Below are 140,296 nucleotides of genomic sequence, written 5' to 3'. Positions count from 1 at the left end.
TATTTAATTTATTTTTGTGAGTTGGAGTCTTGCTCTGTCACCCGGGCTGAAGTGCAGTGGTGCGATCTCGGTTCACTGCAACCTCTGCCGCCCGGGTTCAAGCGATTCTCCTGCCTCAGCCTCCCATGTAGCTGGAATTACAGGTGCCCACCCCACCACACCTGGCTATTTTTTGTATATTTTGTAGAGACAGGGTTTCACCATGTCAGCCAGGCTGATCTCGAACTCCTGACCTCAGGTGATCCACCTGCCTCAGCGTCCTAAAGTGCTGGAATTACAGACGTGAGCCACCATGCCCAGCCCAAAAGCTTTGTGTTTTTAAAGATATTAGACATGTTTCTTGTGTAAAAAAAAATCTTAACAATAATGTAGGAGAATAAGAGAAACTTTTTCCAAAAAAGAGAAATCACTGTGATTATTTTGTCTCATTGGAATGTTGGATAATGTAGTCTGCTTCATTAATCATCAAGCGTGCTATGGATTTTTCCATTTTTACAGGATTTGTACCTCAATTGATGGAATACTGGTAATTCTTCTACTCCATTTGAAGATGAAAAATAAAGGCCAAAATCATAGGCCTGGCACAGAAGCTGGATAATGAAGACAGCTCCGGAGGAACACATAGATACACACACATATAGACACACACATATATAAAGTACACAGACATATTATTTTTAAAGTTTATTTTTTAAAGTTTTAAAGTTTCTAAAATGAAAGCTGGCCCTGCCTCTCTCCCAGAGTGAGCGGAGACAGCGGTTGCATGAGCAGCTTTCCTTGTGAGGCCACAGGTCCCTCTGGACACGCTGCTGCCTGGCCATGCCTCCTTTCCCTTTCATCTTTCTCATAGACCAATGGGCTTGGAGCATTAAGGCCATACCCCTATTATGCATTCTAGTGCGACCTTGTTTACACCTCCCCTGGCTCAGTCACACAGCTGTGTGGTAGGCTACTAGAAGTGTTTAGTAGTTGTCACTGGGATCATGCTGATGTGGCCCCATCCCCGCCTCTCCCTGCCCTGTGATATCGGAGGAAACCTGACAGAGCAAATTGGCCATGGCCAAGAAAAAGGTAAATGCACCAGGTTGTGGCCCACCGTCCCAGGCTCCCTCCAATGGCAGGACTGCTGCTAGAGTCTGTGGCACTCCTGAGGCACACTGGGCTGGGCCCCACCCAGTGCCTCTGGGCTCCCCCAACCAAAATCTTGTCAGCCAGCCCCTCCCCCTCAGCAGCCCAGCCTTTGCCCTCACCAGTCGCCCCAGGGTGACTTTGGGTGGGTGACTTCTGGGGCTCCCTGCTCCATACTCAGTCTTCACCTTCTGCTGCCCCAAGCCTGACCTCCCTGGGGTCTTTGGGCTGACATCTCCAAGGTCCTGGGTCCTGGCCCTGCACCCACCTCCCACATCTCAAAGTGGTGACTCGGGCCTCATGCTGATAGCCAGCCCCCACCCCAGGGAGGAGTAAAATATAGTGACATCACAGTCCCCCTAGGAACTGTCATTACTGCCACGAGACTGGCCTTTGATCTTAGGACCCAGTCCACTAAGCGTTCTCACCCTGCTTCTGGTTCCTCTGGTCACAGCATAGATTTCCAGCTGGAAGGGGAATGGGGACTATGGGATCTAGGAACGAAAGGTTTCAGGCTGCCTTACTCCCTTAGCATAGACATTGACAATGTGAAAAGCCCACACTTTCCCCATGAGCTCAAAACGTTGACAGTGTCTCTGGGTAGCAATAGGAGAATGGGTTTGGTTTGTTTTTCTCCCAGACTTCTACTCTTCAGAGAGTTTAGCATTTTTTTTTTTTTTTGAGTTTTCCACCTCATATTCGAATTCTCCATGGTTCTGGGACCAGAATGCCCTTCAATCAGTGGTCTCTGGAGTAAGATCTGCTTATCTCCTGTGGAACAGATCTTGGGAAATTGAATTTGACAGTTTGAATCTTCCTAATATCATCTCAACCTAGGGTACTTTGAGTGCCTGGGGTTGTTGCTTCTTGGGGAAGTGCTAGCCTGACTAGTTGTCAGGAGCCCTGTATTTTTACCTTGATTGAGTCCCTAATTTGTTCTTTGATTCTGAACAAGCCACCTCTTCTCCTTGGGCTTGCATTTCCTGAGGAGGTAAAGTTAGAGAATATCAAAGGTCTCTGTTAGCTCTCAGAGTCCAAGGTTTAAAGGCCCACTAGAGCTGGGCATGGTTGCTCATGCCTGTAATCCCAGCACTTTGGGAGGCTGAGGCAGGAGGATCAGGAGGTCAGGAGTTCAAGACCAGCCTGGCCAACACAGTGAAACCCCGTCTCTACTAAAAATACAAAAATTAGCCAGGCATGGTGGCACGCACCTGTAGTCCCAGCTACTTGAGAGGCTGAGGCAGGAGACTCACTTGAACTTGGGAGGTGGAGGTTGCAGTGAGTCGAGATGGTGCCACTACACTCCAGCCTGGGCAACAGAGCAAGACTCTGTCTCAAAAAAAAAAACCAAAAAACAAAAAAGCCCACTAGAATGAAAACCTCAGGGCCAAGGGCTCCTGTCTGTCTTTTTCTGTCTTGTATCCCTGCTATTAAGAACCATACCTGGCACATATGTGCTCAGTAAATATTTGTTGAATGAATGCACCTTTCTAAATTACAAGCTGGCAGAAGGGTGGGCTTTTCTCACACTTCATCTCTAGAGGTTTATGTTACTGTCCCTTTGAGAGAATCCAGATTCAGACTTTCAGTTCTATGGCTGTGGGCCAAAACCAACAAAGACCCAAATCCTCTTTCCTTGGGAGCTTGAGGAGAGTTTACCAGTTCATGTTTCCACTGAGTCTGAGAACTTTGCCTTTAAAATCCATTCCTGGCTGCTGCCTACCCCTTCCTGATCTGGGGAATAGAGTCAAGGGTGCCATCCTCAGTCACCTTCTTTTAACTCTCTCTACAGAAACAACAGAACCAAGAAATGGTGGATCAGTTGGAAGAAGTAACTCTTTGCTTACAACATGACTGCTGGGTTTGGGAGGCACTCAGATGTAGAGACCTCAGTCTTGTCTCACCTAGTCCCAGCCTGGGGAAGAAGGCTCACCCCTCAGATTCCACCCCATCCCCATAAGGTCCCTGATAACTTGGTCCCATGGGTGAAACTGTCCTGGGGCATGTCCCTTGCTGTACCATCTCTGCCTCCCCCTAGTAAGAGCTCTGTCTTCCTCTTCCTATAGGAAAAGAAAGAGTGCCACCAAAAGCAGGGAGCCCTAAGGGAGCAGTTACAGGTGAGTAGAGAGTGTGAAGTTCCCTCCTGTCCTCTGGAGAATGTTTCTTCCCTTCTCTATCAGCTTTTGGCTTTTCTACCAAAGGTTCACATTCAGAATGTAGAAATCTTTGTATCAGAGAAAGCTGAGTTACAGCCTGGCTTACACTCAGCATGCTGCCAGGCAGAAAGAAGGTCGGAATCTGGGCACCCCATCATCCTTCAACTTGGCACTTTGACAGGCCATTAGGGGGAGTCCTTTGGGCCCCATCTGAACCTCTCTCATTCCAGGAGTCTGAGGATCTGGCCAGCCGCCTTTAGTATTCCAGGCAGTGTGTGGGAGAGTTGGAGCAGGCTCTCTGCTGTCTCCACACAGCAGAAGAAAGCAGACAGGGTGAGTCCAACCGCCTGCCCCATCCCCTGGCAGCCTGGCTTCCCAGGTGGCGGAGTGAGCCTAAAGGTTCCTTCTGCAGGATGGAATGTCCTGCCCAGAAGGCAGCATGGGCCATTTCTTGCTGCTTTTGTGTGTGGTTGTTAGACATAGCCTGGGGCTGAGTCCGCTTCTGTGGGTGAGTTAGGGGCCCTGTGGGGAGCGAGCACTGGACATTGAGCTTGGAGGCCAAGTGCTCACCCTGCCCTTAACTAGCTTTGGCCTTTGCCAAGTGCTAAGTGGGGAATATGGTACTTGTACTGTGAAGGTACAGAAGAGTATCTTTAGTATGTTACCATTTGTGTAGAGAGAGGGAACGTGTGTGTGTGTGTGTGTGTGTCTACGTCTACATACATACTATGATCATATACATAAAACATATCTGCAAGGATTCATAAACTCAGGAGGGTGTTAGTGGGAAAGAGGCGGGAGAGCATTAGGACAAATACCTAATGCATGCGGGGCATAAAACCTAGATGACGGGTTGATAGGTGCAGCAAACCACCATGGCACATGTATACCTATGTAACAAACCTGCACATTCAGCACATGTATCCCAGAACTTAAAGTAAAATAATAAATAAATAAAACACAAAAAACTCAGGAGAGAGGAACAGGGTGGCTGGGCGATATTTCCCTTCTGTACCTTCTGAGCTTTGGACTATGTGAATGCATCATCCTTTCAAAAAGTGAACAAGAAATTGATTTCCCCGTTCCTGTCTGTGCCCCCACCCCCAGTGAACAAATGGGCTTAGAGAATCAGATATACCTGGGGTTTCAAATCCCAGCTCTGTCTGAGTGATCTTAGGCAAGGACTTAACCTCTAATACCCCATGTTTTTTGTTGACACAATAGAGGTAATAATAGTAGTTGTCTCACATGGTGGTTGTGAGGATTAAATGGGATTGTTAGCATGGTGGCTGGTGAAGCGCTCAATAAAGGTTCAAACAGTGGTAGTAATAACGGTGAAACAATAGCAATATTATGTAATCCCTCTGGGCCTCTGTTAGCCAGCTGTAAATTCAATCTCTTTCCCTGTCCCTTCACGCTTACTAAGTTCTTTTAAAAACAAATGAGACTGACTGGGCGCGGTGGCTCATACTTGGAATCCCGCACTTTGGGAGGCCTAGGCGGGCAAATCATGAGGTCAGGAGTTTGAGACTAGCCTGGCCAACACAGTGAAACCCTATCTCTACTAAAAATACAAAAATTAGCTGGGTGTGGTGGTGGGCACCTGTAAATTCCAGCTACTCAGGAGGCTGAGGCAGGAGAATCGCTTGAACCTGGGAGGCCGAGGTTGCAGTAAGCTGAGATCATGACACTGCATTTCCACCTAGGTGACGGAGCTGGACTCCATCTCAAAACAAACAAACAAACAACAACAAAAAAAAAAAACCAAATGAGACCATGGGCTTGGAAATGCCTTGAAAAAATGTCAAGTGTGATTCAGAGTGAGGAAGTATTACTGTGGAATAGTTACTGTAGCTATTGTTACCGGTCGGCCAACTGCTCCTCTGCCTGCTATATCCTGACTTAACCTTGGTCTGTATTTGCAGTACAACAAGGAGTTAACCAAAGAGAGAGACGCCCTCAGGCTGGAGTTATACAAGAACAGGTAGCATGGGGGAAGGTGGGATGGGAGGTCTGGGGGCCCTTAGCATGGGTGATGTGCTGGGAGGTTGGGGGGTACAGGTAAGCATGGTGAGGTGGTCATACAGGTTTGCATGTGTGCACAGTTAAGCTGTAGTGCTGGTGACTCATGGTGTAGCCTTGGGCAACTCATGCCTTCTCTTGGGCCTGCCATCTGTGACTTTGGATTCCTAGGGTTCCTTCCAATGCCGCGGTTCTGTGTTGGTTAGGCAAGGGTGCAGGGTTGGTCACTAAAGCAGTCCTTTCTGTTCTTAGTTCATTCCTTTCTCTACTGCCTCTGGCCATAACCGAAGCAATGAGGACCTAAAGCAGGAGAAATCAGAATTGGAAGAGAAGCTTCAAGTCCTGGTGACTGAGAAGGCTGGCATGCAGCTTATTTTAGAAGAGCCGCAAAAGAAATTACAAATGATGGCACTCCTGCTTCAACAGGCTAGGGGGTGCGGCTCCGGGGGTGGTTGGAGCCCCATCCAGCTGGGACCATGGTCTAGGGATCATGTGGGGTATGGGGAGGCTCTAGCCAAGCGTTGGAAAATTTGGGTCCTTGTTATGATCCTACCATAGAATCCTCTAGAGAGTGCTAAAAATCTACAAATTGGGGCCCTACCATAGACCTGGGTAATCAGAATCTCAGGGTTAGGGCTTAAAAAAAAATTTTTTTTAAAGCATCATAGATGAAAACCATTATTTTATAAATTACATTTGTATGGCTAGCTAATGAGTCTGTATATTTCCATCTGAGGTTCAAGCCAACACTTTCACTATTCCATGGGTAATAATAGAGAGTAGAGATTTTTTTTATTTGAAATGGGGTCTCTCTCTCTCTGTCACCCAGGCTGCAGTGCAGTGGTGTGATCTCGGCTCACTGTAGTCTCTACCTCTCAGGCTCAAGCGCTCCTCCTGCCTCAGCTTCTCAAGTAGCTGGGACCATAGGTGCACACCACCATGCCGGGTTAATTTTTGTATTTGTAGAGATGGGGCTTCACCATGTTGCCCAGGCTGGTTTTGAACTCCTGAGCTCAAGTGATCCACCTCCCTCAGCCTCCCAAAGTGTTGGGATTCAGGCGTGAGCCACCATGCCCAGCCTGAGATCTTTTTAAAATTATTTAATTTTTTATTTCTAAAGCAAAGAAACTTGACAGCAGAGTCGTATTGACTGAGTTGTACATTAAGCCTAGCCCTAGCCCTTTTAAGGTGCACTGTGTGGAACGGCCCAGGCTCCCCAAATCTAAACTTCTCACTCTTCACCATCCAGTTTTCAAGGCACTGTGAAGCCCCTGATGTGAAACAGCAGTTACCGCAGGCCATGGAGGAGCAGGCACAGCTGAAAGCACATCTAGGGCAGGTGAAGCTTTGCAGGGGAGGGATGTGGAAGGAAGATGACCCCAGGTGGCCAGGAGCAGGTGAGGACCAGTGACAGCCCTTTGTAACTTTTGTACCCATTCTTTAAGGTAATGGAGTCAGTTAGATAACTACAAACGGAGAGAGATACGTATGCTGAAAATCTGAAAGGAGGGAGGGCCATGTGGTGTCAGAGGAAGCAACAGATGTCGGAGCAGGTGAGACCTGACCCTTCAGCCCCCCACCTTAGATAGATCACTTGATCTTTCTAGGCATCTGTAAAATGGGAAGACTATAGCCAGAGTTGGTCATGGGTCTGGGCTGTGTGGAGGCAAGGTCAGAGAGGGAGATGGTAGCCTATCCAGCCACCAGCCCTTCTCTTCAGGGCCCTTTCCCTCTGTATTTTGGGCAGGTGTTCACATTGAGAGAGGAGAAGGAGGATAGCATGAGTTGGGTATAAGAACAGTAGATGAGCTTGGCTGAAGTGAGTAACCAGATGGGTAAGCTGGGGCTGTGGTGACCTGGGAGCAGGACTGGTGTCAGAGGGCTGTAGGGGTGGCTTAGAATGCCCCAGGGAGGTGGGTGGATGGAGGGCTTTGGGGCAGAGGGAGAGAGGTCTGGGGCAGAGGGAGAGAGGTCTGTGCCAGGAGTTGGCAAGTCTAGTAATCTCCATGAGAATCAGTGTTCCCATCAGCAAAGAGGGAAGCGTGTCCATTGTCAGCCATCCACAGTTGTCTCTATCACAAAGTGGCTTGGAAGATTGGCTAATATCCGGGTGCAAGGAATCATTAGCAGGGAGGCCAAGTTTGGGGAGCCTGAGAGGAGCTGTGGACCAAGAGGAGGGTTTTTTTGAGAATCGAGAGGCCCTTACTGTCTGCTTCCCTTCTTACCTGAACCCCTGCCCCTGGAACTCCCAGCAGGGCCCTCCAAGGTGGAGCAGCAGCTACAAGCAGAGGCTGACCACCTGCAGAAGGAGCTGGAGAGTCTGGCAGCTCCGAGCCCAGGAGCAAGACACTGAGGGCTTCAGTCACCCGAACCAGGAGTAGGAGGAGAGGCTGCTGGAGCTGGAGCAGGTGGCCGAGCTCTTGCGGGAGCAAGCAGAGTCACGCAGGCAAATCCTGGAGACCATGCAGAACAAATGCACCACCATCAGCCACGTGCTCACCCAGAACCACGAGCTCAAAGAGCAGCTGTCTCCGCTGCAGAACGGATTCATAAAGCTGGTGCGTGACCCCATCTGGAAAGCCTGCTCTCCTCCCTAGCACTCCCGGCCTTTGTTTTCCCACCCATAAAATGAGGCAGTGTACCCCTAATGTGAGATGGTAGTTCTGAAGGTACCTGTGAACCAGAGCCCTGCTCTGATGGCTGTGGGGAAGAGGGAATGATTTTTCTAACTGCCTCCACCCTTCCAGGTGCCATGGGAGGCAGACACCAAGTTCTGGGGTCTCCAGCTGCAGTGGGTGGCCGCCAATTGCTTCTCTCTGTCCAGACTAATGAGAACATGGAGATCACCAGTGCACTGCAGTTGGAATAGCATGTAAAGAGGGAGCTGGGAAAGAAGCTGGGCAAGCTAAAGGACACGGTAACCCTGCCCCATCCAAGAAGAGCTGGAAGGCGGGCACCAGCCTCTGGGGAGGGGAGGTGTGAAGCCAGAGGCAGCTCCAGCCTGGGGGACAGGTGACCCCAGCACCCTCCAGGGCAGTCCTGTGACTGTTTCTTGCTTCCCGCCCTCTGACAATTAGTGGTGGGTTCCTCCTAGGTCTGGACATCATCATCCCAGCTGGAGTCATGGAGCCTCCCAAACATAGGGAAAGAGATGGTGGTATAAGAGGTTCCTTAGAGTCAAACTAGATTCCGGCCTTGGCTCCACTGGTCACCTACTTTTCCTCTCTAAGTCTCGGTTTCTTTAACTTAAAAGGGAAGTTAGCACCTTCCTCTTGGAGGTGCTGAGGATTAAATGAGATAATACGTGGAAAGCATTAGGCATGTAGCACAGTTAGCAGATGGTGGTTGGCTCCCTCTGCTTTTCCATCAGTCTGTGGCCTAGTTTAAATGGTGGGAGGAAGGGTGTGAGATTTAAGGCTGGTTGTAAGGGATCAGTCAGTGTGGTTGGAAAAATTGTAAGATGAAGTTATAGGATATAGACACAAACCTTCCTGGAAGGCCAGAAAGTCTGCATAGCTTCAATAAAGGATTTGGCTGAAAGCAGCGTAATCCCCTTTACCTTGAGTTGATAGCAATAGAGCAAATAACATGGGAACGTGGGGGAGTTTATTGAATAGCTTGTTTACTGATGTGGTCCTAAGACCAACCTTTGATTATCCACGGGTGCATGATTGCTCTCTACTCGGTGGTCGGCAAATTTAATTACCCACAGGTGTGTTGACTCAAAGCCTCTGTCATTAAATCTATGCTGAATAAATGCCGTCAGGGCCAGCTAGTCAAGGTGCACAACTCTTTTGGTGCGTGGTGTGGCCCCTTAGCTGCTCTGTCACTGAATATTGGTGTCTGAGTATGTTATTCATCTGCCGTGCAACTGGGGTTTGCAGGACAGACCCCTGCAAGTGGTGTCCCGCGTGAGGCACGCTGTGAAGGATCACAACGGACCCCTTGAAAACAAAGGTGAAAAGAACTGCACAGTCAGTAAGTCAGTAAGTCATTGATGCCCGCTTGGAATTTCCAAGTTTGGCGGGGATTGTTCAGGCTAGGGTTTCATCATGGGACAACAGTTATCAGCTCAACAGGAACAGTATATAAAAGTATTGAAGCAGCTGCTTAAAACTAGTGGAGCCTCATTTTCACAGGCTCAATTAAGGGACCTAATGCAAACTGTTGTCTCACATAACCCATAGTTCCCAGAAAAAGGAATGCTAGACGTAGAGCTCTGGGAACAAGTGGGGAGAAATCTTAATCAGCATCATGTGCAAGGGCAATGGGTCCCAGTATCATCTTTAATGCTATGGGCCTTAGTCAGGGCAGCCCTGGCTCCATTATACACAGAAGAGCCTAAAAAGGGGAAGGAGGAGGAACCGTCACCTGCTTTACCACCTCCTTTTCCCTCAGCCCCAATATCGCCAGGCCAAAATAACAAAGAGGAAATGGAGGTTTTGCCTGAGCCCCCTCCTGCAATAAATAGGAAAAAAGACAAGAGCTATGCTACAGCTATGGGACCCTTTCTTAGGCAAGAGGCATTAAGCGGGGAGCTCTTAGCCTGCCTGGTAATACAAGATTGACAGGGCAATTGGGTGTATAAACCCATTTCTTTTAACATTTATAAAAAGTTAAGAAAAAGCATTAGAGGCTGAAACCACGTGGCCAAGTGGGTGGTAGGCAGAAGGAAATACTTGGCAGCAAAGGAAGCTCGCAGACCTGGAGCCAGCAAGTGCCTCCAGGAACTCGGCCTGCACAGAGGCAGCAGTGACAAGGAGCCAGGCGCAGCACACCAGAGCTGGCCTGCTAGGGAGGGGCAGGAGGCGTGCACGAAGGTCCACCCAGCTGGCAGCAGCTGCCCAGCGGCAGCAGGGTGAGGGAGCAGCACAGACAAAAGGTGGCACAGACAAAAAGCAGCGCCTGAGCAAGCGCAACATGGCCGCCGCCCCGGGACCCGCTGGCTAGACTCTCTGGCTCCGCGGGTGGCCCATGGCAAAATTTCATGTGTTCCTTGTATACAAGCGACATCCCAGATTATAATTCTCTGCTAAGATTTAAGTACAATTTAAGAATTTAAAACACCTCTTTCTAATAATGGCCACTGTTGCTTTTACACTATTCCCCTGGCAAAGCAAGACAGAGAAAAATTTGCGTTTACAATACCAGCTGTCAATATTGAAAGGTCAGCTTGCCGATTTCATTGGAAAGTGCTTCCTCAAGGAATGCTAAACAGTGCTGCCATGTGTCAGTATCATGTAAATCAAGCTTTGTTCCCCAGTAGAAAAGAATTTCCTCATTGCAAGGTTATTCATTTCATGGATGATATTCTACTAGCAGCCCCAATGGAGCCAATGCTTTTAAGTTTATATACCTCTGTCATAAAGAATGCACAGCTAAGTGGTTTAATCATTGCACCTGAAAAAGCACAAATGTCCTCTCCTTGGAAGTATCTTGGGTACATACTTCCTGGTCAGTAAGACCTCAAAAGGTTAAATACTAGCAACTTACACACCTTAAATGATTATCAGAAATTACTAGGTAATTTTAACTGGCTTCACCCCACCTTGGGCATTCCTACTTATAAGCTGCAAAACCTGTTTTCTATCTTAAACGGTAACACAGCCCTGGATTCTCCCAGATATTTAACCCCTGCAGCAAAAAAAAAAAAAAAAAAAAAAAAAAAAAAGATAGAGAGATGGAAGAAATAGAACAGGCTATTTCTCAAAGACAACTAAATCTCATAGATCCAGAATATTCTGTTCAATTGTTTATTTTTATTTTTCCCACTAAACACTCCCCTACAGGGTTAATAGGACAAATGGTCCCAGAGCTATGCTTTCTAGAATGGATTTTTTGCTCACATACCGAGACTAAAACACTATCTCCCTATATCCAGTTAATCAGTAAAGTCATATATTCAGGCCACAGATAGTTCACTCCCCCATACCTAATGCTTTAACACTGTTTACTGATGGTTCTAGTAAACATGGAAAAGTGGCAGTCTGGTGGAGACCACATAATTCCATCAATCGATCTGGATTTACTAACACTCAGAGAGCTGAGGGTGGGGCCTTGATATTGGCTTTGGAAACTTTTTCCACTCAGCCCCTCAATATTGTTAGTTACTTGGCTTACTCTGTTTATTTACTGCAGAACCTTGAGACAGCCCTAATTAAGTCCACTCTGGAGCCCACCCTGTGTGCTCTTTGACTTCAGCAATTGCTAGATCAGTGTACACATCCTATTTTTATTACATTCAGGGCCACAGCTGACTGCCTGGCCCACTGGCTTATGGCAATGATGAAGCAGACCTTCAGGTTATGACATCAGTGCTTGACCAAGCCACCCAATCGCATCAATTTTTCCACCAAAACTAGAGAAACTTGTCTAAACAATTTCAACTTACCCAGAGGCTGGCTAAACAAATTATCCTGCAATGCCGAGATTGCCAGCTCACAGGCACATACCCTCCTTCAACCCTAGAGGATTGGAACCTAATAAGTTATGGCAAACAGACGTTACACACATCCCTGAATTTGGAAAACTTAGATACGTACATGTATCCATTGATACCAATTCTCATTTAATTAGTGCAAATGCCCTTCCTGGAGAGTCTACTGGATATGTCATTAAACATCTTCTTTTAACTTTTGCATTTATGGGGCAACCCACAAAAATTAAAACTAATAATGATCTAGCTTATGCCAGCTCACAATTTCAACAATTTTGTCACATGTGGGGAACATCCAACATTCCACAGGCATCCCGTATAACCCCCAAGGACAAGCCATAGTAGAATGTGCCCACTCCACCCTTAAAAATATGCTCAAAAAACAAAAAAGGGGAGTATGGGTAAGGACCCTGCAGCATTATTGGCACAAGCCTTATTTACCCTTAATTTTTAAAATTTAGATGACAAATTTCAGTCCGTTGTAGAAAAGCACTTTGCTAAAACCTCTCAAGACATAAAACTGCAGTTTTATGGAAAGATGTGAACAGTAATGTATGATGTGGTCCAAATGAATTGTTAACTTGGGGAAGAGGATATGCTTGTGTTCACACCCCCTCAGGTCCTCTTTGGATTCCAGCACGACGCATCAAACCATACCATGACGTGACTAGGACCCAACCTGGTACCAGAAATGAAGGAACTGACCCTACAGGACTCACAACCCTGGATAATGCAGTGTCCTCGGACGGCAACAAGCTCTGGACATTACCTGGGGGATGCTGAAGGCGGCAACTGAGGAGGCTGAATGAATCCTGCTCCAGACACAGACACCATTCACTCCAGATAATTTGTTGCTTGCTATGCTCTCTGTTGTACATCGCAACTCGCATAGGGTATTGATACTTCATATGCTCTTGCTTTGTCTGCAACCTGTACCTGGTGCACTCTATTGGGCTCATATTTTAGATCCACCTTTCTTTCACCCTGTCACCTGGGCAGACACCTCCTTCTCAGCCTTTAATAACATAACTGCTTGGCTAGGAGGGATAGATTTACCCCCAGTGGGGTCCCTCATTAATGGCACACATTAAACTAAGGTGCCAGGTAACACTACATATCATTCCACTATCCTCCCACTGTGTGTAAGTTATAAAGGTTCTAACCCTGACTGTGTACCTGCCCAAACACAATTATGGGTACATCATGGCAAAGGAGATGCTTTAACATTCCTAGCTGCAGGTAGCCTCAAACCGGGTGATGCAATCAATGCCACTTTCCCAAACATTCCTTCCTGTGCTAAAGAACAAAGCCGGGAAAGTAATGGATTCCACTTTAGCTGGGAGGTCTGTCATGGGGAATAAGCCCATATGCTCCAGTTAGGCAATTATAACATCTTAGACTGGAGCCCCTACAGCCACTTGCAGGGCAGCCTTACTAATGTCCTCATCCATCATGGCACCAATCACAGTTTCATAGCCACGTCCCATTCCCCTATGATTTGGGTCTATGGGGGGATGGGATATTCCAGACCCCAAGTAAAGTCCATGCCACCCCAAGACACTTTGTGGTGCCTGGGACATCTTAGCACCTCGTTTGACACCTGGCATTGGACATATCATAATTCCAGTCACAACTATACTATAACCTTTATTCATAATCACACTGATCAGTGCCTGATTTGCACTACCCATCCATATGTTTTCCTTGTGGGAACTAATATTTCTGTTATACCCCAAAACTCCATGTTTGTGACCCAGATGCAGGGATAGCCTTGGTTCACCTCATGTATTACTAATTACAATATATCTAATTATAAATATTACTAGAGTCGTGGTATTAAGGAGACAATCTGAGGCATTCCCACCAGTCAATTTGACATGCGGTTGGCAAGGTTCCTCTTCCCTTCCCACTTTAGATCGTGCCCTGTCCCAGGTCAGACCCGAAAGATTCATAGGCACACTTACAGCCTTCATAGTCTCAGCCATAGTCATCCTAGCAACTGCTAGTGTGGCTGTAGCATCTATTACTGAATCAGTACAAACAGCTGCTTTTGTAGATAATTTGGCCAGAAATGTTTCTAATGAACTTCTCTTACAGCAAGGTATAGATAAAAAGATTCTTGCACATCTGCAAGCCCTCGAGGCTGCCTTTGGAATATGTGGGGGAGTGACAAGATGCACTGGCATTCCAACAGCAATTAAACTGTGACTGGGAGCATAAACATATCTGTGTCACTTCTCTACCATGGAATCAGTCAATGCATAGTTGGGATGAGGTGAAACAACACCTCTGGGGAACCTTTCATGACAATTTAACAGCAGACATAAGGCAACTTAAAAATACAATTTTAGAATCCCTTCAAACTGTAGATCTACACACCCAACAAACAGCCATATGGAAGGGTGTGTGAGATTATCTCTCCTGGATAGACCACCGCTCCTGGGGGCGGGGGGTGGTGGGTCACTCCTTGATTAGAAAAGAATGTTGCTAATTATACTCATGTTTGTCTTATGTTATTTACTAATTTTAGGATGCAAAGCCGGAATAAGAGCAATGACCACCATGCCTGACAGACCTGTTGCTGCGCACACCTGTACTCTCCAATGAACAAGACTGAATGCAAAAAAACAGAAAATGGGGAGATTTAGGGGATCAGTCAGAGTGGTTGGAAAATTGTAAGATGAAGTTACAGGATATAGACACAAACCTTCTTGGAAGGCCAGAAGGTTTGCATAGCTTCAGTAAAGGATTTGGCTGAAATCCTTTTTACCTCTAATCCCCTTTACCTTGAGTTGATAGCAATAGAGCAAATAACATGGGAATGTGGGGGAGTTTATCTGAATAGCTTGTTTACTCATGTGGTCCTAAGACCAACCTTTGATTATCCGCAGGTGCATGATTGCTCTCTACCTGGGGGCAGGGGGAGTTAATTACCCACAGGTGTGTTGACTCAAAGCCTTTGTCATTAAGTCTGTGCTGAATAAATGCCGTGAGGGCCAGCCAGTTAAGGCCTGTGGCCGCCACAACTCTTTCTGTGTATGGCCCGGCCCCTTAGCTGCTCTGTCACTGAATATCGGTGTGAGTATGTTATTCATCCTCTGTGCGGCTGGGGTCTGCAGGACAGACTCCTGCAGCTGGGGAAGGAGGCATGGGACTCTGGGAAAGGGAGGCAGTCATTTAGGCCTGGAGCCAAGGGGCCAGGGGCCTGGGTAGGCAACAGAGCCACACAGTGACCTTGCTACCCTATTTATGGGCCAGCCACCACCTGCCCTCATGCCCAGGGTCTTTCTGCAGGTGGAGCTGAAGAGCCAGGAGGCTCAGAGTCTGCAGCAGCAGCAGGACCAGTACCTGGGTCATCTGCAGCAGTATGTGGCCACCTATCAGCAGCAGGTGGTCACCTATCAGCAGCTGACCTCTGAGGAGGAGGAGCTGCACAACCAGTTACTGCTGCAGACCCAGCTCGTGGATCGGCTGCAGCAGCAGAAAGCTCAAAGCAAAGCTGTGGCCAAGATGGGCTGCCAAGAGTTGCGGGAGACCCAGGTGAGGGAGTTGCTCAGGGCAGGGCCCTGAGGGTAACGACCTGGCAACCTCTGTGCCTTCTCACTCCCTTTCTTGGCCCCTTAGGAGCGCCTGGAAGCTATCAGCCAGCAGAACCAGCAGCCTCAGGCCCAGTTGAGCCTCATGGCTCTCCCTGGGGAAGGTACCGGAGACTGCTCACAGGAAGAGGAGAGAGCCCCAGGAGGAAGCGGGAACTGTTAGCAGCATAGGATTGAGGAGCTGAAACAGACTTTTAGAACAGCTGGTCATTATGCCAACCAGGTGTCCACACTAAGTTTGGCACCAATATGGTGACCTTCTGGGAGCAGGGGACCACCAGGTTAGGTTGCCTAAGGGTGGGTGAACTGGCCCAGGTCAGAAATGGAGCAGGTCGGAACTCCCATGCCTATTGATAGCGGGACTGCACCTGGGCAACATAGCAAGATCTTGGCTCTTTAAAAAATAAAGAGGCCGGGCACGGTGGCTCATGCCTGTAATCTCAGCACTTTGGGAGCCTGAGGTGGGTGGATCACGAGGTCAGGAGTTCAATCAAGACCGACCTGGCCAAGATGGTGAAACCCCGTCTCTACTGAAAACACAAAAATTAGCCGGGTGTGGTGGCAGGCGCCTATAATCCCAGCCACTCGGGAGGCTGAGGCAGAGAATTGCTTGAACCCAGGAGGCAGAGGTTGCAGTGAGCCCACATCATGCCACTGCACTCCAGCCTGGATGATAGAACGAGACTGTTTCAAAATAAAGAACAGCTGCTCATTCCCCACTAGGGAGGGGCTGGCCTAGGGTTACACAGTGAGGGTGGGGGCAGAGGTGGGCCCACTCTGCCCTTGTTGGGTTGTCTGAAGACCTCTCTGGCCACCCCCAACAGGAGATGGACAGTGAGGAGGAGGAGGAGGTGCCTCAGCCCATGCCAAGCATCCCGGAGGATCTAGAGAGCCAGAAGGCCATGGTGAGCCTGACTCCCCCTGCCCCACCTTTGCTGCCTCCCTCTGTGGTCCCTCCCAGACCCCCTTCTGCTCTTGGGTTCCTGGCCTTCTGATTTCTCTGGTCCCTCACCCCTTCCCTGGGAGCCAGTGGTCAGACACCATTTCACCTGTGACTAACAGGTGCATCCTCTGAGGCCCCCCAAGGCAAGGCCTGCTCTCCACCTCCCTGCCCCATTCATCCTGTGTATCCCCCTATAAGAATGCGTACCTCTTGCCTGCAGGTGGCATTTTTCAACTCAGCTGTAGCTAGTGCCGAGGAGGAGCAGGCACGGCTATGTGGGCAGCTGAAGGAGTGCACTGCCAGCGCCTGGCTTATCTGCTGGCCTCGGCCCAGAAGGAACCTGAGGCAGCAGCCCCAGCCCCAAGAACTGGGGGTGATCCCATGTGTGGGGAGACCCACCAGGCCCTGCAGGGGGCCATGGAGAAGCTGTGGGTGAGTCTTTCCTGGCATGGGCCAAGAAGGGTTGGGGCAGGAAGGTCGCTGCCTTAATGTGACCCCATTATTTTGGCTCCAGAGCCGCTTTATGGAGCTCATGCAGGAGAAGGTGGACTTGAAGGAGAGGGTGGAGGAACTGGAACATTGCTGCATCTAGCTGTCTGGAGAGAGACAGACACCATCGGGGAGTGGGAAGCCAGGGCACGGCAAAGAGAGCTGCACATTGGTCAGAGGGGCCCCAGCGTCTGAGTCCTGTCCTCCTGCAGGAGAGTACATCGCACTGTACCAGAGCCAGAGGGCAGTGTGGAAGGAGGAGGAGTGCATCAGCAGGCTGGTCCAGGACAAGGGAGAGGTGAAGGTAGGGCGTGGAACATCTCTGTAGGGGTGGAGGGTGGGGGGGTGGAGGGTGGAGGGTAGAGGGGGTGGGGTTGGGGATGGTCTCAGGCACAGGCAGAGCAGCTGAGCACCCCTCCCTCCAGGTGAAGCTGCTGGAGCTGGCGTGGCTTGTGGATGACTGCAACAAGTTGGCATAGCAGATTCCTGGCAGCTGCCCAGAACCCTGCTGATGAGCCCACTCCAGGGGCCCCCGCCCCCCAGTAGCTTGGGGCTACTGACAAGCCAGGGTAGTAAGTAGAGTCCTCAGGCACAGTGGGCACGCAGGAGCAGGGGAGGGCTCACACAGCACCCTGCCTCCCTCTCTCCAAAGATCTTTGTGAGGTGAGCCTTGCCAGCAGTGGGGAGTCTGCACAAGGAGAGGCGGGGAAGCATTCTCCCTGTGACAACCCCACTGAGCAGCAGATCATGCAACTGCTTCATGAGATGCAGAACTTCCAGGAGCACCCAGGCTTGGGCAGCAGCCCTTGCATTCCTTTTTTGTACCAGACTGATGAGAACAATGAGGTGAAGATCACCATCATCTAAAAGCCGGCCACTGTCAGCAAAACCTGGGGAAGTGGGGCTGGAGGCTCTGCCCCTACCATGTCCCTACCACCCCTTTCCAGTCAACCCTTTACCCTCACAGTAGCAAGCATAAGACCCCTGTCTAATGTGGGGAGACAGGTGGAGATGAGGTGAAGATCACCATAATCTAAAAGGCCACTAAATAAAAAAAAAAATTTTAAAAAGGTATGGGATTTTTAAAAAAATGTATGGGATTATAAAAAGTTATGGGATTAAAAATGTTATGGGATAAAAGAGTTATGGTATAAAAGTTATGAAAAGTTATGAAGCCAGACATGGTGGCTCACGCCTATAATCCCAGCACTTTGGGAGGCTGAGGTGGGTGGATCACCTGAGGTCTGGAGTTTGAGACCAGTCTGACCAACACGGAGAAACCCCGTCTCTACTAAAAATACAAAATTAGCCAGGCGTGGTGGTGCATGCCTCTAATCCCAGCTACTGGGGAGGCTGAAGCAGGAGAATTGCTTGAACTAGGGAGGCAGAGGTTGCAGTGGGCCGAGATTGTGCCATTGCACTCCAGCCTGGGCAACAAGAGTGAAACTGTCTCAAAAAGTTATGAAAAGTATAAAAAAGGATAAAAATGTGAATAAAATAAAAGCGGGCAGCTGTCAGCAAAGCCTGGAGAAGTGTGGGGCCAGAGGCTCCATCCCCATCATGTCCCAGCCACCCCTTCCCAGTCACCCCTTCCCAGTCACCCCTTTACCCTCACAATAGCAAAATAAGACCCGTGTCTAATCAGGAGGAGGCAAACATGCAGACCCTTTGCCACCTTGGCCAGAGCTGACTCCTTAAATTTCTGGACGATGATTATTAAGAGTCAGAGGCTTATAGAATTGGCTTGTTTGGAGGAGGCCTAATGGCCTCCTTAACTCTCACCAAAGCAATTTTTTCCTCAGGGGGGCTCCCATCTTCTTACTCAGAGAGGCGGCTGAGGCAGGACAATGGGGCTAATGTAGACCAGGTGAGGGCACAGGCTCTGGAGTGGCCCCCCCTTAGTGTACATACTATATCCGTGTAACATTTTGTATATTCCAGTGGTAGGGCCACCTCCTGTGTCATACATAGCAGAGGTTGGAGCTGGCATATGGGTAGAAAGTTCTGATAGTTATTTGGGGCTGGAAAACTTATTTATTGATAGCATAGGCCAGGGGAAGGAGGCAGAGATGGGGTCGTGGCACCGTGGTGATGCGACTCCTGTTTATTTTGCTTTTTATTTTGGAATGTATTTAGCCATATACTGCTTGGCCTGGTGTATTCCTGTTTCCCTCACTGGGTCATGGAGTTTGTGCCACTGAACAGGGAGCCCCAAAGTGAGCATGTCCAGCTGGGGTATTGGGGACCTTCCAGGCCTGTTACCTGTATGCTGCCTGGTAACACCTGGGGAATTCCACAGGAACTGCCATGGCACCTATGGGGGACCATGGGGCCTGGACGGCCAACAGGCTCGGAAGCCTGATCTAGCAGTGGCAAGTAAGGCAGGTGCCAGCATCCAAGGTCACTGACTTCCATCCAGCCCAGTTGTCTTCCATTTTGTTCTCCTGCCTCCCTCGCCTGTCTGCACCTGGTGGCCTGTTCTGTCTGTCCCTCCAGATTGCCAGCTGCCCCACAGGCTTCCTCCAATCTGAGTTCATGGCCCTGCCCCCTAGTGGCCAGAGCCGGCTTCACAGGATGAGAGCCTGCTAAGCTCCAGAGGCTTTCCAGGAAGCGTCCCTTGGAAAGGATGTGGCCTTTTTACCACTCCCAATAGCACCCTGGTAATGGGTTGACCCTTCCCCTCCCCTGAGCTCCACAGAGAACGCAACCAGCAGAGGACACATTCCCCGTCACTTAGAAATGGGTTTTATTCCCAGCCAAGGGACAGCAGGACTGGTAGAGACTGTCGGGCCACACAGCTGTCTGCACAGCACCCCCAAGCTTGTCGGGGGGCAGGAGGGATGGTGGGGACTGGCTGTCCACAGGCCAGGCATGACAGGGAGGCTCACTGGAGGCGATGGACTTTGGATGGGGATTTTTGGGGGACAGTGTTCTCTTGTAGTTGGGTCACAAGACTCCACAAGGACAGCACGGTGACTGATTCCCAGCGCTAGAGGCGAGGCAGTCGGCCATGTGTAGGAGTGTATACATATATGTACACACACACACACGTATATATACACATATGTGTGTATGTATATATATGCATATATATACATATATGTGTGTGTGTATATGTGTATATATATGAGTATTTATAGAACAGGGCAGGGGTGTACCACAGAGGGGGCACAAGTTTTCACCAAAGGTTATGCCTGGATGTGTCAGCTCACCACTACAACAGACCATCACAGATGAAGGGGGCTGGTTTTGGGGCTAGGGGAGCCAGTGTCAAGTCACAGAACAGTCGTCCAGGCAGGCTTGGAAAGGAAGGTCTCTGAGAAGAGGAGGGATCTGTTTAGAGGTAGAAGAGGGCCCTGGGGCTCTCAGGATGGGATGGATTTGCCTGACCCCATTGGCTGGCAGTTGGAGAGAAAGCAGAGAGAAAACGGGAGAGAGAAAAGTGAGGAGAGAGCTGGTAAGGCAAGCGCAACGCGCTGCAGCAGTGGTGGGAGGGCCAGGGAGGGGAGGACACAAGTGTGGATGTGGCAAGATTCCTGGAAAAGAGGGGCTAAAAGGGAAAGGGGAGGAAGATGGAGGAGCCGGAGCTTCACAGGTAATGCCTGGGGGCTGCGGCGGCCCTCCCCACCCCACACATGCTGGCCTGTCACACGGCATCTAGGCAGTGCACCCACAGTTCAGACCGAAACTCAGCCCCCTCGGGCTTCCCACTTGTCACCCTGTCTTCCAACCCACTGGCCCAGGGCCACCCCTCGCTTTGGGGAGCCCTACACAACAGCCACCAGGCCTGACAGACAAAGAACATTGCTTGAACCAAGAGGATGAAGCTAAAAGGGATGCATGGCTGGAGGGAGTGCCCAGGTCCCCCCTGGGCGGTCAGAAAGCCCAGGACCCTGGGGGAAGCAGGGAGTGCAGGCAGCCAGATGCCAGTGGCCATAGATTTACAAGTCTAAGAGGGGAGCCTCAGCTGGTTGGGGGGCTACAGGTCGCATAGATGAGGCTGGGCCCTTCCTGCCAGGAAAAGAAGAGCGAGAGTCAGTGGTGGCGGAAGCCTGGCTGGAGCTCAGCCAAGCCAGCAGGCACTGTTATCCCCTTGGCTGAATAGCATAGGCGACCCCTAGGAGCAACAGGCCAAGGTGCCTGAGCCCACTGGCTGGCTATGGTCCTTCAGCTGGGGCCAGGGACACTGCCTTCAGTCACACGCTAGCAGGTATGACGGTACCCGGGAGGGAGGCAAGACCCCACACTAGCAGGTATGATGGTACCCGGGAGGGAGGCAAGACCCCATCTCTACTAAGAAAAAAAAAAAGACCGGGCTCTGTGGCTCACGCCTGTAATCCCAACACTTCGGGAGGCTGAGGCCGGTGGATCACCTGAGATCAGGAGTTCAAGACCAGCCTGGGCAACATGGTGAAACCCCATCTCTACTAAAAATACAAAAATTAGCTGGGCACGGTGGCACGTGCCTGTAATCCCAGCTACTTGGGAGGCCGAGGCAGGATAATCACTTGAACCTGGGAGGCGGAGGTTACAGTGAGCCGAGATTGCACCACTGCACTCCAGCCTGGGCGACAAGGGTGAAACTCTGTCTCAAAATTTAAAAAAATTAATAAGTCTTTAAAAATCAGCCAGGTGTGGTGGTGCACACCTGTGGTTCCAGCTACTTAGGAGGCTGAGGTGGGAGGATTGCTTGAGCCCAGGAGGTTGAGGCTGCAGTGAGCCATGATTGTGCCACTGCACTCCAGCCTGGGCAACAGAGCAAGACCATGCCTAAAAATACATTAAAAAAATTTAAAAAATTGAGAAAGATGGGAGGAGGGTGATTGCATCTTGATTTTCTCTAAACTTTAATTGAAATTGAGCTTTTCCTTCCATGGTGAATGTTGCTAGGAACAAACCTCATTAGTGTTAGCAGCACCTGTTACTTTGTTACCAACAGAAATCACAGATATTTTCATATTACACTGCAGCTGTTGCAGACATCTCGAGATAGCATTTTTGCTCGTCATTACCTCAAAATTATAGTAATTAGACCCAACTTTGGATCTTGTTATTTAATGTGCCAATAAAGCATATCATGTAATATCACAAATATTTTCATAAACTTTATTTTGATATAATTTATTTCCATTGCTCTCTGTATTTTATTTTGTGCACTTAAAAAAAAAAAAATCTATTCTGAGCAGTCCATGGGCTTCCTCAGATACCAAAGAAGGCCACGGCACAAAAAGGCTAAGGATGCTGGGGTCTAACCCAGAGTAGGTTTGCTGACAAAGTGAGGTACTGGAAGCATTCAAATGCAAAGAAATGTGTTTCTGTGATTTTCCATGAGGCACTCTCTCTCCACCTCCCTTTCAGGTAGGATACTTTTATGGGCAGAACCTGGTCATTTTCCTAAGAAGACAAAGGCTTTGTGTACAAAAGGGGGCAGAGCCCAGGATGGCTGTGGGCCAGAGAGAGGTAAAGATTCCAAAGTCAGACAAATATGGGGGGTATCTCTTTATAATCAGTAGAAGTGTGGGGCTGAGGCGGGGCAAGGCCCAGGTGAGCTCCATGAAGAAGGGTTGGGGTAGGAAGGTAGAGGGACAATCCTGGGAATTGGAGGTTGTAATGAGAAGAGATTGTGCCACTGCACTCCAGCCTGAGTGACAGAGCGAGACCCTGTCTCAAAGAAACAAACAAATAAAGAGGCTTCCCTGGAGCTCTTTAGTTATTTACAACATTTTACAAAACAATGTAGGTAAAGAATAAGGCTAATCTATAATCAGAGAAACAAAGGCTACAGCTGCCTAGGTTATAATTGCCCTTTTTTTTTTTTTTTTTTTTGACTCAGGTGCTGTAATCCCATTCCTTTAAGGCTAAGAATATTTTAAAGTTCCAACAATTCATATTTGGAGTTATTTTATTTTTTAAAAAACTGAGACAGGGTCTTTCTCTGATGCCCAGGCTGAATTGCAGTGGCATGATCTCAACTCACTGCAGCCTGTGAGATCAAGTGATCTTCCTGCCTCAGCCTCCCCAGTAGTTGGGACCTCAGGTGTGAGTCGCCACACCTAATTTTTTTTTTTATTGTTTGTAGAGACTAGTTTTCACCGAGTTGCCCAGGCTGGTCTTCAACTCCTGAGTTCAAGCAATCCTCCCGCCTCATTCTCTCAGAGTGGTGGGATTATAGGCATGGGCCACCACGTACAGCCAGAGTTACTTATTTTCACAGTGGAAAGTTTATTTGAGCCAAGTTTGAGAACTGCAACCCTGAAGACATAGATTTAAGTTTCCTTGAATGTATGTTCCAACTAGTAGCAGTTACAATTGGTTTGTTTTGTTGGTTTTTTGGGTTTTTATTGAGACAGTGTCTCACTGTCGCTCAAGCTGGAGTGCAGTGGCTTGATCATTGTTCACTGCAGCCTTGACCTGCCGGACTCAAGCAATCCTCCCTCCTCAGCCTCCTAAGTAGCTGGGTCTACAGGATCAAACCACCACTCCTGGCTAATTTTTGTATTTTTTTATAGAGTCAGGCAGGGTTTCACCATATTGCCCAAGCTGGTCTTGAACCCCTGGGCTCAAGAAATCCACCCACCTCAGCCTCCCAAAGTGCTGGGATTACAGGGAGGAACCAACAAACCTGGCCTGGCCACAAGTGGATTTTTAAAGGATAAGAGGGCCGGGCACGGTGGCATGAGCCACCCTGTAATCCCAGCACTTTGGGAGGCTGAGGCGGGTGGATCACTTGAGGTCAAGAGTTCGAGACCAGCCTGGTCAACACAGTGAAACTCCTTCTCTACTAAAAATACAAAAAAAATTTTAGCTAGACATGCTGGTGGGTGCCTGTAATCCCTGCTACTCAGGAGGCTGAGGCAGGAGAATTGCTTGAACCTGGGAGGCGGAGGTTGTGGTGAGCCAAGATCCCACCATTGCACTCCAGCCTGGGCAACAAGAGTGAAACTCCATCTCAAAAAAGTTCTTAAATTGCTTACCAAGAATTTACATTGGTTCATTAAAATAACATAAGCAATTTATTGGCTATATGTTGCTCTTTGTATCAGAAATTCCAGGAACATGAAGATAGTGAATGAGGGTACGCTGTGCAACTTGTGGTAACACTTTAAGTAATTTGGGCCAGGCTGGGTGGCTCACACCTGTAATCCCAGCACTTGGGGAGGCTGAGGCGGGCGGATTACTTGACGTCAGGAGTTCGAGACCAGCCTGGCCAACATGAGGAAACCCTGTCTCTACCTAAAAATACAAAAATTAGCCAGGCGTGGTGGCATGTGCCTGTAGTCCCATCTACTTGGGAGGCTGAGGCAGGAGAATCACTTGAACCTGGGAAACGGAGGTTGCAGTGAGCCGAAATCACAACATTGCATTCCAGCCTAGGCATCGCAGCGAGACTCTGTCTCAAAACAAAAAAACAAACAAACAAAAAAATTTTAAGTAATTTGTTAGTCTGGAAACTACAGGGTAAGACATAAAAAACCAAAATGCCTTTAAACAACCCTAGACATGGGTGGGGGAATGTTGACTACGTCTCATTCTCATGTCTCTTGGGGTCTAATACATTTTACATACCTCACATTTTCCAGACTGCTCGGAGCTACTTTTCTTTCTCATAGTCATTCTATTTTCTCCAATTTAATATTAAAGTTATAAAATCTAAAAACCCTTAAAAACAAAAGTTGTAAGATCTCTTATTCCAGTCAAGTAAAGAATACTTTGTAAATCTTACATCATAGAGCAGCCATCATTTCTATTTATCTCTCATCCTTTAAAATATGCTATTTTCAGGCCAGGCATGCTCGTTCACACCTGTAATCCCAACACTTTGGGAGGCCAAGGCAGGCAGATCACCTGAGGTCAGGAGTTTGAGACCAGCCTGGCCAACATGGTGAAACCCCGTCTCTACTAAAAATACAAAAAATTAGCTGGGCGTGGTGGTGCTCTCCTGTTGTCCCAGCTACTCAGGAGGCTGAGGCAGGAGAATCGCCCAGGAGGCAGAGGTTGCTGTGAGCCTAGATTGCGCCACTGCACTCCAGCCTGGGCGACAGAGCTAGACTCCACCTCAAAAAAAAAAAAAAAAAAAAAAAATGCTCTTTCCATCTTGTCTCTCCTGTTTATCCACCCTTTCTCATTTAAGCTTCTTTTTCCTTTCCTCATGACTTACATACACTTTGATCAAGATTATTCTTGTTCTTGGCTTCAGCTACCACGATTCGTAAACCAGAATTTCCACCCAAAACTATAACCTTACAAAATTTCCACTGAGAAATCCTCAGAAAGCCTTAACAGCAAGAAATTCAACAGGATCTTATCTCCAAAACTGCCTGTCCAACTATATTACTTAACTAGTGGCATGCCCCGAGCAAAAACCTCAATTACCTTCAATATTTATCCTTGATTTAATCTTTGGCATGTGTCCTTTACCTTCTTTCACCTCTACTGATACTGTCTTACCTCTCACCTGAAATAATGCCACCACCTTCTCAATGCCCTTTCTGCCTCCATTCTGTTCTCCATCCTCTGAACTGACAGCAAAATTGTCTGTAAATATTTTTCTGACTCGGAAATATGAATATCTTCCCCAATTAACCCATCATAGAGGTCTTCAGGACTCACTATTTCCTATAAAATGATGTCTATATATTTACATTTACAATCTCATCTCCCTCCAATTTTTTTTTTTTTTTTTTTTGAGGTGGAGTTCCGCTCGTGTTGCCCAGGCTAGAGTGCAGTGGCGCAGTCTTGGCTCACTACAACCTCCATCTCTTGGGTTCAGGCAATTCTTCTGCCTCAGCCTCCCAAGTAGCTGGGATTACAGGCACCCGCCACCATGCCCAGCTAATTTTTTGTAATTTTAGTAGAGACAGAGTTTCACCATGTTGCCCAGGCTGGTCTCTAACTCCTGACCTCAAGTGATCCACCAGCCTCGGCCTCCCAAAGTGTTGGGATTATAGGCCTGAGCCACCGCGCCCAGCCTAAACTCATTTTATAATCTTGTGCTGGTGAATGCTTAACAACTAGATCTCTAGGGGAAAAAGCCCTGCTTTCTATGTTGTAAATACTGTCATCATGGCTGATTTCAAACTACCCTTGTGGACAAAAAGAATCAAAGTCTATAAACTATTTGAAGAGATTTATTCTGAGCGAAATATGAGTGACCATGGCCCATGACACAGCGCTCAGGAGGTCCTGAGAACATGTGCCCAAGGTGGTAGGAATGCAGCTTGGTTTTATACATTTTAGGGAGGCACAGACATCAATCAAATACATTTAAGAAATACATTGGTTTGGCCGGGCGCGGTGGCTCACGCCTGTAATCCCAGCACTTTGGGAGGCTGAGGCAGGCGGATCATGAGGTCAGGAGATCGAGACCATCCTGGCTAACACGGTGAAACCCCGTCCCTACTAAAAATACAAAAAAAATTAGCTGGGCATGGTGGCGGGCGCCTGTAGTCCCAGCTACGTGGGAAGCTGAGGCAGGAGAATGGCGTGAACCCGGGAGACGGAGGTTGCAGTGAGCTGAGATCGTGCCACTGCACTCCAGCCTGGGGACAGAGCGAGACTCCATCTCAAAAAAAAAAAAAAAAAAAAAAAAAAAAGAAATACATTGGTTTGGCCAGGCCTGGTGGCTCATGCCTGTAATCCTAGCATTTTGGGAGGCTGAGGCAGGTGGATCATGAGGTCAGGAGTTCGAGACCAGCCTGGCCAATATGGTGAAACCCAGTCTCTACTAAAAATACAAAAAATTAGCTGGGTGTGGTGGCGCGTACCTGTAGTCCCAGCTACTCGGGAGGCTGAGGCAGAAGAATTGCTTGAACCCAGGAGGCAGAGGTTGCAGTGAGCTAAGATTGCACTACTGTACTCCAGCCTGGGCAACAGAGTGAGACTCCATCTCAAAAAAATATATATATATTGGTTTGGCCAGGCGCGGTGGCTCACGCCTGTAATCCCAGCACTTTGGGAGGCCGAGGCAGGTAGATCACAAGGTCAGGAGATTGAGACCATCCTAGCCAACATGGTGAAACCCTGTCTCTACTAAAAATACAAAAATTAGCTGGGTGTAGTGGTATGCGCCTGTAGTCCCAACTACCTGGGAGGCTGAGGCAGAAGAATCGCTTGAACCCAGGAGGCAGAGGTTGCAGTAAGCTGAGATTGCGCCACTGCACTCCAGCCTGGCGACAGAGCAAGACTCCATCTCGAAAAAACGAAATACATTGGTTTGGTCCAGAAGGGCAAGACAAGTCAAAGGAGGGGAGCTTCCAGGCTATAGGTAAATTTAAACATTTTCTGGTTGACAATTGGTTGACTTTGTCTAAAGACCTGGATGATCTGGTTAAGATAAAATATTGTGGAGACCAAAGTTCTTTTGAAGTCTTAATGTGGCTGCCCTTAGAGACAACAGATGACAAATGTTTCGTATTCAGACCTTTAAAAGGTGATAGACTCTTAGTTAATCTCTTCAGGATTGAGAGGGCCTGTAAGAAAAAAACCTAGCTATGTTAATAGAGATTCTTTATAGATGCAAATTTTCCCCCACAAAGAATGGCTTTGCAGGACCATTTCAAAATATGGCAAAGAAACATGTTTTGGGGTAAAATATTTTGACTTTCTCCTTTGTCACTGATAAAACAGGATGAGGTAAAGAAGCTGGCCAAAACCCATCAAAACCAAGATGGTCATGAAAGCAACCTCTGGTCATCCTCACTGCTCATTAAACACTAATTATAATATATTTGCATACTAAAGGAAACTCCCATCAGGGCCATGACAGTTTACAAATGCCATGGTAACATGCAGAAATTACCCTATATGATCTGAAAGGGGGAGGAACTCTCAGTTCCAGGAACTCCCTGCACCCTTACTAGAAAACTCATGAATATGTACCCTTTGTTTAGCATATAATCAAGAAATAACCATAAGTATAGTTGGGCAGCCCATGCTGCTACTCTGCTGATGGCATAGCTATCCTTTTATTTCTTAACAAACTTGGTTTCACTTTACTCTTGTCACCTTGGTCTTGAATTCTTTCCTGCAGAAGGCAGGAACCCAAGTAGCCTCCCAGCCTGAACCCCAATTTGGGGGTCACCCTACCACAACCAGCATAGCTAAATATCTGCAGAGTTCAGTTTTGATATGGACAGGAGACAGGGAAATACTGGGTAGAACAGAGTGGTTCCCTGGCAAATGCCCTACTCTCAAGCCTGGAAACCCACCGTCCTAAATGGGAACAGGCATTTCTGTTTTTGTGCTCAAAAGTTGCCTTTTGGCCCGCCACAGCACCCTATCTTGTATCCATAGAAAGCCCAAACCCCAGGCTCCACAAGCAGATGAGCAGACAAGGAGATGAACAGATGAGCAGAAGAATGGCAGACCAGTGCAGCAGAGACAAGAGAAGTAGTGACTGAACGCTGAGAAGAGTTTGGCCACTGGATGGCCAAATTCCAGGGGAAGATCATCTTCCCACTCCATCCCCTTTCCAGCTTCCCATCCATCCTGTTGAGAGCCACCTCTACCACTCAATAAAACCCCACATTCACCGTCCTTCAAGTCCCTGTGTGACCTCTTTCTGGATGCCTGACAATGACCTGGATACTAAGAGGGCACTGAGCTAGTTAACACTTAAGCTATCTGTGGACAACAAAGCTAAAAGAGTGCAGTGTAACGCATGCCCACTTGGGCTTCAGGAGTTGCAGTTACCCACCCCTAGACGCTACCATGGGGCCAGAGTTCAAAAGTCCTTGCTCCGGCTTCTGCACTTGCCCATCTGTGTGCTCCCTGTCCTATTAGGGGTTTGCATGTGCTCGGTAGCCAAGCAGATGAGCCACCCCTCTGTGTACTTCATGCATTAGTGTTAGTCCTGCGAGTGAAGTCAGGGAACCCTCCTGCTTCAGTTTTAAATCCAAGTCTTTGATTTCAGGGTCCATTAAAAAAAAAAAATTAAATGGATTTATTCATATCTTTGAAATAATACCTCTACTATAAGTCTGTCCCCAAATGAATTACTCCTTCCTCTGTGTTCTTATAGCACTTTGCTTGTTTTTGGTAAAGTAATTAATAATATCTAGCCTTTATTGAGTTTGCTATAAGGCAGGTTAACAGTAGCTACTAATAATAATATCTCTTAACACATGAGATCACTGAAGCTGAGAAAGATTAATTTGCTGAAGTTTACATAGTTATAAAGTGGCCAGCATTTGAACCAGAGTCTACTAACAGAGCTGAAGGTGTAAGTAACATGAGTCTGCCTTCCAAGCCAGGCCGTTAACTCTGATGGCAGGAACAGAGATTTTTTTCATTTAGGCAACCCCAGGATACTTGAATAGTGCCTGGTTTATAATCTATGATAAATGTTGAGTGTAGTCGGCCGGGTGTGGTGGCTGATGCCTGTAATCCCAACACTTTGGAAGGCTGAGGCGGGCGGATCACGTGAGGTCAGGAGTTCGAGACCAGCCTGGCCAACATGGTGAAACTCCGTCTCTACTAAAAATACAAAAATTAGCCTGGTAATCCCAGCTACTCGGGAGGCTGAGGCAGGAGAACTGATTGAACCTGGGAGGCGGAGGTCGCAGCGAGCCAAGATCGTGCAGCTGCATTCCAGCCTGAGCGATGGAGTAAGACTCTGTCTCAAAAATAAAATAAAAATAAAATGAAATGTTGAGTGTAGTCAACTTACACGTCTATCCTTTCCATTCTTCAAAAAGGGCCAGCTTATTGGACTATGTGTAAACTACTTCCCACCCAACTCCCAAGATGTACAACCACACATCTTGCTAATACATCCCTCAGGGGTGGTACAATTTCTTTTCCTGTTTTAGATATCACTAGTGTTAAAAGAAAAACTTCAGCCAAATTAAATTTAAAGGAGTTTAACAATGAACGATTCCTGAGTCCGGCAGCCCCCATAATCACAGCAGATTCAGAGAGACTCCAGCACAGCCACATGCTGGGAGCAGATTTCTGGCCAGCAAAAGGAAAGTGAGGTCTAGAAAATGGAAGTGAGGTACAGAAACAACTGGATTGCTTACAGCTCAGTGTTTGCCTTATTTGAACACAGTCTGAACAGTTGGCTACATCTGGCCAAAACTCAGTGATTGGCACAGGTGTGGGCTATGGTCGGTTTATACCTCTGCTTATTTTCATAAGTTAATGATGTACAGAAAAACCTTTAGGCTGAACTCAATTACGTAAGGAGGCAGTGTTAGGCTAAACTTGACTTAACACTGAGTAATTTTTTTTTTTTTTTGAGACAGTCTTGCTCTGTCGCCCAGGCTGGAGTGCAGTGGCTTGATCTCAGCTCACTGCAACATTTGCCTCCCGGGTTCAAGCAATTCTCCTGCCTCAGCCTCCTGAGTAGCTGGGATTACAGGCGCCCGCCACTATGCCCAGCTAATTTTTGTATTTTTTTTTTTTTTGTAGACACAGAGTTTCACCATGTTGGTCAGGCTGGTCTTGAACTCCTGACCTCAAGTGATCTGCCTGCCTCGGCCTCCCAAAGTGCTGGGATGACAGAAGTCGTCATTTTAATCTCTGAAAATGTTAGCTCTGTTTGGGATTGGGTGGGGTGGAGGTGTAGAATTGTAATAGTTTTCCCTAGTTCAACAATTTCCTTCCTTCCTTAGAGAACTTTTCATATGATATTTACACCTTTAGGTTCAACCTAGTGAAGTGGGTAAGGCTGATGATTAATCTATTTCACAGATGATTAAAATGAAACTAATAGTAAAGAAATTATTTTCCCCAGGATAACACAGCTAGAAAATACCAGAGCCAGGACTTGAATTATAGACCTTCTAATTCCTAGGTCCTAGACTACTAGGAACCATTGTCAACCTTTACTTCCCTTAGAATAGCAATAACCAAGGGAGACATTAAATTGCCACATTTAGGTAAGGGAAAGGCAGGACACCTTAACAAAAGAAAAAAAAAAAAAAACCAAAAACAAAAACCTAAGGAAGAATATGAAGAAAGGTGAGTAGGTCAAGAGAGCAAAGCAAGCACAGGAGTTAATGGCCGATTCTTAAAACATTCTAAGGAGGCCGGGTGCAGTGGCTCACGCCTGTAATGTCAGCACTTTGGGAGGCTAGGAGGGTGGATCACGAGGTCAGAAGTTCGAGACCTACTGGCCAATATGGTGAAACCTCGTCTCTAATAATACAAAAATTAGCCGGCCGTGGTGGTGCGCACCTGTAATCCCAGCTACTCAGGAGGCTGAAGCAGGAGAATCGCTTGAACCCTGGAGGTGGAGGTTGCAATGAGCCGAGATCGTACCACTGGACTCCAGCCTGTGTGACAGAGCAAGACTCGTCTCAAAAAAAAAACAAACAAGCAAAAAAATAAAAAAATTCTGAGGAAATGAATAAGGGAAGTAGGACGTGGAAGGAAAAATCAGCGACGGGTCAGCGATGGAGGCGGGAACACCAGCAGAGGGAAGGAGGGAGGATTAAGGCCAAGAAGGATGGTGTATTGAGAGTCAAGGGCCCTGTGTCGCGAGGGCTAAGAAGAACCCTGGCGCCAGTGCCACAAACCTCCCGCTCCCGCCCAGAGCCCAGCCAGAGCCCAGCCAGAGCCCGCCCAGAGCCCGCCCAGAGCCGGCGTTGGCCCCGCCCGGCCTCGTGCCGGCCCCGCCTGGAGCCGCCCCGCCCCCGCCCTCCCCCGAGTCTCTTAGGTGATGCTGCAGCCAAGATGGCGCCCGCGGCGGCCGTGGCGGCCTGAGCGTGATGCTCCGGGTTCTCGGCGGCGGCTGTGGCCTTGGCCGGGGCCTCGGGTCTCTCCCGGTCGTGAGCGATCAGCGCCTCTCCGCCGGCCGGGCTAGCCGGGACAGAGAGGAGACGGCCACGAAGAGAGGAGGCAGTGAGCAACAGGACGAGAGCGCGGCGTCTCCAGCCTCGGCACCATGGCCGGGATCATCAAGAAACAAATCTTGAAGCACCTCTCCAGGTCAGTGAGCGCCTCGGTGTCGGCGCCAGTCGGCCTCCGCCCCAGCCCGCACTGGAGTCAGCCTGCGGCTTCGGGGGCGGCGGCGCCTGGCGGCTGTGCGGGAGGCGACCTTCGGACTTCCCCGCTCTGGCCGGGGCAGAGGTCGCGGCCCCGGATTTCTTGTCGCCGGCGGCGCCGGGGGCTGGCCTCACGAATCGGCCCCTGACGCGTCTTCTCCCAGGGTGGGCGCGCGGAGGAGCCCGGAGTGCGGAGCGCGGCGGGCTGGGATCGCTCCCGGCGCGGCGTCTGGGGGCGTCCCGGCTCGGCTCTGTGCGGTACTGAGCGGAGGCTGGAGGTGGCCTGGCGTCACCCAAGTGCCTGGTTAATGTGCTGGGCTCTAACTCGAGTTCGGTGCTCCTTCCCCTTGGAGCAGAGCGGTTCCGTTAACCGAGGGCTTCTGGCGCAGTGTGGACGCTCAGTGGAGGCTGTGTTCTCAGTGGAACGTTAACCTTGTGATTGTTCTGAATTCCTCCCACCTTGGCGTTCCCGCTCTGTGGCATCAGAGGGTGTGCCTGTTTGCACAGTTAGGATTTGTTTTAGGTAAATAAGCAGAGTTCGCAGCTTTGGCAGGTTCTTTCTGGAGTCCTATGAGACCCACATCATTATTACTGAACCTTTTTTTTTTTGGTTTTTGCTCTTTTTCCTCTGCAACTCTAAAATTCAGGGAGTTAACATCTGTGGTGATTAAACCCAAGACATGTCATTCTCTCCATTTCATAACGCGGTTTTAGTCAGAAACATGACTCAGTAAGGCTGGCAGTTTGTTACTGCTCTTGGCTTCTCCGTGTTTGTCTCAAGACACAGGCTAAGTGTAGGCTCTTGTTCCAAGTTGTTACCAGCGAACTCAAAGCCCTTGGTTAGGATCCCTTTCTGTTCGATTTGTAAGTTAATTTTAACTAATTTTGGGAAGACACGGGTATGATTATAGACTTGTATAGTAAACATAATTCTTGATTCCCAGATTGTCTTATACCACAGGTTATATATTGGGAACAGAATTCTACTTCTGTGATTCAGCAAATATTTTCCTCACTTATAATACTGAATAAGATATAGCACTTTTCTTAAAAGTAGCAAAGTATAGCAGCGTGTGTGTGTGTGTACATATATATACATATGTACATATATACATATATACACATATATACATATATACACATATATACACATACATATATATGTGTACTACATATATATGTGTATACACTATACATATATATGTGTACTACATATATATGTGTATACACTACACATATATATGTGTATATATGTAGTATTTTTTTAGTAGAGACTGGGTTTCACCAGGCCAGGCTGGTCTTGAACTCCCAACCTCAGGTGATCCGCGGTCCTCGGCCTCCCAGAGTGCTGGGATTACAGGTGTGAGCCCCCACGCCCCGCATGAATATGTATTTCTTAATGTTATCACTCATTGAAAAGTTTCTTTTAAAATTATGTATATGGCCCAATCTTGAACTATCTTATTTTGGAAGGTTTTATCTATTTTTAATTTATGTCCTCCAGCCTTTCTCATACCCAGCTCCACAAGAAAATACAGATCTGCAGAAAATGATTTGAATGCCTATTTTCTCACTCGTCCAAGGATGATGCTGCATAGCTAGTACCACTCTAGATGCTTGGAAGAAAAGTTAATTCAATCAACAGATAGTGCATTAGAGTTTAATTCTTTTATAGAACTCCATTTGAGAGGGGCTCTTAAAAATTAAGAGCATGCATACCAAAGTATAATAAAAAAAATTAAGAACAAAGATGTAATGGCTTACTGCATGAGATAGAAGACACCCATATATTGAAAATTGAGTCCTTAGGGCTAGTTTTTATTTTATTATTTTTATATATATATATATATATATATATATGTATTTTTTTTTTTTTTTTTGAGACAGAGTCTCACTCTGTTTCCCAGACTGGAGTGCAACGGCATGATCTCGGCTCACGGCAGCCTCTGCCTCCTGGCTTCAATCAATTCTCCTGCCTCAGCCTCCCGAGTAGCTGGGATTACAGGCGTGCGCCACCACGCCTGGCTAATTTTGTATTTTTAGTAGAGACAGGGTTTTTCCATGGTGGTTAGGCTGGTCTCAAACTCCCAACCTCAGGTGATCCGCCTGCCTTGGCCTCCCAAAGTGCTGGGATTACAGGTGTGAGCCACCGTGCCTGGCCCTTAGGGTTAGTTTCTAAATCTGTATGATTTGTAATAGCTGTGTGATAAATAGTGTGATGAGGATTTTTTTTTTTTTTCAGAGATGAGTTTTTGGGACACTTGAGTTTTCAGTTATTTCATATTTCAAAACATCCTTAACTCAGGTGACTAAAGAGTATCAAATTCTTATTTTTGGTTAATAAGTTAATCTTACTGCTAATTGCTGTCATCTCCTAAGAAAAATAGTTATTCAGAAATCTAAAGGCAGCTCGTAATTGACAAAAGAAGGCAGGTGTTGTGATAAATTATAGTTACTCAGGTAGGAATGAACTTTTGAAATTACCTGGTTCAAGTTTAATTTTATAGAATATCCAGTAATGAAGATGTCACTACATTGACCTAGTGGTCTGGGATACAGTAGAATATAGTTTACCAGGAAATAATTGAACATACTACTTTCTAATACTAGACATCACGTGAGGCCTGTGTATGCAACCCATTGCACCTTCTCAAAGGTGACCTTTCCTGACCACAGAGTTTAAAATTGTGAGCCCCCATACTGCCAGTCCTCTTGCTTGCATTATTTTTCTCCATAGCACTCATGCTTGTCTGTCATACATATTTATTTCTTTATGTATTTTTGTCTTTCTCCACTTAAATGTAGACTCTATGAGAGCAGGGATTTTTGTCTTGAGGCTGGCATAAAGTAGGTACTCAACAACTATTTGTTGCATGAATGTGGATACATAACATGAATGAGCTTACTTTCTCTTACATTGCTTTTTTTTACTGAGGCAAGACTACTGCCAATATTCTTATAGATTTGGGAATGACCAGTTTCCCTGTGGCTTTAGGAGGCAGTGAGTAATTGAATCATTAAATAAATGTGGTGCCTTTGGATCCTGGAAAATAACTAGGAAAATGACCTAGTTCTTACAGGGGTTTATATGAGGGGTCTTCCGGTAAGGAAATAACCCAGTTATTGTATGGGGGGAGGAGTTCTGCCAGTAAGGAGGAAGACTGTGAACCAACATGAGAAAGAGCTCTCATTTTTAGCCTTGAGGTTGAAATATAGTGCAGTTGCAAGATTAAAACCATCTTTGCCTGGATGAAGGGACTTGAGAAGCTGGTATGTTGGGAAAGTATGGAAGAGGAATTGTTCTTAAGAGATTAACAGATTCTTTATCTCAATGCTAAACTATTTGAGAACTGTAAATCTATATACTTGTTCCTTGCCTAATTGTTAGTTTGTATTCCAAACATCTCTCCAGTTGTTAATAAAAAGTTTATCTACTTGAAGAATCTGAAATGAGGACAAGGAGGTGTGTTGGTGGGATAGGGGGAGGTTAGAGTAGTGACATTTTTCCAGAGTGAAACAGGAAAAGCTTTTGAAGGAGAAACTGCCCCGATTTTTCAAACTGTAATAGGACTGAATGTATTTTGGGAGGGTTTATCTAGGAGAGTAGTTTTTCACACGGGAATGGAAACTTCTAAAGAGAAGTCGTAACAAATGTGAGAAAGGAAATAAAAGCAGAAGCTACCTTTCAGCTCAAGACCTTAGTGTGTGTGTGTGTGTGTGTATGTGTATACACACGTACACACATGTGAACAGGCACTTGCAAATCGGCAAAGTGGACGTATATTTAATTAAGCCAGGACCTGAAAAGGGGTAGGGAAGTTTTGGATACAGACACTCTCTTCTCCTTCGCTCCCTTAGGCTAAGGGCATACTGTGCTCTGCACAAGGTTTCCTGGGAGTGGGAGTTGACTGGGCAGACATTCACCTCACCTCGGTGGAGTCATTGTATAGTTTAAAGCAGCAGTTGTCAACCAGGGTCAGTTTGTCTTGAGGGGACATTTGGCAGTGTCTGGAGATATTTTTAATTGTCAAGACTTGGAGGGGAGGGTAATACTACTGCCATCTAGTGAATAGAGGCCAGGGATGCTGCTAGACGTTCTACATTGCACAGCATATTCCCTCACAACAAATAATTATTTGCCCAAATGTCAGTAGTTCCGAGATTGAGAAACCAGCTTAAAGTGTACAGGTGTGTGTCATATGATTGAGCTAGGGTTCTGTGCTAGTAAAGTTGTTTTGCCTGCAAACATCAGAAAGCTGATCTATTTAAGTAAAAAGGGAAATGTAACAGAAAGCAGAAGAATATCTGAACAACCAAATCAAGGAAAGAACAGGAACCAGCTAGCTCCTAGAATCTCATTGGAAGAGTTCTTGGACCTTCCTCTTAAAGTAGCAGCAGGGTTTTTTAACCTTGGCATCATTGGCATTTTGAAATAGATAGTTCTTTGTTGTGAAGGCTGTTCTGTGCATTGTAGGATGTTTAATGTCTCCAGACATTGCCAAATGTCTCATAGGAGGCAAAATTACTCCTGGTTGGGAGCTACAGCTTTAGAGTGCTGGCCTATCTTCCATAATTCCCAGTCTTTGATCTCTCCTGTCAGGTTTCAGAATCCCCTAGAGAGAAAGCCTTTGTGACCCAGTTTTGTCTACCCATGGTTCAATTAGCAATGGCAAAGGGTTGTACAGCAAAAATATGGTAATGGAGAGGGCTATTTTGAGTTAGGCTTGTTGCTCCATTAGTCACCTGTAATAGGCAGTGCACTAAATTAGATTTCCAAGGGCCTCATTTGCTACATTAAGGAAATTGAACTTTATCCTGGGGGTGAGGAGTGACTACTAATAAAGGTAAGAGGGATATGCTCATTAAAGCAGTCTTATTTTTGAAGTCTAGGGTTTAGGAGCAATATCTGGGCTGGAAATACGGAGTCTACAAATGGACTCTGAGTAACTTAAGTAGAAAATGGGGCCAGGTGTGGTGGCTCATGCCTGTAATCCAAGCACTTTGGGAGGCCAAGTCAGGCAGATCACTTGAGCCCAGCAGTTTGAGATCAGTCTGGGAAACATGACGAAAACTCTGTCTCTACCTCAAATACAAAAATTAGCCAGTCTCATAACCTGGTCTCAAAAAAGAAAAAAAGAATATTCATTATGGACATTCAGAAGGGTTAAACACATGCAGGATTTGGTGCCTGAATGGCAAAGTGATGAGAGGGATTAGAGTGCCTCACTTTGTGTTGATGGGATTGGCCACTAGATTGAGGATATATAAGGAAGGGGAGGAGAGGGCGGTAGCTGATAGCCTGGAGAGGAAAGGAAAGAACCGTCAAAGGATTGGGAATACTATCTAGGTGGAAAAGTAATGGAGTAAAGGAATGAGATAATTGGAAGGGTTGGAGATTTTGTCTGAAACTGTCACATTGAAGTTTAAGATTTTAGAAGTGAAGTAGATCTGGTTTAGGAAAAGCTATCTGAGGCTGGGCGCCGTGGCTTATGCCTATAATCCTACCACTTTGGGAGGCTGAGGCGGGTGGATCACCTGAGGTCGGGAGTTCGAGACCAGTCTGACCAACACGGTGAAACCCTGTCTCTACTAAAAATGCAAAATTAGCTGGGTGTGGTGGCCCATGCCTGTAATCCCAGCTACTCGGGAGGCTGAGACAGGAGAATTGCTTGAGCCTGGGAGGTGGAAGTTGCAGTGAGCTGAGATCGGGCCATTGCACTCCAGCCTGGGCAACAAGAGCGAAACTCCATCTCAAAAAAAATAAAAAAAAAGAAAAAAAAGAAAAGAAAAGCTATCTGATATGGCCATAGAAGTGAGTTGCTGAAGAAAAGTTAAGGTGCATATAATTGGAGATCAATACTGCTAGGTCTAAAATCTTTCCAGTACTGACCATTCCTAAAAGGAAATGCAGTGTAGCTTATTTAGTCTGCCAGACATTATTTTTTCAAATGCTAACTTCACATCATTACTGATAGGCTAATATTTGTATCATAAACTTTTATGGTAAAGCTCAGTAAATAATTTTTGAGAGTTTATGTATTTAACTTTTTTGAGCACATATATATATATATGCCACATAGTGGGCATTAGAGATACAAAGATGAGTAAGACATGGCTTCAGTTTGTGGGAAGCTTCAGCGATTCCTATTCTAATATAAGAAGCATGAGTAGGATCACTAACTGTAACCTATTTCTAAATTGGACTACTTGTCTGGCATTGCGGGTGATGTGAAAAAGGAAGAAAAAATAAAAAAAAATTTATTGCCATATGAAATTTGTTAGATTTTGCAACTGGGAAAAAAACTGATTTAAATATTGTTTTTTGGATTATAAATTTACTTGAGTAGGTTTGAGGTGTTTTTTTTTTTTGAGACAGAGTCTCGCTATGTTGCCCAGGCTGGAGTGCAATGGAGCAATCTCAGCTCACTGCAACCTCTGCCTCCTGGGTTCAAGCAATACTCCTGCCTTAGCCTCCTGAGTAGCTGGGATTACAGACATGCACCACCACACCCAGCTAATTTTTGTATTTTTAGTAGAGACGGGGTTTCACCATGTTGGCCAGGCTGTTCTCGAACTCCTGACCTTGTGATCCACCCACTTTGGCCTCCCAAAGTGCTGGGATTACAGGCATGAGCCACCGTGCCTGGCTGACAGTATTCACTTTTAAATAATCTCTAATAATGTGGATTTTGACACTGTATGTACTAGTTGCTTATTTAAAATAATTTAATGAGTGCCTGCCTTGTACCAAATATTGTACCATACTGCTGGGGATGTAGCAGTTAACACACTAGGCAAAGATCCCTGCCCTCGTGGAGTTTACGTTTTAATCAGAAACAGATAGTAAGTACATAAATAGGTGAAATACTGTGTAAGTACAGTATATCAGTGTGTTAAATGCTACTGAAAAAGTAACACAGGGAAAGGGGATGAGAAGTACAATAAATTGGGGATGGAGTTTGCAATTTTAAATCTGGTGATTGGGAAGGCTTAATTGACAAAGCAATATTTGAGGCTGGGTGTGGTGTCTCACCTGTAATCCCAGCACTTTGGGAGGCTGAGGCGGGCAGATCACTTCAGGCCAGGAGTTTGAGACCAGCCTGGCCAACATGGTGAAATCCTGTCTGTACTAAAAATACCAAAATTGGCCGAGCGTGGTGGTGCGCACCTGTAGTCTCAGCTACTAGAGAGGCTGAGATGGGAGAATTGCTTGAGCCCAGGAGGCAGAGGTTGCAGTGAACTGTGATAGCACCACTACCCTCCAGCCTGCAGAGTGAGACCCTGTCTCAAAAAAAAAAAAAAAAAAAAAAAAGGAAAGAAAAAAAAGAAAGCAATATTTGAGAAGAGACCTGAGAGAGATAGTGGGAACAAATGCAAAGGGTCCAGAACTGGGAACTTGTTTGATATTTTGAAAACATACGAAGACCACCAATATAGGTGGAGAGAGTAAAGTGAGAAGAGGAAGATGCGATCAAAGAGAAAACAAGGGCCAGATCATGTGGGACCTTGTAGTGACTTTGACTTTTACTCTGAGATTGGAAGCCACTGGAATGCCTTGAGCCAAGGATCACTCTGGCAGCCATGTGGGAATTAAGTAATAGAAGCACAAGGGCAGAAACAGAAACCCAATTAAGAGACGTTAACTATTTAGGTGAGAGAGAAATTGGATTGAACGAAGGCAGATGCAGTGGAGTTGTTGAGATAGTGATAGTCAGGTTCTAGGTGTATTTTGAAGGTAAAGGCAGGATTGACCGACAGGTAAGATGTGGATTGATAGAGAAGAGAGGAGAGCAGTAATGGGTGACCATCCAGAGTTTTTGACATAAGCAACATAAGCAATGGAAAAGGTGGAATTGCTATTAACTAAATCGGAAAATTGGAGAAGACTGCAGGAGGAGCAGGCTTATGGGAGAAGATCAGGAGTTTGTTTTGGATATGTTAAGTTGGATGAAAGTTAGATTTTTTTTTTTTTTTTTTGAGACAGAGTCTCGTTCTGTTGCCCAGGCTGGAGTGCAGTGGCACAATCTCAGCTCACTGCAACCCCTGCCTTCTGGGTTCAAGTGATTCTCCTGCCTCAGCCTCCCGAGTGGCTGGAATTACAGGCAGCCGCCACCATGTTTGGCTAATTTTTTTTTACATTTTTTATTTTTAGTAGAGATGAGGTTTTATCATGTTGGCCAGGCTGGTCTCAAACTCCTGACCTCAAGTGATCCACCTGCCTCAGCTTCCCAAAGTGCTTGGGATTACAGGCCTGAGCCACTGTGCCCAGCCCAAATGTTAGATATTTAATTGGAGATGTCTTCTCTTTTATTTGTGATCTAATTTAGACTATACATGTTTTAGTCTGACAACAATGGAAGTATGTTTGTGGTTATCCTTTGGCTTATGCAATAAATAATTACTGGGAAGCGAATTGTGACTTGAATTTTCAGGGGTGGATTTTTTGCTATTGTTGGTTTTTTTTATCCTTTTAAGTACATGCACTACAGTAGTCCTCCTCCATGGGCAGCACATTTCAAGACCCCCAGTGGATGCCTGAAACTGCAGATAGTACTGAACGATATGTATATTGTGTTTTTTTCTTTATGTACATCCCTCTGGTAAAGTTTAAATTATAAATTAGTCATGGTCAGAGATTAACAAAAACTAATATGTAATAGAAAAATTGTAACAATATCTGTATATTGTAATAAAAGTTATATGAATGTGATCTCTCTCTTTCTCAAACTATCGTACTGTACCACAGGTAACTGAGACCGTGGAAAGGGAAATCTTGGGTAAGGGAGGACTACTGTATATAGCAGGTGTCTTTCTCTTTCATATTAATTTCCAACTAAAACCGGATACTGATTCTTGTTGGGTGCTTGGTCTAGGAGATGTTGCAATATTAGCATACTAGAATCCTGGAATCAGAAGGGATTTGTTCCTATCTCAGAGAAGGAAATTATTAAAACATTGACATTTGTGACTTGTCCAAGGTCTCACAGATAGTGTTGAATGGTAAAGTCACTGATCCAGTACCCTTTTCATTGATTTTTCTGTGCTGCCTATTAAGGTGTTTCCTACTTGCCCCCACCCCACCTCAACAGTTTGCTTTTCTTTTTACCCAGTTTTCAACACTACTCTTGTTTTACCATCCTGCTGTAGTATCCCTTAGGAGATTCTTTTATGACTTGAGAATCATTTGATTCTGCAGTCCTTTGAAGTTAGAGGAACATAATGTTTTGACTCAGCATTTCTTGAAAGTTGGGGGATGTCTCAGGCCATTTTATGTTGCTATAAAAGATTATGGGGCTGGGTAATTTATTTTAAAAGAGAGGTTTTATTTGTTTATTTATTTATTTATTTTTTTGAGACACAGTCTCACTCTGTTACCCAGGCTGGAGTGCAGTGGTGTGATCTCGGCTCACTGCAAGCTCCGCCTCCTGGGTTCATGCCATTCTCCTGCCTCAGCCTCCCGAGTAGCTGGGACTACAGGCACCCACCACCCCCCCCAGCTAAATTTTTTTATTTTTGTAGAGACAGGGTTTCACCGTGTTAGCCAGGATGGTCTCGATCTCCTGACCTCGTGATCTGCCTGCCTTGGCCTCCGAAAGTGCTGGGATTACAGATGTGAGCCACCATGCCCGGCCTATTTATTTATTTTTGAGACAGAGTTTACTCTGTTGCTCAGGCTGGAGAATAGTGGCACAATCTCAGCTCACTGTAACCTCCACCTCTCAGGCTTAAGCAATTCTTATGCCTCAGCCTCCCGAGTAGCTGGGATTACAGTCATGTGCCACCACGCCTGGCTAATTTTTGTATTTTTAGTAGAGATGGGGTTTCACCGTGTTGGCTAGGCTGGTCTCAGACTCCTGGCCTCAAGTGATCTACCCGCCTTGGCCTCCCAAAGTGCTGGGATTACAGGCGTGAGTCACCACACCCGGCCAAAAAATAGGTTTATTTATAAAGAAAAGAGGTTTATTTAGCTCGTGGTTCTACTGGCTGAGAAGTTCAAGGGCATGGTGTTGGCTTCCAGATAGGGCTTTTATGCTGCATGACAACATAGTGGAGAAGGTAAGGGGAAGTGGACACTTAAAGAGGGCAGAGCCTGAGGGATGTCTTGGCTTTATAACAACCTACTCACGTGGGAACTACTTTATTTTCTGTGAGAGCTTACTACTGCAAGAACAATACCAAGCCATTTATGAAGAATCTGCCCCCATGACCCAAACACTTCCTACCTACTAGGTGCCACCTCCCAACACTGTCACATTCGGGATCAGATTTCAACATGAATTTTGGTGGGGACAAATAAACCATATTCAGACTCTAGCAGGAAAACATAATGTCTTTTTTTTCTTTTCTTTTTTTGAATAATTTTCCTTTTTGCAGTATTACACTTTGCTTTAGTACTGCAGTTTAAACACTTTTTAAATAAGTTGATCTCTTATCAAATACATGTGTTTTAAATTCTGCATATTGTATGCTTAGGACGAATAATTTTTTTAACAGTGGGTATGGCTGGGCGCGGTGGTTCACGCCTGTAATCCCAGCACTTTGGGAGGCCAAGGCGGGTAGATCACCTGAGGTCAGGAGTTCGAGACCAGCCTGGCCAATATGGTGAAACCCCATCTCTACTTAAAAATACAAAAAATTAGCCGGGCATGGTGGCGCATGCCTGTAGTCCCAGCTACTCAAGAGGCTGAGGCAGGAGAATTGCTTGAGCCCAGGAGGCGGAGGTTGCAGTGAGCTGAGATTGTGCCCCTGGACTCCAGCCTGGGCAACAGGGAGACTCCACCTCAAAAACAAAACAAAACAGTGGGTATTAGTGGCTGGAGTTTAGTTTGAATGTAAGTTACAAGTAAAAGACTTTTGGTTATTTTCATAAGTGAAAATCGAGTAGTTATATTAAAATCAAGTTATTCAAATAAAATTGAAGCCAGTGTGATTCAGGATATAATTTATTGTTTGGTTTTTCAGACATTATATTCACTAATAGTTTGATTGACAGTTTATTGACTTATTTTAAGATTATTCCCAGCCAAGATGAATGTTGTGTATAAACTTTGAATTTCCATATTAGTCATAAACTAGGTTGAATTTGAACTTTATGCATATTTACTATTTTTCTACCCAAAAATACTACTAAGAAAGAGATCTGGCTTCTTTTTACCACTACCAGTATAGCATCAAATGTTTTCCTTTACTGTTGTCTATTTGTAAATCTTTAAAAAATTTTTTAAATAAATTAAAAAAATATATATTTTAAAAGTTTAAATTAATTAATTAATTTTTTTTTTTTTGAGACAGGGTCTTGCTCTGTCACCCAGGCTGGAGTGCAGTGGCATGATTACAGCTCACTGCAGCCTCAACTTCCCAGGCTCTAGCAATCCTCCCACTTCAGCCTCCTGAGTAGTGGGGACCACAGGTGTGCACCACCTTGCCTGGTGAATTATTGTATTTTTGGTAGAGATGGGATTTTGCCATGTTGCCCAGGCTAGCCTCAAACTCTTGAGCTCAAGCAGTCCACCCACTTTGGCCTCCCAAAGTGCTGTGATTACAGGCATGAGCCACTATTTGTAAATCTTTTATGTGTACTTTTGTTGTTAGGGATGAGTATTTGGGAATAAACTTCATGATACCAGAAAATCAGTGATTTTAAGATATGGCAAAAAACTCTCTCTCTCTCTCTCTCTCTCTCCCTCCCTCCCCCCCTCCCTCTCTCCCTCTCTCCCTCTTCCTCTCTCCCTCTCTCCCTCTCTCCCTCTCTCTCCCTCTCTCCCTCTCTCCCTCTCTCCCTCTCTCCCTCTCTCCCTCTCCCCCTCTCCCCCTCTCTCCCTCTCCCTCTCTCCCTCTCCCTCTCCCTCCCTCTCTCTCCCTCTCTCTCTCTCTCTCTCTCTCTCTATATATATATGTATGTATGTATGTATGTATTTTTTTGAGATAGAGTTTTATTCTTGTCACCCAGGCATGGAGCGATCTCAGCTCACTGCAACCTCCGCCCCCTGGGTTAAAATGATTCTCCTGCCTCAGCTTCTCAAGTAGCTGGGATTACAGGTGCTTGCCACCACGCCCAGCCAGTATTTTTGTTTGTTTGGTTTTAGTAGAGACAGGGTTTCACCATTTTGACCAGGCTGGTCTCAAACTCCTGACCTCAGGTGATCCGCCTGCCTTGGCCTCCCAAAGTGCTGGGATTACAGGCATGAGCCACCGCGCCCAGCCCCAACTTGTTACTTTTGCTGTGCTGCAACTTTATATATAACTGAAATGCACTATAAAGAGGGGCATCCATAAAATGTAAGATTTATCTTATTTTTAAAGAATATAGGTATTACTGAGTATGATTTTGATTATCTCTTTTGGTAGATTGTTCATTCCTACCAGTACTTAAGGAAGGTTCTGTAAAATATACAAATAAAATTAAGATATAGGAATGTCTTCTGGAAACAGTCTGGTAGATGAGTGAATAAATAGAATTCAAGATAGATAATGAATCTTATGAGAGAGTCACAAGCAAAACGCTATGCAACCTTAACAGAGAGACAGTGAAACAGAGGTGGTCTGAATGTCAGAAAAGCTTGTAAAGAAATAATGAAATAAGGCCGGGTGTGGTGGGTCACACCTGTAATCCTAGCACTTTGGGAGGCCAAGGCGGGCGCATCACTTGAGATCAGGAGTTCAAGACCAGCCTGGCCAACATGGTGAAACCCCGTTTCTGCTAAAAATGCAAAACAATTAGCTGGGTGTAGTGGCGCATGCCTGTAATCCCAGATACTCAGGAGGCTGAGGCAGGAGAATCACTTGAACCAGGAAGTGGAGGCTTCAGTGAACCGAGATCGTGCCACACTGCACTCTAGCCTGGGCAACAGAGTTAGACTCCATCCCAAGGGGGGGAAAAAAAAGGACATAAATGACAGCTTGAGAGTAATAAAATAGTTATTAAATCTATTTTCCTGGACTAGAGCGTGTATACAAAGGAAATATTTAAGGCAAATATCCAGAGAAGTTAAGGGTAATTTTTTAGGTCCTCCAAATTTGGCTGCAATTTTAATTTCCAATATTACAGTTTTCTCCTTTTTTTCCACCCATCTTTTGTTGTCTTATTCCTGCAGCCAAATTGTCTGTATCTCTTCATAATAGGCCTTCTTCTCTCAGCTTTATTTTAGTAGTACATTTTCCATGGGCAGCTTTAATGAGGCTAATCATTGGCCTCCTCCATTTTAAAACTCCTTTAGGTCTTAAAGCATATCCTGTTTGTTTTATTAAAACAAATGCCTTGTTTTTTGTTAATTGTGTGGATAGTCATCTCTTTAAGGGCAGAATCGCCCTGGCAATGTTTTAGAAGCCAGGGACTTTGCTTGTCTTGTTCACCATTGTATCTTTAGCATCCGCCACAGGACTGCAGTACATAGTAGTTGTTCAAAAACATTTTTAACTGACTGGAGAAATAAATTTGTACTACTTTGGCCTCCATAGAATACATAGAACATAAATTTGTTGCTCTGAATACATTTTTGGCAGTTTTAACTAGTTGAATCATATCTGGAAAATTTAGATTAAAAGCTTTTCTCCCCCCACTATGAATACTATAGTTTTCCAATTTATTTTTGAGTATATAGATATGGCCTATTGCTGGGTATCTCTTTGGTTTGTGGATTGTTTTTTATGGCTAGCTTTATGCCTCAGTATTCTCGGTGAAATGAGAATTACAGTTAAAAGTGGGGGTTTTGTCACTTAAACCAGTTTGATAATCTGTATGTGTAGATTGCTTGCTTTGTAGATTGCTTGTCTTAATTGATTTCATTTAATGTAAATTATACAGTTCAGCTTTTGTATAACTTCTATGACATAGTATCTCATTTTTGTTAATTGACAGTTTAATATAAAATTAAAAAGATAGTGTGAATGTAATTGGGGAGTAGTAGTAACAGTGACAGAGAAAATGAAGAAAATCTTAAATGGTTAATTCATCTTAGAATTTAGGCAGTTTGCCTTTAGTGAATCCAGTGTGAAATGCAACTGTATTTTTTTTCCAAAGGGCACCACAGCTAAATTTTTTTAATCATCATTCCTTTCCTCTTCCTTCCCTTAAACTTGCTCCCTTCTGTGTCCCCTGTGTACCCATTCCCTGCAGCGTTCCCTGCTGGCTGTGGTGGAGATTGGTGTGCTGTGAATTGCATAATCACCCAAATGAGTACCAGAGGAGTCTAAGAAACCCTGGCAACTGACTGCTTGCTTTCACCAGGAATAGGGACCTTTTTCTGAATTTCCTGCCCTCAGGTAATACTTCTATTCCCCATGCTTTTTTTTTTTTTTTCATTCTGTAAATGCAAGCACTTAATATGCCCTGCATAAAGATACTTTGAGAATATTTTCTTACTGTTTTAGTCAGATACCTATTTCATTTTCTTTACTATGTAGCTAGAGGCTCATGTAATTCCTCTCTGAGTGTCTTCTCTTTCTTTTTCTTGAGACTGAGTCTCACCCTGTAGTCAGTGTCTTTTCTAACAGATAAGGTTTGGCAACATACTTAAAGTTATAACCATCTCTTCCTGATGTTGCAAGAGAGTTTTGTAACTTCCTGCCAGCTGTTTGGAAATAGTAGTTAGCATTTGATCTACTTTTAAATGAATGGGTAAGGCTTCTTAGTCTAATGTAATTAGTGAGGTACAAAGTCTCCTTTGATAAAGAGGCTGTTTTGAATAATTCATTCATCATTGAGGGATTTAATAATTTATTTTGTGTATTTAATGATAGTTATCTTTATCAAAGAGATTGAAATAAGTCTCACAAACAGCAGTGCAAATGGGATTCTTTTTTTGTTTTTTGAAGTGGTAGCGGTGGTGGGGGGAAAAGGTGTTGCTCTGTTGCCCAGGCTAGAGTGCAGTAGTGCAGTCACAGCTCATTATAACCTCAAACTCCTGGGCCCCAGTTATCCTCCTGCTTCAGCCACCAGAGTAGCTGGGACTACAGGCATGTACCCCATGCCTGGCTGAGTTTTTAAATTTTTATAGAGATGAAGTCTCACTATGTTGCCCAGGCTGGTCTCAGAGCTCCTGGGCTCAAGCAGTCCCCCCACCTAGGCCTCCCAAAGTGCTAGGATTACAGGTATGCACCAGCATGCTCTGCCAGGATTCATTTTTGAAGAATTTAAGGGTTTTACAGCATTCTCTTCTACCCTCTCCTGTCTTTTTAAAAATTTCATTATCAGGGAAAGCAATATGTTATAAAACCAGGTTATTGGAAATGGTGCTGAATTTCTTTCAATTTAGGACTCAATGAAAAACCTAGAAACTCATATCACTGAATACTTCTAATTCTTGGGAAATTTATCCACATAAATACTTTGAACTTCCAAAAGTCTTGTAATAAATTGTTAATTAAATGCCACAAGTAGAATTGTGCAACTTATTACATACTTACCTAAGAGTAATGGACAAATGAGAAACTTGTTGGCTATATGCTAAAGCAATTGTATAGGCCTAGTGGCCTAAATATTGTTTTACGTTCTTGCCTGCATTGATTCCATGCTTTCATTTGGGAACCCGGATCTCAAACAGAATTGCCAAGGGAAAGGTGCCAAGCTTTAACCTCAGGTGGAAACCTTTGAGATTCACTTTAGTATATTAATAGTTAAGGTCTTTTATTGTTTAAAATGGCTTTCAAGGATGGTTCTGATTTTGTGTATACCTCTAGCAAATCCTCTGAGACGCTTGCTCGTGAAGTATAATCACAAGTGTAGTCCTTTGTTTTTTCTAGATTATACCTCCTTAAAACATATCCTTTTTTTTTTTTTGGCCTGGTTTATGCTTAGCTTATTCAAGGTGAAGTGTTATGATTGTATTCCAAGTTTTAACCACAGCTATCCATGTGTTTATTCAAATCACCTACCAAGATTAATTCCTTTTTCTTCTTTACCTTCCTGTTTTAATCAGTCATGATTACTTTATATTGAAATAACTATTGAACTTATCTTCTTTATCCTAAACCTAGGACATAGCAGGCTGCTTGGAATAAAGTAGATATCAGTAAGATTTGAATATCTCTCATCACCAGATTTCATTAATTATTTATTGCATCAGTTGTTGCAACTAAACACTGAGTATTTTCATCTCCTTTGGGTCTCATACTTCTGTATTCCATCCTTGGCGCTGTTAAGAGAAAGATGTTTCCAAAATGCTAATCTTAACATTTAATTTCTTGCTAAAAATCTTTTAATGGCTCCTGTTTAAGTTTTTTTTTAAATAAAAAATTTTGTTTATAACAGTAGAATTTTTGTGCCCAAAGAGATTTTAAAAGAGAACTTTACTACGTAAAGTAGACAAAAGTAGAGCTCCTCTAGTTGAATCAGTAATTGGATGGTGGGTGGTGGTGGTTCCTTTGGCATATTCTTTCTTTCTTTTTTTCTCCTCTCACTTGAGTTGAACCATGAGCAGTCTTCTTAGGGGCACTGTGGGAACAACACTGACGTGTAGGTTAAAACCCATATTCGTTGGCATGGAAAACAAGAGTCCTTCATGATCTGGCTTCAGTTGGCTTCTCAAGGAATATTGTTTCTTTCCAAACTACCTGAGGCCTTATCTTACATCTGTGCCTACTGTGTGACCCTGTAATCTTGAACGTGCTGCTGCTGCCTCTGAAATGTCCTTCTCTCTGCCTTATTCACTTGACAAAAACTTACTGTTTAAAAACGTAGCTTGAGTGCTGCCTACTTTTATGAAGCCTTCCCAAAGTCTTCTTTACTATTTTCTTTATTTTAATAGATAGCCTTACTCTTTTGCCCAGGCTGTTCTCGAACTCCTGGGCTCAAGTCATCCTCCCACCTCAGCCTCCCAAAGTGTTGGGATTACAGGCGTGAGCCACTGCACCTGGATATCTACTTTACTATTAAGAGAATTGATCATCACCCTTTTCCTTGTGATTCCATTTTATCCTGTTGCCATTTTTATTGTATGACCTATCACATAGTACCCAGCACATAGTAAGATCATAACATATTGCAATGATTTATTTATATGCTTGCTTCTAATAATAAAATGTGAAGTTCTTGAAAAACAGTAACTATTTCTTATTTGTTTAAATTTCCCAAGAGCCTAATGAGTGACTGGCAAATAGTAGGCACTCAGTTTTTGCTATGAAGGATGTATGTCTAGTTGTGTCAGATCTTCTGATATTTCAATAAAATCTGGATGCCCATATTTTCTGCCCTGCCCTGCCCCCCTCACTCTGTTGCCCATGCTGGAGTGCTATGGCGTGATCACAGCTCACTGCAGCTTTGACCTCCCAGGCATAAGTGATCCTTCTGCCTTACCCTCCCAAGTAGTTGAGACCACAGGTACACCACCATGCTCGGCTAATGTTTTATTTTTTCTAGAGATGGGGTCTCCCTATGTTTCCCAGACTGGTCTCAAACTCTTGCCCTCAGGTAATCCTCCTGCCTTGGGCCTCCCAAAGTGTTGAGATTGTAGTCGTTAGCCACCATACCCAGCCTGATGCCCAGATTTTTTTTTTTTTTTTTTTTTGAGATGGAAACCGGTCGCTCTGTCACCCAGGCTGGAGTGCAGTGGCGCAATCTTGGCTCACTGTAGCCTCTGCCTCCCGGGTTCTAGTGATTCTCCTGCCTCAGCCTCCCTGAGTAGCTGGAATTACAGGCGTGTGCCTCCATGTCTGGCTAATTTTTGTATTTTTAGTAGAGACGGGGTTTCACCATGTTGGCCAGGCTTATCTGGAACTCCTGACCTCGGATGATCCGCCCATCTCGGCCTCCCAGAGTGCTGGGATTACAGGCGTGAGCCACTGTGCCCGGCCTCAATGCCCAGATTTTAATGTAAGGTCTACCCATATATATATATATATGGACCTTAATAAATATATATATATATATAAAATATATATATATATAAAAATATATATATATAAATTTTTTTTTTTTTTTAAGGCAGGGTCTCACTCTGTCACCCAGGTGGGAGTATAGTGGTGTGATCATAACTCAATGCAACTTTTAACTCCTGGGATCAAACGATCCTTCTGCCTCAGCCTTCCAAGTGGCTAGGACTACAGGTATGTGCCACCATGCCCAGCTAATTTTTATTTTTATTATTATTATTTTTTGAGATGGAGTCTCACTCTGTTTCCTGGGCTAGAGTGCAGTGGAGCAATCTTGGCTCACTGCAACCTCTGCCTCCTGGGTTAAAGTGATTCTCCTGTGTTAGCCTCCTTGAATAGCTGGGATTACAGGCGCGTGCCATCACGCCCAGCTAATTTTTTTGTGTTTTTAGTAGAGATGGGGTTTCACAATGTTGGTCAGGCTGGTCTCGAACTCCTGAGCTCATGATCTACCCTCCTCAGCCTCCCAGAGTGCTGGGATCACAGGCGTGAGCCACCATGCCTAGCTAATTTTTATTTTTTTTAATATTTTGTAGAGACAGGATCTCTGTGTTGCCCAGGCTGGTCTCAAACTCCTGGTGTCAAGCAGTCCTCCTTGCCTCAGCCTCCCTTAGTGCTGGGATTACAGGCGTGAGCCACTGTGCCCTGCCTAGGTCTACCCATTTTTAATGGTTTTTATTTATTTATTTGAGAGACAAGGTCTCACTCTCTGTTCCAGACTGGAGTGCATGGTGTTATCATAGTGCACACTTAAATGCAGCCTCAAACTTCTTGGCTCAAGTGATCCTCCTGTCTCAGCCTCCGAAGTAGCTAGGTCTACAGGCGTGCACCACCATGCTTGGCTAATTAAAAAAAAAAAAAAGAATTCTCGTAGAGATGGGGTCTTGCTATGTTTCCCAGGCTGATCTTGAACTCCTAGCTTCAAGCAGTCTTTCTGTTTTCGGCCTTCCAAAGTGTTGTGGGTACAGGCATGAGCCACAATGCCTATCCTATTTTAAAGGTTAACAACAAATTGAGATTTTTAAAAACACTGTGTGGGCCAAATAGTATCTGTGGGCAGACAGCTCACAGGCTGCCAGTTTGCATTCTTTCATTCTTTAAATGTTTATTTGGAAAAACTGGTTATATGAGATTGATTTTTTTTCATTACACGCATAATTACAAAAATAACCAAGCCAGACAAACTCTGTGTAAATTGAGAATGCATTAAAAAAAAAGGCAGTTTAAACCATTGGGAGCATACTTTGATTCTTGTTCCATTAATATTTTAGGTTTTAGTTTAAAAAATTTATGCCTTGACGTTAATCAAACTCAAAGAGCCTGTCCGTCAGAAGTTCTGGAGGCCCAGACTTGCAACGGGTTTGGTGGGCAAGGACTGGGGTGAGGGAGGGCAGTCTTGGGACTGAGCCCTCAGCATGTGGGATTTGGGATCCGATACCATCTCCAGATAGACAGTTCTGAACTGAATTAGAGGGCACACAGCTGGTGTCCACTGCTTGGTGTGTGGGGGAGAAAACTCCACGCACACGGTCACAGAATTTTTCTGTGTTGATGATTATTGTTGTGTGAGCAGAGGAAAAACATGGTTAGAGAGTTTCCCTATACACTACAACACTCAGTTCCTTCTAAAATGCCATTTTTTAAAATTGTTTTTGGCTCTGTCTGCCCTGACTATAGTAAGCCCTACAGGGCAAAGATCTTTGTCTGTCTGTCCTCTCATACATCCCAAGCACCCAGATTGGTATCTGCCACATAGTAGGTCCTCAGTTAATATTTGTTGAATGTACAATACCTTTAATCTCTCAGACACTCTGCTAGGGACTGAGGACAGGATCCCTGCTCTCCTGGAGCTGATCTTCTAGTTGGGGAGAGGCAAACATGTAAGAAGGCAAGTAATTGCAAATTCTAATAGACCAGGAAGATCAAAGTGGATGAAGCAAGCAGAGCATGGGATGGGAGGAGAGAGGAGAGAAGCTGCTCTGAAGGGGTGATGAATTAGAGTAAACCTAAGAGATGAGAAGGATGAGAGGGTGAAAAGCAGGCCAGGCACAGGGAGCTGCATGTCCAACTGTTCTCAGGGGAGAAAGTTTGGCCTTCTCTAGGAACAGACGGAGAGAAGGCAAGGGATCCTAAGGGAGATGGTGCAAGGGCTTTTGGGGAGTTTGGGGTTTATCCAAAATGTAGTAGAGAAGAGGGTTCTTGAAGAGTTTTCAGCAGGGATGGGGCATGTGGGATTTGTGTAAAGCAGGGAGCAAACTATGGCTCAAGGGCCTGCTTTGGCTCACTGCCTGTTTTTGGAAACAAAGTTTTATTGGATCACAGACACACCATTAGTTTTCTTGGGAGCTACAAAGGCAGAATTTACGAAAAAAGAAAATGTTTATGCCTGGAATATATGCTAAGTCTTACAAATTTACACTGAAAGCTCCTTGAGGGTAAGAGTTGCCATATACTGCTACAATGCCTAGTAAATGCTCAGTAAATATGGTTGAACTGAAAATTTATCAGTATGATAATGGAATGGTAACTGATCCTAAAATACCTCTTAAACTAAAATTGTACAGGTTTGATTATAGTCTGGGCTCTACTTTAGTGTGACCTTCAGCATTTGACTTAACCTCTCTAGGCTTCACATTCTCTACTATAAAATGAGGAGGTTGGATTAAATTATTTGATATTCTTTGTAGTATGAGGACCGCCTATGGCTCCACTTTTTTAAGCTTAAAATTGCTTCTAATATCTTCATTGGATGGCAGATGCAATGGGGTGGTTTTCAAAAGGCCATGGTTCTAATACCTTATATATTTTTATTCCATTGTATTTTATTAATAGTTAACAAGTTCATTTATTTTATTTTATTATTCGAGATGGAGTCTCACTGTGTTGCTCAGGCTGGTCTGGAACTCCTGGGCTTAAGTAATCCCACCTTAGCCTCCTGAGTATCTGGGATTACAAGCAGGCACCACCATGCCTGGCTAAATTCATTATTTTTTAAGATATTTATATATACACATATATGTGTGTGTATATATATAGTATGTATATATCTTATTTGAACAGCTTTATTAAAATATAACTGATTTATAGGCAATACACTGCACATATTTAAGGTGTACAATTTGATGACTTTTTTTTCTTGAGACGGACTTTCGCTCTTGTTGCCCAGGCTGGAGTGCAGTGGCACGATCTCAGCTCACCGCAGCCTCCGCCTTCTGGGTTCAAGCAGTTCTCCTGCCTCAGCTTCCCGAGTAGCTGGGCTTACAGGCGGGCGCCACCATGCCCGCTAATTTTGTACTTTTAGTAGAGACAGGGTTTCACCATGTTGGTCAGACTGGTCTCGAACTCCCGACCTCAGGTGATCTGCCCTCCTCGGCCTCCCAAAGTGTTGGGATTACAAGCTTGAGCCACCATGCCTGGCCTGATGAAATTTTAACATATATGTAATCATGATACCATTACCATAATTAAGAAAATGAATATTCACCACCCTCAAAAGTTTTCTCATGCTCCTTTGTAATCCTCTCTCTCCTTCTGCCTCATTCCTGGGCAACCACTGATCTACTTTATATCACTTAGGTTAGTTTGCATTTTCTGTTTTTTTTTTTTTTTTCCATGAGATGGAGTTTCACTCTTGTTGCCCAGGCTGGAGTGCAGTGGCACTATCTCAGCTCACTGCAACCTCCACCTCCCAGGTTCAAGTAATTCTCCTGCCTCACCCTCCCGAGTAGCTGGGATTACAGGCATGCGCTACCACACCCCACTAAAAATTCTGTATTTTTAGTAGAGGCAGGGTTCCTCCATGTTGGTCAGGCTGGTCTCAAACTCCTGACCTCAGGTGATCCTCCCACCTCGACCTCCCAAAGTGCTGGGATTACAGGCGTGTGCCACTGTGCCCGGCCTAGTTTGCATTTTCTAGATTTTTATATAAATATGCATTTTTTCCTGGCTTCTTTCACTCAGCATTATTATCTTGCAATTAATCTATTTTATCGTATGCGTACATTCTTATTGCTGATTATTCTATTGTGGATATGCCACAATTTATCCGTTTCCCTTTTGATAGATATTTGGGTTGTGTCCGTTTGTCAGCTATTAGAAATAAAGCTATTATGAACATTCGTGTATAAATCTTCGTGAGGACATAGGCCTTTCTCTCTCTCTCTCTTACATAATTGTATGTGCTATGTTTTCATATGAAGGTCCTAAGCTTTTCATTCCTTTTAAGTAAATTCTTAGTAGTAGAATGGTTAGGTATATGCTAGGTATATGCATCACTTTAAAAACAAATTCCAAACAGCTTTCCAAAGTGGTTTCAACTCGTTCATTTTACATTCTCACAAATACGTATATGAGAGTTCCAGTTGCTCCATATCTTCACCAATACTCAGTATAGTTAGCCTTTTTAATTTTAGCTATTTTAGTGGATAAGTAGTGGTATCTTACTGTGGTTTTTAATTTGCAGTTTTCTAATGACTAATGTTGGGCATCTTTTCAAGTGCCTATCTGCCATCTGTGTCTTCTTTGGTTCCAAGGTCCCTTTAAATCTTTTGCCTATTTTATTTTTTATTTTTATTTTTTTATTTTTTGAGATGGAATCTTGCTCTGTCACCCAGGTTGGAGTGCAGTGGTGCGATCTTGGCTCACTGAAACCTCCACCTCCTAGGTTCAAGCAATTCTGCCTCAGCCTCCCGAGTAGCTGGGATTACAGGCGCCTGTCTCACGCTCAGCTAATTTTTGTATTTTTAGTAGAAATGAGGTTTTGCCATTTTGGCCATGCTGGTCTCAAACTCCTTATCTCAGGTGATCCGCCCGCCTAGGCCTCCCGAAGTGCTGGGATTACAGGCGTGAGGCACCACGCCCAGGCCTTTTGCCTATTAGTGAATTGTCTTATTTTCAAGTTGTAAGAATTTAAAAAAAATTGTAGGTACAAGTCTTTTTTCAAATATATGCTTTGGAAATATTTTTTCCCAGTCTATGGTTGCCCTGTAGTTACAGTGTCTTTCAAAGGGCAGAGGTTTTAATTTTGATCCACTAACTTATTTTTTTCTCCTATGATTTGTGCATTTTTTGTTGCGTTAAATCTACCAAACTCAAGGTTACTAATATTTTCTTCAGGAGTTTTTAAGTTGTAGTTCTTAGATTTAGGTCTGTGATAATTTAAGAGTTAATTTTTGTTTATGGGGTGAGGTAAAGGTCAAGGATTTTTTTGTTTTTTGTTTTTTTTTTGCATATGGCTATAACATCATTCTGGTACCACTTCTTAAAAATATTATTTTCATTGACTTGTTTTTGCACCTTTGTTGGAAATTAGCTAACCATGAATTTGGGTCTTTTTCTGGACTCTGTATTTTGTTGCATTTATTATTTATTTACACCCACCATTATCAGACTGCCTCGATTACTGTAGCTTTTAGATAAGTCTTGAAATTGGCAGTATAATGTTTCCAACTTTGTTCATCTTTTTCAGAGTTATTTTGGATATTCTAGGTCTTCTACATTTTCATGAAAATTTTAGAATCAGTATGTCATTTCTCTCAAAAAAGAAGCCTGCTTGGGTTTTGCTTAGGGTTGCCTTGAATCTGTAAGTCTTTTTGAGAGAATTGATGACATTTTAACAGTATTGAGTTTAATCCACTAATATGTTTTGTTTCTTCATTTATTTAGATCTTCTTCAATTTCTTGCAACAGTATTTTGTAGTTTTCAGTTTCTAGGTCTTGCACACCTTTTGACAAATTTATCCCTAAAAATTTCGTATTTCTTATGCTAATGTTAATGGTACTTTAAAATATTCAGTTTCTGATTGTTGCTACATATAGAAACATAATTTATTTATTTATTTTTTTATTTTATTTCATTTTTGAGACAGAGTCTGGCTTTGTCGCCCAGGCTGGAGTGCAGTGGCGCGATCTCGGCTCACTGCAACCTCTGCCTCCTGAGTTCAAGCAATTCTCCTGCCTCAGCCTCCCGAGTAGCTGGGACTACAGGTGCATGCCACTAAGCCCAGCTAATTTTTGTATTTTTAGTAAAGACAGAGTTTTACCATGTTGGCCAGGCTGGTCTTTGAACTCCTGACGTTGTGATCTGCTCGCCTTGGCCTCCCACAGTGCTGGAGTTACAGGCATGAACCGCAACACCCAGCTGATTTCTTTATTATAATTTTTATTGAGTGAAATTTACATACAATAAAATGAATAAACTTTCCATAATCAGCTCTGATTTTTTAAAAATAAGCTTTTAATCTTAGAATAGTTATGGATTTATAGAAAGGTTGTGAAGATAATGCAGAATTCTCATACCCAACATTTAGTCTCTCTTACTATTAGCATTTTACATTCATATGGTTCATCACAATTAACTAATGTTGATAATTATTATAGGCCATACTCTGTTCAAATTTCCTTAGTATTTCTTTTACCCAATGTCCTTTTTCTATTCCATGGTCCCATTCCAAATATATTACATTTAGTCATCATGTCTTTTTAGGCTCCTCTTGGTTGTGCCCATTTCTCAGACGTTCCTTGTTTTTGAAGACCTTGAGAGTTTTTTGTTTTGTTTTGTTTTGTTTTGTTTTGAGACGGTCTCACTCACTCTCCCAGACTGGAGTGCAGTAGTGTGATTATGACTCACTGCAGCCTCAACCTCCTGGGCTTAAGCAGTCCTCCTGCCTCAGCCTCCTTAGTAGCTAGAACTACAGGCATGCACCACTACACCTGGCTAATATTTTATTTTTTTGGAGAGGCATAAGCCACCGTGCCCAGCCAACCTTGAAAGTTTTGAGGAGACCTGGCCACGTGTTTTGTACAGTGTCCTTCAATTGGGGTTTGTCTGCTGTTTTCCTTTAAAAAAAATACAAAAATTTATATAAAATTACTCATTTTTTTTTCTGGGACCAAGAGAAATGCAAATTTCAACTGTGTCAAGATATCTTTGGTTGCTCTATAAAATCGATACACATACAGTCCAGGATTGATAAGAGTAGTATAAAAAAGGCATTCTTTGTATCTCCTCCACGATAAATCTGTGATTTTAAATCTAATGCATATAAATGAGTCCCCCAGATAACTTCCTAAAATGGAGATTTCTAGGCCCTGCTCCATATCAAGAGCACCAGAATCTCTGGGAATGGGCTTGAAATGGAGTAGTTTTAAAAAGCACCCCAAAGGTCAGGTGCGGTGGCTCACGCCTGTAATCCCAGCACTTTGGGAGGCCACAGCAGGAGGATTGCTTGAGCCCAGGAGTTTGAGACCAGCCTGGGCAACACAGCGAGACCCCATCTCTACAAAAAAATTAAAAATGAGCTAGACGTGGTGGTGCTGGGCATGTTCAGGAGGTCAAGGTGGAGGCAGGGGAGGTGGTGGCAGGGGAGGATCTTAGGAGGTCGAGGCAGGGGAGGATCACTTGAGCCCAGGAGTTCAAGGCTGCAGTGAGCTGTGATCACACCACTGCCCTTCAGCCTGGGCGACAGAACGAGACTGCCTCAAAATAAATAAATAAAAAGTTCTGCAGGTAATTCTGAAGGCACTAGTGTATGTCTAGCCTTTTTCTTAGGATTAGATTGGCATTAGGGGTTTTTGGCAAGGAGACCACAGAGGTTAGTTAAGAGCTGTTTTTATTATGTCAAATCAGGGGTACATATTATCAACATGTCTTATTGCCGATGTTGACGTTGATAACCTGGCTGATGTAGCATTTGCCAGGTTCTCCACTGTAAAATTATTCTTTCCCCCATTTTCTTACTGAACATTTTGGAAGGAAGTACTATGTGCAGCCCTCACTAAAAGAATGAGGAGTTATGCTCCACCTCCCTGAGACTAGAATATCTACGTAATTTTTTTGGAACTTTTCTGCCAGGAAGATTTCTCTATTTTCTCCAAGTTATTTATTTATTTAATCATATGTTTATATTAGTGTAGACTTCTGTATTTTTGTTTTATAGTTTGTGTTATTATCCAGTACTGTTTATTTTATTGCTCAGATTCTTTCAGCTTTGGCTATTGGTAATTCTTTCTTATGGCTCCTCTGTCCCTTCAACTGATTTATTTTTATATTGGCCTTATATCCTACAACATTGCTACACTCATTTTTTAGTTCTGGCAATGTCTTTGATAATTCTGTATGATTTTCTACACAGGTGATCATGTCATCTGGGAAAAAATAATTTTACTACTTTTCAAAACCAGATGCCTTTTATATATTTTTCTTACCTTATTGTGTTGGCTAGAACCTTCAATACATTGTTGGAAAAAAGTGATGAGAGCAAATACCCTTGCCTTGTCCCTGTCTTAGGGGAAAAGCAATTTTAGTCTTTTCTCATTACATGTAATTTTAGCTGTAGAGTTTTTGTAGATGTCCTTTAGAGTTTTCGGGAAGTTCTCTTCTGTTCCTGTCTTGTTGAGAGTTATTTTTTCATGAATGGGTGTTGACTTTTGTAAAATGCTTTTTTGGGCTCTATTGAGAACATGATGTAATTTTACCTTTTTTTTTTCTTTTCTTTTCTTTTTTTTTTTTTTGAGACAGGATCTTGCTCTGTTGCCCAGGCTGGAGTGTGGTGGTATGATCTAGGCACCAACTCCACCTCCTGGGCTCAAATAGTCCTCTCACCTCAGCCTTCTGAGTAACTTGGACTACGGGCCCCTGCCACTATGCTTAGCTAACTTTTAATTTTTTGTACAGATGAGGTCTCACTACTTCTGGGCTCAAGCCATCCTCCCACGTCAGCTTCCCAAAGTGTCGGGATTACAGGCGTGAGCCACTGTGTCTGGCTAGATTTTACTTTTTTTTTTTTTTTTTTTTGAGACAGTCTCATTCTGTCACCCGGGCTGGAGTACATTGGCACCATCTCGGCTCACTGCAACCTCTGCCTCCTGGGTTCGAGTGATTCTCCTACCTCAGCCTCCTGAGTAGCTGGGATTGCAGGTGTGCACCACCACACCCAGCTAACTTTTTTTGCATTTTTAGTAGAGATGGGATTTCATCATGTTGGCCAGGCTGGTCTTGAACTCCTGACCTTAGGTGATCTGCCTGCCTTAAAGTGCTGGGATTACAGGCGTGAGCCACCTCGCCTGGCCTAGATTTTACTTTTAATGTGGTGAATTGCATTAGTTGGTTTTTGGTTTTAAACCAGCCCTCATTTCTAGAATAAACACTTGGTCAAGATGTATTATACTTGTGTGTTTTTTTTGTTTTTTTTTCCCAGACAGGATCTCACTCTGTCACCAAGGCTGGAGTACAGTGGCACAATCACAGCTCTGCAGCCTCAATCTCCTGGGCTTGAGGGATCTTCCTACCTCAGTCTCCCAGGTAGCTACAGGCGTGTGCCACCGTGCCTAGCTAATTTAAAAATTTTTTGTAGAGACAAGGTCTCACTATGTTGCCCAGGCTTGCCTGAAACTCCTGAGCTAAAGTGATCCACCTGGCTTTGGCCTCCCGAATTGCTGGGATTCCAAGTGTGAGCCACGACGCCCGGCCTATACTTATTTATTGTTTTAAACTTTAGTTCATACCTTGGCTTGTGAAATCATTTTAGTTATGATCACTATTTTATTTTTTGAGACAGAGTTTCACCCTGTCACCTAGGCTGGAGTGTGGTGGTGTGATCTCAGCTCACTGCAGCCTCTGCTTTCCAAGCTCAAATGATTCTTCTGCCTCAGCCTCCCAAGTAGCTGGGATTACAGGCGCCTGCCACCACATCTGGCTAATGTTTGGTATTTTTAGTGGAGACGGGGTTTCGCTGTGTTGGACAGGCTGGTCTCGAACTGCTGACCTCAGGTGATCCACCCACCTTGGCCTTCCGAAGTGCTGAGATTACAGGCGTGAGCTACTGCGCCTGGCCGATCACTATTTTAAAAGACTGTAATAGAACATATCAGACGATTAAAATACTGCTTCATGAAATTTTGCACCTTTTTTTTGTATCCTTACTAAATTGTTATGTATAGTGTATTTCTTGCCTTAGGTTATGTCAAAAAATTTGAAAATCCCTTAACTAATTCACATTGTGAGCCTGGAGATAATCAAGTACCTCAAATAATGAAGTGTTGTATTAAAAGAGGTACACCTGGAGTGACAGGAGTGTAGGTGATTAAAAGAGAAAATGAGGAAATAGGAGTTTCTGTAGAAAAGCCTTGATCTGTTTCTTAGTTTTGATTGAAGGGATCTTTATGGTTGCATGATGAGGTCCATGGGCTGTGAAAGGATTTAATTAGTTACAGATAATAACTTAGTGATCCAAGCCAAAGTACTTGGCAGTCTGTCAGATTTGGGCAAGTTTTTCTGAAAACATCTTCTCTTGTATGACTTTAAAATGTGGCTTTAAGGTATTTTCCCATCTGAAAGTATTGTTTTGAATAAAATCAAACAGAAGCTGTTAAATTCATTTGCTTGCATACACATACTGGTTCTTATAAAAACTCTTCATATGATAACGAGAATTTCATCCTTGTAGGGACACACAGTCTTGGGATACTAGCTAGTGATGTCAATTACTGGTTCATATTAAGGATTTGAATTGGGTCCAGTTGAGAAGAATGGAAAATGATGGAGAATAATCTTTTCAGTACCTTTCAGTTCTAAACGTTGTGGCTATGTGTTTCTCAGTCACTCTCTATTATTAATTTATAAGTTTGATCCCAGAGTAGTCTATTTGTTTCAAATTTCTGGAGGAAAGAATATGATCGAATAGCCTAGATGCCATGTCAACCTGTAGATCAATCACTATAACCAAGGAAGTATTTTAAAAAATATCTTAGATGTGCATCTTTCCCCTGTATATACAGTTTTCCCCAGAGAAGAATGAATCACTGTTAGCGGGGTAGCCACTCCAAGAGGTATTTATTAATAACAAGCTAAATAATTGAATTATAACCATTAAATATTGAATTACAGTGCTGAAATAATTTACTTTCTAGGTGACTAAAATTAATCATTTTCTTTAAGGCAGTGGTTCTTAGCATATTCTGTGTCCAAAAACCCCCTTTGAAAGTCTGATAAAATATTGTAGACTCCTTGAAGCCCATCTAATACCTGCAGATCAAGAGTGCCTACTTTTTAAGTTTATTAATTAAACAATCTAACATGCATTGTTAAATTCCCTGTAACATCTAGTTTTTCATGTTATACCATGAAATATTGGGAGTATAATGGAAATTGTTTTTCTCTTTTTTTTTTTCTGAGACAGGGTGTCTCTATGTTGTCCAGACTAGGCCAAGATAACTCTTGGCCTCAAGTTATCTTCCTACCTTGGCCTCCCAAAGTGCTGGGATTAGAGGCCTGAGCCAACCTGTCTGGCCTGTATCTTAGTCTTAATAATAGTGAACACTTACTGAGTTATTACTCATATTGGGGATCATAACTAGCATTTTACATGTTCTGAGTTAATCCTTAAAACAACTCTGTGAGGCAGGTACTATTATCCCCATGTTACAGATGAGGAATCTGAGATATAGGTTAAATAGTAAGCAGTAGATAGCATTTTACCTCTTGTTGAGATGAGATTTTTTTTTTACACAGAGTCTTACTCTGTCTCCCAGGCTGGAGTGCAGTGGGGCAATCTCAGCTCACTGCAACCTCTGCCTCCTGGGTTCAAGCGATTCTCCTGTCTCAGCCTCCAGAGTAGCTGGGATCCACACCCAGCTAATTTTTCTGTATTTTTAGTAGGGACGAGGTTTCGCCACGTTGGCCAGGGTGGTCTCGAACTCCTGACCTCAGGTGATCCAGCCACCTCGGCCTCCCAAAGTGCTGGTATTACAGGCATGAGCCACCGCACCCGGCCGAGATGACATTCTTTTTGTGTGTGTGACAGGGTCTTACTCTGTCATCCAGGCTGGAGTGTAGTGGTGCTATCATGGTTCACTGCAACCTCGACCTCCTGGGCTCAGGTGATCCCCCCACCTTAGCCTCATGGGTAGCTGGGACTACAGATGCATGCTACCATGCCTGGCTAAGTTTTGTATTTTTTGTAGAGATGGGGTTTTGTCATGTTACCCAGGCTAGTCTTGAACTCCTGGGCTCAAGCAATCCACTTGCCTCAGCCTCCCAGAGTGCTGGGATTACAGGCATGAGCTCCTGTGCTTAGCAAGCTGAGATTCTTTTTTTTTTTTTTTGAGATGGAGTCTTGCTCTGTCACCAGGCTGGAGTGCAGTGGTGCAATCTCGGCTCACTGCCACCTCCGCCTCCCGGGTTCAGGCAGTTCTCCTGCCTCAGCCTCCTGAGATTCTTGGCTTTTTGTGCATTTATTCTCTGTTCCCTTAACCAAATTATAAATCTTTGATTATATGGACCTTTTTGTTTTGTTTTGTTTTGCCCTTAAATGTTTACTTAGTGCACTGCACATAATTTAGACCCTAATAATGGTGTATTGATTGTAAAATGTATAATCTAAATCAAGTCTACTTTTTTCATTTGCTTGGAAATTTTATTGCTGTTGTTAGCTATTATTTTTGTTTTTTGTTTTGTCTTTGAGACAAAGGCTCTGTCACCCAGGCTGGAGTGCAGTGGCACAATTATGGATCACTGCAGCCTTGACCTCCCAGGCTCAAGCAATCCTCCCAGCTCAGTCCCCTCAGTAACTGGGACTACAGGAGTGTTCCACTATGCCTGGCTAATTCTTTTTTAAATTTTTTGTAGACATAGGGTCTCACTAATATAGTCACTCACTAATATATAGACCAGCCCAGGCTGGTCTCAAACTCTTGGGCTCAAGTGATCTTCTCGCCTTGGCCTCTCAAACTGCCGAGATTTCAAGCATGAGCCACTGCTCCTGGCTAAATTACATATATTTTAATCCTCCTCATTTTTCACTTTTGCTCTTGCCAGGCCAGTCTTTTTTGGTTTCTCTTGAACTTTTGTCTTTATAAAAGTGGTACATGCTCGTTATAGAATACTTATACAGAGAAGTATAAATAAGGAGAAGTAAATCTAGGCTGGGTGTGGTGGTTCACACCTGTAATCCCAGCACTTTGGGAGGCTGAGGCAGGAGGATTGCTTGACCCCAGGGATTCGATATCAGCCTGAGCAACATAGTGAGTCCCTGTCTTTAAAAAATAACTAGCTGGGGCTGGGCACGGTGGCTCATGCCTGTAATCCCAGCCAGCACTTTGGGAGGCCGAGGTGGATGGATCACAAGGTCGGGAGTTAGAGACCAGCCTGACCAACATGGTGAAACCCCGTCTCTACTAAAAATACAAAAATTAGCTGGGCGTGGTGGTGCGTGCCTGTCATCCCAGCTTCTCAGGAGGTTAAGGCAGGAGAATCGCTTGAACCCAGAAGGCAGAGGTTGCAATGAGCTGAGATTGTGCCACTGCACTCCATCCTGGGTGACAGAGCAAGACTGTCTCATAAACAAAACAAAACAAAACAAACAAAAAAAACAAAAAACTAGCTGAGCATGGTGGCATGTGCCCATGGTCCCAACTGCTTTGGAGGTGGAGGTTGCAGTGAGCCAAAATCAAACCACTGCACTCTAGCCTGGGCAACAGGGTGAGACCCTATCTCAAAGTAAATTAAATAAATAAACTAATTAGCTGGGTGTGGTGGTCCCAGCTACTTGGAAAGCTGAGGTGGGATCACCTGAGTCCAGGAGGTCGTGGTTGAAATGAGCCATGATCACACCACTGCACTCCACCCTGGACAACAGAGCGAGACCCTGTCTCAAAAAAGCAAAAAAAAAAAAAAAAAAAAAAAAAAAAAAAATCTAAAACCCCACCAGCCATAGGTAGTCATGGGATTTTATGATGCATTTTTTACATACTTGAAATTATAGCACATAATTTTGTGACTTGAATTTTCATCAAACATTATAATATAAACATTTCTTTATAAGACTGGCAACATATATTACTTGATATGTATGTATTAATAATATAGTGTATTATAATTAGATGGGGTATCCCTCTTGGGACGTTTAGATTGTTTTCACTCTTTTTTTCTTGTAGATATCCTTGAAATGAACATTCTTGTACATACCCAATCAAGGTGTTGCCTGATTTCTTCACTGACCATGCTTCACCTCCATCCCCATATTCCTCCATGCCCAAGACTAAGGATATATAGTCAAATGTTAGAATATATAGTCAAATATTCTGTTTGAGTTACTCAGATTAGTCTGTTGTCCATCCTTCCTTCCCTATAAATATTACAGATAACAGTATTTCTGATATTTTTTCAATTCCACTTTATATCATCTCCCTCCTGTCTTAGAACCTTTATGCATTTTATTCCTCTGCTTGGAATACTTTCTTTCCCTACCCCCTTTTCCTCCTTGCCTAGTTAACGTCTCTTCCTTTAGATACCAGCTCAAAAGTCCCTATTTCAGAGAAGCTCTGGATTAGAACTCCTGCTATATTCTCTCTTAGTTGTGCCATTTGATCCGTCTCACCAACTAAACTGAAAACTCCACAAGGGCAGGGACCTCAAGTGTACTGCTTCCCAGTATGTGTGTCTGCATAATGAATTCTCAATAAATACTTATTGAGTGTTGTCTTCTGGCTCTAATATTCTGCCTCAGGGAAGTGGCAGGGTTTTTGTTTGTTTGTTATCTGTGGTTAGGAATGGCATTCTATGAGAAAGCGTCGTGGTATTGAATCAAGCGTGATCAGAAGCAAGTGTAATACAGCTCAGCATCATTGGTCAAATACATGTTAAATGATTGTTGTATTTCTCAGTTGACATCCTGTGAGAAGATATGAATTCAGATAGAATCTGGCTCATGAAATTCTGGTTTGGAGTCAGTGGAGAAACATGAGTTTATTGATTGGTATTCTTGTTGACAAGTAGGGCATGTGAATAACCCAGTATATAATGTTGCTTTATATTTAATTTCCAAAAAAAGTAAAGACTAACTCTTGTTAGCCAGTAGTTTAGTTTTTTTCAGTAATTTCACTTTTGAAAAATTATTTGTTGGGCATAGTTAGTAATTTTTATTTTTTAGGGTTGTTTGGAAGATAAAGTAATGTATATGAATGTATTTCAAAGTAGATGTGTAATGTATTTTCGTTGTTAGTTGTGATATTAGGCAAGTAAGTTCAAGTTTCTCCTTAGGTTTACTTATTCAAAAATTGGGTTAAAATTAGTATAGACCCTAATAGGTTATCATGGGAACTAAATGAAATAGTCACGCATGTATGCCAAGAGCTTGGAACACAGTAAACCCTTGGAAAATGCTCACTCTTACATTAACTATTTCCAATCTTTTTTTTTTTTTTTTTTTTTTTTCTGAGACAGGATCTTGCTGTGTCACCCAGGCTGGAGTGCAGTGGCACAGTCTCAGCTCACTGCATTCTCCACCTCCTGGACTGAAGCGAAACTCCCACCTCAGCCTCCTCAATAGCTGGGACTACAGGCATGCGCCAACACGCCCAGCTAATATTTTTGTATTTTTAGTAGAGACCAGGTTTCACCATGTTGGCCAGGCTGGTCTTGAACTCCTGCCCTCAAGTGATCCGCCCTCCTCAGACTCCTAAAATGCTGGGATTATAGGTGTGAGCCACGCACCTGGCTGCCTTTATCATTTCTTTGTGTTACAGACATTCCAGTTACACAATTACTTTAAAACGTACAATAAATTATTGTTGACTGTAGTCACTTTGTTGTGCTGTTGAATACTATATCTGTCTTAGTCCGTTTTCATACTGCTATGAAGACATACCTGAGACGGAGTAATTTATGAAGAAAGAAGTTTAATTGGCTTACACTTCTGCTTGGCTGGGGAGGCCTCAGGAAACTCACAATCATGGTGGAAGGTGATGGTGAAGCAAGGCATGTTTTACATGGTGGCAGGAGAGAGAGAGAGAGAGAGAGAGAGAGAGGTGGGGGAAAACTGCCAGACACTTTTAAATCATCAGATCTTGTGAGAACTCACTCCCTAACTATCATGAGAACGTCATGGGAGAAACTACCCCCATGATCCAATCACCTCCCACCAGCTCCTTCCCCTGACATGTGGGGATTACAATTAGAGGTGAGATTTGGGTGGGGACACAGAGCCAAACCATATCAGTATTGTATTCATTCTACCTAATTGTATTTTTGTACCCACTACCCATTCCCACCCCTGCTCCCCACCACTACCCTTTCCAGCCTCTGGTGACCATCATTTCTACTCTTGATCTCCATGTATTCAATTGTTTTAATTTTTAGCTCCCACAAATGAACGAGTGTGTGTAAAGTTTGTCTTTCTGTGCCTGGTTTGTTTCACTTAACTGTAGTGTCCTCCAGTTCCATCCATGTTGTTGCAAATGACAGGATCTCATTCTTTTTATGGCTGAATAATACTCCATCGTGTATATGTACCACATTTTCTTTATCCATTTGTCGTTGATGGACATTATGTTGTGTCCACTCCTATTATATTTTTAGTTCTCTGTATATTTGAAAAAATAACTCTGGAGTATAGTAACCGACACATAAATAAATGTCAATGTGTATTCTCTTTCAGATTTACCAAAAATTTATCTCCTGACAAGATAAATCTAAGTACCCTTAAAGGAGAAGGTGAACTGAAGAATTTGGAGTTGGATGAAGAAGTACTCCAGAATATGTTGGATTTGCCAACATGGCTTGCTATCAACAAAGTTTTTTGTAATAAAGCGTCCATTAGGGTGAGACTTTGATATCTGTGGCTTGATATTTGTGGAAGGCCTTTCATGTTTTCCTTCTATATTTTGGCTCTATCTTTTAAAATACTTAATTTTAGATAATTCTGTAAAAACATTTTTATTAATATAATTTCAAAAGAAAGATACCTTTGCATAAATGTGTGCCTTATGTTTAAAGGCATATATTAACTACTTTATAGATCTTAATTTTTGTGTAAATGTGATTCCATTAATATTTCAAAATTATTAATTTGTTAATAAAATAATTGCATCCATTTGGTACATGTTCAAAGATAGTTTTTTCATAAGTTTTATTGTCAAATGGGACAGTCTAAACTTGTAGTGAGTTGCTGGGCATGGTGGCTCACACTTGTAATCCCAGCACTTTCGAAGGCCGAGGTAGGCGGATTGCCTGAGCCCAGGAGTTTGAGACTAGCCTGGGTAACATAATGAGACTGCATCTATACTAAAAATAAAAATAAAAAAATAGCCCAACGTGGTAGCACATGCGCCTGTAGGCCCAGCTACTTGGGAAGCTGAAGCAGGATGATCGGTTGAGTCTGGAAGGGTGAGGCTGCAGTGAGTCATGATTGTACCACTGCACTCCAGCCTGGGTGACGGAGTGAGACCCTGTCTCAAAAAAATTTTTAAAAAGTAGTGAGTAAATACTTTTCAAATGAAGACATGAGAACTAATAAATTTGCAGTTTTATCCCTTTTCTTCATTAGTTTCTTTTTCATTTTGAGATTTTTTTTTGAGACGGAGTCTTGCTCTGTCACCAGGCTGGAGTGCAGTGGTGCAATCTCAGCTCACTGCAACCTCTGCCTCCCAGGTTCAAGCGATTCCCCTGCCTCAGCCTCCCAAGTAGCTGGGATTTCAGGCACGCGCCACCACGTCTGGCTAATTTTTTTGTATTTTAGTAGAGATGGGGTTTCACCATGTTGGCCGAGATGGTCTCAATCTCCTCACCTTGTGATCCGCCCGTGCCCAGCCCATTTTGAGATTTTTAAGGGTCTCTGTTTACTGTTAGTATCATTCCTATTATTATTATTATAACTTGTTATTCTACTTATCTTTTTTTTTTTTTTTTTTTTTGGGAGATGGAGTCTTGCTCTGTCACCCAGGCTGGAGTGCAGTGGCACCGTCTTGGCTCACTGCAGCCTCTACCTCCCAGGTTCATGCGATTCTCCTGCCTCAGCCTCCCAAGTAGCTGGAATTACAGGCGCATGCCACCACACCTGGCTAATTTTCGTACTTTTAGTAGAGATGGGGTTTCATCCTGTTGGCCATGCTGGTCTCAAATTCCTGACAGGTGATTCACCACCTGCCTCTGCCTCCCAAAGTGCTGGGATTACAGCATGAGCCACCGTGCCCGGCTGACCTCTACTTATCTTTAATCATATGTCAATTTGTGTCACTTCTTGGTCATAAAGATGAGGCTTTGTTTAAGAGTTGTCTGCTTAGTTGAAATACTGCATGCTGATTGTTTCCTAAAACTAAAATTTGGGCTCCTAAGAAAAGATTATAGAACAGTTCCTATATCCTTTGATGGTCACTTTTAATTTTTGTTCTATCCTTTGGAAACCTAAATATCTACAAAGACTTGACACTTTCAGTAATTTTTTTTTTATTTCAATAGCTTTAGAGATACAAGTGGTTTTTGTTTACATGAGTGAATTGTATAGTGGTAAAGTCTGGGATTTTAGTGCACCTGTCAGCTGAGTAGTGTATATTGTACTCAGGAAGTAGTTTCATCCCTCATCCCTCTCCTACCCTACCCGCCTTCTGAGTCTTCAAAGTCCATTATGCCACTCTGTATGCCTTTGCATACCCATAGTTCACCTCACACTTAAAAGAACATGTGGTATTTGGTTTTCAATTCATGTTACTTCACTTAGAATAATGGCCTCCAGTTCTTTTCAAGTTGCTGCAAAAGACATTATTTTGCTCTTTTTTTATGGCTGAGTAGTATTCCATGGTATTTATGTACCACATTTTCTGTATCCACTCATAGGTTGATGGGCACTTAGATTGATTCCATATCTTTGCAATTGTGCATTGTGTTGCAATAGACATATGTGTCCAGGTGTCTTTTTTTTTTTTTAATAGAGTCATGTTTGAAATGAGGACCAGTGTCTTTTTCATATAGTGCCTTCTCTTCCTTTGGATAGGTACCCACTCAGTAGTGGGATTGCTGGATCGAATGGTAGATCTACTTTTAGTTCTTTGGGAAATTTCTATACTGTTTTCTATTGAGGTTGTACTAACTTATATTCCTACCAGCAGTGTATAAGCATTCCTTTTTCATCACTTCCATGCCAACATCGATTGTTTTTCAACTTTTTAGTAATGGCCATTCTGGCTGGAAAAAGGTGGTGTCTCAATGTGTTTTTAATTTGCATTTCCCTTATGATTAATGATTTTGAGCATTTTTTCATGTGGTTGTTGGCCATTTGTATATCTTCTTTTGCAAAATGTCTGTTCATGTCCTTGCTCACTTTTTAATGGGCGTGTTTTTTTTCTTGCTGATTTGTTTGAGTTCCTTGTAGATTCTGAATATTAGTCCTTTGTCAGACACATAATTTGTGCATATTTTCTTTGTCAGATGCATAGTTTGTGAATATTAACAATCCGTAGGTTGTCAGTTTACTCAGATGATTATTTCTTTTGTTGTGTAGAAGCGTTTTAGTTTAATTAGGTCTCATTTATTTTTGTTGCATTTGCTTTTGGGGTCTCAGTCATAAATTCTTTGCCTAGGCCAACGTTCAGAAGAGTTTTTCCTAGGTTTTCTTCCACAGTTTTTATGGTTTCAGATCTTAGATTTAAAACTTTCATTTATCTTGAGTTAATTTTTGTATACAGTAAGAGATAGGGATCCAATTTCATTCTTCTACATGTGGCTATCCACTTTTTCCAGCACCATTTATTGCATATGGTGTCCTTTCTCCAGTTTGTGTTTTTGTGTGCTTTGTCAAAGATCAGTTGATTGTTAGTATTTGGCTTTATTTCTTGGTTCTCTATTCTGTTCCATTGGCCTGTGTATTCTGTTCAATGGAACAGAATACTTTATTCTGTTCCATTGGTCCATGTGCCTATTTTTACACCTGTTCCCTGCTGTTTTGGTTACTATAGACTTGCATAATTTGAAGTTGGGTAATGTGATGCCTCCAGTTTTGTTCTTTTTGCTTAGGATTGCTTTGGCTATTTGGGTTCTTTTTTGGTTCCATATGAAGTTTAGGATTGTTTTTTCTAATTCTGTGAAAAATGATGTTAGTACTTTGAGAAGAATTGTATTGAATTTGTAGATTGCTTTGGGCAGTATGGTCATTTTCACAGTATAGATTCTTCCAGTCCACGAGTATGGGATATATTTCCATTTGCTTATGTCATCTATGATTTTCCACAGTGTTTTGTAGTTCTCCATGTGGAGATCTTTCAACTCCTTGATTAGGTATATTCCTACTTTTTTTTTTTTTTTTTGTAGTAGCAGTAGTTATTGTAAAAGGGATTGAGTTCCTGATTTGATTATCAGCGTGGTTTTTGTTGGTTTGTAGCAGTGCTACTAATTTGTGTACGTTGATTTTGTAACCTAAACCTTACTGAATTTATTTATTAGATCTAAGAGCCTTTTGGAGGCAAAACTTGGCATTTTTAGTACAGGGTATATCAACATTATGTATTTGATGTTTCCTACATTTTATATTAATGGCCGAACTTTTGTATTTGTCTTGAATATTTACAAAATGATTGCTCAGAATTTTAGGATTAAACAGGTTGTTAAGCTCTTCATTTAAATTATGATGTTAAGATTTGTTTTAAGGATTGTTAAAAAAAAAAGATACTTAAAAGAACCTGAAATTGGCCAGGCATGGTGGTGCGCGCCTGTAATCCCAGCACCTTGAGAGGCCGAGTTGGGTGGATCATTTGAGGCCAGGAGTTAGAGACCAGTCTAGCCACCATATCAAAACACTGTCTCTACTAAAAATACAAAAGTTAGCCGGGCGTGGTGGCACTTGATTGTAATCTCAGCTACTGGGAGGCTGAGGCACGAGAATTGCTTGAACCCAGGAGGTGGAGGTTGCAGTGAGCCGAGATCGTGCCACTGCACTCCAGTCTGGGCAACAGAAAGAGACTCTGTCTCAAAAAAAAAAAAAAAGAAAAAAACAATTTCTATTCAAAAGATGTCTGAGAAGATATAGCTAGTAATAATTTCTTAAATAAAATGGGTACATCTGGTTTCAAAAGTATGAGTGAGTTGCTTAGTTTATTTTGTAGTTTAAGAAAAGTGATTTTATATAATTTGGTGTGTCTGTCCTATATTAATATAACACCTGTATTGATTACAGTTTACATTATTTTCTTCTTAATGATTGATCTTAAATTAAAAATTTTTCATTTGTAGATCCCATGGACAAAACTGAAAACACATCCCATCTGTTTGGTGAGTTCTGAAACCACTTTAGAAATAAACATTTATATATATACATTATCTAGCGACTCTGTTCATAGTAATCTTTTGTTTCATGGAAATATAGTCTGGATTTTTCACCAGTTAGGTTTCATTTTATTTTGATAGGACTCAGGTTTTTCATCCTTTAAATGAGAAGCTTTAACCTTAAAGTAGGAGCATCTTTAAAGTTTTTCAGGTCTAGAATACTGTGTTCTAAATTGGTATAGTATTTTATTGCATCATTTAACTCTTTGTTGATGTACTATGGGATTATTCTTTCAGTAACATTTGATCCAGACTGTCTTTGTTTCTCCTTTTAGTGATCTAGTAAATTATGAAATATGTTCTTTAATATACTTCGCTTTTTAAGGAAAGTTGAAGAAAATTGATCATTTGTTCGTTCATTTAAAAAATACAATGATCAAGAGCATGAATAAAACAAGACAGTTTCAGATAATAATAAATGCTATATATGAAATAGAGAATGAAGAATGACTGGAGTAGTGTTAGTGATGGCGATTAAGGACATTAGATCTTTCTTCAAGGAAAAAAATATTACCCTGAGAAAGAACCTTTTCCATTATGGGAGTGTTTATTTTTTTTTTCACATTTCCTGCTTATTTTATATTTCCCATAGTTTTGTGTCTCATAGCTCAGATCTTAGATTGTGATAAGCTTTTTGGGGTAGTTCAGTCCTACTTATTAATATATAATTTCATCAATGAATATATCTGGGAGTAGAGATTCTGTTTTCATGAAATCTGATGATTTTAGTAGTTAATGGCTATGTCTTAATTCCCCACCCCCCAACACCTGTAATACACATAGTTTTTCCACCAGATAATAAATGCCTTGAGAACTGATTGAGTGCTTTGTGTTCTTTTTTGGCATTTGTCTTTTTAGACCTGTAGAGAGACACTTAAATGACTCTGCTCACTTTTTACTTTCTTCCTAAAGAAAAATGAAAGAGAAAATAATCTTAAATAATACTTTAATAATATACGTAGAATAAATAATCTAATTGTTTATATTTTAACGTTTTTATTAGTCCCTGGATAAAGTAATAATGGAAATGAGTACATGTGAAGAACCAAGAAGCCCTAATGGCCCATCACCAATTGCAACTGCTTCAGGACAAAGGTAAGCTACTTCCATTAATCTGCATGACTGCCAATAACTCCGTTATTGGCAGTAACAGGACATTAAAAAAAAAAAGCCTTAACCTCAAATGGCCTTTATTTCAGTCAGCTCTCCCATCAAACATTTTACATTTTTAGTTATATACATTGCAAAGTTGCAGATTTGACTTGTAACTTTCTTTATTCATCTTGCTTTCCTTGCTATTATTAAATAATAGTGATTAACTAATGGCAGAGCAACAACAGAAAATGGAAGCAGAAGAATTTAGGCATTATATAAATCAGATAGCCTCTGATCAGTTTCTCTGCATATCATTTTCTGTGCATCAGTGGAACTTTTTTGACTCTTAAGAGTTAAGTTGGGAGGCCGGGAGCGGTGGCTCATGCCTGTAATCCTAGCACTTTGGGAGGCCGAGGCTGGTGGATTCCCTGGACTCAGGTGTTTGAGACCAGCCTGGGCAAAACGGTGAAACCCTGTCTCTACTAAAATACAAAAAACTTTAGCTGGGCATGGCGCCATGCACCTTTAATCCCAGTTACTTGGGAGGCTGAGGCAGGAGAATTGCTTGAATCTGGGAGGCGGAGGTTGTAGTGAGCCAAGATCGCGCCATTGCACTCCAGCCTTGGTGACAGAGCAAGACTCCGTCGCAAAAAAAAAAAAAAAAAAAAAAGAGTTAAGTTGGGCTCGGTGTAGTGGCCCACGCCTGTAATACCAGCACTTTGGGAGGCTGAGGTGGGCGGATCACCTGAGGTCAGGAGTTTGCAACCAGCTTGACCAACATGGTGAAACCCCGTCTCTACCAAAAATACAAAAACTGGGTGCGGTGGTATACGCCTGTATTCCCAGCTACTGAGGAGGCCCAGGCAGGAGAATTGCTTGAACCCGGGAGGTCAAGGCTGCAGTGAGCTGAGCTCATGCCACTGCACTGCAGCCTGGGTGATGGAGAGAGACTCTGTCTCAAAAAAGAAAAAGAGTTAAGTTGATGCCTTAAATTACAGACCTTTTGGGTTACTCTAAAATTCATTAAGTTTAAAATGTTTTTGCTTTCCACAGGTTGTATTTTGATAGATGAAAATCAGATGCTAATAAAGCAGAAGTATGGGGATCATTTCATAAAGTCTTTTTGAAAAGTTAGAAGTTATTAAATTTTTAAAAATATGTTGTCTGCTTTTTTGCACTCAGTGAAATTTAAATCTAGAACTGTACATGATTTTTCTACAACAGGATTTCTGCATTATTTTTGCGTTCACATCAATTGTTGACATAGATTTTTAATGTGATTAATGCCTCCTCATATTGCGTAAAATAGCAGCTCTGAACATGTATAGTATTCTAGGTGTTATGTAAAACAATTGATAAAACTTTTCTTGAGGGTGAATGCATTCGTGTGTGTACACAGACACACACTCACTTACTCCTGTTTTACAAAGGTTGAGCCACCTTTATGTTAGTGCATGCCATGAGAATACCTACAGTGCATGCCATGGGAATCTAATGGTGATTCATTCCACTTCTAAGAGTTGACTAAAGGCCAGGTTTATCAGATGTGCAGTTTATATTTGGACTACAGATATTAGTGACTGGGAAAATAGCTTTCATGTTAACTTCTTTGTAATGTAGCATCATCCCGCAACTTCAGATTTTACAGGTTAGATTATGATTTCAGGTTTCATAGAATAGTTGTTGGCCTTTAGGTTGGCTAGAGTCAGAAAGAACTAAAATGAATCATTTTGTCCTTGTGTGCTTAGTATAGTTGATAGTGTTCTTCCTAATTCTTGTTTTTATAGTATCATAAGCTTTATAATTTTGGCTTTCTAATCATGTGATGATTTAAACTATTTAAATCATCCTCATATTTTGACATATGGCAGTATGGTTAATCTATTTCAGCATTTTTTCAGACTTGCCTGATTGTAACAGTCATTTAGAGTGCTTATTAAATCTACAAAGTCTCTGAAGCTCCTTTTCTTGAATTTCTGATTCAGTAGGTCTGGAATGGATATCAATAAAATGAATACATTCATTGAGTGGTGTTCAGAGTAAAAAAAAAAAAAAAATAAAATGTGAATATGTATTTTTGGGTCTCACTCTGTTGCCCAGGCTGGAATGCAGTGGCATGATCTTGGCTCACTGCAGCCTTGACCTCCCAGGCTCAATCGATCCTCCCACCTCAGCCTCCCAAGTAGTTGGGACTACAGGTGCAAGCCACCATACCTGGCTAGTTTTTTGTATTTTTTGTAGAGATGGTGGTCTCCATGTGTTGCCTAGGCTAATTTTAACTCCTGGGCTCAAGCAATCCTCCTCCCTTTGCCTCTCAAAGTGCTTGGATTATAGCTGTGAGCTACTGTGCCCAGCCAAAAAGTCTTTTACATTTTAAGAAGAGTATTAAAAAAAATTTTTGCAGCCCTGAGAACCAGAAAAGGTTTAGAGAATGAGAAGAGCGTTTTTTTAAAAAATTATTTTTTAATTTTTTTTTTTTGAGACAAGGTCTCACTCTGTTGCCCAGGCTGGAGTGCAGTGGTGCCATCTCAGCTCACTGCAACCTCCACCTCCCATACTGAAGCGATCCTCTCAGCTCAGCCTCCCGAGTAGCTGGGACTACAGGCATGCGCCACCATGCCCAGTTAACTTTTTTGTATTTTTAGTAGAGACAGGATTTCTCCTTGTTGGTCAGGCTGGTCTGGAACTCCTGGGCTAAAGTGATCCACCTGCCTTGGCCTCCCACAGTGCTAGGATTACAGGTGACAGCCACCATCACCATGCCTGGCTGAGAATAGCATTTTTTTTTTAAAATAATTTATATGTAACTAGACTAGATTGTTGTGTCTGAGGTTTGTTTTCCTGTTTTTTTTTTTTTGAAATGTGATGTCTCTCTGTCACCCAGGCTGGACTGCAGTGGCATGATCACAGCTCACTGCAGCGTCAACCTCCTGGCCTCAAGTGATCCTCCCACCTCAGCTTCCCAAGTAGCTGGGACCACAGACATGCACCACCATGTCCAGCTAATTAATTAATTAATTAATCAATTAGTTAATTAATTTTGAGACAAGGTCTCGCCCTGTTGCCCAGGCTAGAGTGCAGTGGTTTCATCTCAGCTCACTGCAACCTCTGCCTCCTGGGCTCAAGAGATCCTCCCACTGCAGCCTTGTGAGTATCTGGGACCACAGGCGAGTGTTACCATGCTCAGCTAATTTTTAAATTTTCTACAGATACGAGATCTGTCTGTGTTGTCCAGGCTGGTCTTGAACTCCTAGGTTCAAGTGGCCTCCCAAAGTGCTGGGATTACAGGCATGAGCTACCATGTGTGGCCTCTTAAAATATTTTGTGGAGACAGGGATCTTGCTATATTGCCCAGGCTAGTTTCGAACTCCAGGTTCAAGAGATCCTCCTGCCTTGGCCTCCCAAAGTGCTGAGATTACAGGCGTGAGCCACCAGGCCCAGCTTAGATTATTGTTTTAATAAAAAACATTTATTTTTTCAATATAAAAATGAATAAACTGGGCCTGGTGGCTCACGCCTGTAATCCCATCACTTTGGGAGGCCAAGGTGGGCAGATCATCTGAGGACAGGAGTTTGAGACCAGCCTGGCCAATATGGTGAAACCTGATCTCTACTAAAAATACAAAAAATTAGCCAGGTATGGTGGTGCATGCCTGTAATCCCAGCCACTCTGGAGGCTGAGGCAGAAGAATTGCTGGAACCCGGGAGGCAGAGGTTGCAGTGAGCTGAGATCATGCCACTGCACTCCAGCCTGGGCGACAGAGTTGAGACTCTTAGGGAAAAACATAAATAAATAATAATAATAATAAAATGGTGATGTGCAAATTATCTATGTATCTATGTATCTATGTGTCTGTCTATCTATCTGTCTGTCTGTCTGTCTGTCTGTCTATATTTTTAGACAGCGTCTTGCTCTGTCACCCAGGCTGGAGTGCAGTGTTGCAATCTGAGCTAACCGCAACCTCCACCTCCTGGGTTCAGGTGATTCTCGTCCCTCAGCCTCCCAAGTAGCTGAAATTACAGGCATGTGCCACTGTGCCTGGCTAATTTTTTGTGTTTTTTTTTAGTAGAGATGGGGTTTCACTGTGTTGGCCAGGCTGGGCTTGAACTCCTGGCCTCAAGTGATCTGCCTGCCTCAGCCTCCCAAAGTGCTGGGATTACAGGTATGAGCCACCATCCCCAACCAGAAATGTGCAAATATTAATAGAACTTTTAAAAATTAGTTTTGTCATTAGTGTATTTTGTTTTGCTTTGTTTTTCCAGTGAATACGGCTTTGCTGAAAAAGTAGTTGAGGGAATTTCTGTTTCTGTAAATTCTATAGTCATCAGAATTGGAGCAAAAGCCTTCAATGCATCATTTGAACTTTCTCAGCTTCGGATCTATAGTGTAAATGCACACTGGGAACATGGAGATTTGAGATTTACTCGTATTCAGGATCCACAGAGAGGAGAGGTAACATTTTTTTCTTTCTTTTTTAAATGTTTCATTTAGTGACAAGTAAAAGAGGACGATTAAAAAAATCACATCTCATGGTTGCCTTTTAACTTTGCTTTTCTCTGTATTACTTTTTTTGGGGAGGGTGCGGGGAGACAGGGTCTCACTCTGTTGCTCAGGCTGGAGTGCAGTGGCGCAATCACGGCTCACTGCAGCCTTGACCTCCCTGGGCTCAGGTGATCCTCCCACCTCAGCATCTTGAGTAGCTGGGACTAACAGCATGTACTACTGCGCCTGCCTAATTTTTGTATTTTTGGTAGAGACAGGGTTTTGCCATGTTGCCCAGGCTGGTCTCATACTCCTGGGCTCAAGCTATCCACCTGCCTTGTCCTCCCATAGTGCTGAGATTACAGGCCTGAACCATTGCACCCAGCTCTCTGTATTATTCTTAATCATTCATTTATAAAATGTGCACATTTTAATGTCTTTACTCTAGTAAATCTTTCCATTTAAAGCCCTATTTTAACTTCTCAGCTACTCAGAATTGAATTTTTAAATTCCCCAAACTAAAATATGTTGTTTGTTTCTTGGTAACGTGATTTCATGCATTTGAGCTTTACATTAACTGAATTACTTAGATTAAAAGTATTAACAGCTTTACATATGATGAATATGAATATGAAGATGTGTAATTGAATTTGATGGAATAATGCAATTTACAAAAATAAAAACATGGTGAATATATCTAAAATGTCATGTGAAAATTAACTGAGAATATACATTTGCTTTGTTTTTAAAAATCTACATTTTTCTCATTCTGTTTTGCATGAGTAAGTGAAGTTAATCTCTGTGTTCTCCTTAGGTTTTGACTTTTAAAGAAATAAATTGGCAGATGATAAGAATAGAGGCAGATGCCACCCAAAGTTCACATCTTGAAATTATGTGTGCTCCTGTTCGATTAATAACCAACCAATCAAAAATCAGAGTCACACTTAAAAGAAGGGTGAGTCAACAAGATTACATTTTTGATTCATGTGTTAACTGTTGGATTTGACTTTTTGATTTGTGTGTTAACTATTAGTTAACTATAGGAAATTTTAAACAATGTCTTAGGTGAAATATTGGCATATTACCAGTGGCATATTAAAATAATGCAAAATAAAGGGAGGTATAGTTACTCAGATAATATTTATAGAAAACTGGTATAATGTTCTTCAGTCTTAGGTTTAATAGATTTTTCAAAGGTTTTTTATTGTTGTTTTTATTTTTATCTTATTTTTTTTGAGATGAGATCTCACTATATTGCCCAGGCTTGATTACAGTGGCATGATCAAGGCTCACTGAAACCTTGACCTCCCAGGCTAAAGTGATTGTCCCACTTCAGCTTCTCAAGTAGCTGGGACAATAGGCACGCCCACTATGCCTGAATAATTTTTTAAGTTACTTGTAGAGATGAGGTCTTATTATATTGCCCAGACTGGTCTTGAGCTCCTGGAGTCATGTGATCCTCCTGCCTCTGCCTTATTTTTATTTTTATTTTTGGAGTTGGGGTCTTGCTCTGTTGCCCAGGCTGGAGTGCAGTGGGACAATCCTAGCTTACTGCAGCCTCGAACTCCTGGGCTCAAGGGATCCTCCTGCCTTAGCCTCCCAAGTAGCTGAGACTACAGGCATGCACCACCATGCCTAGCTTATTATTATTTTTTTTTTGTAGAGACAGGGTCTTGCTTTGTTGTCCAGGCTGGTCATGAACTCCTGGCTTCAAGCAGTCCTTCTGTCTTGACCTCCCAAAGTGCTGGTATTATAGGTGTGAGCCACGATGCCTGGCCTAAACATTTTTATTTTTGGCAAATTGAATATATTTCTCAGTTGCCAAATACTTGTTGAACATTTACTGTCTTATAATTTCATTTCTTCTATTGAATCTTTGAATTAATACAAGTAATTATATAATTTATCAGCTATAAATGCAAAATTAAGTTATATAAGTGCTATATAACTTGTAAGGTACAAGGATTTGTCTGTCTTTTGTTACCACTGCATCTCTAGTACTAGGTGATATTCCTTTCATATTATAGGAACTCAGTAAATACTACTGCTTTTTTTTTTTTTGAGACAGAGTTTCTCTCTGTCACCCAGGCTGGAGTGCAATGGCACTATCTCCGCTCACTTCAACCTCTGCCTCCTGGGCCAAGCAATTCTCCTGCCTCCACCTCCCAAGTAGCTGGGATTACACAGGTGTCCGCCACCACACCTGGCTAATTTTTGTATTTTTAGTAGTGACAGAGTTTCTACCATGTTGGCCAGGCTGGTCTTCACCTCCTGACCTCGGGTGATCCACCTGCCTTGGCCTCCCAGAGTGCTGGGATTGCAGGCATGAGCCACCGTGCCCGGCCAGTAAATACTTCTTGTGTGAAGGAAGAATCCATATTTCTATTCAAAAACGTTTTGAAAACCTTTTTTAATACAAGCATATTATAAGGTTTATATCTTGGCTTAATTTTATAAAACATTTTTTTTCCCTACAGTTAAAGGACTGCAATGTCATAGCAACAAAGTTAGTTCTAATATTGGATGACTTATTATGGGTTTTGACTGATTCCCAGTTGAAAGCTATGGTACAATATGCAAAGTCTCTTAGTGAAGCAATAGAAAAATCAACAGAACAAAGGAAGAGTATGGCTCCTGAACCTACACAGGTAAGCTATAAAGTTAACAGGAAAAATACTTACTTTACATGAAAATAGTTTAAAAATTAGAAGGAATTGTTGGTATTTTCTTTAAGAGACAGATTGTGAGGTTTTGAGTACAAGAATCTTCTTTATTTAGATATCTTCTATGTAATTTTATATAAGTAGTAGCTATCATATCTGTTAGTGTTTATTCTGTTTAGAGCTCTGTATGAGGCACTAAAGCTAATGATGACATAAAAGTATTTGATGTTTTAATACCTCTGTTTAGGAGGTTAAAAGAGTACAGTTTTAAAACTACTAAAGTAAAAGCAAATGAGGAAAAAACCTGGGTAATTATAGGCAAGAGAGGACGTGTGAGAGTTAACTGTGCAGAGAATCAAAGCCATAAGGAATTGCTGAAATTGAACACAAAACTTCTGTTGGAGTTGTCTGATGGCTGGGGCAAGAACAGGGACAAGCATAATGAGCTATTTATCACTTTCCTAAAAGTGATTATTAGTTTGTATGGAGCATTATTAGTTGGTATGGAGAGGAAAAGTTTTTATGGTCTTTCCCAGTAGTAAGTTCTGAGTACCAGTACATCAAGGTCTTTATAGAAGAGACAGTGATAGTTATAATGGATAATATTTTAAATAATTTTATGCAAAGTATAAATGAATTTTTATATCTACCTCTAGTAAAAACGTAACTAAATATTATAAAATTATACACCTACGAAGCTATTTCCTTGGAAACAGTGTTATACATCTCAGATATATAGCTTGTTGGTGATCCAGCTTTGTACATGGGAATGGCATACATTTAGGCTTTATTTTTTGAAACAGTCTCCCTTTAGCCCAACCTGGAGTTCACTGGCACAATCTCAGCTCACTGCAACCTCCACCTCCCAGGTTCAAGCAATTTTTGTGCCTCAGCCCCCCGCGTAGCTGGGACTACAGGCAAGTGCCACCTCGCTGAGCTAATTTGTTTTGTAATTTTGTTAGAGATGGAGTTTCGCTGTGTTGGCCATGCTGGTCCCGAACTCCTGGCCTCAAGTGATCTGCTCGCCTTGGCCTCCCAAAGTGCTGGGATTACAGGTGTGAGCCACCATGCCCGGCCTAGGCTTTCAATGAATATCACATTGGCATTATCTATTGCCTGCCTACTATTTCCTAAGGTGTAGGGGTAGGGGTAAACACTGATGTAAAAATGAATATCATCTGACCCTGGCCTGAAGGACCTCAGAGAATAATGGTGAGTCAAATATGAAACAAATCTTTGTAAGTAGGGGACAGGGGCTCATGTCTATAATCCCAGTACTTTGGGAGGCTGAGGCAGGAGGTTTACTTGAGGCCAGTAATTCAAGACCAGCCTGGGCAATATATTGAGTCCCATCTCTACAAAAAATTTAAAAATCACCCAAGTGTGGTGGTGGTGGCATATACCTGCAGTCCTTAGCTACTTGGGAGACTGAAGCATGAAGATTGTTTGAACCCAGGAGGTCAAGCCATTGCACCCCTGCACTTCAGCCTGCGTAACAGAGTGAGATCTGTTTCCAAAAGAAAAAAGGAAAACAAACAAATCCCCAAATCATTGTAGTTCAACATAAATGTTAGCATGAAGAAGTAAGGGAAAGGGTTCTGTGTAGGGACTACAGAAACACAGAGAGGTTTTAATTAATTGCTTGCAGGGTGTGGAAAGGTTTCACAAAGAGGTTAATTACGTCTTAGAAATGAGTAGCAGTTCACAGGCAGACATAGGGAAAAGGCATTTCAGAAGAGACAATAGAATCTGCAGAAATATAGTATTTTTAAAGATCATGGTATTTTCTGGTAAAGATAAGAAATTTGGTGTTACTAGAGTAGCGTTTTTAGGAGTGAGGTTCAAATGCCTCACGATATATTACAATTTTCCAAGTTTTATATTTTAAAGAAATTGAGTTCCACACATTCCACCTTGATGTGTATTCTTTCTTAAACTTGATCTGCCAGAGAATATGGTTGCATTAAGATGTCAGGCTGGTTTTCCCTTTCCATAATGACTCTAATCCTACTTTATAAATGAAAGACATTATTACTCATCCTCAGTCTTACTAGGATGGATTTGAACAGGAAGGGGGTAAAAACTCCTCTGGGAAACAAGATAGAGTGGCAATTTGAAATATTGCTATTCATGTTGGAAATTGCAAGCCAGATGATTTTTAGTTGTTTTCAACACATGTGAAGGAAGATCAAATAATTGTCAGCTATTAGAGATTATTAAAGTAATTTTTTTATAGTAGATCACTTTGTGAATCCTGGCAGGTAACTCGAAGGCATTGAAAGAATCGAGTCACATGGCTAAAACAAAACTGCTTTCCTTCCAATCTGTCTATTTATGTGAACAAGGTCTTCTAGAGCCTGTAGCCATAAAAACAAATAAACAGATATAGAATTGAAGGTAAACTCTGTATTATTCTACCAATAAGTTATTCATCCATGAGGCATCTGCAGAATTCTCTGGGGGACCTGATTTTAAACGTTTGGCAAACAGACCACTGGGCCCTAACATAGAATAGTTTTCCTGGACTGGTAGCCCGAGTTGAAACAAAAGTTTGCAGTGACTGTATATGAAACATGTTGTATAATGTATTGAAGAATTTGGACATTTTCCTATGGGCATTTGGGAGCCAGTGGAAGTTTTTAAGTAAGTTGAGGATAAGGAAGAGAGAAAAGTTCAGAACTTTAGAATGACAGTTGGTAGTACCATTAGCCAATAAGGGAAGGCAGAAGGAAGTAGATTTAAGGGAGGTGAGGGTAAGAAAAGTCATTTTGAAGCTGAAAAAGTATAAGGAAAGAAGTACAGGAGACTATTTTGCAATATTACCATCATAGACATAAATACTATTCTGTTAAGACTTGCAAGGAAGATTTTGGTAGCTTAGGTTGTGATTAACAGAGATGGCAGTCGTAGTTAAAGACTAATAGATTGAAGGTTGATATTACTATATAGCTCTTATAATATGTGGATATGTTTATATAAAATGGAATATGGATTAGAAAACTAGATACATATCTATTAGGAAACTAGTAACAAGGACAAAATTTTGTAATCTCACTATGCTAATAAAACCTGTGCTACCATTTTGAGGTATTTTCTTACAGGTTTTTGCCCCGGCCTATGTACTTTTTCTTAGTTGTAGTTAGTATTTTGAGGTATTTTCTTACACGTTTTTGCCCCAGCATATGTACTTTTTCCTAGTTGTAGTTAGTGGGCATATGCAAGTTTCTTCCATGTCTTTAGTCTTTGTAGCTATTACGTTTTGTTGCTCCATAATATTTTATAGTGGATATACTTAACCATTACCACAGAATTGCTTTCTTGGGTAGTAGTTATCATGTCACTACTTCAGATATCACACAGAATGTCCTAATCTGATTGTTTCAGGTCCCAAGACAACGTGTCAGAAAGTGAATTAGTTAACAGTGTTTCTTTGCTCAATTTTACAACTAGGCAGTTGTTTTCTATTATAAGTATTTGCTTAGCTTCATTTTATTCTTCTCTAAAAGAGAAAGAAGACTATTTTGAAAATTAAGAGTTATTAACATTATTCATAGGGGCCAGGTGCAGTGTAATCCCAGTACTTTGGGAGGCTGAGGCAGGCGGATCTTTTGAGGTCAGAAGTTCACGACTAGCCTGGCCAACATGGTGAAACCCCATCTGTACAAAAAATTCAAAAATTAGCCAGGCATGGTGGTGGGTGCCTGTAATCCTAGCCACTCAGGAGGCTGAGGCAGGGTAATCTCTCAAACCTGGGAGGTGGAGGTTGTTGCAGTGAGCTGAGATTGCACCACTGCACCCTGTCCTGGGTGACAGAGCAAGACTCCGTCTCAAAAAAAAAAAAAAAGATTTGGCCAGGCGAGGTGGCTCACGCCTGTAATCCCCGCACTTTGGGAGGCTGAGGCGGGTGGGTCACCTGAGGTCAGGAGATCAAGACCATCCTGGCTAACACGGTGAAACCCTGTCTCTACTAAAAACACAAAAAATTTAGCCGGGCGTGGTGGCGGGTGCCTATACTCCCAGCTACTTGGGAGGCTGAGGCAGAAGAATGGCATGAACCTGGGAGGCAGAGCTTGCAGTGAGCCGAGATCGTGCCACTGCACTCCAGCCTGGGCAACAGAGCGAGACTCCATCTCAAAAAATAAAATAGAATAAAATACAAAATTAGGGGCCGGACGCTGTGGCTCACGCCTGAAATCCCAGTACTTTGGGAGGCCAAGGCGGGCAGATCCCAAGGTCAGGAGTTTGAGACCAGCCTGTCCAACGTGGTGAAACCCTGTCTCTACTAAAAAAATACAAAAATTAGCTGGGCGTGGTGGCGGGTGCTGTAGTCCCAGCTACTCTGGAGGCTGAGGCAGGAGAATCGCTTGAACTGGGAAGCAGAGGTTGTGGTGAACCGAGATCATGCCACTACACTCCAGCCTGGGTGACAGAGTGAGACTCTGTCTCAAAAAAAAAAAAAAAAAAATTAGCCAGGCGTGATGGTGCACGCCTATAATCCCAGCTACTTGGGAGGAAAATCACTTGAACCCAGCAGGCGGACGTTGCAGTGAGCTGAGATCATGCCACTACACTCCAGCCTGGGTAACAGAGTGAGACTTTGCCTCAAAAAAAAAGAAAGGATTATTCATGAGGCAGAGAGCTTATAGTGGCCCATTTTTTTTTCTTCCAGAAATAGCATCCCAAAACCTGACTTTACCATAGTATTAAGAAAAAGGTTTGTAGGTAGATAAATGTTTATATTTTTATTTTTATCAGTATTTATCTTGATAAGAGAGAAAACATAATGAAAGAAGTACTGGAGAGTATTTTAAATAGCACCATCATAGACATAAATACAGTCTTGTTATAGCTTTGAAAATGGGAAAAGCAGGAGAAAAAGTGTTTGATATCAGTTTAACAATTAATTAATAAAAAGTTTTCTGGAGTCTACAGTATTTAACGTTTTACAGCTATATTTCACTTTGTTTCTTTACTTACCTTGGGCTGCAATCATTTTCATGAAGAGATTCTCATTTACTAAGTATACTTTGCAGTTCTTTTACAGTATGATCATAGTTCTTCATAGATGTAATATGTGTAAATATATATACATGCAAAATACATATACTTTGATTTTCTTTAATTATCTTTAGTTAATAACTTGTTCTAAATTTGAACATTGTTAATTTTTAAAGTGGAAAATTTGGTCTTCTTTATCATAATTATTATAAAAATTCATCTACAGTTTTGTGGCTCATATGTCAGATAATCTTACATTATAGTTATGTATACAAAATAATTTTAGGCTATTAGAGGTTCATCTTTATTTTTATATATCAACAGGGTTCTATACTATTTCTCTTCAGGGAGAAAAATATTTGAACTCACAACCTATTTATAAATCCTGTCTCCTTTCTGGCTTCTTTAGTTATTCAAGTTCAAAGGACATACCACATCTTTTAGGAGAGGCACCAGAGCACTTAGAGTACTAAATAATATCACAGGGGCTTCTACAAAGATGTGCTTTATTTCTATAGGATATCATATTAGTCCCTTTTCACGCTGCTGATAAAGACATACCCGAGACAGGGCAATTTACTTACAGTTCCATGTGGCTGGGGAAGCCTCATAATCGTGGTGAAAGGCAAGGAGGATCAAGTCCCATTTTACATGGATGGCAGCAGTCAAAGAAAGAATGAGGAAGCTGCAAAAGCAGAAACCCCTGATAAACCATCAGATCTCGTGAGACTTATTTACTACCACCAGAACAGTATGGGGGAAGCCACCCCCATGATTGAATTATCTCCCACCAGGTCTCTCCCACAACACGTGGGAATTGTGGGACTACCATTCAAGATGAGATTTGGGTGGGGACACAGGGCCAAACCATATCAGATATATAACAGTGTATACAGGGCCCACATTTGTTTTGTTTTTAATATATATAATATTCAAATAAACTGCCTTTAAGAGTTAACTACATTTTCTAAAACAAGGGCTATAAATATGTTAAATATAACTTCAGATATTTACTGAGATATATTGGGTTCATATTTGATTTGTGTATAGTTTTACAGTTTTTTTGTTTGTTTTTTTGTTTTTGTTTTTGTTTTTTTGAGATGGAGTCTCGCTCTGTTACCCAGGCTGGAGTGCAGTGGCATGGTCTCAGCTCACTGCAGCCTCTGCCTCCCAGGTTCAAGTGATTCTCCTGCCTCCGCCTCCCAAGTAGCTGGGATTACAGGCACCACGCCCAGCTAATTTTTTATATTTTTAGTAGAAATGGGGTTTCAGCATGTTAGCGAGGCTGGTCTTGAACTCCTGACCTCAGATGATTCGCCTGCCTCGGCCTCCCAAAGTGTTGTGATTACAGGCATGAGCCTAGTTTTACTGTTTTTAAATTTTAGTTTTATTCTTAGGTAATTCAGAAAATATTTTAGAGAAAATATATTATTGATGAAAAATAAGATGTACTATGGTTATTTTTCATGACTTTTGACTGAAAATACTTAGATTTTTGTGTGAAATTTCCAGTATTTAAATTGGCAGTGATAAGGCAGTTTCAAATCTTTTTAGAGCTCTACAGTAGTTGCATCTGCCCAGCAAGTGAAGACAACGCAAACTTCAAATGCTCCTGATGTAAATGATGCAATTGTGAAACTATTCAATGATTTTGATGTTAAGGAAACCTCCCATCATTTAGTGATTTCTCATCTAGATCTACACATATGTGATGACATTCATGCTAAAGAAAAAGGTAAAATAACTTGCTTATTTCAAACTATTTTGGTTTTTCTAGAATTGACTACAAAACTGGATTGTTTATTAAATCTGTTGTGTAGGATGTCCTGTAAGATAATTTGTCATAATTGTGTTCATATGAATATATAGATGAAAGGCACAACTGGAAGCATATATTGGTATGAAATTTTATTTTGCTTTAGCAGTACTTAAGCTTAATTATTTGTTAGCTATCAATGCTAACAATAAAATTAGCTTTAAAAAAATCAAAGACTGAATAGATGATCCTCTAGGAGGATGATGAAATATTAGACTCGCCTTTGAATTAACTTTTTCATAATGTTGAAATTGTCTCCAAATTAAATTTTAGTCCATACTTAATTCATAATTATTTGTAGATGTGTTTTCAGCATTGCAGTTTTTCTACCTATTTTGAATAGAAGCACAACTGTGCAACTATTTAACATATTTTATGGCCACCTCTCTTCCCATCCTTCCAAAATTTGATTAGGAAGCAAAATTCCAGTTAGGAATTTTCTTTTAGTTTTTGTCCCTGTTATTTTTCCTTACTTAGTAGATGTAGTTCTGTAATCTGGGCGCTGGGTGTTTTTGTTTCTCTGCTGGAGAGCATCCCTGGCCCAGAAGTGTTGGGGGTGAGTTCAGCAGGTAGGCCTACCTTAAGGACTATAATTCTCAAACTTTGGTGAGCATTAGAATCAGGCTGAAGACCTTTAAACAATAGAGTTATCTGATCTCTGTGCCTCAGATCTGAATCAGGATCTGTATCTACAGAAATTTTTGCCATGTGTTTTTAAGCTGAGAAAGTGAATATTGAGACCCTGGATACTTAGCAGTAGAAGTTACCCTGCCTTCATTAGACAAGGCAGCCTAAAAGATTCCAGCCTAAAAGGTTGGAGGGGCAAAGGTGAGGAAGATTCGGGGTTTGTGGAGGGATTTGTTATCTTTTGTTCTGACTACCATTGTGTCATTTAACTTATAGTTGGCATCTTTTACTTTAGAGATTTGAAAGGAAAATCCAAAAAAGTTAGAACAAACCAAACTAAGAAAATGAGGTGGTCAAGATTAAGTAGTAAGAATGAGAATGGAGAAAGTGTTTTTTAAGGCCTTACATTCCTCACTATTCCCTGATAGAATAAATTGAATGATTTTATTTAGGAAGAAAACCTTTTCACCAAAATATCTCCTTAATAGTACAGGTCTGTAATCGCTATTGTGAAATCCAAAAGGCTCTGAAATATTATAAGTTTGTGAAAAACTCATTTGGTGGCAAAACCTGACTTATACCAATACTTTTTTTTATTCTTTGCCTGCTTCCTATAAATATTTATGTTTTGCTGCAGAATTGCAATTTTTATTAGTGCTGCCTCAGAACCTGCTGAGAGTGTTGCATGGTATATCCTGTATATACTGTATCATATTACTGTCGTGAAATCTAAACATTTCTGAATTCTGAAACATTTGGCTTTCCAAAGGTTTTACGTAAGGGATTGTAGACCTGTGCTGAAAATTCTACTAGCTGAGATAAATTGGATTTTACAAATTAATATAGGGAGTGTATACATAGCTATGTCTCAGTATTTTTCTTTCTTCTGATTGATTTGCCCATTTTGTTTTAAAATTTGATTTTTATGTTCACATTATACCAATTTGTAATCTACTTTTGATCTTACTATAGCTGTGTGACTTTGGACAACTTACCTAACCTAACAGACTTTTTTTTTTTTTTTTTTTTTGAGATGGAGTCTCACTCTGTTGCCCAGGCTGGAGTGCAGTGGCTCAAACTCGGCTCACTGCAGGCTCTGCCTCCCAGGTTCAAGAGATTCTCCTGCCTCAGCCTCCCAAGTAGCTGGGACTACAGGGGCATGCCACCATGCCCAGCTAATCTTTGTATTTTTAGTAGAGACGGAGTTTCACTATGTTGGCCAGGCTGGTCTCGAACTCCTGACCTCGTGATCCACCCGCCTCGGCCTCCCAAAGTGCTGGGATGGCAGGCGTGAGCCACCGCGCCCAGCCTTAATTTCCTTTTCAGTAAGAGGTAGGATGATATGGTGTAGTGTTCAAGATTTCCTGGGTTCAAATCCAAGCTTTGCACTTAACTAGCTGTATGTCCTTGGCCTCTTTGTGCCTCAGTTTCCTTATCTTGAAGATGGGGATAATAATGATTGTACCTATCAAATGCAGTTGTTATGAAAACCAAATGAGTAAGTTTACCTAAAGTATTTAAAATAATGCCTGACATATGGGGAGGCCTTGTCAATATAAAAGTTCTGCTAGTATCATCTGTGAACTCTACCAGGGCAGGGATTCTGCTATTCTTATATTCTTACCTTTTATCCTGGTGCCTTACAAATGAGGGGGGCTCAGTAAATACTCATTGGATTGAATTATATTTCCTAAAATCCTTAATGTGCTGTCATAAAAGAGAGACAGTTATTACTATTTGGACTCCAAGTATGCTAAAATTTTTCTGTGGTAAATTAAATCTTTCTGATAATTGACTTAATACTTCCCCCCCCCCCCCTTTTTTTTTCCCAGAGTCAAACAGACGTATTACTGGAGGGGCAATGCAACTCTCTTTTACACAGCTAACTATAGATTATTATCCTTATCATAAAGCAGGTGTGTATAACAGCTTCTTTAAAAGATATAAATGTTGTTTTCAAATTATATAGCTAATTTATTTAGTTTAGTTTTATTTTGCTTTTATTTGTTAACAAGAAATGAGATGAAGAGATTGGTATTTTTCTCCTGGCAGTATTTCATTAAGAAAGTAGAATTGCCATGGAATATAGGCATACAGTGTATATTGAGATTTATATAGATTTTTAGAAATCATAATTTTTAGAAATCGACAGTTTTCCAAATAACCAATTTAAAACTTAAAAAAAAAATCAGGGTACAGGGGACATGTGTTTGTGCTGTTTTGTTAGTTGTGACCAAAACAAGTTATTAATGTTTTAAATTTTTAAATGATTTATATATTTAAAAATTAGAAAAGAGTATGAAGCTAGGAATGAAAAGAGTATGAAGCTAAGAATAAGAGTATGTTTAGCTAAATTATAGGATTCCAGATTTCATAGGCTCTTAACAATCTGGTATTGGTAGATTCTTTCTCCCAAATAATGAAAAGGAAAAAAAAAAAGTATGGTTATTGTGACCAAATTAATTTGACCTTATACCGTTTTTGCCTTCTGTTAGTATTTAGCATTCACACAAGTGAGAAAAACCAAACTAGAGATCATAGAGTTTTCCAGGACATTTAAAAAATGGTAAAGTTTTTCTGTTCACACATTTTTGTTTACACATTTTTTTACCAATGTTTGTCATTTCTACGTTGGTACCTGATTAAATTTAAAAGTTGTATGATTTTTTTTCATTTTAAATTTTCATTGCCAACATTCAATATAATAATTCTCTTTTGAAGGATTTTGTCTTATATACTATCCTCCTGACTCATAAATTAACTTACAAATGCATAAAATTTTTAACTAGATATTTATTTTTGAAGAGGTGTGAAACATTCATAGAGTAGATTTTCTTTTTTTTTATTGATCCAAGGCCTCACGAGTGCAGTGGTGTGATCACTGCTCACTACAGCCTCGACCTTCTGCCTCAGCCTCCCAAAGTGCTGGGATTGATTACAGGTGTGAGCCACTGCGCCTGGCCTGATTTTATTGTCTTAACCCTTTTATGTGCATTTTTCTTAGTTGCTACAGAGAAGCCTAATGATTCTGATTATATATTTTTCTTCCAAAAACTAACTATGGCTGAGTACATTTTGAGAAGTTTTATTGGTTTCTTAAATGTTTTAATCATCATCATCTTATCATTTTTGTGGTTTAGGTTTTTGTTAGTTAACTTGATAACACATCTTTGAAGAAAGGATTCTATTTATTTGATAATATTTTCTGGGATTCAGTTTAATGCAGGTTTACCAGGTAATTGAGCATCCAGTGAAGGGTGACGAGTCATATGGCTTTAAATTGAATCTTAGTGATTTTCTACTAAGAATGGGTACTAGATAGAAACTCCTCCAGATGATTTGCTTTTGACATTCTTTCCCTCTGTTTCAAATGTTTTACTCATATTTCGAAATTACATGTAGGTGAAGCCTGTAAATTTTTCAGATATCAAAGTCTTTCTTGAATAAACGACTAAATCTCATTGGAAGCATTACTATAATATAATAAATGAAAGTTGTACATTTTTCAATGAAATACCTGTTGTTCATTTTACAGGAGATAGTTGTAATCATTGGATGTATTTTAGTGATGCAACCAAAACAAAAAATGGATGGGCCAATGAGTTATTGCATGAATTTGAGTGCAACGTTGAAATGCTTAAACAGGCTGTGAAGGATCATAATGTAGGTTCACCTCCTAAATCCCCAACACATGCCTCTCCCCAGCACACACAAACAGGTATTTTACCTATAATAGCATTCCCCTAATATTAAGAGTGTTTGCACTCTGTGTGTGTGTGTGTGTTTGTGTGTGTGTGATCATAGTATTTCCTATAAATGAGTATTTTTTTTTTTCTTTTTAATGTAGAGATGGGGGTCTTGCTATGTTGCCTAGGGTAGTCTCAAACTCCTGGCCTCAAGCGATCCTCCCACCTTGGCCCTCCGCAAAGTGCTGGGATTACAAGTGTCAGCTACCATGCCCAGCCAAGTATTTTTTTTTTTTTTTCTTTGAGACAGGGTCTCACTCTGTCTCCCACGCTGAAGTGCAGTGGTGTGATCTCGGCTCACTGCAACCTCTGCTTCCCGGGTTCAAGCGATTCTCTTGCCTCAGCCTCCTGAGTATCTGGGATTACAGGCACGTGCCACCATACCCAGCTAATTTTTGGAGTTTTAGTAGAGCCAGGGTTTCACTGTGTTAGCCAGGGTGGTCTCAAACTCCTGACCTCAAGTGATCTGCCCACCTCAGCCTCCCAAAGTGCTGGGATTACAGGCGTGAGTCACCACGCCCGGCCTAAGCCAAGTATTTTTAATTAATGTCTAAAACCCCTGCATCCTTTGCTCAGACCAACATAGGCTTGTGGACCAAAGCACTTTTAAAATTAATACAACCAATAATAGTCACACCCAGGTAGAATTTTTCTAGAAGATTTCTTTTTTTTTTAAGTCAACACATAATAATTGTACATATTTATGAGGTACAGTGTGATACTACTACTTTTTTTTTTTTTGCTGGCCCAGTAAGGATTGAAGTGTGATATTTTGATACATGTATACAAACGTATAACACTAAAAGCAGAGTAATTAGCATATTCGTCACCTCAGACATTTATTATTTATGTTGGGAGCATTCAAAATCTGCTCTTACTAGCTATTTGAAAAAATAAACTATTAATTATAGTCACCCTATAAATGCTAGAATTTACTTCTCCTATCTAGCTATACCTTTGTATTCACTAATCACCCGTTGTCTGCCCCTCCCCTTCCCTCCCCCATACCCTTCACTTTCTACTTCTATGTAAATATGTCATTTTTAACAAGAGTCCCATTCCGGAGTTTTTGTAGAAGACTAACTTAAATGTGACATGTGTGATTCTTCTTAAAAGAATAATCATCACAATAACTTACATCCTGTATTACTTTATAATTTATAAAGTATGTCCACAAATATTGTCTTGTTGGAGAAGTTAGTATTCACATATATTTCTGGTACCTGCCTTAATAATAAAAGAGTGACTGTTAAAAATAATTTTGCAATGAATTGAAAGGAGTTTTTGTTTCCAACAGAGAAGGACTACCCTCTGAAAGGGATGTGCAGAACACCTTCAGTATTATCTCAACAATCAAAAGCTAAGCTAATGTCTAGTTCTGTTGTGGTTAGACTTGCAGATTTCAATATATACCAGGTATGTTTTCTTTTCCAATTAAGTTTTCTCATAAACACTTTAGTATCTCATCTAAGCAACTTAAATAACAAATGCTACCATTTTATTTAAAAAATCTTTACAAGGTTTATGAAATGGCCATATTAGATGGCATAGAAAATATCAGTTTATTAATTTTTGATTATATGGTTACTCAGTTAACCAAACTAACTTTATAGGCACAGTCCTTAAGTTTGCCTAAATGCTTCTGACACAAAACAGCATGTTCTCATACAAAAACAGATGCATAGACCAATGGAACAGATTAGGGAACCTAGAAATAAAGCTGCACACCTACAACCATGTGATCTTCAACAAAGTCGACAATAACAAGCAGTGGGGAAATGCTTTCCTATTTAATAATGTTGCTGGGATAACTGGTTGGTCATATGCAGAAGATTGAAATTAGACCCTGTTGTTTCACCACACACAAAAATTAACTCAAGATGAAATGAAAGACTTAAATGTAAAGGCTGACACTATAGAAACCCTGGAAGACAACCAAGGAAATAGAATTCTAGAGATTGGCCTCGGCCAAGATCTCATGAGGAAGACTCCAAAAGTAATTGCAACAAAAACAAAAATAGGCAAGTGAGACCTCATTAAAGAGCTTCTATACAGCAAAATAAACTGTCAACAGACATCCTACAGAATGGGAGAAAATATTCACAAATTATTCATCTGACAAAGGTCTTAATATCCAGAACCTATAAGGAAATTGAATCGACAAGCAAAAACCAAACACCATTAAAAAGTGGGCAAAGGACATGAACACACACTTCTCAAAAGAAGACATATGTGCAGCCAACAAGCGTATGAAACAATGCTCAACATCACTAATCAACTGAGAAATACAAATCAAAACCACAGTGAAATACCATCTCACCCCACTCAGAATGGCTGTTATTAAAGTACAAAAAAATAGATGTTGGTGAGGTTGTGGAGAAAAGGGAATGCTTATACACTGTTGGTGGGAATGTAAAATAGTTCAACCACTGTGGAAAGCAGTTTGGAGTTTTCTCAAAGAATTTAAAAAAGAACTACCAATTGACCCAGCAATCCCATTACTGGGTATATACCCATAGGAATATAAATTTTTCCACCAAAGATAACGTGCACTTGTATGTTCATGGCAGCACTATTCACAATAACAAAGTCATGGAATCAACCTAGATGCCCATCAGTGCAGTGGATAAAGAAACTGTGGTACATATACACCGCAGAGTACTATGCAGCCATGAAAAGAATGCAGTCATGTTCTTTGTAGCAACATGGATGCAGCTGGAGGCCATTATCCCAAGTGAATTAATGCAGGAAAAGAAAACCAAATATTGCATATTCTCACTTATAAGTGGGAGCTACACATTGAGTGCACATGGACACAAAGAGGGAAACAGTAGACATGGGGTCTTACTTGAGGGTGGAGGGTTGGGGAAGGGTGAGGATTGAAAAACTACTTAACGGGTACTATGCCCGCTATTTGGGTTGTGAAATTATTTATACACCAAACCCCAGTGACACGCAGTTTACCAGTGTAACAAACCTGCACATGTACCCCCTGAACTAAAGCAAAAGTTGGAAGAACAAAAATAAAGACTTCAGACACCAACTACAACTTTGGGAGTTTCCAAAAACTACCCTCTGGTTCAAAATTCACTAGAAAGACTCACAGAACCACTGAAATATATTAAAGTCACATCCATTGTAGTCACATTATACAAATTACAACCAGCCATAGGAAGAGATGCATAAGGCAGAGTCTTTTTTTCCTCCTCTGTATTAGTCCGTTTTCATGCTTCTCATAAAGACATACCCGAGACTGGGCAATTTACAAAAGAAAGAGGTTTACTAGACGTACAGTTCCACATGGCTGGGGAAGCCTCACAATCATGGTGGAAGGCAAGGAGGAGCAAATCACATCTTATGTGGATGGCAGCAGACAAAGAGAGAGCTTGTGCAGGGAAACTCCCATTTTTAAAACCATCAGATCTCATGAGACTCATTCACTACCACAAGAACAGCAAAGGAAAGACCCACCCCCATAATTCAATCACCTTCCACCAGCTTCCTCCTACAACATGTGGGAATTGTGAGAGCTACAATTCAAGGTGAAATTTGGGTGGGGACACAGCCAAACCATATCATTCTGACCTGGCCCCTCCCAAATCTTATGTCCTCAGATTTCTAAACCAATCATGCATTCCTAACTGTCCCCCAAAGTTTTAACTCGTTTCACCATTAACTCAGAAGTCCACAGTCCAATGTCCTGTCTGAGACAAGACAAGTCCCTTCTGCCTATGAGCCTATAAAATCAAAAGCAATTCAGTTATTTCCTAGATACAGTGGGGGTACAAAGCATTGGGTAAATACAGCCATTCCAAATGGGAGAAGTTGGCCAAAACAAAGGGGCTACAGGCCCCATGCAAATCCGAAATCCAGCAGGACAGTCAAATCTTAAAGTTCCAAAATGATTTCCTTTGACTCCATGTTTCACATACATGTCACGCTGATGTTAAGAGGTGGGTTTCCAGGAGGCGGAGCTTACAGTGAGCTGAGATCGCGCCACTGTGCTCCAGCCTGGGCAACAGAGCAAGACTCTGTCTCAAAAAAAAAAAAAAAAAAAAAGAGATGGGTTCCATGGTCTTGGGCAGCTCTGCCCCTGTGGCTTTGCAGGTTACAGCCTTCCTCTTGGCTGCTTTCATGGACTGGTATTGAGTGTCTGCTGGCACCTTTTCCAGGCACACGGTGCAAGGTGTCAGTGGATCTACCCTTCTGGAGTCAGGAGGACGGTGGCCTTCTTCTTACAGCTCCACTAGGTGGTACCCCAGTAGGGACTTTGTGTGGGGGCTTTGACCCCACATTTCCCTTCCACACTGCCCTAGCAGAGGTTCTCCATGAGGGCCCCACCCCTGCTGCAAAATTCTGCCTGGGCATCCAGGCATTTCCATACATCCACTGAAATCTAGGCAGAGGCTCCCAATCCCCAGTTCTTGACTTCTGTGCACCAGCAGGCTCAGCATCATGTGGAAGCTGCCAAGGTTGGGGCTTGCACCCTCTGAAGCTATGGCCCAAGCTCTGTGTTGACCCCTTTCATCCATGGCTGGAGCAGCTGGGATGCAGGGTACCAAATCCCTAGGCTGCACATAGCACAGGGAGCCTGGGCCTGGCCCATGAAACCACTTTTTCCTTCTAGGCCTCTGGGCCTATAATGGGAGGGGCTGCCTTGAAGACCTCTGACATGCCCTGGGAGATATTTTCCCCCATTGTCTTGGGGATTGACATTAGGCTTCTCTTTACTTATGCAAATTTCTGTAGCTGGCTTGAATTCTTCCTCAGAAAATGGGGTTTTCTTTTCTATTGCATTGTCAGGCTGCAAATTTTTTGAACTTTTATACTCTCCTTGCCTTATAAAATGAAATGCCTTTAAGAACACCCAAGTCACCCTTGAATGCATTGCTGCTTAGAAATTTCTTCCACAGGATAACCTAAATCATCTCTCAAGTTCAGAGTTCCACAGATCTCTAGGGCAGGGGCAAAATGCTGCCAGTCTGCTAAAACATAACAAGAGTCACCTTTCTTCCAGTTCCCAACAAGTTCCTCATCTCCATCTGAGACCACCTCAGCCCGGACCTTACTGTTCATATCACTTTCAGCATTTTTGTCAAAGCCATTCAACAAGTCTCAGGAAATTCCAAACTTTCCCAAATTTTCCTGTCATCTTTTGACCCCTCCAAACTGTTCCAACCTCTGCCTGTTACCCAGTTCCAAAGTCACTTCCACATTCAGGTATCTTTTCAGCAGTGTCCCACTCTACTAGTACCAATTTACTGTATTAGTCGGTTTTCACACTGCTGATAAAGACATACCCAAGACTGGGCAATTTATACAGGAAAAAAGTTTAATAGACGTACAGTTCCACATGGCTGGGGAAGTCACAACTATGGCAGCAGAAAGCAAGGAGGAGCAAGTCATGTCTTACATGGATCGTGGCAGGCAAAGAGAGAGCTTGTGCAGGGAAACTCCCATTTTTAAAACCATCAGATCTTGTGAGACTCATTCACTACCACAAGAACAGTGCAGGAAAGACTTGCCCCCATAATTCAATCACCTCCCACCAGGTTCCTCACACAACACGTGGGAACTGTCAGAGTTACAATTCAAGATGAGATTTTGGTGGGGACACAGCCAAACCATATCACCCCCACAGTACACTGATGTAATAATAATAAAACAGCATCTTGGAGCACTTGAAATGTGAAACTTTTCCTCAGGACTTGTTAGCTTTCTAAGGGTGTGGAACCCTATATAGATGTGTAAATATATGGATGGATGGATATTTAACAATATGCATGAAGTATTGGTCATGAGGTTTTACTCAATCTCTAGGTGAATTGGTAATCAGATTACCCAAAGCCCCCACCCTCTTAACGCAACTAGGCTATCAAGTGTGGCCAGCTCCACCCTGCGTCGTTTTGCTATCATAAACTATCAGCTGTGGTGTCAGGGGCTGTGTTAGGCTGTTCTTGTGTTGTTGTAAAGAAGTACCTGAGACTGGATAATTTATAAAGAAAAGAAGTTTAATTGGCTTTTGGTTCTGCAGGCTATATTGGAAGCATGATGTGGGCATCTGCTCAGCTTCTGGGGAGGAGGCCTCAGGGAACTTTTACACGTGGTGGAAGGTAAAGCAGGAGCAGGCACGTCACATGGCAAAAGCAGGAGCAAGACAGAGAGTGGCGCAGGGAGGTGCCACATACTTTTAATCAACCAGACTTTATGAGAACTCACTGTTGTGAGCACATCACCAAGCCATGAGGTATCTGCCCCCATGACTCAAACACCTCCCATCAGGCTCCACCTCCAATACTGGGGATTACAATTGAACATGAGATTTAGAGGGGACAATATCCAAACTATATCAAGGGCCAACCATAAATAGGAAATTCCAATTCCTAGTTGCTTCCCAGGAGCAGGGTCAAAGGGAGACCAATTTGCTTATTACACAATAGTCTCTGTGGAAGGATCTAAAATGCCTTTTTTGCTTTATGGAACTACAGTATACTATATATACTGTATTGGCTATACTGTGAATATAATTCTATAGCTAAGAACTCTGTCCTATTTACACTAACAATCTTACTCAGCTTATAATCACCTAACGTGGTCTAATTGCAATGTTTGAGACCAACACGATAATATATGACCTATTCTTAAAAAGTAAAAGATTTCTAGATTTATCATTTATAAATTGTTCTGGTTTATTTTGATAAGTCTGTGGCTTTGAGACTTAGTTTTATGTGAAAAGTTTTTATTTAACTCAGTGATTCCCCTCTGGGACCAATTTTGCCCCCCAGGGGACATTTGGCAATATCTGAAGATAGTTTTGGTTGTCACAACTGGACAGGGATGCTGCTGACCTCTAGTGAGTAAAGACCAGTGATGCTGCCTGTTAAATCCTACAATGTGCTGGTCAGTTCCCCACAATGAAGAATTATCTAGCTTAAAACGTCAGAAGTGCCAATGTTTAGAAACTGATTTAACAGTTATTTTCTCATTATGCAGTTACTGCTTACTTTACATTCGATATACAGTCATGTGTTGCTTAACATCATTAACTGTACTTAGATGGTATGTAGCCTACTTACACTCCTAGGCTATATGTATGGTATATCCTATTCCTCCTAGGCTGTAATCTTGTATATCATGTTACTGTATTGAATACCGTAGCAGTTATAACACAATGGTATTTGTGTATTTAAACCTTACCAAACATAGAAAATATACAGTAAAAATACAGTATAAAAGCTGTGTTATAATCTTATGGGATCCACATCTTATAAGTGGCCTGTCATTGGCAGAAATGTCATTATATGGTGCATGACCATATGCTCCAGCTTTTTAAAAGACTCTTTAAATTTTAGGATTTAAATAAATTTATGTGGAAATGAGAAAGAGGAATCACTTATAATCCCACATGGTTGTGAGTGAAATACAGTAAAAAACCCCACATATATATACGCAACCACACCAAACACAAAACAAAATAAACAAAAGTAAGTAGAAGAACATAAGATAGTATGTTTGTCCCAATTCGAATAGGTTTTTAACTATTAGAGGAAAAAAGAAATAAGCTGTTATTTGTTAAAATAAGTTGACATTTTGAATTGAAAAGAATTTGTTTCCATATATGCAGAGAAAAGCTTTTTAATTAGATACTGTAAGGAACTGACTTGAATTTATAAAGACTATACAAATTAAAATGATTGATTAAGCAATTTGGCTGGGCACGTTGGCTCACGCCTGTAATCCCAGCCATTTGGGAAGCCAAAGCGGGTGGATCACTTGAGGTCAGGAGTTGGAGACCAGCCTGGCCAACATAGCAAAACCCCCTCCCTAGTAAAAATACAAAAATTAGCTGGGAGTGATGGTGCATGCCTATAGTCCCAGCTACTCGGGAGGCTGAGGCACGAGAATCGCTTCAGTCCAGGAGGCAGAGGTTGCAGTGGGCCGAGATTGTGCCACTGCACTCCAGCCTGGATGACAGAGTGAGACTCTATCTCAAAAAAAAAAAAAAAAAGATTGCTGAGGCAGTTTATATAAGAGGAAACATAAGTAAACCATTGAAAAATTATTCTACTTCATATGAGACATATACACGTCTATTGAATGATGAATGGAAAAAAAAATCTCTGGGTATACTAAACTAAAACAAATAAATGAAACTGATAAAACTTTATTGGTTGAACTTTGTGAATATTAATATATACATTTTTGATGACATTAGCTGGTTTTGGGGGGTGAAAAAAATGTAACCAGAACCTTAAAACTAATAGTTTTTTTTTTTAAATTTCAACTTTTATTGTAAACTCAGGGTACATGTGCAGGTTTGTTACATTTTTATATTGCATGATGCTGAGGTTCAGGGTGTGATTATCCCACCATCCAGGTGGTCAGCATAGTACCCAACAGGTAGGTTTTCAGCCCTTATTCCCCTTCCTCCCTTCCTCCTTTTGGGGTCTCCAGTGTCTGTTGTTCCCTTTTTTGTCTCCATGCGTACCCAACATTTAGCTCCCACTTGTAAGTCAGAACATGCAGTACTGCAGCCTCACCAGCATCTGTATTTTGACTTTTTAATAATAGCCATTCTAACTAATGTATCTGAGATGGTATCTCACTGTGGTTTTGATTTACATTTCTCTGATGATTAATGATGATTAGTATATTGAGCATTGTTTCATATGCTTGTTGGCTGCACATACGTCTTCTTTTGAGAAGTGTGTGTTCATGTTCTTTGCCCACTTTTTAATGGTGTTTGGTTTTTGCTTGTTGACTTTTGTTCAAGTTCCTTATAGATTCTGGATATTAGACCTTTGTCAGATGAACAATTTGTGAGTATTTTCTCCCATTGTGTAGGATGTCTGTTGACTCTGTTGATAGTTTATTTTGCTGTATAGAAGCTCTCCAATGAGGTCTCACTTGTCTATTTTTGTTTTTGTTGTGATTGCCGTTGAGGTCTTAGCCATAAATTCTTTGCTAAAGCCTATGTCCAGAATGGTATTTCCTAGCTTTTCTTCTAGGACTTTTATAGTTTGACTTCTTATATTTAAATATTTGATCCATCTTGAGTTAATTTTTGTATATAGTAGAAAGTGTAGCCGGGCGTGGTGGCTCACACTTGTAATCCCAGCATTTTGAGAGGCCGAGGTGGGCGGATCACGAGGTCAGGAGTTCGAGACCAGCCTGGCCAACATAGTGAAACCCCATCTCTACTAAAAATACAAAACTTAGCTGGGCGTGGTGGTGCGCGCCTGTAATCCCAGCTACTCAGGAGGCTGAGGCAGGAGAATTGCTTGAACCCGGGAGGCAGAGGTTGCAGTGAGCTGAGATCATGCCATTGCACTCCAGCCTGGGTGACAGAGCTAGACTCCGTCTCAAAAAAAAAAAAAAAGGAAGGTGTAGGGGTCCAGTTTCATTCTTCTAAATATGACTAGCCAGTCATCCAGGCACCATTCATTGAATAGGGTGTCCTTTCCCCATTGCTTGTGATTGTTGAATTTGTCAAAGATCAGATAGTTATAGGTGTGCGATTTTATTTCTGGGTTCTCTATTCTGTTCCATTGATCTATGTCTCTGTTTTTGTATCAGTACCATGCCATTTTGGTTCCTTATAGTATAGTTATGTAATGTCTCCAGCTTTGTTCTTTTTTCTTAGAGTTGCTTTGGCTATTCAGACTTTTGGGTTTCATATGAATTTTTAAATATTTTAAATTTTTTTTCTAATTTTGTGCAAAATGATGTTTGTAGTTTGATAGGAATGACATTGAGTCTGTATATTGTTTTCAGCAGTGTGGACTTTTTTTTTTTTTTTTGAAACAGAGTCTTGTTCTGTTGCCCAGGCTGGAATACAGTGGTGTTAGCTCACTACAACCTCCGTCTCCTGAGTTCAAGCGATTTTTATGCCTCAGCCTCCCAAGTAACTGGGATTACAGGCGTGTGCCACCACGCCCAGCTGATTTTTGTATTTTTGGTAGAGATGGGGTTTCGCCATGTTGGCCACGCTGGTCTCGAGCTCCTGGCCTCAAATGATCTGCCCGCCTCAGCCTCTCACAGTGCTGGGATTACAGGTGTGAGCCATCATGCCTGGCCCAGTTCTTGTAGAGATCTTTTATCTTTTGGTTAGATGTATTCCTAGGATTTGTTGTTGCTGTTGTTGTTGTTTGGCTTTCAGCTTGAATGTTACTGGTATATAAAAATACTGCTGATTGTTTACATTGATTTTGTATCCTGAAACTTTATTGAAGTTGCTTATCAGTCATGGGAGTCTTTTCGTGGAGTTTAGCATTTTCTAGGTATAGAATCATATTGTCAGCAAAGAGAAATAATTTGACTTCTTTTCCTATTTGGATGCCCTTTCTTTCTTTCTTTCTCTTGCCTGATTGCTCTAGCTAGAACTTCCAGTACTATTTTGAATAGGAGTCGTGAGAGGGGGCATCCTTGTCTTGTTCCATTCCTTAAGGGGAATGATTTCAGCTTTTGCCGCTTCAGAACGATGTTAGCTGTGAGTTTGTCATAGATTACTCTTACTGTTTTGAGGTATGTTTCTTTGATTCATAGTTTGTTGAGGGTTTTTATTGTGAAGGGATGTTGGATTTTATCAAAAGCATTTTCTTTGCCTATTGAGATAATCATATGGTTTTTGTTTTTAGTTCTGTTTGTGGTGAATCACATTTATTGATTTGTGTATAAAACATAGTCTTTTTGGAAAATGAATTCGAGCGATCAAACTATTTGACAGAAGTGTTTATAGCTATTATTTTTAAATTAATTTTTTATTGTGGTAAGGTATGACTGAATTTACAATAATAATTATATATATATATACACACACATACATATTTAGGTTTTTGCCATTGAAAGTAATGGCAAAACTGCAATTACTTTTGCACCAACCTAATAATATCGGCTAGGTGCAGTGGCTCACGCCTGTAATCTCAGCACTTTGGGAGGCTGAGGTGGGTGGATTGCTTGAGGTCAGGAGTTTGAGACCAGCCTGGCCAACATGGCGAAACCCCGTCTCTACCAAAAAAAAAAAAAAAAAAAGCTGTGTCTGTATCTATATATTATATAATAATTGTCGTTAAGCACATTCACGTTGTTGTGTAACCAGTACCATTATTTGTCTCCAGAATTTTTATTATCTCAAGCAGAAACTGCATATAGCTCTGTTACTTTTCATGGTAATGGAGAGATTATGGTAAAGATTATTTTAAACAGCATACAGGGAAGCATTCTGGATTTGAGGACTTGGATCTATGTCCTGACTGCCATTTACTTATCTATATTATCTGATAGAATATCGTTATCATTTTTCTGTTGTTTTTAAGGCTCACAATAATAAGTTTGTAAGGAATATTGTACAGTGTTGATTTTGTGATTGATAAGGATCCAAAAAGATTATAGAGTTTTCTGAATAGTTGATGGGTGTTTAAAAGTAATTCCATGTGAAGTTAAATATATAATAAAGTTTACACTGGAAATTAACCATTAGCAAAGTTTTGTAAGTAGTTTTAAAAGTACTGTCTGGGTTGCATAAATTATTTGGAAAGGTTTTTATTCAGTGTGATTTCAGTAAACTTATTTATCTTTTCAGGTCTCTACAGCGGAACAATGTCGTTCTTCCCCCAAAAGCATGATTTGCTGCAATAAAAAATCCCTGTATCTTCCACAAGAAATGTCAGCTGTCTATATAGAATTCACAGAATATTACTATCCAGATGGAAAGGATTTTCCAAGTAAGAGAGTTTTAAATTATTATTTGTCCATTATTTGAGAAAGTATTTTTTCTTGTTAATATTTTTGAGTTTTATAAATATGAAAAATAAATAAAACTGTATTGTTCCTTATTTATTATTAGTTTTTTGAGAGATAGCATCTCACTGTGTTGCCCAGGCTGATCTCAAACTCCTAGGCTCAAGCCATACTCCTGCCTTGGCCTCCCAAAATGCTGGGATTGCAGGCATGAACCACTGTGCCCAGCCCCTATTGTTCTTTATTCTTATTGTGTATAGTGCATAAGTCTAGTCTAACAGTTTTAGATGTTGCTATTATTTGTTTATGTATCCTTTTCCCTCCCTAGCTTGTAGAATCCTTGATGGCAGGAATCATGAGGTTTTTTCGTTTTTTTTTTTTTTTTTTTTTTCCAAGGCAGAGTCCCGCTCTGTCGCCCAGGCTGGAGTGCAGTGGCACGATCTCGGCTCACTGCAGCCTTGGCCTCCCAGGTTCAAGCGATTCTTGTGCCTCAGCCTCCTGAGTAGCTGGGATTACAGGCATGCACCACCAGGCCCAGCTAATTTTTCTGTGTTTTACTAGAGACAGGGTTTCACCATGTTGGCCAGGCTGGTCTTGAACTCCTGACCTCAAGTGATCTGCCCACCTTGGACTCCCAAAGTGCTGGGATTATAGGCATGAGCCGCCATGTCCAGCGCATCTGGTATTTATGTTCATTTTATTCCAGATATTCAACTTACTTTGTGCTTAATAGCTGTTTGTTAAAGAATCAATGAAAGCTAGGTTATTTGTAGAATAAAGTCATTTGTTTCCCCTTAGTAAAACTCCATTTATATGTCAGCTATATAACTTCATTTATATATTATTGAAAAAGTAACTGAAGTTGTCCTTTTAGCTGTAGAGAATTTTTTTGACTGTTTTAAAATGCCTAAATGTATACTTTGGGCAACTTTTGGCATTTACAATTTTCAGAAATATTGAATTACATGAATTTTTATTTTTAGAAGCTTCTTTGGCTTTCTAACGTTAAAATGATTGTACATTTGTATTCTTTGAATATTAAAACTCTTTAGCTTCCTAACATTAAAATGATTGTACATTTGTATTCTTTGAATATTAAAACTCTCTGCTATTGTCTCAGTTCATCTAGAAATTCCTTTTTTTTTTTGGAGACAGAGTCTTGCTCTGTCGCCCAGGCTGGAGTGCAGTGGCGTGATCTTGGCTCACTGGAACCTCTGCCTCCCGGGCCCAAACAATTCCTGTGCCCCAGGCTTCCGAGTAGCTGGGACTACATGTGTGTGCCAACACTCCCGGCTAATTTTTGTGTTTTTGATAGAGATAGGGTTTTGTCATGTTGGCCAGGCTGGTCTCTAACTCCTGGCCTCAAGTGGTCTGCCTACCTCAGCCTCCCGAAGTGCTGGGATTACAGGTGTGAGCCACTGCACCTGGCCCATCTCGGAATTCTTAAACTAAATGTTGCCCTCTTTTCTGTGATACCTTTTTCATCATGCTAGCTGAAAATCATAGTTGAAAATATTTAGATGAAATAGGTTTTGTTATCAGAAGCATAACAAGTTTTATGTCCTTTCTTTAAAAGTAGAACTCCAAAATACTTAGACCTATTTGCCCATTTATTTAATATTGATTTATTAATATATGTTGTTTTTTTTTCTGAGACAGATTCTTGCTCTGTTGCCCAGGCTGGCATGCAGTGGTGCGATCTCAGCTCACTGCAACCTCTGCTTACCAGGTTCAAGTGATTCTCCTGAGTAGCTGGGACTACAGGCATGCACCACCACATCTGGCTGATTTTTGTTAATTTTTTTTTTAGTAGAGGTGAGGTTTCTTTTCTCCTTGTTGGCCAAGCTGGTCTTGAGCTCTAGGCCTCAAATGATCTGACCTCCTTGGCTTCCCAAAGTGCTGAGATTACAGGCATGAGCCACCGCACCCACCCTATTAATATATGTTTTTAGTTTCAAAAGGAACTTCTGATCCTTATACCATAGATTTTGCCTTTGTTGCTAAATTAAGAGATGGCATCCTGGGAATTACAAGGCTGTCTATCTGTTTTATTGCTTTATTCCTAGTTTGGGTTAAACTTCCGGCATTGGCCAGGTGCAGTGGCTCATGCCTGTAATCCCAGCACTTTAGGAGGCTGAGGCGGGTGGATCACCTGAGGTCAGGAGTTCAAGACCAGCTTAACCAATGTAGTAAAACCCCGTCTACTAAAAATGCCAAATTAGCCGTGCGTGGTGGCACATGCTTGTAATCTGTTCGCTTGAACCTGGGAGGCAGAGGTTACGGTGAGCTGGGATCATGCCATTGCACTCCAGCCTGGGCAACAAGAGCGAAACTCCGTCTCAAAAAAAAAAAAAAATTAATTAATTAAAAATAAAAAACCTTCTGGCATTTAATCCTATCTTCATGTTTCAACAATCTTTTGTGGTTTTTTGTTTTGTTTTGTTTATCTGTGTGTGTTTCTCATTTGTTTCTCTCAGCTGCCTTCCTAAGCAGATGAGAAAACTCAAGATAGATGAAGGAAGACATCTGCTCTGCATCTCATAGGGAGTAAAATGGCACAGTTGAAACTCAAGCATTGTCTTGTAAATCTAAATTCATTGTTTTTTCCCCACTGTATTACACTGCTCCCCTTTGCCCCTGTATTCACCATGGCCATTGTCTGTTATTGCATAATCGTAGTATTCCAGCCATGCCCCCATAATTGTTTTTCTTAAATAAAATATATCATTGAACAAGTAATTTTTAAAAATTTTATTCTATTTTATTTTTATTTAAAAAAATTTTTTATTTCCATAGGTTATTGGGGAAAAGGTGGTGTTTTGTTACATGAGTAAGTTGTTTAGTGGTGATTTGTGAGATTTTGCTGCACCCATCAGTGGAGCAGTATACACTGTACCCTATTTGTAGTCTTTTATCCCTCACCCCCTTCCCACCCTTTCCCCCTGAGTCCTCAAAGTCCATTGTATCATTCTTATGCTTTTGCATTCTTATAGCTTAGCTCCCAGTTATGAGGAAGAACATACGATGTTTGGTTTTCTGTTTCTGAGTTACTTCACTTAGAATAATAGTCTCCAGTCTCATTCAGGTTGCTGCAAATGCCATTAATTCATTCCTTTTTATGGCTGAGTAGTATTCCATCACATATATATGTGTATATATATATATATACACTTCATATATATACACATCATATATATACATATACACACACACACACACACACACATACACCATGTTGGCCAGGCTACACCAGGCTGGTGTAGAATACACACACACACACGCGCGCACACACACACACACACACAACCACAGTTTCTTTATCCACTCACTGATTGCTAGAGGTTGCTGCAAATGCCATTAATTCATTCCTTTTTATGGCTGAGTAGTATTCCATCATATATATACACACATACACACGTATATATATACATATATATACACACGCACATATATGTATGTATATACATACACACACACAAACACCCCCACCCACCACAGTTTCTTTATCCTTTCATTGATTGCTGGGCATTTGGGTTGATTCCACATTTTGTAATTGCGAGTTTTGCTGCTATAAACGTGTGTGCAAGTATCTTTTTCATATAATGACTTCTTTTCCTCTGGGTGGATACCAAGTAGTGGGATTGCTGGATCAAATGGTAGTTCTACTTTTAGTGCCTTTTTTGTTTTTTGAGATGGAGTCTTACTCTGTCGCCCAGGCTGGAGTGCAGCAGCACGATCTAGGCTCACTGTAACCTCCACTTCCTGGGTTCAAGCGATTCCCCTCCCTCAGCCTCCTGAGTAGCACCACTGCATCTAGCTAATTTTTGTATTTTTACAAAATTTTAACATGTTGACCAGGCTGATCTTGAACTCCTGACCTTGTGATCTGCCCGCGTCAGCCTCCTAAAGTGCTGGGATGACAGGCGTGAGCCACCATGCTCTGCCTACTTTTAGCTCTTTAAGGAATCTCCACACTGTTTTCCATAGTGGTTGTACTAGTTTATATTCCCACCAGCAGTGTGGAAGTATTCTCTGTTCACTGCATCAATGCCAACATGTACTATTTTTTGATTATGGCCTTTCTTGAAGTGAGAATGGTGATATCGCATTGTGGTTTTGATTTGCATTTCCCTGATCATTAGTGATGTTGAGCATTTTTTTCTATGTTTGTTGGCCATTTGTATATGTTCTTTTGAGAACTGTCTACTCATTGTCTCAGCCATCAATCCCTTTTTGGTGGGATTGTTTGTTTTTTTCTTGTTGATTTGAGTTCATTGTAGCTTCTGGATATTAGTCCTTTGTCAGATGTATATAGATTGTGAAGAGTTTTTCCCACTTTGTGGGTTGTCTGTTTACTCTTCTAACTGTTCCTTTTGCTGTGCAAAGCTGTTTAATTAAGTCTCAGCAATTTATCTTTACTTTTATTACATTCCCCTTTAGGTTCTTGGTCATGAAATCCTCGTGTAAGCCAATGTGTAGAAGAGTCTTTCCAATGTTATCTTCTAGAATTTTTATAGTTTCAGGGCTTAGATTTAAGTCCTTAATCCATCTTGAGTTGATTTTTGTGTAAAGTGAGAGAAGAAGATCCAGTTTCATTCTCCCACATATGGTTAGCCAGTTATCCCAGCACCATTTGTTGAAAAGTGTGCCCTTTCCCCACTTTATGTTTTTGTTTGCCTTGTTGAAGATCAGTTAGCTGTAAGTATTTGGGTTTACTTCTGGATTCTCTATTCTGTTCCATTGGTCTATGTGCCTATTTTTATACAGTACCATGCTGTTCTGATGAGTATGGCCTTATAGTATAGTTTGAAATCAGGTAATATGATGCCTCCAGTTTTGTTCTTTTTGCTTAGTCTTGCTTTGGCCATGCAGACTCTTTTGGTTCCATATGAGATTTTGAATTGTTTTTTCTAGTTCTGTGAAGAATGATGGTGGTATTTTGATGGGAATTGCATTGAATTTGTAAATTGCTTTTGGCAGTATGGCCGTTTTCCCAATATTGATTCCACCCATCAATGAGCATGGGATGTGTTTCCATTCGTTTGTGTCATCTATGACTTCTTTCAGCAGTGTTTTGTAACTAACATTAATGCAGTGTTTTGTAGTTTTCCTTGTAGAGGTCTTTTACTTCCTTGGTTAGGTATATTCCTAAGTTTTTTTTTTTTTTTTTTAGCTGGTCCTGGACTTTTTTTTGTTGGTAATTTTTAAATTATCATTTCAGTTTGGCTGCTTGTTATTGGTCTGTTCAGACTATCTAATTCTTCCTGATTTAAGCTAGGAGGGTTGTATTTTTCCAGGAATTCTTCCATCTCTTGTAGGTTTTCTAGTATATGCACATAAAGGTGTTCATAGTTGCCTTGAATGACCTTTTGTATTTCTGTGGTGTCAGTTGTAGTATCTCCTGTTTTGTTTCTTACTGAACTTATTTGGATTTTCTCTCTTCTTGGTTAATCTTGCCAGTGGTCTATCAATTTTATTTATCTTTTCAAAGAAACAGCTTTTTGTTTAATTTGTCTTTTGTATTGTTTTTGTTTGTTTCAATTTCATTTAGTTCTTCTCTGATATTGGTCATTGCCTTTCTTCTGCTGGATTTGGGTTTGGTTTGCTCTTGTTTCTCTAGTTCCTTGAGGTGTGACCTTAGGTTGTCTGTTGGTGCTGTTTCAGACTTTTTGATGTAGGCATTTAGAACTATGAACTTTCCTCTCAGCACCACCTTTGCTGTGTCCCAAAGTTTTTGATAGGTTGTGTCACTATAGTTGTTCAGTTCGAAGAATTTTTAAATTTCCATCTTGATTTCATTTTTGACCCAGTGATCATTCAGGAGCAGGTTATTTAATTTCCAGGTATTTACATGGTTTTGAAGGTTCCTTTGAAGTAGATTTCCAGTTTTATTCCATTGTGATCTGAGAGAGTGCTTGATATAATTTCAACTTTCTTAAATTTATTGAGGCTTTTTTTGTGGCCTATCATATGGTCTGTCTCTTGGAGAAAGTTCCATGCTCTGTTGAATAGAATGTATATTCTGCAGTTGTTGAATGGAATGTTCTGTAAATATCTGTTAAGTCCATTTGTTCCAGAGTATAGTTTTTTTTTTTTGAGATGGAGTCTTGCTCTGTCGCCTAGGCTGGAGTGCAGTGGTGTGATCTCGGCTCACTGCAAGCTCTGCCTCCTGGGTTCACGCCATTCTCCTGCTTCAGCCTCCAGAGTAGCTGGGACTACAGGTGCCTGCCATCCTGCCTGGCTAATTTTTTGTATTTTTTTTTTTTTTAAGTAGAGACAGGGTTTCACCGTGTTAGCCAGGATGGTCTCAATCTCCTGACCTTGTGATCTGCCTGCCTTGGCCTCCCAAAGTGCTGGGATTATAGGCATGAGCCACCACGCCCGGCCGGAGTATAGTTTAAATCCATTGTTTCTTTGTTGACTTTCTGTCTTGATGACCTGTCTAGTGCTGTCAGTTGAGTATTGAAATCCCCCACTATTATTGTGTTGCTATCTATCTCATTTCTTAGGCCTATTAGTAATTGTTTTATAAATTTGGGAACTCCAGTGTTAGGTGCATGTATGTTTCGGATTGTGATAGTTTACTGTTGCACAAGGCCTTTTATCATTGTATAATGTCCCTCTTTGTCTTTTTTAACTGCTGTTCCTTTAAGGTTTGTCTGATACAAGAATAGCTACTCCTGCTTGCTTTTAATGTCCATTTGCATGAAATGTCTTTTTCCACCCCTTTACCTTAAGTTTGTGTGAGTCCTTATTTGTTAGGTGAGTCTCTTGAAGGCAGCAGATGGTTGGTGAATATTGGGGGAACCTGTCCCCAGTATTTCACTGTAGGTTCTTTCTGTTTTCCCTAAGTGTCGGCCAATCTGAGAAATAAAGAGAAAGAGTACAAAGAGAGGAATTTTACAGCTGGGCCGCCAGGGGGTGACATCACATGGTGGTAGGACCGTGATGCCCACCTGAGCCGCAAAACCAGCAGGTTTTTATTAAGGACTTCAAAAGGGGAGGGGGTGTATGAACAGGGAGTAGGTCACAAAGATCACATGCTTCAAAGGGCAAAAAGGAGAACAAAGATCACATGCTTTTGAGGCCAATAAAGATCACAAGGCAAAGGGCAAAGCAAAGATCACAAGGCAAAGGGCAAAATCAAAAACTCCTAATAAGGGTCTATGTTCAGCTGTGCATGTATTGTCTTGATAAACATCTTAAGCAACAGAAAACAGGGTTCAAGATCAGAGCACTGGTCTGACCTCAAATTTACTGGGGAGTGATCTTTTCCCAACCCTCATAAGCCTGAGGGTACTGCAGGAGACCAGGGCATATTTCAGTCCTTATCTCAACCGCATAAGACAGACACTTCCAGAGTGGCCATTTATAGACCTCCCCCCAGGAATGCAATTCCTTTCCCAGGGTCTTAATTATTAATATTCCTTGCTAGGAAAAGAATTTAGTGATATCTTCACTACTTGCACGTCCGTTTATAGGCTCTCTGCAAGAAGAAAAATATGGCTCTGTTCTGCTTGACCCCGTAGGCAGTCAGACCTTATGGTTGTCTTCCCTTGTTCCCTGAAAATCGCTGTTATTCTGGTTTTTTTTTTTTTCAAGGTGCACTGATTTCATATTGTTCAAATACACGTTTTACAATCAATTTGTATAGTTAACGCATTCATCACAGTGGACCTGAGGTGACATACATCCTCAATTTACAAAGATAACAGGATTAAGAGATTAAAGTAAGACAGGCATAAAAAATTATAAGAATATTATTAGGGAAGTGATAAATGTCCATGAAATCTTCACAATTTATACTCCTCTGCCGTGGCTCCAGCTGGTCCCTCTGTTCAGAGTCCCTGACTTCCCACAACAGGTGAATTCTTATCTATTTTGCAGTTCTGTATTTTCTAAGTGGAGCATTTAGGCCACTTACATTCAATGTTAGTATTGAGACGTGAGGTACCATTCCATTCATCGTGCTGCTTGTTGCTTGTATACCTTGTTTTTTTTTTTTAATTGTTAATTTTTTAATTTTTGTTTTATAGATCTCTGAAATTTATGCTTTAAAGAGGTTCTGTTGTGTTTCCAGGATTTGTTTCAAGATTTTGAGCTCGTTTTAGCAGTTCTCGTAGTGGTGGCTTGATAGTGGTAAATTGTCTCAGCATTTGTTTTTCTGAAAAACACTGTATCTTTACTTGACATGTGAAGCTTAGTTTCACTAGATAAAGAATTCTTGGCTGATAATTGTTTTGTTTGAGGAAGCTGAAGATAGGGCTGGAATCCCTTCTAGTTTCTAGGGTTTCTGCTGAGAAACCTGCTATTAATCTGATAGATTTTCCCTTATAGGTTACCTGGTGCTTCTGTCTCACAGCTCTTAAGATTCTTTCCTTCGTCTTAACTTTAGATAACCTGATGACAATGAGCCTAGGCAATCATCTTTTTGTGATGAATTTCCCAGGTGTTCTTTGTGCTTCTTGTATTTGGATGTCTAGGTCTGTAGCGAGGTCAGGGAAGTTTTCCTCAATTATTCCCCCAAATATGTTTTCTAAACTTTTAGATTTCTCTTCCTCCTTAGGAACACCAATTATTCTTAGGTTTGGTTGTTTAACATAACCCCAGACTTCTTGGAGGCTTTGTTCATGTTTTCTTATTCTTTTTTTCTTTGTCTTTGTCGGATTGGGTTAATTCAAAGACCTTGTCTTCGAGCTCTGAATTTGTTTCTTCTACTTGTTCAATTCTATTGCTGAGACTTTCTATAGCATTTCGCATTTCTATGAGTGTGTCTATTTATTCCTGAAGTTTTGATTGGTTTTTATTTATGCTATTTCCTTGAATATTTCTTCTTTCACTTCTTGTATCATTTTTTGGATTTCCTTACATTGGGCTTTGCCTTTTTCTGGTGCCTCCCTGATTAGCCTAATAACTAACCTCCTGAATTCTTTTTCAAGTAAATCAGGGATTTCTTCTTGGTTTGGGTCCATTGCTGGTGAGCTATTGTGATTTGTTGGAGGTGTTAAAGAACCTTGTCTTGTCATATTACCAGAGTTGTTTTTCTGGTTCTTTCTCATTTGGGTAGGCTCTCTCAGAGGTAATGTCTAGGACTGAAGGCTGTTGTTCAGATTCTTTTGTCCCATGGCATGTTCCCTCGGAGTGGTATTCTCCCTTTTTTTCTTTTTCTTTTTTTTTTTTGAGACGGAGTTCACTCCTGTTGCCCAGGCTGGAGTGCAATGGCACAATCTAGGCTTACCGCAACCTTCTTCTCCTGGGCTCAAGTGATTCTCCCGCCTCAGCCTCCCGAGTAGTTGGGATTACAGGCGCCTGCCACCACACCAGGCTAACTTTGTATTTTTAGTAGAGACAGGGTTTCTCTGTGTTGGTCAGGCTGGTCTTGAACTCCCGACCTCAGTTGATCCACCCACCTTGACCTCCCAAAGTGCTGGGATTACAGGCGTGAGCCACTGTGCCTGGCCAGTATTCTCCCTTTCTTCCTGTGGGTGTGGATTCTGAGAGCCAAGCTGTGGTGATTGTTATCTCTCTTCTGGATCTAGCCACCCAGCAAGTCTACCAGGCTCTGGGCTGGTACTGGGGGTTGTCTGCACAGAGTTCTGTGATGTGAACCATCTGTGGCTCAGCTGTGAGTACCAGCACAGTATTTGGGTTGTCTCTCAGGTCCTGCAGGAGCAATCTGCTTCTTTCACAGGGTCTACGGGTCCTCCCAGTTTTCCTGATTTATTCCTGTAGTGATTCTGGAGCAAAAATTCACTTTGTGAGCCTCCACACACTGCTACGTCCATCCGAGTTGGAGCTGCAAACTAGTCCTGCCTCCCGCCTGCCACCTTGTCCCTGAACAAGTAATTTTTCTTCAGAGTTAAGAGTAGTTTCCAGTATTTATGACTTCTAAGCTGTTTTTTTTTAAAAAATTCTTTTCTTTTTTTTTGAGACAGCCTCACTCTGTGCCTGGGCTGGAGTACTGTGGCACAATCGTGGCTCACTGCCGTCTCAAACTCCTGGACTCAAGTGACCTTCCCACCTCAGCCTCGCTAGTAGCTAGGATTATAGGCATGAGCCATCATGTCCAGCTAATTTTAAATTTTTTGTAGATATAAGATCTCACTCTGTTGCCTGGGCTAGTGTCAAACTCCTGGGTTCAAGCCATCCTCCCGCTTTGGCCTCCCAAAGCGCTGGGATTACAGACATGAGACAACACTCCCAGCCATCCAGGCTTATTTATACAAGCTTTGTTAGCATGTACCAAAGGAATTATAATCTCATTCTATAATCTGTACTTTTTTTTCTGAAAAAAGTTACAAAATTCCTTCCTTGCATTTTAAACTTGACCCCTGTAGATACCTGGTAGTGGAATTGCTAGATTATGTTTAACTGTTTTTTAATTTAATGTTTTCTTAGAGAAATTTTCAAAAATAAACAAAAGTAGAGAATATAGTATGTTGCACCCTCATGTAGATGAGTTAATTTTCATTCTTCATTATCTCTGTTTTGAACAAAACTAAATGATCCAACTTTTATAATCTCTTAACTTTCCTTTTACCATTGTGAAAGTAACGTACACATTGTATTTTAACAATAAAGAAGAAAAAGCCAAAACAATGCTTGTACACTTGCAGTTTTAGATATCTGCTCAAACGTAAGTATATTCATTTGTTAGGGCTGCTATAACAAATACCACAGACTATGCGGCTTAAACAACAGAAATTTATTGTCTCACAGTTCTGAGACTAGAGGTCCGAGATGAAGACTTCAGCAGGATTGTTTCTTCTGAGACTGCTCTCTTTGTAGATGGTCATCTTCCCCCTTTGTTTTCACATGGTCTTCCTTCTGTGTATGTGTGTATGTCCCTCCTGTTCGGTTCTTATAAGAATATGAATCATAATGGACTAGGGCCCACCCAGTGAACTCATTTTACCGTAATTGTCTGTTTAAAGGCTTTAGCTCCAAATACATTCTGAGCTACAGGGGGATAGAATTTCAGTAAATGAATTTTGGAGGGACACAATTCAACCCATAGCAATAAGTATAGCATTGTTAGTCTTGTTTTTAATGCATGTATTTCTTTTACATATTTAATTTGCACCCTGCTTCTTTCCCTTGGTGATATCAGAATATTCAAAGTTTCTACAAGCTGCTTTTAAGTATTATTAACTACATACTAATCTGTTTTATAAGTACACTTCTGTTGGAAACTGCATATAGATCTTTCTTTTTTTTTTTTTTTTTGAGACGGAGTCTCGCTCTGTCATTCTTTTTTTTTTTTTTTTTTGAGACGGAGTCTCGCTCTGTCATCCAGGCTGGAGTGCAGTGGCGCGATCTCGGCTCACTGCAAGCTCCACCTCCCAGGTTCACACCATTCTCCTGCCTCAGCCTTCCCAGTAGCTGAGACTACAGGCGCCCGCCACCACGCCCGGCTAATTTTTTGCATTTTTAGTAGAGACGGGGTTTCACTGTGTTAGCCAGGATGGTCTCGATCTCCTGACCTCGTGATCCACCCGCCTCGGCCTCCCAAAGTGCTGGGATTACAGGCGTGAGCCACCGCGCCGGCCCTGCGTATAGATCTTTCTACTGCTTAGTGTCCTGGGTTCCTTTTTCAGTCCCACATCTGCTATCAGGGTTCTTTCTGTGCTCTAGTCTTGGGCAGCATTTGCTCCCTAGTCTACTCTGTGACTACCATCATCAGTCAATCTACGTTGAGATATTCCCTTTACTTCCTTTCCTTCCAGAGTGTGATGCAGTCTCTGCAGCACCCACTTTATTTCTATTCCCAAAAGGCAAGCACCTCCACTTCACAATTGCATGTCTCTGATAGACTTAAATTGTAATTTTTCTCTGTTTGTATATGTCTCATGTAATAAACTACGAACTTTTAAGGAAAAAGGACCATGCCCTATTTTTTTGTTTTCTTTGTGCTTAGGGTAAGACAGACAATGTAGTTGACATTCAGTGAATCTTAAAGGAAAGTGAATGAATAAATAAATAACATAAGCAAATAAACCATATTCAGGACATTGTTACAGTGTTCCCTCTCCACTGGTATCTCACACCTTTGATTTATTTTTCTTAAATTTAGTCTAAATGCTCTAGATATGCATAACTTTAGCTTTTGTAGGAATAAATATGTCTGAATTTTTAGAATAAAAGATCTTCAAGGTGCTCTGAAAACAAAATGTCTTTTATGGTAGAAAAATATGTATATTTCAGGAAGTGATATACCCTCTAATTGTAAATATTAGTTTATTTTAGGAGAGCTATGAAAGAGTGAATTCATTTTATTATTCAGGAGATACTTGGTTTTTACATTACTCCAAGCACTATTATAGGCCTTGATTAAAAGTGGGGAATAAATTTATGCACGGTCCCTCCTTTCAAGGAGAACCTGCTAGCATAGCACTTTCATAAGAAATTGGTTAACTTAGCTCTCTCATTTTAGAAGATATAGATTAAGATTCAGGTTGTAAAGTCTACAGAAATATGTGATCGAGGACCACTTTGATGTGATACTTCATCAAGAAGGTAATGTTTTTAGAAGTTTGCTTCTTGGTAAATACAGCCTTAGGAAAGAAATTGAAACAGTGCTTCCTGTTTTATGCAGTTAGTTTTAGATTAATTTGTATATTCAAGATATTCATGTGTTTTATATATTTATATGTTATAGATATTTTGAAATATTAAAACATTTTTTCAGTTAGGCATGGGAAATTTTTTTTGTCTATCTAAATGTGTTTGTTATCATTCCAATGTATCACTTTGATTTTGTAAATAATACCTCAAATTTGTTTTATCTTAAGAAAGAATAAAACTGACTAAACATGTATTTTTTGTTCTCAGGGAAGATTTAGAACCATCCAATTAAAAATTTTTAAAAAACATCTTGTCTCCACAGTTCCATCTCCCAACCTCTATAGCCAGCTGAATGCACTACAGTTTACTGTGGATGAAAGAAGCATTCTATGGTTAAATCAATTTCTGTTGGATTTAAAACAGAGTCTTAATCAGTTCATGGCTGTGTACAAGTTGAATGACAATTCAAAATCTGACGAGCATGTTGATGTTCGAGTTGATGGCTTAATGCTAAAGGTATCATACAAACAAGTAGTAGTAATGATTTAATTTTGTTCTTTTTATTTTATGATTTATTTTGTGCGTATATGTATGTTACATTGATTATTAATTCATGTTACGTTTTTTAAAAAGATTCTCTTCTTAGTGGTCACGTAAGTCCCCTTTACTCAATTTAATAAGATTTGAGGGGAAGAGTTAGTGTTTTATGTCTTAATAGGAAAGTAGTATTTTGGGGGAAAGGTCAAGAAAAAGAATTTCTGAGCTAAGTCATGTTCTTTTATCTTCAAGATGTATGGATTTGCCAGTTGGATGAGATTAATTTTTCTTCTCTTCTAGTTTGTCATTCCTTCTGAAGTGAAATCTGAATGTCATCAAGATCAGCCACATGCAATTTCTATTCAGAGTTCTGAAATGATTGCCACAAATACAAGGCACTGTCCAAACTGTCGACATTCTGACCTAGAAGCTTTGTTTCAAGACTTTAAAGATTGTGATTTTTTTAGTAAAACATATACCAGCTTCCCCAAATCTTGTGACAATTTTAATCTTCTACATCCAATTTTCCAGAGACATGCTCATGAACAAGATACCAAAATGCATGAAATTTATAAAGGAAATATTACTCCCCAATTGAATAAAAACACTCTTAAAACTTCTGCTGCCACGGATGTTTGGGCTGTGTACTTTTCCCAATTTTGGATAGATTATGAAGGGATGAAAAGTGGAAAAGGACGGCCAATAAGTTTTGTAGACTCATTCCCTCTTTCCATTTGGATTTGTCAACCAACAAGATACGCAGAGTCACAAAAAGAGCCGCAGACTTGTAATCAGGTATCTCTAAATACATCACAAAGTGAATCTAGTGATCTGGCTGGCCGATTGAAGCGGAAGAAGCTCTTGAAGGAGTATTATAGTACAGAGTCTGAGCCTTTGACAAATGGTGGTCAGAAGCCTTCTTCATCAGATACATTTTTCAGATTTTCCCCTTCCTCGTCAGAGGCAGATATTCATCTCCTAGTTCATGTTCATAAACATGTCAGTATGCAGATTAATCACTACCAGTATCTGCTTCTACTTTTCCTGCATGAGTCACTTATCCTGCTTTCAGAGAACTTAAGGAAAGATGTAGAAGCTGTAACTGGCAGTCCTGCTAGTCAGACATCCATTTGTATTGGAATTTTACTTAGAAGTGCAGAACTGGCTCTTTTGCTCCATCCAGTGGATCAAGCAAATACTCTTAAGTCTCCTGCTTCTGAAAGTGTGAGCCCAGTGGTACCTGATTATTTGCCTACAGAAAATGGGGATTTTTTGTCTTCAGAAAGAAAACAAATTAGTAGGGATATAAATAGAATTAGAAGTGTAACTGTTAATCATATGTCAGACAACAGATCTATGAGTGTTGACCTTAGCCATGTCCCTTTAAAGGATCCTTTGCTTTTTAAATCAGCTAGTGATACAAATCTGCAAAAAGGCATTTCTTTTATGGACTATTTATCAGATAAACATTTAGGGAAAATAAGTGAAGATGAAAGTAGTGGACTTGTTTACAAAAGTGGCTCAGGAGAAATTGGATCAGAAACAAGTGACAAAAAGGATTCATTTTATACAGATTCAAGTAGTATCTTAAACTACAGAGAAGATTCGAATATACTTTCATTTGATAGTGATGGTAATCAAAACATACTTTCAAGTAGTTTAACTAGTAAAGGAAATGAAACCATAGAGTCCATCTTTAAAGCTGAAGATTTGCTTCCAGAAGCAGCTTCACTCTCTGAAAACCTGGATATCAGTAAAGAAGAGACCCCCCCAGTTAGAACACTTAAATCACAGTCATCTTTAAGGTAACAACATTTTATTGGCCTTTTTAAAAATTAATTTATTTTGTGGAGCGTGTGTGCCTATGAGTGTATTTTGTTTTGAGGCAGAAAAGCTCATGACAAAATATGGCATTGTTAACATGTAGAAGAGTAGATGTTTCAAAATATGAAAACACTTTGAGCTTATACGTTTAAATATAATTTCAGCTATGGATGCTATATACATATTTTAATTCTCTTAGAAGTATTTTTTAGATAGAATTCTTTTCTCTATATGTAATAACTTTCTAATAATTTTGTTAACAGTGGAAAGCCTAAGGAACGTTGCCCACCCAACCTGGCTCCTCTCTGTGTTTCTTATAAGAATATGAAAAGAAGCTCTTCACAAATGTCATTGGATACCATTTCACTTGACAGCATGATATTGGAAGAACAGTTGTTAGAAAGTGATGGAAGTGATAGCCATATGTTTTTGGAAAAAGGTAAAGTTATGATACGGCTTAAGAATTCATATTACATACATACACCTTAGGAGAAAAGGGATGCTTTTAGTTATATTCAGTAATTGTTAACTGTACCCATGCTTTTTAAAGTTATTGAACATAACTAAAAATAACTGAATATTTCTACTTATATTCAGTAATTGTTAATTATTAATAATATTTAGTTATTTTTAGATATATTCTAATTGTTCATTATAGCCCCCCAAAAAGACTTATTTATACATACATGGACTATGCAAGAGTACCTAACTTTCCTCTAATGGTTGTTCCATTGTTTCTTTTAACCAGATACTCCTGCCTCTCTATGGCTGAGATCCAGCAATTATATGTATGCAGTCATTTAGACCATAAAGCAGGCGACATTAAGGCTACCAGCCTCTATTACAGAGACTCCTATATTTGGAAATTTGATTAGGTGGGCTTAATTTGCATGGTGAATTCTACTGATTTACAAAATTAGGATTCTTTCACATATATGATAGTATATGGTGTAACTACATGATTTTCCCATTTTATTGAGAGACAACCAATGCCCCAGTAAAGACTGCTAGAAATGACTTAGAAGGTGTTAGTTGCATCTCCCTCATTAAGGCATTAAGGAGTTTGTAAACAGGAATTAGAAGCATGGGCCATAGTCAGAAAGTAGTTGCTGCAGACACAAAAACATAGGATACCAGAGGCAAATGTGAATTACTTTCTTTTTTCTTTCTTTTTTTTTTTTTTTTCACTCTGTCGCCCAGGCTGGAGTGCAGTATTGTGATCTCAGCTTACTGAAACCTCTGCCTTCGGGTTCAAGCAGTTCTCCTGCCTCAGCCTCCCGAGTAGTTGGGATTGCAGGCATGCACCACCATGCCTGGCTAATTTTTGTATTTTTACTAGGGATGGGGTTTCGTCATGTTGGCCAGGCTGGTCTCAAACTCCTGACCTCGAATGATCCGTGCACCTCGGCGTCCCAAAATGCTGGGATTACAGGCATGAGCCACCATGCCTGGCCTGAATTACTTTCTGTTTGAAAGGAAATAAGCCCACTGATTTAGATGAAAAGCTTAGATTAGATAATTAGTAACATAATAAATATAACAAGTATATAATAAGTAATAATATAATATGTATTATTGATGTAAGTACCATAGTGGTAGCTACCATTTATTGCCAAGCAATGTCTGTTTTGTTCTATCACAGAATACCACAGACTGGGTAATTTATAAAGAACAGAAATTTATTTCTCACAGTTCTGGAGGCTGGGAAGTCCAAGATCAAACCTCATCAAATTGTAAGCGTTGCATTTTGCAGTCCTCTGGAGGTCAAGAGAAGCTACCTGAAGCCTCTTTTGTAAGGGCCTTAATCCCATTCATGTAGGGGCAAGCTCTCATGGGCTGATCACCCTTTAAAAGCCCTACCTCTTAGTACTATCACTTTGCCAACACATGAATTTCGAAGGGACGCATTCATACTATTGCAGGTGCTTAAATAGTTTACTTCTTTTAATTTGAATGACAACTCTGTAATAATAGAAGCTAACATTTATTGAGCATTTACTTTGTGTTGGTACCATTCTATATGCTTTGTATATATATTAATGAATTTAAACCTCACAATTCTGTCAATAGTATACTGTTATCTTCAGAGAGTGGTTAAATAACGAATCCAAAGTAACACAGCTAATTAGTGGTTTAAATTCAGACATAGAGCCTATTGTCTACTATGTACCTAATTGCCTCAACCCTGTGAGGTATAAGTGCTTATTCTTATCCTTCTTTTACAGATAAGGAAACTGAGGCTCCTGAAGTTTAAGTAGTTTTCCCATAGTCACATTATTGTACGCAGAACTGGGATTGTCTTTCTTGTTATTCTTTTTTTTTTTTTTTTTTTTTTTTGAGATGTAGTTTTTTTCTTGCTGCCCAGGCTGGAGTGTAATGACATGATCTCGGCTCACTGCAACTTCTGCCTCCTGGGTTCAACTGATTATCCTGCCTCAGCCTCCCGAGTAGCTGGGATTACAGGCACCCACCACCACGCCTAGCTAATTTTTGTGTTTTTGGTAGAGATGAGGTTTCACCATGATGGCCAGGCAGATCTCGAATTCCTGGCCTCAGGTGATCCTCCCATCTCAGCCTCCCAAAATGCTGGGATTACAGGTGTGGGCCAACATGCCTGGCCTCTTGTTTGTTATTCTAAGCTAATATTTACTATACCAGTTACTATTTTAAGCGTCTTACATGTATTTAATCTTCAAATAAATTGAGGTAGGAACTGTTATCTTCATTTTAAAGGTGAGGCAAACAAAGCCTAGGGAGGTAAGCAGCTTGCCCAAAGTTATGCAGCTAGTAAGTAGTAGAGTTTAGCATTTGAACCCAGTTAGTCAGACTTCAAAGTCTGAGCTCTTCTATCTGACACAAACAAGTCTTCTTAAAAAAATTTACTCTTTACATAAGTCAGAGAAAAATCTCTCTACTAGATTCCAGTTTACTTTATCTTGGTGGGAGACACTAGTCAGTTTACCTTACATGATAGATGATATTTAATAACAACAATAGCAAACATTTATTAAACCACCCTTAGTCATGTTGCCAAGTGCTATAAAACACATTAATTTATCTAATCCTTAAGACCATCATATGAGGTGGTTATTATTATTGATCACTTTTCTATAGATTTAGAAACTAAAGCTTAAAGAAATAAGGTATCTAGTCCAAAAGTTTTAGCCAGGAAGTAGTAAGAGGCAGAGTTGTCAGCTAGTCTGACTGATGAGCCCGAGTTTTTAACCAGCCATTAAGCTATTCTAGCTCCCCAGACTTGGGGAATGTGTACCATACATAAACAAAAATTCTCTGTCTAACTCTGTTATAATTCATAGCAATCTTCTTTCCAGCATATCACTTAAATGTAGAAGAGGTACTAATATGTGTCATGAAAATCTATTCTAGATTCGCAGATAACTCTAGTTCCCCCGTGCCCCCTTTATGATTTAAAATCCTACCTTAATAGAGGATTTTTGTCCTATGATCAAAATATATTTCAAAAACAATGTTCTTCTGGCAGATAACCCTACTTAATCTGAAAGCATCAGTGATTTTATTATTTCTAATAATTAAATAATAAGTAAAAGTGACTACCACTCAATGTGGAAAACTTGGAAAATACAACCACAATTTGGAGAGTAAAATCACCAAAAAGTCTCACATTCACAATATATCAACTGTTATTTATTTTATGAATTTGTGTATGTACCCATATATATGTATGTTTGCTGTCATGTTATGTATTTGGCTTGTAACCTACTTTTTATCATCTGTAAGTATTCTCTAATATTATTTAAACTCCTTTGAAAATATTTTTAAGCCTATATAAAATTGTCATAAGAATGTACCATAGCCTTTTAAAGATTTCCCTGATGTTGGATGTTTAGATTGTTTATAATTTATCAGTTATAAAAGTGCTATAATTATATTATTGTTCACAAATTTTTGTCTGCATTTTTGATGACTATCTTAGAATAGATTCCAGCAGTAGACTATTTTTAGGATCTTAAAAAGTGTGGACTTTGTGTGTAACATTTTAATGATATACATTCCTGGTTCTTTTGAACAGTGACTTATTTTTATGTCAGGGTCATTAATTTTCATTGGAAGGAGACTCTTGGTATTTTGTTTTGTTTTAATTTTACAAGAAATATATGAATATTCTCTCATTTAAAAAGGAGAATAAGGGAGATACTAATGTGATATCTTCAATTTTTTACTCTAGGCATTTCCATAAACCAGATAATATGGAAATGCCTAGAGTAAAAATTGAAGTTATCACCTTAGTATCATATCACCCTTACTGTCTCCTTGATATCATTCCCCACTGCAGAAGTAACTACCGTCAACTTTTGGTGTATATGCTTCCAGGCTTTTATCTATGTATTTTTATATACGTGTGTGGGTGTGTCAGATACATACAAAGGTATGTGTATACAAAAAGATATGTATGTGCATGCGTGCATGTATACATATTTGTGAATGTATGTACATATTTATGAAAACATATAAACACATAACTGGACTATCAGCCTACCTCTGGTCCCTAACTAGTCTTTCCACATCTCTTCTTATCCATTTGCAGTTCATTCTTTATTCTGTAGCCAAAACATATACATATTTTTGATACCAAGTCTCACTCTGTTGCCCAGGTTGGAGTGCGGTGGTGTGATTTCAGCTCACTGCAACCGCCGCCTCCTGGGTTCAAGTGATTCTCCTGCCTCCTCAGCCTCCTGAATAGCTGGGATTACAGATGCGTGCCACCACACTCGGCTAATTTTTGTATTTTTAGTCGAGATGGGGTTTTACCATGTTGGCCAGGCTGGTCTCGAACTCCTGACCTCAGATAATCCACCCGCCTCGGCCTCCCAAAGTGCTGGGATTATAGGTGTGAGCCACTGTGCCTGGCCAGGCAAAATACTCTTTTAAAAAACACAAATTTGGCCGAGCGCAGTGGTTCACACCTGTAATCCCAGCATTTTGGGAGGCCGAGGCGGGCGGATCGCGAAGTCAGGAGATGGAGACCATCCTGGCTAACATGGTGAAACCCCGTCTCTACTAAAAATACAAAAAGTTAGCCAGGCATAGTGGCACACGCCTGTAGTCCCAGCTACTCAGGAGGCGGAGGCAGGAGAATCGCTTGAACCCGGGAGGCGGAGGCTGCAGTGAGCAGAGATCGCACCACTGCACTCCAGCCTGGGCGACAGAGCGAGACTCTGTCTTAAAAAAAAAAAAAAAAAAAAACAGAAAAGAAAAAATAACAACAACATAGATTTGATCATGTCGTTTTCCACTGTACTGCTGATAACTTGTAATTGCTTTAAGGCTATTAAGTTAAAATCCTTAACATTACTGACAATGCTCTGTGTGATGTGGCCCCAGCTTACTTTTTCTGATGTTTTCCCATGTGCTCGTTATACTTCAGATGGATCATAGTTTATTTCAGTCTTTATCTCACTTTCTTTACTGTGATAAACTTTTCCATCTCAGTCTGTTGTACCTGTTTCTGGAATGCTCTTTTTCTTTCTGTTTATTTTATTATTTTTAATTTTAATTAGAGTGATTAAGGATAACTCTTCGCTTAATTTTTCCCACTCATTATTTTATCCACTCAGTGTTTTTCAGAGTGTCTTTTTGCTCTCCTTGCAATTATTCTTTTCCATGTAAATTAAAAAAAAATTTGTTTAGAGGGGGCCAGGCCCAGTGGCTCACGCCTGTAATCCTAGCACTATGGGAGGCCAAGGCAGGCAGATCACTTGAGGTCAGGAGTTCGAGACCACCCTGGCTAACATAGTGAAATCCCATCTTTACTAAAAATACAAAAATTAGCCAGGCGTGGTGGCGTGTTCCTGTAATTCCAGATACTCGAGAGGCTGAGGCAGGTGGAGGGTGCAGTGAGCTGAGATCGCACCACTACACTCCAGCCTGGGCAACAGAGTGAGACTCCATCTAAAAAAAAAAAAAATCTTGGCTCACCGCAATCTCTACCTCCCGGGCTCAAGTGGTCCTCTGCCTCAGCCTCCCAAGTAGCTGGGACCACAGGCGAGTGCCACTACGTCTGGCTAATTTTTTGTATTTTTGGTAGAGATGGGATTTTGCTGTGTTGCCCAGGCTGGTCTTGAACTTCTGGGCTCAAGTGATCCTCTCTCCAAAGTGCTGGGATTACAGACGTGAGCCACCACACCCAGGCTTGTTCACTTTAGTGGAAATATTATTTTATCAGAGATGTCTTCTTAACCCCTGATGATGTTAGGAACCCCTTATGAAATGCCTTTATTAGCCCCTCATACCACAAATGTATTCACAGGTATCTTCCCTGGGCCATTTTTTTAATAATGTATTGAGCACCTACCACATTGCCAAGCACTATGTTAGAAGCTGACTATAGAGTAGTAAATACAATAATAAATTGAGACTTATGTTTTGTATGTCTTTAGGTTTTCTTACCTAATTTTTCTATTAATTCATTTTTATGGCATTCTTTAAAAGTATTGATCTGTGATGGCTACTGAATTTTAAAAAAAATTGTCTTTTACCACAGATAGTTTGAGAAATATTGAATTATAGCACATTCATTGTTTGCTAACTAATTACAATCTAATTTTTCTTGGTCCATTTTTTAAAGGAGGCAATGCTTGAGAAAGAGTTGAAGGGATAGTCCATTTTTGTTAAATAAGCATACAGTGTTAGATCATGTGTAAAACTGACTTTAATTTATTAATTTACTTTTGTGTTATTTCAGGAAATAAAAAGAACTCGACTACAAATTACAGGGGCACAGCAGAAAGTGTGAATGCTGGTGCAAACCTACAGAATTATGGTGAAACTTCTCCAGATGCCATCAGTACAAATTCAGAAGGTGCTCAGGAAAATCATGATGACCTGGTAATAATCATTTCAGAGAGATTCTATGAAGATAAATGCCACCAACTTTATTTCATATTTGACATGTATATATTTTGAGACATTCATATATAAAATGAATTCTTAGATGGTGGGCAATTCATTTTGCAGCTTTTGTTCTTGAAAATGCCTCCCCCCAATCAATTGTTTTTCCTTTGATTTTACTTTTCTAAATTTGTTTTATTCATATTGAGGAGTGGAGGCTCTTTCTTTTTTCTGTATTGCTTTTTGTATTTTTATTTTTATTTTTTTAGAGACAGGGTCTCACTCTGTTGCCCAGGCTGGAGTGCAGAGATGTATCCATAGCCCACTGCAGCCTTGAACTCCTGGGCTTAAGTGATCTTCCTGTCCCAGCCTCCCTAGTAGCTGGGACTATAGGTGCACACCACCACACCTAGCTGTTTTAAATTTTTTTGTAGATATGGGGTCTCACTGTGTTGCCCAAGCTAATGGTTTCTTTTAAGCCCTCCTGATGCAGTGAAATACTTGTGGGAGACTTGAAAAATATATTATGTCTAGCTTTTAATGAAAAACATTTTACAATCCTTGTGACCTAATTTTTTTTTTAAGTAAATGAAAGGTTTTCACTATAATGTAACAACCGTGTTCTGTAGGTCACAAGTATACTTTTGGTCTGGTAGGTCACAATTGTATTTTTAGAGGGTAATGGTAGTTTCCTATATTATTTCTTAAATTTTGTTTTGAACTGCTTGGCATACTAATATTATTTATGCAATCATTAATAGATGTCCGTTGTGGTATTTAAAATTACTGGTGTTAATGGGGAAATTGACATCCGAGGGGAAGATACAGAAATCTGTCTTCAAGTGAACCAGGTGACACCAGACCAATTAGGCAATATCAGCCTTCGGCATTACCTTTGTAATCGTCCAGTTGGTAAGTTTTTTTCTTTTTAATTATTTTTCATATACAATGGTTTAATATGTTTTAACTTTTATATATGTCTCACCAGCAATCCTATCTTGGCTATAATTGAATTCAAGGAAAATTACATTTACTTATTATTATAATTATTATTTGTAGTTAGTGGTTTTTTCTATAGTGTGTGGAGCTTGAATAGGAAGACATAGCTTAATGGTTCCATGGTATAAGGGGTAGTAGAGGGGAGTGATTTTGATGAAGAAAATTTTTGTTTTGTTTTATTTCGTCTCCAAAAAACTGATTTTGTTTGAAATTATTCCTGGCTTTACTCCATGGGATGAGAATGTGTGTGTGTGTAGACCTAGACAGATAAAAAGGCAAAATAAAATCACATTAATCAAGTTGTTTGTTGGCAAGTTCTCTTGTTCAGCAAGTTCACTCTTGTTTTTCTTGCTATGGGAAAGAACACTAACCATTACCAATTTGTGGCTGTTTCTTTTACCTTCTATTTTAAAAAATAAAAATATTTGAATTTTGAAATATTTAAATAATTCTTTGGAGTTAGATTTGAACTCTTGCATTATTTTCTGGAATGTTAATAAGTAGTAATAACACTAATTAAATATAATTCTGTACCTGGAATACAAGATTCAAGAGCAATTCTCCACCTGGAATTGTGAATGGAGACCTATCCTTGGTGTAAATAAATACACACATCTTTAATTTCTTGCAAATCTCTCCCTTTCACACATATGCATATATTTGACCTGTTTAAGACTAGTCACACCCATGCTGAAGAAAAATAAAATACCTTCTCATTATGAATTTTTAAAACTCCATCATGAATTGATATAGCAGTCTTCTTATGAGGACCTGTGGGATAAATAACTTTCATACCTCAGAAACTGAAACAGCTTCGCCTTTCCAGGACGAGTTTGTTTTTATCTTAAAGGTTATATGAGTTGCAAAACTGATCATATTTTTATCTTTTTTGCTAGGGAGCTCATTTTTGGTCCACCTTTTGGTATAGGAATTTAAATAATGCATTTTGGGTTATTAATCTTACCAACTACTTTTCCCCTTTTCCCTTCCATCCTTACTTTTTTCCATGTCTCCTCATTTTTTATCAGATTATACCATGTGCATATTGCCTCTTACCCATTTTGGAACCAATTAGCATAAAACAAATAAGCAAAATGGTTACCCTGAGTGTGAGTTTACAAGTAATTTACTTCAGGGGTTTCACTAGGAACTCTTGTTTTTTAAGTTAGATATTCTATTATTGGAATTTTAAAATTTGTTTTTAAACTATGTGTTTATACCTCTCTAGGCCATCTATAAATTTTTTGGGGGGGACAGGGTCCAGGCATAAGTAAATGTAATTTTACACACACACACACACACACTCACTCTCACACTCTCTCTCTCTCTCTCTCCTCGCTTACTATAATTTCAGTTTTTGGTTTGCCTTCTAAAGAAACAATTTAATGAGGTCTTTTCTGTTTACTTTTCCATTATTTAAGGACCCAATTTAATGAGGTTATTTAAGGACCCAATTTAATGAGGAAGGTGCAAAACCTCAGGCTTTTGTTACTTCTTGAGAAATGGCTTAAGAGTCACTATAAATGTCTGACTTATTTCTGCTTCACAGCCAACATTTGAATGTATAGTTAGGTACACAATCAAACACACACTAAGTATCTGAGGCATGTATCACACCTTAGTTCTATCATAACGTGTTTTTCTTGTTATCAAAAAAACAGAAATACAGAAAAATCAACATTATTATAGTAGAAAGTTGCCATAAAATATTGAAATTAGTGTGTGTACGTATATTGTATATGTACTATAGAGTATCATTTAAACTAGGGGTAAATAGTAAAACTAGTATTATTTTAATGTACTACATGGCACATAATTGTAATATTATTGAATAATGCTACAAACATTTTTGTATGTTCATTTTCCTTAGGTTCCGATCAGAAAGCTGTAATTCATTCCAAATCCTCTCCTGAGATTTCTCTGAGATTTGAAAGTGGGCCTGGTGCTGTAATACACTCTTTACTTGCAGAAAAAAATGGATTTCTGCAGTGCCACATAGAAAACTTCAGCACTGAGTTTCTTACATCTTCTCTTATGAATATTCAACATTTTTTGGAAGATGAAACTGTTGCAACAGTAATGCCAATGAAGATACAAGTTTCTAACATGAAAATAAATTTAAAAGTATGTTAATAAATAATTTTATATTTTCATGTTCCTTTTCCTTATCTGGACTTTCATTCATGTCTAAGAATGCGCCTTCTCTATAAAGTATATTCTATCAGCATTTATTAAAATGATTTTGTCTTTTTTGGTAATGATGTAGAGATCTTTTTTGGAAATTAGGAAATATATAACAGGCAAAATATAACAGGCAGTTTTCTCGCTATATCAGCTGAAACATATAAAGATACATGTGTTACCTTTAACTCATTAAAAATATGACCGACTGAAGTAACATGTCAATGTTATTTTTCTTTCCTGTAGGATGATAGTCCCCGGAGTAGTACAGTATCCCTTGAACCAGCTCCTGTAACTGTACATATTGATCATCTTGTGGTAGAGAGAAGCGACGATGGCTCTTTTCATATCAGAGGTATATATGAAAAACTATTTGTTTATTTATGAGATGGAATTTTGCTCTTGTTGCCCAGGCTGGAGTGCAATGGCACGATCTCAGCCTACTGCAACCTCTGCCTCCCTGGTTCGAGTGATTCTCCTGCCTAAACCTCCCGAGTAGCTGGGATTACAGGTGCCTGTCAACACGCCCAGTTAATTTTTGTATTTTTAGTAGAGATGGGGTTTCACCATGTTGGCCAGGCTGGTCTCAAACTCCTGACTTCAGGTTATCTACCCACCTCAGCCTCCTAAAGTGCTGGGATTACAGGTGCGAGCCGCCTTGCCCAGCCAATGAAAACCCATTTAAATGAACACCCACTCAAATTTCGAAGTTAAATTATTTACCTACTGATTGTTTCTTTTCACTTATTATATTTCTTATATGTATATCCATATGTAGTAGTGGAAGATTGAGGGACACCTTCAGTACATTGTAATAAAGTATCATCTATATATGTACTGGCCTCTACCCTGGAAAAAACCTCATATATAGTTGGTTTAGTACCTGTTGTACAAATGTGTTTTGAATGTTGTAGAAAGTGAGAGAGGCCTTTGATCTTGCTTGTGTCTCTCAGTTGATCTCTTTCTTAGCTTTATTTCCTACTTATACTCCTTATAGTGGTACTTACCTTGCACTTCTCTGCACTTTGCACGTCTCTACGTTCTTATTTGCCTTGTTATTTCTCATTGGAATTGCTCATCATTATGTGGATTTTATTCATCCTTCCATTGTTCTCTCAACTGTCTTCTTTATAGTGACACTTTCTTTTTATTATTATTATTATACTTTAAGTTCTAGGGTACATGTACCCAACGTGCAGGTTTTTTACATAGGTATACATGTGCCATGTTGGTTTGCTGCACCCATCAACTCATCATTTACATTAGGTATTTCTCCTAATGCTATCCCTCCCCCCAGCCCCCACCTCCCAACAGGCCCTGGTATATGATGTTCCCCTCACTGTGGCCATGTGTTCTCATTGTTCTACTCCCACTTATGAGTGAGAACTTGCGGTATACAGTTTTCTGTCCTTGCGGTAGTTTGCTCAGAATGATGGTTTCCAGCTTCATCCATGTCCCTGCAAAGGACATGAACTCACCCTTTTTTATGGCTGCATAGTATTCCATGGTGTATATGTGCCACATTTTCTTTATCCAGTCTATTATTAATGGACATTTGGGTTGGTTCCAAGTCTTTGCTATTGTGAATACTGCTGCAATAAGCGTATGTGTGCATATATCTTTATAGTAGCATGATTTATAATCCTTTGGGTATATAGCCAGTAATGGGATTGCTGGGTCAAATGGTAATTCTAGTTCTAGATCCTTGAGGAATCGCCACACTGTCTTCCACAGTGGTTGAGCTAATTTACACTCCCACCAACAGTGTAAAAGTTTTCCTATTTCTCCACATCCTCTCCAGCATCTGTTGTTCCCTGACTTTTTAATGATCACCATTCTAACTGACGTGAGATGGTATCTCATTGTGGTTTTGATTTGCATTTCTGTGATGACCAGTGATGATGTGCATTTTTTCATATGTCTGTTGGCTGCATAAATGTCTTTTGAGAAGTGTCTGTTCATATCCTTTGCCCACTTTTTAATGGGGTTGTTTGATTTTTTCTTGTAAATTTGTTTAAGTTCTTTGTAGATTCTCGATATTAACCCTTTGTCAGATGAGTAGACTGCAAAAATTTTCTCCCATTCTGTAGGTTGCCTGTTCACTCTGATGATAGTTTATTTTGCTGTGCAGAAGCTCTTTAGTTTAATTAGATCCCATTTGTCAATTTTGGCTTTTGTTGCTATTGCTTTTGGTGTTTTAGTCATGAAGTCTTTGCCCATGCCTATGTTCTGAATGGTATTGCCTAGGTTTTCTAATCGGGTTTTTATGATTTTAGGTTTTACATTTAAGTCTTTAATCCATCTTCAGTTAATTTTTGTGTAAGGTGTAAGGAAGGGATCCAGTTTCAGCTTTCTACATATGGCTAGCCAGTTTTCCCAGCACCATTTATTAAATAGGGAATCCTTTCCCTATTGCTTGTTTTTGTCAGGTTTGTCAAAGATCAGATGGTTGTAGATGTGTGGTGTTATTTGTCAGGCTTCTGTTATGTTCCACTGATCTATGTATCTGTTTTGGTTACTGTAGCCTTGTAGTATAGTTTGAAGTCAGATAGTGTGATGCCTCCAGCTTTGTTCTTTTGGCTTAGGGTTGTCTTGGCTATGTGGGCTCTTTTTTGGTTCCATATGAAATTTCAAGTAGTTTTTTCCAGTTCTGTGAAGAAAGTCAGTGGTAGCTTGATGGGGATAGCATTGAATCTATAAATTAACTTGGGCAGTATGGCCATTTTCACGATATTGATTCTTCCTACCCATGAGCATGGAATATTCTTCCATTTGTTTGTGTCCTCTTTTATTTAATTGAGCAGTGGTTTGTAGTTCTCCTTGAAGAGGTCCCTCACTTCCCTTGTAAGTTGGATTCCTAGGTATTTTATTCTCTTTGTAGTAATTGTGAATGGGAGTTCACTCATGATTTGGCTCTCTGTTTGTCTGTTAATGGTGTATAGGAATGCTTGTGATTTTTGCACATTGATTTTGTATCCTGAGGCTTTGCTGAAGTTGCTTATCAGCTTAAGGAGATTTTGGGCTGAGACGGTGGGGTTTTCTAAACATATAATCATATCATCTGCAAACAGAGACAATTTGGCTTCCTGTTTTCCTAATTGAATACCCTTTATTTCTTTGTCTTGCCTGATTGCCCTGGCCAGAACTTCCAATGCTGTGTTGAATAGGAATGATGAGAGAGGGCATCCTTGTGTAGTGACACTTTTTTATAATCTGATGTGAGTTCTTCCACTTCTTTTGGCACTTTTCTGTACGTTAGTTACTTTCGGTGTATTGCCTGTGTACTTAGTTCACCTTTAATGTTTGCATCTCCACTCTAACAAAAGTTTTAAGGTCGCTAATGTAAGGTCTGTGTCTTTTAAGGTAGTGAGTAGTGGAAAGAGCATGAGTCAGTAGATTTGTATCTTCTGGGCTTCACTATTTTATTAGGCAGTTGAGGGAATGACATGTGCATCTGTTTCATCTCCTATCAAAAACCTCATGAAATGACAGAAAATGTGTCAACTGAAGAATAAAGTCATTAACAGTGCTACAGAAGAAAGGACAGGACAATTTCAGATATAGGAACAGTTAGTGGGAGCCTTTTAAAGAGTCTTTTCCTCTGTAGTTTGGGAACAACTGGAGACAGACATAGGAGAAAGGCCAACAAAGATCAAAATGGTAGCTTCATTACTGATAATAGCTCAGGTGAAGAGGATAGCTTAGGTCTGTGAGAAGACTCTGCCCAGCCCTCTTTCCCAAATGTGTTAGCTCCCAAAAATTCAGGTCTGTCTTATTAAACAAAACAAAACAAAACAAAACAAAACAAACAAACAGAAAAGAATGCACCCTTTTGGCAGGAGGTACAGCATATACCAAAGCAAGAACCACATATATAGTTTTTTAAAGAACCACATATATATAGTTCTTTAAAAAAAAGTCAATCAGATAAATCATACCTTCTTCCCTGGGAAGCAGTGAGAAACAGGACCAAAAGAATTCAAGAGGACTGCATGACTGAAGTTCCTCCTCAAAAATAGGAGGAATCTCCCCAACAAGATACTGAGGTTAGAATTAGCCCCTGAGGCAACAGCATGAATAATATGGGCATTCCTTTTTGGGATCCTCCCCTGTGCCTGTGCCCAGTAGTAGACTTCAGTAGGGTTTGCATATAGACTAAAATATTGAGGGTAGATTATGCAGCTGCTGAGCCCCCAGGAAGGGAATGATTCCCTATCTAGTTAACAAACTTGGTGTATCTCACCCAGAAGAACAAGCTTTCCTTTCCCACAGTCACTAGAGGTCAGCTATGGCAAATAGAAACAGCATTTATAGGCAAGAAAATGGGATAAACATGAACAAGAAAATAGGAAAATACAAGACATTCAACAATTCTGAAACATTTGAAAATAACAGTACTAATCAGCTTTTATAATTATAAGCTAGATATGCTCTCTAGCTGATTGAGTAGAAAAGGAGCTTGGCAAAAGATAATTGGAATGAATTGAATTGAGAGTTCAGAGATAAACTCTTACATTCATTGATCTTTGACAAGGCTGGCAAAACAAGTCAATGAAGGAAAGAATAGCCTTTTCAAGTGGTGATGGAATGACTAGATAGCCACATGAAGGAAGCTGAACTTCTTCCTTATGCAGGCATACTTTAAATATATTGCAGATTGGGTTCCAGACCACCACAATAAAGTGAGTATCACAGTAAAGCAAGTCATACAAATTTTTCAGTTTACCAGTGCATATGAAAGTCATGTTTACACTATTATTATGTCTAAAAAATGTACATAGCTTAATTTAAAAATACTTGATTGCTGGCTGGGCGCGGTGGCTCACGCCTGTAATCTCAGCACTTTGGGAGGCTGAGGCAGATGGATCACCTAAGGTTGAGAGTTCAAGACCAGCCTGGCCAACATGGTGAAACCCTTGTCTGTTAAAAATACAAAAATTAGCTGGGTGTCTTGGCGCACATCTGTAATCCGAGCTACCCTGGAGGCTGAGGCAGGAGAATTGCTTGAATCCAGGAGGCGGAGGTTGCAGTGAGCCAAGATCGTGCCACTGCACTCCAGCCTGAACAACAGAGCAAGAATCCATCTCAAAAAACAAACAAACAAACAAACTTGATTGCTAAAAAATGCTAATGATTATCTAAACCTTCAGTGAGTCATAATCTTTTTGCTCACGCCTCAAGGTTGATGGCTGCTGACTGATGACAGCCATGGTTGTTGAAGGTTGGGGTGGCTGTGGCAATTTCTTAAGACAACAGTGTTCAATTTTTCTGTTTTCTTGCCTGTGCTTTGGATGTCCTGTATAAGAGTCCATGGCCAAATCTGAGGTCATGATGATTTTCTCATGTTTTCTTTTAAGAATTTTATAGAATTAGCCGTTAAATTTAGCTCTTTAACTCAGATGTTCAATTTGAGTATGGGTAAGGATTAAAGACACATGGGTTTATTTCTGGATTCTCAATTCTATTCTACTTGTCTGTATGTCTGTCTTTGATACTACCACACTGTCTTGATTAAAAACTTCCTTTAGAGTAAGTTTTAAAATTGGAATATGTGAGTCGTCCAACTTTATTGTACCTTTTCAAGATTTTTTTTGACTCTTTTGGGTCCCTTGCAATTCCATATGAATTTTAAAATCAGCTTGATAATTTCTACAAAGAAGCCAGCTCAACTTATAATTTCTACAAAGACGCCAGCTCAACTTCTGATAGGGATTGTGTTAAAGCTGTAGATAAATTTGGGGAGTAGTTCCATTAAATCTTCCAATCCATGAACAGTGGGAATTTTTTCCATCTATTTAGATCTATTTATTTCTTTCAACGATGTTTTATAGTTTTCAGAGTATAATAAGTTTTGTGCTTCTTTTGTTAAGTTTATTTGTATTCTTTTTGACAGTATTTTAAATCGAATTGTTTTCTTTCATTTGTGGATTCTTTATTACACATTATAGAAATGTAGTTTATTTTTGTATATTGATTTTTATCCTGCAACCTCACTGAACTTGATTATTTCCAGTAGGTTTTTAGTTGTTTCCTTAGTTTTTTTCTATACGCAAGATCATGTTTAATAGAGAGAATTTTACTTCTTCCTTTCCAATCTGAATGTCTTCTATTGTTTTTCTTGCCCAGTTGCCCTGGTTAGAACCTCTAAAACAATGTTGAAGTGACAATAGCAGGCCGGGCGCGGTGGCTCACGCCTGTAATCCCAGAACTTTGGGAAGCCGAGGCGGGTGGATCACCAGGTCAAGAGATTGAGACCATCCTGGCCAACATGATGAAACCCCATCTCTACTAAAAATGCAAAAATTAGCTGGGTGTGGTAGTGTGCACCTGTAGTCCCAGCTACTCAGGAGGCTGAGGCAGGAGAATCACTTGAACCCAGGAGGCGGAGGTTGCAGTGAGCCGAGATTGTGCCACCGCACTCCAGCCTGGCGACAGAGTGAGACTCCGTCTCAAAAAAAAAAAAAAAAGAAGTAACAATAGCAGAAGCCTTGTCTGGTTTCTGATTCTGGCCAACAGGAAAAGAGTCTAGTCTTTCACCACTAAGTATCATATTAGATGTGGGATGTTTATACATGATGACCTTTTATTAGACCGAGGAAGTTCCCTTCTATTTCTAACTTGGTGAGTGTTTTTATCATGGAAAGGTATTGGATTTTGTCAGATGCTTTTTCTGCATCTATTGAGATGATCATGTGGCTTTTGCCTTTTATTCTGTTGATGTATTACATTAGTTACTTTTTGGATGATAGATAAATTTGCATTCCTGGGATAAATCCCAGTTGACCATGCTTTATAGTTATGTTTGTATGTTGCTGGGTTCAGTTTACTAACATTTTGTTGATGATTATGTCTATATTCTTCAGCATATTGGTCTTAGTGTTCTTGTGGGGTTTTTTTGTTTGTTTTGTCTAGATTTGATATCAGGGTAATACTGCCTTCATAGAAAGTTTGGGAATGCTCCTTTTGTTTTTTGGAAGAGTTTTTAAAGATTTGATATTATTCTTTAAATGTTTGATAAAATTCTCCAGTGAAGCCACCTGGGCCTGGGCTTTTCTCTGTGGGTAGTTTTATGATTACTGATTCAGTCTCTCTCAGCTATAGGTCTATTGACATTGTCTTCTTGAGGCTATTTAGGTAGTTACTGTCTTTTTAAGAATTTGTCTGTTTCATCTAAGTTACATAGTTGTTTTTTTTGTTGTTGTTGTTGTTGTTGTTTTTGAGACGGAGTCTCGCTCTGTCGCCCAGGCTGGAGTGCAGTGGCGAGATCTCAGCTCACTGCAACCTCCGCCTCCCGGGTTCAAGCGATTCTTCTGCCTCAGCCTCCAGGCTGCCTTCTGCCAGGCTACAGGTGTGCACCATCATGCCTGGTTAATTTTTGTATCTTTAGTAGAGATGGGGTTTCACATGTTGGCCAGGCTGGTCTCAAACTCCTGACCTCAGGTGATCCACCCGTCTTGGCCTCCCAAAGTGCTGGGATTATAGGTATGAGCCACTGTGCCAGGCTTAAGTTACATAGTTTTTTGTATTTTTTATTTTTATAGAGACAGGTCTTGCTACATTGCTCAGGCTGGTCTCCAACTCCTGGTCTCAAGCAGTTCTCCCAGCTAGGCCTCCCAAAGTGCTGGGATTACAGACATGAGCCACTGTGCCTGCCCTAAGTTATCTAATTATTGACATACTGTTGTTTATAGTATTCCTTTATAGTATTTTATTTCTGTAAGGTTGGTAGTAATGTCACGTCTTTCGTTTCTGATTCTAGTAATTTCTTTTTCTTGGTCAGTCTAACTAAAAGTTTATTAGTTAATCTAATAATAAGCCTTTAAATTAAATCTATTAAATCGAATAAACCTTTAATATAAAAACATAATAAATTATGTAATTAACTTAGATGAAGTTGACAAATTCTTGGGAAGAATTCTTAGGAAGAAAAGTTTATTTAGTTGATCTTTTCAGAGAATAAGCTTTTGGTTTTACTGGTTGCTCTATCTCATACTACTATCCTCATACTAATATATATAGATATTTAGTTTTAAATTAGATTTTCACAATAGAACTTTTAAAGATTTATCAAGTATTTGGAAATGTTATCTGAGCATATTATTTGTTTGATCAGATTCTCACATGCTTAACACTGGAAATGATTTGAAAGAAAATGTCAAAAGCGATTCAGTGCCGCTGACCAGTGGAAAATATGATCTGAAGAAACAACGCAGTGTCACGCAAGCCACTCAGACAAGCCCAGGGGTTCCTTGGCCTTCTCAGTCAGCTAACTTTCCTGAGTTCTCCTTTGACTTCACTAGGGAACAGGTAATGGGAAACCTAATTCAGATTCAGCTTCAGCAATTAAATAACTAGGTATTAAGATACTAATAGTTAAAACATTGTTTACTTATTTTAATAAAATGTACCGAGTGCTTGTTATTGTGCCCAGGTGCTTTGCTAGGTGCTATGGTTAGAGTGTTGAGCAAAAAATAAAGAAAAATTTAATACCTTCTGCCTTCCTCCAGTGCTATCTCAGTATTTTTGTGGTTTTTCCTTGTAGATTTTTTATTTGAAAAAATTAATATTCAAGTGTACATACTATATAATTTTACTTAATTGTTTAACAAAATTTTTTCATATTGCTGTATTTGCTTAATTTTTTTAATGGCTTAGTAATATGGTTTTGGGTATGCTATCATTTCTGAAACTTCCTATAAACATTTATTAACATTCAAGTTGCTTTTGATTTTTTTTTTTTGCCATTATAAAGAAACAAAATGTTCAGCAGAGTTTTAATCTGTATGATAGAACCATAGAATGAGTTAATGCATCTGTTCAATGAGGATTTATTCAATGTCAGCTCTGAGCTAGGGATATAGAATTCAGCAGTAGATGATCCGTGACTATTGAAGAACTCAAAGTCTAGTGGGACAAGAGTGTTCAATTGGTAGTCACAACATACTGTGTCAGATGCTATACTACAGATGAAGAGAAGTATAGGAAACTACCTCACTTGGTCGATAAGGCAAGAATTCTTAAGCTAGATTTAGAAGAAGTTTGAGAACTATTTGAAATTAACTGCGTATATTTTAATGTATCTATGTGACGCAGAAAGTTCTTAGTTTTATATCCCCGTACTTAGGAATGGCTGTATTTGCTCTAATATATTTGCTCTAATATAGCCATTCCTAATTATGAGGGAATGGCTCTAAGAGGATAAAATACTTGAACTAAGTCTTAAAAGGGTGGTGGAGGAGACGTATTGGCCATCTAGATGAAAATGTCTGTAGGGTGCTGTGGCTCATGCCTGTAATCCCAGCACTTTGGGAGGCCAAGGCAGGCAGATCACCTGAGGTCGCGAGTTCGAGACCAGCTTGACCAACATGGAGAAACCCCCATCTCTACTAAAAATATAAAAATTAGCTGGGCATGGTGGCGCATGCCTGTAATCCCAGCTACTCAGGAGGCTGAGGCAAGAGAATCACTTGAACCTGGGAGGTGGAGGCTGCAGTGAGCTGAGATTGCGCCATTGTATTCCAGCCTGGGCAACAAGAGCGAAATTCCATCTCAAAAAAAAAGAAAATGTCTGATGACACATTCAGAATTTGAGTCTGGAGCTCAGGAGAGAGGTTTGTGCTAGGTGAGTCTATTTATGATAGTTGGAGCCATGAGAGATAAGATCATCCAAGAAAGTGATTCAATACAAGAGAAGACGACCGAGCAATGGAACTAACAGAATGTCAAATTTTAAGAGTTCTTAAAAAGTAGAAGAAAAGATGAAAAGGGCATACATAGGTTGAAATGGATAAATATGAAACAGCTGTGGCATAAAAGCCAAAAAAAGGAGAGAGGCTGAGAAAGTAGGTGTAGCTCAGCAATGTCTAAAGCCATAGAGAGGTCCAGGAAAATTCATATGAAATGAAGTCACTATTAGACTAGGAAATTAGGAGTTAGTATTTTGTATTGCTAGGTCAAAACATGGGAACATTTTTTAAGTGCTTGATATATGTTTCCAAATGTTGTCTCAAAGCAGTTTTCAGCTTAAGTGCACTCTCACCAGCATTGGGCATTTTTACTATCCCAAGTGTCATACGTTTGGATACTATATAAATAGTCTGTATTTCCTGAAATGATTAAATTATCTTATCCCCCCGCCATTTATCATTTCAGCTCATGGAAGAGAATGAATCTCTTAAACAGGAACTGGCTAAAGCTAAAATGGCTCTTGCAGAGGCTCACTTGGAAAAAGATGCTCTTCTTCATCATATAAAGAAGATGACAGTTGAATAGCAGGAGTGGCAGTCAAAACTGAAATTATAGCTCTGGAGTAGGAAGGTTATATTTATAATGTGGATGTTACCAGTTAGGGGAAGACTTTTATTTTCATGAAAAGACAATAAAACAAAATGGAATGTGATGAAGTGGTGACTATTTCAAAGCCAGTTTAGAAAGTATTAGTACAGGCATTACAATCTTTTGGTTGTTTTGTGTTTTCGGGCTTAACCCTCTTTTAAGCTGTTGTGATCTAGGGAAGTCAACACATAGTGTAAAATAATTACATGCCTAATGAAAAGAAGATGTCATTTCCTAATTTTGATATCTCATTTTCGGCATTTTTTAAAATGTAAAAGGAAAACCTCTTGTGTTCACACAGATTGCTGAATTGATTTCTCCATATTTGTTAATAATTTACTATTATTTACAAAGATTCAAATGCTTTTATGACTAATGTAAAATGAAAAGAGGCTTACATTTTAAATGTTATTAAAATTATGTACTTAAATCTATAATTATTTAATTATTGTAAAAAGTCCAAGCAGATCAATAAACTATATAATTAATGGGTTTGGAAAATCATCACCCTACTGAACTTATAAAATATCTTGAAAATGTGAAAAATATCATTTTAAATAATGGGTACATTGTATAAGTGGAAGCTATAATTTTCAACAAAAAGATGGTACAAATGTAAAAGTAAAAAGCACAAACTATACAAAAGCAAAATCTATGGCCAAGTGATTTAAAAGCATTACTTGTACATTCCTTTAAACATTTGTTGTTAGAAGTAAAAGAGTAATTTATCCTGCTAAATTTGGCACCATTTGTAATTATAAAAATTTTGATTAATACTATTTATATTAATTTCTTTACCTTCATTTTTTCTCCTTAAGAAGTTGATTGTTTTTGGAAATTTTTTTTTCCTTGCACATAAGACAGTTTCATACCATTCTTATAGAATCATATTAGGTGGGTGTTTGCACATACTAAATTTATAAAGCTAGTTTTGATTAAAGCTCTATGTGAGATATATATACATACACAAGTCTTCTATAATAAGAGTCGTTGGTGAATTTTGAATTCTATTTTGTTAGGAATTAAGGTTGAAATCAACATGAAAGAATCTCAATCATGCATTATAAAATAAAAGTACATGGGTGTTAAGAAACAAGAGACTTTTAAAGATTTAAAATATATTTCTGATAGAATTTAACTAAGTGGTGTGTATTTTAAAATTCACATTCTTAAACATAAATCTATCCAAGATAGAAAATGAAATAGCTGGACTACTCTTTAAGATACTTGAAAATTTTAAACCACATTGTGACACTTTATGGTGCTTTGCGTGTTTGGCATGACATACACAGTGGTCCTTGTATATAAGTGCTGGGGGGAAAATACATATTTTATTTACATTAAATTTTGAAGTGATTTAGGCTTTATTGAAAACAATACTGGCCTTCCCTCCCCTTCTCTAACATCCATTTTCATTTACGTTATTTAAAATATACAGGCACTGTTTTGGGTACAGAGGATATAGCCAAGAGCAAATTGATAATAGTTTACCTCAGAGTATTAAAAAAATCATAATAAGTCATGTTAATCTAAAACTATATAATAGCCTTAGATTAAATGTGCAGATGTCTGATTAAAGATTTAAAATGTATAGTGTATGTCCTTGGAACATTTGATTTTTAGGTATACATTCGGCAAAAACAGTCTGTTATGGAAAAGAAGGATTGATGGGACATTAACTTCTTCCGAGCTAACATTGTTTCTCAAGATTGACCTATTCTATATAAATTTAAATTTTTCTATGTTTTTCTTTTTTTTTTTGCGATGAGGTTTCGCTCTTGTTGCCCAGGCTGGAGTACAATGGTGCGATCTTAGCTCACCGCAACCTCCGCCTCGTGGGTTCAAATGATTCTCCTGTCTCAGCCTCCTGAGTAACTGGGGTTACAGGCGCCCGCCACTACGCCCAGCTAATTTTTGGTATTTTTAGTAGACACAGGGTTTCACCATGTTGGCCAGGCTGGTCTTCAACTCCTAACCCCGGGTGATCCGCCCACCTCGGCCTCCCAAAGTGCTGGGATTACAGGCGTGAGCCACCGTACCTGGCCTCTATCGTATATTATAATTGCTTATTGTTATAGAAGCTGAATGTTTTACTTACTACTTTTAAATTTATTTGGTCTTCCCAAGGAAATCATACAAACGGTAGAGATTATGATAATCTGAGCATTCTGTGTGCTTAGTTTGATTTTTTTATTTATAAGCAGTACTTTTTTTATAGATGTTTAAAATTCATAAAACACTGTATTCTGAGAGGTAGGTATTATTCAAATGTTAGAATTTTTTTTTTAAAAAATGCCCTGAGGCTTAGAAAGGACAAATGACTGAAATCACAATTAGTAATCTGGTCTTTAGACTTAAAGCCTAGTTATATGCTTTTATTATAGCTTAGTCATTAATTCACACATTTTCCCTTATCTTTTTTATCTTTTAAAGGTGACCATAAAACTTTAAATTGTGTGTGTACGTCTATGTATGAGGTATATGTTACCCTGTTTGTGTTATTCAAACTACCTAAAAGATAGGATGATTTTTGTTTAAGTGAACCCCAAACTAGCAGTGTGAGAAATACAGGAAAGCCTGATAATTGACTTACCGGAGTTGGCTTTTTTTTTTTAAGTTACCATAATTTAGATATAAAGTTGTCATGTCCTGGAATTTAAAAAAGAAATCTCTAGCTGAGAGATGTTAATGGTCAGGAGTTGAAAATGACAATTGTGCTTTGCTTTTTATTTTTGTTTTTTGTTTACTTTTGAGTTTTTTGGAGTTTTTTTCCTATATTTTTAATTGAGAAGTAAAAATTATATTTTTATGGTGTACAACATGATGTGATACATGTATACCTTGTGGAATGGCTAAATCAAGCTGTCTAACATGTTACCTCACAAACTTTTTTTGTAGCGAGAACACTTAAAATTTTGTAACAATTTTCAAGTATACAGCATATTGTTATTAACTGTAATCACGTGATATACAGTAGATCTCTTGAACTTATATTTACTAACTGCAATTTCGTGTCCTTTTACAAACATCTCCCCATTTCCCCATCCCCCAGCCTCTGATAACCAGAATTTTACTCTCCATCCCATGAAGTTGACTTTTTTTGCAC

General features: G+C 40.7%; 2 protein-coding genes across 5 annotated transcripts; both read left to right on the top strand.

Moving 5' to 3' along the window:
* Nucleotides 1-14,812: 14,812 nt before the first annotated feature.
* Nucleotides 14,813-17,840, top strand: LOC104001660 (putative golgin subfamily A member 2B). The gene is given in 6 exon segments (NM_001302414.1): nt 14,813-15,282; nt 15,367-15,561; nt 16,163-16,243; nt 16,502-16,713; nt 16,983-17,074; nt 17,196-17,840. Coding segments are annotated over 2 exon segments (426 nt in total). The 5' UTR covers nt 14,813-14,991; the 3' UTR covers nt 15,502-15,561; nt 16,163-16,243; nt 16,502-16,713; nt 16,983-17,074; nt 17,196-17,840.
* A 13,506-nt stretch (nt 17,841-31,346) lies between these two features.
* On the top strand, nt 31,347-137,694 carry BLTP3B (bridge-like lipid transfer protein family member 3B). 4 transcript variants are annotated; one of them, XM_009426077.5, is made up of 22 exons: nt 31,409-31,701; nt 45,874-46,019; nt 66,059-66,221; nt 70,621-70,659; nt 71,717-71,808; nt 76,072-76,261; nt 77,106-77,246; nt 78,769-78,939; nt 85,507-85,687; nt 88,228-88,311; nt 89,931-90,113; nt 91,439-91,557; nt 101,723-101,864; nt 114,767-114,960; nt 115,282-116,786; nt 117,069-117,244; nt 123,530-123,672; nt 124,437-124,587; nt 126,545-126,798; nt 127,102-127,210; nt 134,969-135,162; nt 137,008-137,694. In XM_009426077.5, the coding sequence occupies exons 3-22, from the start codon at nt 66,159-66,161 to the stop codon at nt 137,125-137,127; spliced, it is 4,251 nt and encodes a 1,416-aa protein (XP_009424352.3). In that variant the 5' UTR covers nt 31,409-31,701; nt 45,874-46,019; nt 66,059-66,158; the 3' UTR covers nt 137,128-137,694. The 4 variants fall into 4 exon arrangements, with proteins under 4 accessions (XP_001152665.3, XP_003313931.3, XP_009424352.3 ...); XM_001152665.6 differs by lacking the exon at nt 45,874-46,019 and having other exon boundaries at nt 31,347-31,701; XM_063787004.1 differs by lacking the exons at nt 45,874-46,019; nt 66,059-66,221 and having other exon boundaries at nt 31,419-31,701.
* The last annotated feature ends 2,602 nt before the right edge of the window (nt 137,695-140,296 follow it).

Source organism: Pan troglodytes, chromosome 10 (genome assembly GCF_028858775.2).
Source record: "Pan troglodytes isolate AG18354 chromosome 10, NHGRI_mPanTro3-v2.0_pri, whole genome shotgun sequence".
Classification (NCBI taxonomy): domain Eukaryota; kingdom Metazoa; phylum Chordata; class Mammalia; order Primates; family Hominidae; genus Pan; species Pan troglodytes.
This window is presented reverse-complemented; position numbering and strand designations above follow the sequence as displayed.

Coding starts and splice junctions, on each gene's coding strand:
- BLTP3B (XM_001152665.6), top strand. CDS start 31,658: ATGGCCGGGATCATCAAGAAACAAATCTTGAAGCACCTCTCCAG. Junction 91,558..101,722: donor CAGATTTCAATATATACCAG/GTATGTTTTCTT, acceptor TTATCTTTTCAG/GTCTCTACAGCGGAACAATG. Junction 123,673..124,436: donor AGGAAAATCATGATGACCTG/GTAATAATCATT, acceptor AATCATTAATAG/ATGTCCGTTGTGGTATTTAA.